This window comes from Gopherus evgoodei, chromosome 23 (genome assembly GCF_007399415.2).
Source record: "Gopherus evgoodei ecotype Sinaloan lineage chromosome 23, rGopEvg1_v1.p, whole genome shotgun sequence".
Classification (NCBI taxonomy): Eukaryota; Metazoa; Chordata; order Testudines; family Testudinidae; genus Gopherus; species Gopherus evgoodei.
In genome coordinates, this window is record NC_044344.1 from 1,142,266 (window position 1) to 1,263,657 (window position 121,392).

At 57.3% G+C, this 121,392-nt stretch overlaps 9 protein-coding genes across 22 annotated transcripts; 3 read left to right on the plus strand and 6 right to left on the minus strand.

The window, feature by feature from the left end:
• The first annotated feature begins 258 nt into the window (after window positions 1-258).
• PLEKHH3 (pleckstrin homology, MyTH4 and FERM domain containing H3) lies at window positions 259-22,109 on the plus strand. Of its 3 annotated transcripts, none has more exons than XM_030541104.1 (13): window positions 259-452; window positions 6,755-6,810; window positions 13,104-13,192; window positions 13,845-14,039; window positions 14,432-14,589; window positions 14,891-15,014; window positions 15,956-16,253; window positions 17,653-17,860; window positions 18,251-18,387; window positions 18,765-18,885; window positions 19,246-19,695; window positions 20,123-20,314; window positions 20,664-22,109. In XM_030541104.1, exons 1-13 carry the CDS (start codon window positions 306-308, stop codon window positions 20,859-20,861), a joined length of 2,373 nt encoding a protein of 790 aa, XP_030396964.1. In that variant the 5' UTR covers window positions 259-305; the 3' UTR covers window positions 20,862-22,109. The 3 variants fall into 3 exon arrangements, with proteins under 3 accessions (XP_030396964.1, XP_030396965.1, XP_030396966.1); XM_030541105.1 differs by having other exon boundaries at window positions 18,251-18,378; XM_030541106.1 differs by lacking the exon at window positions 259-452 and adding an exon at window positions 5,697-5,792.
• Window positions 22,110-24,474: 2,365 nt separating this feature from the next.
• TUBG1 (tubulin gamma 1) lies at window positions 24,475-34,693 on the minus strand. The gene is made up of 11 exons (XM_030541107.1): window positions 34,533-34,693; window positions 33,967-34,079; window positions 32,906-33,073; window positions 32,555-32,623; window positions 31,095-31,174; window positions 30,389-30,515; window positions 29,576-29,662; window positions 28,918-29,067; window positions 26,822-26,974; window positions 26,131-26,292; window positions 24,475-25,233 (listed from the first exon to the last, which is right to left on the minus strand). Exons 1-11 carry the CDS (start codon window positions 34,651-34,653, stop codon window positions 25,036-25,038), a joined length of 1,428 nt encoding a protein of 475 aa, XP_030396967.1. The 5' UTR covers window positions 34,654-34,693; the 3' UTR covers window positions 24,475-25,035.
• A 47-nt stretch (window positions 34,694-34,740) lies between these two features.
• RETREG3 (reticulophagy regulator family member 3) lies at window positions 34,741-55,350 on the plus strand. 5 transcript variants are annotated; one of them, XM_030541109.1, is made up of 11 exons: window positions 34,932-35,140; window positions 41,029-41,135; window positions 43,289-43,319; window positions 45,280-45,406; window positions 46,245-46,329; window positions 46,771-46,908; window positions 47,462-47,541; window positions 48,163-48,295; window positions 50,290-50,737; window positions 53,193-53,278; window positions 54,308-55,350. In XM_030541109.1, exons 1-10 carry the CDS (start codon window positions 34,947-34,949, stop codon window positions 53,248-53,250), a joined length of 1,401 nt encoding a protein of 466 aa, XP_030396969.1. In that variant the 5' UTR covers window positions 34,932-34,946; the 3' UTR covers window positions 53,251-53,278; window positions 54,308-55,350. The 5 variants fall into 5 exon arrangements, with proteins under 5 accessions (XP_030396971.1, XP_030396969.1, XP_030396968.1 ...); XM_030541111.1 differs by lacking the exon at window positions 34,932-35,140 and adding an exon at window positions 34,741-34,817 and having other exon boundaries at window positions 53,193-55,350; XM_030541108.1 differs by having other exon boundaries at window positions 53,193-55,350.
• A 137-nt stretch (window positions 55,351-55,487) lies between these two features.
• On the plus strand, window positions 55,488-67,897 carry PSMC3IP (PSMC3 interacting protein). Of its 2 annotated transcripts, none has more exons than XM_030541116.1 (8): window positions 55,488-55,763; window positions 56,655-56,761; window positions 57,219-57,308; window positions 58,000-58,111; window positions 58,343-58,488; window positions 59,287-59,340; window positions 60,242-60,301; window positions 67,051-67,897. In XM_030541116.1, the coding sequence occupies exons 1-8, from the start codon at window positions 55,730-55,732 to the stop codon at window positions 67,138-67,140; spliced, it is 693 nt and encodes a 230-aa protein (XP_030396976.1). In that variant the 5' UTR covers window positions 55,488-55,729; the 3' UTR covers window positions 67,141-67,897. The 2 variants fall into 2 exon arrangements, with proteins under 2 accessions (XP_030396976.1, XP_030396977.1); XM_030541117.1 differs by lacking the exon at window positions 67,051-67,897 and adding an exon at window positions 60,482-61,032 and having other exon boundaries at window positions 55,496-55,763.
• On the minus strand, window positions 61,388-70,332 carry MLX (MAX dimerization protein MLX). 2 transcript variants are annotated; one of them, XM_030541114.1, is made up of 8 exons: window positions 70,250-70,332; window positions 68,547-68,583; window positions 67,891-67,980; window positions 66,938-67,044; window positions 66,215-66,314; window positions 65,388-65,487; window positions 64,675-64,876; window positions 61,388-63,456 (listed from the first exon to the last, which is right to left on the minus strand). In XM_030541114.1, exons 1-8 carry the CDS (start codon window positions 70,292-70,294, stop codon window positions 63,400-63,402), a joined length of 738 nt encoding a protein of 245 aa, XP_030396974.1. In that variant the 5' UTR covers window positions 70,295-70,332; the 3' UTR covers window positions 61,388-63,399. The 2 variants fall into 2 exon arrangements, with proteins under 2 accessions (XP_030396974.1, XP_030396975.1); XM_030541115.1 differs by having other exon boundaries at window positions 61,388-63,491.
• Window positions 70,333-80,145: 9,813 nt separating this feature from the next.
• LOC115639034 (coenzyme Q-binding protein COQ10 homolog B, mitochondrial-like) lies at window positions 80,146-84,317 on the minus strand. Of its 2 annotated transcripts, none has more exons than XM_030541313.1 (5): window positions 83,394-84,317; window positions 82,172-82,333; window positions 81,736-81,928; window positions 80,933-81,034; window positions 80,146-80,626 (listed from the first exon to the last, which is right to left on the minus strand). In XM_030541313.1, the coding sequence occupies exons 1-5, from the start codon at window positions 83,468-83,470 to the stop codon at window positions 80,459-80,461; spliced, it is 702 nt and encodes a 233-aa protein (XP_030397173.1). In that variant the 5' UTR covers window positions 83,471-84,317; the 3' UTR covers window positions 80,146-80,458. The 2 variants fall into 2 exon arrangements, with proteins under 2 accessions (XP_030397173.1, XP_030397172.1); XM_030541312.1 differs by lacking the exon at window positions 83,394-84,317 and adding an exon at window positions 82,633-82,718.
• A 1,251-nt stretch (window positions 84,318-85,568) lies between these two features.
• On the minus strand, window positions 85,569-95,566 carry COASY (Coenzyme A synthase). Of its 4 annotated transcripts, none has more exons than XM_030541311.1 (10): window positions 95,504-95,566; window positions 93,488-94,156; window positions 92,249-92,463; window positions 90,902-91,033; window positions 89,997-90,186; window positions 88,306-88,370; window positions 87,909-87,993; window positions 87,147-87,244; window positions 86,911-87,057; window positions 85,569-86,244 (listed from the first exon to the last, which is right to left on the minus strand). In XM_030541311.1, the coding sequence occupies exons 2-10, from the start codon at window positions 94,149-94,151 to the stop codon at window positions 86,197-86,199; spliced, it is 1,644 nt and encodes a 547-aa protein (XP_030397171.1). In that variant the 5' UTR covers window positions 94,152-94,156; window positions 95,504-95,566; the 3' UTR covers window positions 85,569-86,196. The 4 variants fall into 4 exon arrangements, with proteins under 4 accessions (XP_030397171.1, XP_030397170.1, XP_030397169.1 ...); XM_030541310.1 differs by having other exon boundaries at window positions 95,496-95,547; XM_030541309.1 differs by lacking the exon at window positions 95,504-95,566 and adding an exon at window positions 95,370-95,467.
• A 10,733-nt stretch (window positions 95,567-106,299) lies between these two features.
• On the minus strand, window positions 106,300-112,022 carry HSD17B1 (hydroxysteroid 17-beta dehydrogenase 1). Of its 2 annotated transcripts, none has more exons than XM_030541429.1 (6): window positions 110,902-112,022; window positions 109,656-109,817; window positions 108,856-108,938; window positions 108,290-108,383; window positions 107,038-107,221; window positions 106,300-106,583 (listed from the first exon to the last, which is right to left on the minus strand). In XM_030541429.1, exons 1-6 carry the CDS (start codon window positions 111,024-111,026, stop codon window positions 106,413-106,415), a joined length of 819 nt encoding a protein of 272 aa, XP_030397289.1. In that variant the 5' UTR covers window positions 111,027-112,022; the 3' UTR covers window positions 106,300-106,412. The 2 variants fall into 2 exon arrangements, with proteins under 2 accessions (XP_030397289.1, XP_030397288.1); XM_030541428.1 differs by having other exon boundaries at window positions 108,856-109,035.
• An 82-nt stretch (window positions 112,023-112,104) lies between these two features.
• Window positions 112,105-120,751, minus strand: NAGLU (N-acetyl-alpha-glucosaminidase). The gene is made up of 7 exons (XM_030541704.1): window positions 120,746-120,751; window positions 120,175-120,494; window positions 117,281-117,428; window positions 116,676-116,822; window positions 116,214-116,299; window positions 115,369-115,625; window positions 112,105-114,805 (listed from the first exon to the last, which is right to left on the minus strand). The coding sequence occupies exons 1-7, from the start codon at window positions 120,749-120,751 to the stop codon at window positions 113,589-113,591; spliced, it is 2,181 nt and encodes a 726-aa protein (XP_030397564.1). The 3' UTR covers window positions 112,105-113,588.
• Between the last annotated feature and the right edge of the window lie 641 nt (window positions 120,752-121,392).

The window sequence follows — 121,392 nt, forward strand, 5'->3', positions numbered from 1 at the left end:
GGCGCAGGGCGCGGCAAGTCCCCGCTCCGGCGGGGCACATGATGCAAGAGGCCGCGGCGGCAGGCGGGGCTCCTGGGGCACCTGCCGAGCGATTGGCCGGGTCCCGTGACGCGCCTGCCCCCTCCCCGCCCGGGGGCGGAGGGAACCGGGCCGGGTCCCCCCAGCCGGAGCTGGGGGAGCGGCCCGCGAGAGGCCGAGGGCGCCCGGGCGGATCAGGGCTTCGCAGCGCGCAGGGCTCCCCGGCCCGACGGGCGCGCAGCGGCTGCGCCCGCCCTGCCCGGAGCGGCTGGTGCCCGGGCGGGGGGATGCCGTTCCCGGGCGGACTCTGGTGGCTGGTGTGCTGCCGGCAGGGCTTCACCCTGCTCCGGCGGGACTATGGCGAGCCGGACAAGGAGCCGGACGGGGAGGCCGAGGAGGAATCGTCCTTCGAGCTGCGGAGCAAAGGAGCCCAGGTGGGTGCCCAGCGCTCTGCGGCCCCGGGGCTGGACGCGGCTCCTTCGGGCGCTTTCCGGGGGCAGGGGGCGCAGCCCCGGCCCGGTTCTCCGGCCCGTAGTCCCGCACGCTGGGGCCGGGACGTGGGAAGGTCCCGGGGCCAGGCCCCTTCCCGCTGCCCCCGCCGTCGGTGCGCGCTGCTGGCTCCCTCCTTTGGAACGTGTCCTGGCCCGGGATGGGGGCGCGGGGGGAAGTCCCGGGACGGCTCTGCCCCAGAGAGCGGCCAGGCCAGCCGCAGCGCAGGGCTCGGGTGCCCGACGCCCCCTGCACAGCAGGGCTTGGCCCCAGAGGGGGCTGAGCGCGCGGTGTCTGGGGTCCCTGTGCTCTGCAGGGAGATGCAGCCCCGGATCCCTGCCGTGTGCGGCGACCCCCAGCCCCGGCTCATGGAATCCAGGCACCCCCGCCTGCCCCGTCCATGGAACCTGGTGGCAGGTTGAGTGGCGCCCTCAGCCCTGCGGTGCTGTTAGCCTGACAGCTCCTATCTCTTTGGGGAAGGGGTAGCACAGATCCTGGGCCATCCCACTCCCAGCACCCCTGTGAAAGGGAGGTGGCATCAAACTGTATATCAGGAGAGTTGGGTGTCCGTTGGGTCCTAGCTTCCTTGAGCGCCTGCCACCCCAATAGCGTGGCTCGTGCCAGCCCTGTCAGGGGACCCTGCTGGGGGTGAGTTGGAGCTCAGAGGTCTCCCCAAGGCTCTGTTATGCCTGTCCCATCAGGGGTGGCCTAGGAAGGGTCATGGGCCCTTCTGGCAGGTGGAGCTGAACGTTCAGACCCTTCCCCCTGGCTCCTGGCACCAGCTGTGGCTGCAGGGAAAGGCTGGGACTGTCCCATCGCCCCTGGGTTGGGCATGCAGCTCTGTGTGCTGCAGTTTGATTTGCCATGTTTCTTTCAATTGGTTTCCTGTCCTTTCCTAATAGCCTGCACTAGAGTGCCCTCTTCACACCTTCCCAGGCAGGCAGTGCCATTCCCACCCGGCTCCACAGAGCCGAGGTGCTGAGGCGTGCACCCCTGAGCTGGCTGCAGGCTTTCAGCAAATGTTACTGAACTTCTCTCAGTGGTTAGAGGGGCTGGCTGGGCCCTGGGGGCCCTGGCTCGATTTCCTGGCTCAGCCCCAGGCTCCTAGTGCCACCCTGGATAAGTAGCTCCTGGCCAGATTTCCAGAGAGCCCCGGGGCAGATTTCCACAGGCTCAGCCCCAGCAGATGGGGCCGGGTTTACAGCCTGCTGCTGAACTCTCCTGAAAACTGTGGCCTGTCTCTCTGGGCCTTGGTTCCTGTTCCTGTGCCTGCCTTGTTCCCGCAGACAGGTCTTCGGGGGCAGGGCCTGTGTCTCACTGTGTCTGTGCAGAGCTTGGCTCGAATCTGGGGTGCTGGTAACGTGGCTGAATCCTGCCCCCCTATCTCAGGGGGGTCTGTGCAGAGCCTGGCACAACAAGGCCGGGGTCTGTCTGGGGTCTCTGGATGGTACTGCTGTTGCTCACTGGCAGTTTCCCTTCCAAGAGCCCAAAAGGGGAGAAGTCCCAGGCCTGTTTCCTTTGGGAGGGATCTTGGCCCAGGCTTTCTGGAAGTCCATGTCTGCTGTCCATTGATGTGCCCTTGGCCATGGGTTAGCCGACCCCCTGGGGGAATTCTCACAAACCGCCAAGATAGAGAGGCTGTGTGCAGGGCGGCTGTTATGCCCACCTAAGATCACACTGCCCTCCCATGATGGTGTGTGCAGAAGGGGCACGGGATCCTGGCTGTGGCTCTTGTGGTTGGTGCGGTGTGTGTGTGTGTGTGTGTGCGTGTGTCCGTCCGTCCCCAGGACCTGGCCCAGCCCAGCAAGGTGATCTCAGCGGAGATGCGTGTGGTGCTGGTGATGAGGTGGGGAGGGGAGCCCTGCGCTGCCACCTCTCGTCTGGGGCTCCCCAGAGACTTGGCTCATCTTGGGCCTTAAATAGAGGATTCTGGGCTGTCAAAAGGGGCCAGAATCCTTCATGTAACCCCAGAGCAAACAGTGTCTCCCCCTTCTAGCTGCCAGCACCCCAGTCCACACCAGGCAGCTGCCCCCAGCCAGGGGAGGGGGTGATGGAGGGAATTGGGGCCAGCTCTGGAGGATAGAGAGGGCTGGTCTTTGTACCCTGAGTTCTGTGTTCCAGGCCTGCGCTGGGCCAAGCCCCTGCCCCCAACTGCTGCTCACTGGCTAGGGACACTGGGGTCTGTTCTGCGTGCAGGGGGAGTAGGAGCTGCTTCTTCCCTCCTGGAAGGACCCAGGTGATCCTGCCCCTTTAATGCCACTTGGTGCTGTAATTCAGAGCATGTGAGAGCTGGCAAAGGGGCCCCAGTGCTGGGCCCCTGGGGGCTGAACGCATGAACTAGGAGCTAATCCTGGACCCAGCGACGCTGGGGAGTGAGCAGCCCCACATTGCCCATCTGATCACCCCATGTGGCCTCTTCTCAGTGCACAGGTTCAGATCTCCGGAGTTCTATCTGCCCGACGGAGGAAGAGGGGTGGAGGGGAAGGAGGGGTGCCCCTGCTGCCCCGGGGCTGCTGCTGTGAGGTGCTGGTGGATGGAGCCAAGTGCCCCTTTAAATTCCTGGCTAACCAGAATGACCAGGGGGCGGCGCTGTGCGTATGAGTGGGCCTGGGGTGGGGAGGGGCAGGGGGCATGTGAGTGGGCCCCGGGGGGGGGCAGTTGTGGTGCTGGGCATCTGAGTGCTGTGCGGGGGGTGGCGCTGGGCGTGTGAGTGGGGTGGGGGAATGGGTAGCTCTGTCCCTCTTGGCCCAGACCTGCTGGGCCCAGCAGCTCGAGAGTGCTGGGGGTCCCAGGTACTGAGCCAGGGTTCTCCCATTCCTCAGCCTGTCCTGGGGTGTGAGCCCTGGGCTGGCCTGTCTCTCCCGGCGGGGTCCTGGCTGGGCCGAGAGTCCCTGCGTGCCAGCAGCTCTCTCCCATGGTGACGGTGGGGCTGCCAGCAGGGCCCTCGCCAGGGTGCTGCCATGGAGGCTCAGGATCCGTCAGACGCCGGGGCCCAGAGTGGATTTGCTGAGGCCTTGGCTCCGACAGACAAGGCAGAGCCTGTAGGAGAGGGGAGCTCACTGCAGAGCTGCCCACCCCACTCCGGGGCAGGGAGCAGCAGGGCTGGGGTGCCAAATCCCAGGGCAGAGGCCCATGGTTGTGAGGAGGCTGCCCACAGTGCAGCAGAGAGACCGGCCAGGCCTGTGAAATGCCAGCAGCAACCAAACGGCTTCGCAGGGTCCCAGGGGCTTCACGGTGCTCCTGGCCCTTGGGCTGCCCCCGGGCCATTCGTGGAGCTGCCAGCTCTGGGGGGTTGACAGGCCATGAGGCTGTTGTTCCTCGTTGCCATCAGAGCACGGCAGGGTAAGGCTTAGTGCCAGTGTGGGCGTGGCGGGGCCGTCCCAGGGGTGCGTGGAGACAGGTCGTATTGCAGTGCAGGGTCTGGCAGCGCCTGCGGCTGCTTCCGCCGAGCCTGGGGAAGCTGCTGCTTTGCCCTGGGGCTGCCCTGTGTGGAGGAGGCTGATAACACTGGGGACTCCCTGCTGTTTGATAAGGAGACGTAGTGCTTCCTCTTCCCCAAGGCCTGTGCACCTCCGCGGTCTGGGCTGAGTAGCACGCCAGGCCCTGCCCCCCCATGCGGTCTGTGGTGAAGACTTTATCAAACCACGACGGGTCATGTGCTGCCTTGGGCGTGGCTGCCCGTCCTGCCCTGCCGGGGCCCCCGTGAGCACATGTCTGTGCACAGGCTGATACATGTGGGGCTGTTGCCTGGCACACAGGGCCGGGGAGCTGGGGTCCAAGGCTCCCTGCTGTGCAGCTGGCGAGGGTGCAAAGGAAACTGGTGCCCCTCTGTTATACACACCTGGGTACCTGCTACCGTTCAGCTCCCCAGGACTTGCCATCAGTATGGGCCATGATACTCCTCGTCGCCCCGGGGGCAGAGGCCAGCAGCCGCTGCCCAGATGTGGCTGGGGGGTGGTTTTAGAGGGAACTGTATCTTTAAGGTGGCGGGGGGGGATATGGGTTTGTAGGGGCCATTTTTCTGGGGCTGATGAGTGTTTGCCCAGAGCCAGAGGAGTGACTCCTGCCTGCCCTTGGGGAGCTGGGCTGGATGCTGTGACTGGGTCTGGGCAGCAGCCTCGCCAAGCAGCCCATGGACCAGCCCCAGCTGTGCTGGGACCTCCCCCCCATGGTTGGAGCAGCTGCCTCAGCCCTGCACTCTAAGGCCTGGCTCCTGCCTGTTATTTATATCGCTGGAAAAGAGCCCGCGGCTCCCCCGCAGCTGGGAGGCAGCCAAGGCCCCGCGGCTCGGCCGAGGATCTTCCGGGAAGCTGTTTGGGGAGCGGGGAAAATCCTCCCCTGCTCCGTGGCTGGGTGCAAGGGGCCCCCAGACGGACCCCTCCAGTGCTGCTGGGCGGCTGGGACAGAACCGAGCCAGGCTGTCAGTGCAGGGGCTCCGCTTATATTGGTAACAGGTGCTGCTAATGCCACAGGTCAGCCGAGCGCTGGTCCCCCAGGGCCACCGCTAAGTACCTGCTGGAGCCCCCCCCCTATTTTTAGCTGCAGCGTCCTTTGCATCCAGTCGCTAGTTTGCACCCCGCCCCCCAAACTGTGAATGGCCCATTGTCACGGAGTCACCGGGCGATGCTCTGGAACTGCTCCCCACAAAGCCAGTCGGGACTTTGGGGAGCCTCCTCTCCCTTGGAGCAGACTTGTTCAGGGCAAGAAGCTCACACGGCTTCACCTCCTGGGTCTCTCCTTGGAGCATTCAGCATCCTCTGCCCCTCCGTGCGCTTCCCACAGCGAGTCCACCCCAGCGGGGTCCTGGGGAGCCACCGGGTCCTGCACCCCCACTTTGCAGTCAGATGTGACTCTCAGCCAGCCAGTAAAACAGAGGTTTATTCGATGACAGGAACAGGGTCTAACACAGAGCTTGTAGGTACAGCGAACCGGACCCCTCGGCTGGATCCATTCTGGGGGGCAGTGAGCCAGACCCCCAGGTCTGCCCTCCACCCTTGACCCCAGCCGGCTCCAGACTGAAATCCCCTCCAGCCCCTCCTCCTCTGGCCTTTGTCTCTTTCCTGGGCCAGGAGGTCACCTGATCTCTTTGTTCACCTTTAGCTATTCCCTTACAGGGGGGAAGGGCCCCAGCCATTCGTTGCCAGGAGACAGAGTGTCGGCCATTTATGCACACTGGAGACTTAAGAAATTCACAGGGGAAACTGAGGCATCCACACAGTATTCAGAGGAAACATTAAGAACCGTCCCACTTCGTCACACCCATCAACTCCTCCCTTGCAGACAGGGTAGGGGGCTTCCTCATGGGGGTTTGTTCTTACTCTATCTACATCTGCCAGTACCTCTCCCTCCAGACCTGCAGCCCCCTGGTGTCCCAGCCCTGGGCTTCCCCCCCGCCCCCAGCTCTGACTGGACTGGTGCCCCTCATTCACAGCCCAGCCCTGGGTTTCCCCCCCAGCTCTGTCAGTGCCCCCCAGTTCTGGCCCACAGGCCATTGGTATCTGAACCCTGGCCTTCCCCCTACATTCCTCCAGCTCACCTGGTGCCCCTCAGTCCTGGCTTGCAGCCCCTGCTTTCCCTGCCCCTCTCCCCCTCCACTTTGGAACAGTAGGACTTTCTGGTCTGGGGGGTGCCCTCCAGCTGAGCTCTGCTGATGCCCCTTGGTGCTGCCGGCAGTGTTGTTTTCCCCCCCTCACATCTCAGCCCAGCAGTCTGGGACGTCCCAGGTCCAGAGCAGGGAAGGACAGGGCATCAGTAAAGCCAAGCCCTGCAGATGGGGAGGATCCAGCACCTGTCTGGCTGCTGGGCTGGGGACTCTGCCAGTGGCTCTTGCTGCGCGGAGCCCCCTTGCTGCAGGCGAGAAGTTGATGGCCCCAGTGACAATGGGGCTTTGTGCTGTCAGGTCAGCGTCTTGTGCAGTGCTGCATGGGACAGAGCCTGGCTGGGTTGGCTGAGGATACTGGGCCAGCTCACCTGGCCACAGCCCGCAGGCCTAGCCGGGGTGCGGGCGGACGGACTGGCTTCGTGGGTCACTCATCTCCTTTCATGTGGAAGTGGCTTGGGGTGGGGACGTGCGGGCTGAGTGTTGCCTGCTCCCAGCCACCCTCCTGGGAGGGGCTGGGCCTGGGGCTGAGACCTCTGGCTGATGCTTGTGTGGGGAGAGTGGGGGGGGGGGTAGGTGGTGGTGGGGGTGTCGCACACCTGGCTGGGGATCTGGAACTCTAACGGCGCCTCTGCCTTTGCTCCCCAGGGGCCATTGCAGCTGAGCCTGACCCAGCCCGTCCGCACCAGCAGCGGCTCCGAACGGTGAGTGACCTGGGCCCGGCAGCCCCCGTCTCTCGGGCACCCAGCTTGGCTCCTGCTGCCCTGGAATGGCCCGGCAGTGTCAGGAAGCTTGCCACGGGGCCCAGATTAAACGCAGCCAGGAACGGGCGCTGGGTTGGCCCCTTGGCTCGCGTGCTGCTTGAGCACTGGTCCCTACTCCCACGGCCCGGCCCTGCCGATAACCAGCTGCCATGTGGCTGGCCCCTGGCATGGTGCCCCCTTCCCAGGAGCCTCGCAGCCAGGCTGGGGGGCTGGTGGAGCAGAGGGGGACTAAGGCCCTGCTCCTTGGCCCTGACCCTGCCCTCTAGTGATGATAATCTTAGCCCATGTCTGCCATCCCCTCTGGGCTCCTCTCCCCAAGGTGGAGCTGGCTTGCTGTGGTACCAAGCCCTGATCCCATGTGCCTCCATCCCGGGCAGATCTCCTGGCCTGTGTCCACTCCCAGGTGGTCTGAGCTCCCCCAGGCTCTGTCCCTGCTGAGCTGGAGCGGGGGTCACAGGGCACCTGGCGGGCACTAGCTTTGCCGGAAGGGGAGGCTATCGCGGGGCAGTGCCCAGGCACTAGCCCATCGGCACTTGGCTCTGCGGGCGCCCCAGGCTGTCTGCAGCGGATCCCGCTGCCGGGCCTTCCGGAAGTGACTCACAGCTCATCTGGGCCTTGGCTGTGTGTGGGATGGAGGAGGGGAGCAGCTCCTTATCCAGATGGCAGGCTGAAGGGGGGAGAGACAGGGCCCTGCGGTGGGAGGGGGGGGTCTGGTTTGGGTGGCAGGGTCAGGGCCCCGTGGGGGGGTGAGGGGCTGGAGGGTTGTGTCAGGGCCCTGCGGTGGGAGGGGGGGGTCTGGTTTGGGTGGCAGAGTCAGGGCCCCACAGTGGGGTGGGGGGGGCGGGTGGAGGGCTATGTCAGGGCCCTGCGGTGGGAGGGGGGGGGTTTGAGCAGCAGGGTCAGGACCCCACAGTGGGGGAGGGAAGGGCTATGTCAGGGCCCTGTGGTGGGAGTGGGGTCTGGTTTGGGTGGCAGGCTCAGGGCACCGTGGGGGTGGCGTGGGGTCTGGTTTGGGTGGCAGGCTCAGGGCACCGTGGGGGTGGCGTGGGGGGGTGGAGGGCTGTGTCAGGGCCCTGCAGTGGGAGGGGGGGTCTTGTTTGGGAAGCAGGGTCAGGCCCCACAGTGCGGGTGTATCACGGAGTCACCGGGCGATGCTCTGGAACTGCTCCCCACAAAGCCAGGCAGGACTTTGGGGAGCCTCCTCTCCCTTGGAGTGGACTTGTTCAGGGCAAGAAGCTCACACAGCTTCACCTCCTGGATCTCTCCTTGGAGCATTCAGCATCCTCTGCTCCTCCGTGCGCTTCCCACAGCGAGCCCGCCCCAGTGGGGTCCTGGGGAAGCCACAGGGTCCTGCACCTCCACTTTGCAGTCAGACGTGACTCTCAGCCAGCCAGTAACACAGAGGTTTATTAGATGGCAGGATCATGGTCTAAAACAGAGCTTGTAGGTACTGGGAACCAGACCTCTCGGCCGGGTCCATTCTGGGGGGCAGTGAGCCAGACCCCCACGTCTGTCCTCACTCCTCATCCCCAGCCAGCTCCAGACTAACAACCCCCTCCAGCCCCTCCTTCTCTGCTCAGTTCTTTTTCCGGGCCACGAGGTCACTTGACCTCTTTGTCTCCAACACCTTCAGCTGGCACCTTTGCAGAGGAGGGGCCCAGGCCATCAGTTGCTAGGAGACAGAGTGCCAGGCATTTAGGGGCACTGGCCCTTTGCTCTGCCAGATACTTAAGAACTGCCTAGGGGACACTGAGGCACCAACACAGTATTCAGAGAAACATTAAGAACATTCCTAGTGAGGTCACTCCAGCCAGTGACCTGGGGAAGTTCGAACCCACCAACGTTCCTATGGATGCCCCAGCATCTCTCCCATTCCTTGGTGTGAGTTACACCAGGACAGTCCAGTCTCGCGCCCTCCCTTAGGTCGGGTGTGCTTGATGGCACTCGCAGGCCGCATGTGGGAAGGTTTATGTGGCTTGAACCCTTTTGCTACCCCAATACCCCTGGGGTTCAAACTGGGACGGGGTCTTCTCCCAGCACTCTGGTCTGTGATTCGGGCTCTCTTGGTTAAGAGCCCCCATCTTGGCCTTGGCCAGCTCTGGGCTTGGGCAGCTGCTCCCCACCTTGTGGCCCAAACACAACACCTCTGCCGTCCCCCCTTGCACTTTTCAGCTTTTACCGTCAGTCCCACCTCCTTGAGGCAGCCCAGCCCCCTCTTTACCTGGGACACCTGTTCCTCCCAGGTCTGGCTAAAGATGCACGTTATCAGTGTCTGCCAGGGCCAAGTTCTCCATTGCCCTTTGCTTGTTTAGAATCTCCCCAGGCCTAGGCATGGGGTGGGCATCGGACACTGTGATGGCTTTAAGCTTCTAATAGCCCCCACAAAACCAGATCATCCTGTCTCCCTTGGGGATTAGCCCAGCCCCACGGGTGAGGCCCATGGGCTGTAAAACGGCTGGATCCCATCTAAAGCCAGCATGTTCCTGACCTCTCTCTCCAGGATCTGGGCTGCTTTCCCAGTGCCTCTGAACGGGCAACACCTGATGGGGAGATTGGCTCCCACCTCAGGGAAGAGAGCCCCCAGGGGGTCTTCCCCCTTCTCCTCCCAATCCTCCCCCTTTCAGGTCCACGGATCCCCTAATTCTCCTCCCATCCAGCAGCTCAAATGGGAAGAACCCTATGGATTCCTGGAGCACCACCAGCTGCCTTCCAATTCCCCCCAGTTCTACTTCCCATTGGGGAGCCCATTCCCGGGACAGGTATCCCTTCTCCTGCAAGACTCTGCCCCTGCAGCCTTCCCCAAGGGGGTTTGCAGCGCTGTGGCCAGCAAGTTCCCTCAGCTTCTCCAAGGAGGGATCCCTCTGCAGCTCGGTCTGGGATTCAGCTGCTGGGGCAGGGAATGGGACCTGCCCTCTCTCGCTGGCTGGGCCTGGGGTCACAGCCCCCCTGAGCCTTGTCCCTGGTAGCTCCCTCCTTGCTGTGTAATCACTTCCCAGCAGCACGTCTGGACCAGGCAAACCTGGTTGGCAGCTGACCTGCCTTTCCTGGGTATGTCCCCACTCAGCTGGGGTCTCAGCTCCTCCTGTGCCCAGCGCTGCCCTTGCTGTCCCAGTGGGGGCAGGCAGCGAGCTCTCTGCTCTGGTCACAGCATCAGAGCCAGCATGAGCCCCCTCTCCGGTGTGCAGGGGGGCGGGGAGCATCTCTCCCTCCCACTCAGCCCCAGGGGCTGGTTACAGGTAGGCAGGTATCCTGAGCCCAGCAGCTCCTCCCCCCTGCCAGCCAGCTTATTTGCATTTTCACTGACCATTTCCATCCTAGCCAATTGGTTCCCTGGATTTGAATTCAAGCCCTCTGCCGTTACAGGAGCGGGGCCTGGATCCTGTCCCAAAGAGACACAGTCACCCCCCAACAGGGTCTCCCAGCTGATATCCTGGAGAACCCCAACTACCAGCCAGCGCGACCCCTCCTGGGTCTGCACAGGGATCCGGGCCATAGGCAGGGCGAGGGGCTTCACCCCAGGGACCTTCACCCAGGTCCCACAGCCCTTCAGCATCTGCGGCTGCACCACCACAGTTCTCTCTGTCCCAGGGTCTCGCCCCCGCAGGCGTGTTTCCCCACTGACCCCTGGGCAGCCCCCTATGTCTCTCCGCTCCACCATCACCAGTCCACGCTGCTGCTGCTTCTCCTGCAGCTTTTCCTCAGGCTCTTGCTCTCTCTCACGGTCCTCTCGCTCTCTCGGGCTCTGCTCCCATCCCATCCGTCTCCAATCTCCTGATGGGGAACCCAATCGTGAAGACCCTCGTCTGATTGGGGACCAGACTCCCGGGGATGCCTGGCTGATGCTCCAGCTGCTCTTAGATCCTCTTGTAGCCCCATCTGGGCCAGGAATCTGCTCCTCAGAGCGGTCCTCCTCCTCCCACTCACGATTAACTGTGCCTTGGTGAACGTCCCCATGCGTAACCCTCTCTTTGTGCACAGGATCACAATGTCCTTCTCAAGGAGATGGTGATAGGCCATCACTTCACCGTTCCCAAGTGGCTCTGGACTCACAGGCCTGTGTGCTCTTGGCTCCCCCATGGTTTCCAGGAAGAACCTCTGGTGTGCCAGCCCTTCTCGTGATCACCACCTCTTTGCCAGGGTCGAGCTGCAGACTCCTCCGCCCCTGGGACTGCTCCTGCAATCCCCCGGGGAACCCTGCTACTGCAAAAATCCTTCTCTCTCCCAGGGTCGAGCGGCAAGCTCCTCCGCCCCTGAGACTGCTCGCTGCAGTCCTCAGGGGGACCCCGTTACTCCAACAGTCCTTCTCGCTGGTCACACACTCCCAGAGGTTAACCGCTCCCTGAAACCGTCCATCTCTGAGCTTTCAGCACGCCTGGTCCTCATTATCCCTCCTTTGTTTTACTGCTCTCCAGTCACTTACTGCAAGCAGTGCCATTCACGGGGTGCAGTACGTCCCGCCGCTGCCACCAGTTGTCACGGAGTGTTGGGGAGTCTGGTCCTGCACTCCTCTTCCTGAGATTCACAGAGACTCTCAGCCAGCCAGTAAAACAGAGGTTTATTCAATGGCAGGAACAGGGTTGAAAACAGAGCTTGTAGGTACCGCGAACCGGACCCCTCGGCCGGGTCCATTCTGGGGGGCAGTGAGCCAGACCCCCAGGTCTGCCCTCCACCCTTGACCCCAGCCAGCTCCAGACTAACAACCGCCTCCAGCCCCTCCTCTCTCCTCAGCCCCTTTCCCGGGCCATGAGGTCACCTGATCCCTTTGTCTCCAACACCTTCAGCTGGCACCTTTGCAGAGAAGGGGCCCAGGCCATCAGTTGCCAGGAGACAGAGTGCCAGGCATTTAGGTGCACTGGCCCCTTCCTCTGCAGCAATCACACGCCCTTATCCCACCACCTAGATACTTAAGAACTGCATAGGGGTCGCTGAGGCACCAAGACAGTATTCAGAGCAAACATTAAGAACATTGCCAGTTCATCACAGGATGTGTGTGGAGGGCTGTGTCAGGGCCCTGCGGTGGGGGTGGGGTCTGGTTTGGGTGGCAGGGTCAGGGCCCTGCAGTGGGGTGGCATGGGGGGGTGGAGGGCTGTGTCAGGGCCCTGCGGTGGGGGTGGGGTCTGGTTTGGGTGGCAGGGTCAGGGCCCTGCAGTGGGGTGGCATGGGGGGGTGGAGGGCTGTGTCAGGGCCCTGCGGTGGGGGTGGGGTCTGGTTTGGGTGGCAGGGTCAGGGCCCTGCAGTGGGGTGGCATGGGGGGGTGGAGCGCTGTGTCAGGGCCCTGCGGTGGGGGTGGGGTCTGGTTTGGGTGGCAGGGTCAGGGCCCTGCAGTGGGGTGGCATGGGGGGGTGGAGGGCTGTGTCAGGGCCCGGAGGTGGGATCTGGTTTGGGCGGGAGGATCAGGGCCCTGCGGTGGGGTGGGGTGGGGGAGTGGAGCGCTGTGTCAGGGCCCTGTGGTGGGGTCTGGTTTGGATGGCAAGGTCAGGGCCCTGCAGTGCCGGCGATGCTGCCCACTCAGCTGCTGCCACCAGCATTTTTCTGGTGGTTCATTGTCCAAATTCCTTGGCAGGCCATGAGTGTGAGCGGGTTATTTTTAGCTGGGGTTATCTGCATCCGACGGCTCGGCTGCTTTCCCACCAGGCGGGAGCGGGGGCGGGGGGGTCTTTCCCCTCTGGATTGGACCGGGTCACCCCACGCCCCCGCATTGCTGCGTGTGAGCCATGCACAGTCACTGGGGGAAGGGAGGGTTATCAGGGGCTAAGGGCCCCTCTTCTAGTCTCGGCAGAGGCCAGCTGCTTGGGGCTAGACACCCCCCCCCAGAGTGGGGCTAGCTTTGCAGGGGTTTGTTGGGAGGGCTAGGATGATGTGAGGCATGAATCCCCCTCCCCTGCCAGGGCCCGTCCCAGACTTCTGGGTGAGCCCTTGGGAGCTGGGGTGTTGGCGCGTCTCCCAACGTGCCCATTGCGCTGCAGTGGGGGTGCCACCTGTCTCCTCTCAGGCCAAGGCGGGCTGCTGCCCCCTCTGGGACCGGCGCTGCCCCCTGAGCTGCTTTCTCTGCACCCCCTGCCTGCAGCGCCAGCCTAGCCGCGAGCCCCAGGGGCTGAGTGGTGCTGCTGCCACGTGGCCTGTGCCAGCCTGGTACCCCCAGGCAAGGGAGCTGAGCCCTGGCTGTGCCAGGCCGGGTGTGCAGGAGCCTAGGGGACTGGCTGGCCCTCGCTCAGCCCCTGTCTTGGTCCCAGGTCTCTGCCTGTCTCGGAGGAGATGCGCAGCCTCATCACGGAGAAGGGACCGGGGCCAGTGGAGGAGGAGCCAGATGCCATCGTGAAAGGTGGGTGAGGGGCTGGGGGGAACTCAAGGGGCAGTTCCCTGCTTCCCGCGGCGGGTCCCTGTGGGCGGGGAGGGCTCCACCCTGGCCCAGACCCTGAGCCAGTCCCACTGGGATTTGAACTTGGGGCTCCAAGATGCGTGGGGTCTTCAACCTGCTGTTCAGACACTCCCCCTCATCCTGGCTCCCATTGCTCTGGGCTGAGGCTGCAGGCGCTGGCCAGGGGCATGGAGGCCCTGAAGGCCCCAGCACGGCCATGTCATGGCCCAGGACTAGCCAGCTTCCTGTGGTTGCATAAGGTGCTGGCCAGACATGAGCAGCGGCTCCCCAGCTGGAACCCCCCTGCGCCCCCCCGGAGCTGTAACATGGAGAAGCCACAGCCAGGCCAGCTCTGCCTGCACCCTGCCCCTGCCCCCCAGCTACCTCAGGGGCTGGACTGTGCAGTGGGTACATGGAGGGTGGGTCCTGGCTGCCCACTGCCCCCCAGGTCAGCTCAGTCCCTTCCCCTGCACCCTCTCCCCAGAGAGCCCCCTGTGTGGCAGGGGCCCGAGGGGCCGCAAATGGCCAGAACTTCCCTGGTGGGGGGGACAGACCGGCGGGGAGCTGGGGCAGTGCTGGGCCCTGGGGGAGCTCACCCCATTCTCTGTCTCTGCAGGCTGGCTGCAGAGGGAGGTGCGGGGGGGCGTGAAGGGCCCGTGGATCCGGCCCCGGAAATACTGGTTTGTGCTGACCCAGGACTCCCTGGATTACTACAGCAGCAGCGAGGTGGGAGCCCGGCGCCTGGGGACCCTGGTGCTCACTAGCCTCTGCTCCGTGCTGTGGCCCGACAAGCAGACCTACAAGGAGACCGGTATGGGTCCCTGCCTCCGGGCTAGTGGCGCAGATGCCAAGGAGGGGTTGGGGTGAGGGATCATCCTTAAGAGGGGCCCGGGAGGGCGTCAGTCTGGAACACAGACCTCATCGGTGTCCCCGTGCAGAGCTGCTGGGAAAGGCCGCGTCTGGCTCGGCATCCAGTGCTTCCTCCCGGGTTGCATGTGGCTCCCTGGCGGGGGCTGCTCTGGATGCTAGCCTCCACCCCTGGGCCCAACCGCTGGTGCAGAGGGCCAGGCCTGAAGGGTGCATCCTGCTTTCTGGAGCTGGCTTCTGGCTGGGGGGAAGCAGGAGCTGCCTGGTGCGCGGGAGGGGGCTTGAGACTGGTGGCCTGGGGCCCCGCGGCCTGTGTGAGCGCTCTGCCCTTCGCAGGCTACTGGAGCGTGACGGTGTTTGGCCGGAAGCACTGCTACCGCCTGTACACAGAGCACCTGAATGAGGCCGTGCACTGGGTGTGCGCTGTGCAGAAGGTGATCCACAGCAAGGCCCCCGTGCAGACGCCCACGCAGCTGCTCATGCACGACATCGAGGTAAGGCCGGGAGGGGATGCGTTTGGCCAGCCCATGGCTCCCCTGGGACCCTCCCTCCTCTCTCCTTGCCCGGAGGTCTGCCACAGCCCTGGCCGACTCCCAGCCCTTGGGTTAGGAAGCTGCTGCTGGGCGATCACTGGCTCCCGTGACCCCCCCAAACCATGGCCTGCAGCACATGGTGCCTGGCTGCAGAGCAGAGTCTCCTGGTACTGGAACCCAGAACCCCAGCACCTGCCTTTGCTGCAGCCGTCTGTGCCCAGCCACCTGCCCTGCAGCCCCGGCCGCTCCTTTGTCTCCCCAGGAGAATCGCGGGAATCCGGAGATCCTGGAGCAGATCTATCGTTGCAACCCCATCCTGCGCTACACCAGCAGCCCGCTCTACGCGCCGCTGCTGCCCTTCCCGTATGGCTGCTCTGACCAAAGCGGTGAGCGGGTGGGGGCAGGGCCGAGCTCTGTGGCTCCCTGGGAGGGGGCTGAGGGCTGGATCTGCTGCCTGGGGCTCCGTGGACCGGGATGGGGGGTGTCCCTGCCCCATGAGCATGGGGCTCCGTGGACCGGGATGGGGTGTCCCTGCCCCATGAGCATGGGGCTCCGTGGACCGGGATGGGGTGTCCCTGCCCCATGAGCATGGGGCTCCGTGGACCGGGATGGGGTCCCTGCCCCATGAGCACAGGGCTCCGTGGACGGGGGGGCGGGTCGGGTCCCTGCCCCATGAGCACGGGGCTCCGTGGACAGGGCAGTGCTACCTCATGAATGGGGGGGCTCAGGGAGTGGGGGGCGCCGTGGAGGTGTCTCCCCCTTGCGGGCCCAGCAGACATGGCTGCCATGTGTCTCCAGGCTCTTGGCTGGGCTGCTGCCCAGGCCCTTGCGTGTCTGTCTCACGATTCTCACGTGGCAGCTCTCACGGAAGGTGCTGCCTGGGCCCTGCGCCCAGCAGGGGGGCAGGGTCCCAGCCAATGCTGCCCTGGGCTCCCTCTGTCCCTGGGGCTGGGCACCATGCTCCTGCAGGGCAGGAAGAGGCTGGGGTTGCTGCCAGGAGCCTAGCTGGGCTCTGACCCACCCACGAGCCCAGCTCTTTCCTCCCCGCTCTGATCTGCCAGGGGAGCAGGCCCAGCGTCTGTGCCCGGAGCGTGCAGGGTGTTCCCTTCTGGGTTGCCATGATGACACTTGTTCCTGGTAGGGTCTGGGCGGGTGTCTGGTGATGGGAGGGATCCCCATTGTGCTAGGTGCCCCCCAGGTCGGAGCTGTCAGGGCCGAGCCAAGGCTCAGCGAGATCCAGGGACTGGCCCCCGGAAGCACTTGGCCAAGCGGGACCCAAACCTGACCTGCCTGGTTCCTGCCCTGTTAACCGAGCTGTCGCCTCCAGCCCCCAGCCCCCGCGGCTACATGACCCTGCGTGACGAGGCTGTGAAGCTCTTCAACTCCCTGCAGCAGCTGGAGTCAGAGCGAGACCCGGTGCCTCTGATCCAGGGCATCCTGCAGACATGCCTGGATCTGCAGCCGTTGGTTGACGAGATCTACTGCCAGCTGGTCAAGCAGACCACGGCGCCGCCAGTGCCCGGGGGGCTGGGCAACCTGCGTTACTGGCAGCTGCTCACCTGTATGAGCTGCACCTTCCTGCCCTCCCCGCCTGTCCTGCGCTATCTGCACTTCCACCTGGGCAGGCAAGTGCAGGGGTGTGGGGCATGCACCCCAGGGGAGAACGCTGCTGGTAGGGGTGTGCATGCTGGGCCCAGGGGTGTGGGGCGTGCTGGGCCCAGGGGAGTGGGGCATGCACCCCAGGGGAGAACGCTGCTGGTGGGGGTGTGCATGCTGGGCCCTGGGGAGTGGGGCGTGCACCCCAGGGGAGAACGCTGGTGGTGGGGGTGTGCATGCTGGGCCCAGGGGAGTGGGGCGTGCACCCCAGGGGAGAATGCTGCTGGTGGGGGTATGCATGCTGGGCCCAGGGGAGTGGGGCATGCACCCCAGGGGAGAATGCTGCTGGTGGGGGTGTGCATGCTGGGCCCAGGGGAGTGGGGCATGCACCCCAGGGGAGAATGCTGCTGGTGGGGGTGTGCATGCTGGGCCCAGGGGTGTGGGGCGTGCACCCCAGGGGAGAACACTGCTGGTGGGGGTGTGCATGCTGGGCCAAGGGGAGTGGGGTGTGCACCCCAGGGGAGAACGCTGCTGGTGGGGGTGGTGCATGCTGGGCCAAGGGGAGTGGGGCGTGCACCCCAGGGGAGAATGCTGCTGGTGAGGGTGTGCATGCTGGGCCCAGGGGAGTGGGGCATGCTGGGCCCAGGGCAGTGGGGCATGCACCCCAGGGAGAATGCTGCTGGTGGGGGTGTGCATGCTAGGCCCAGGGGAGTGGGGCGTGCTGGGCCCTGGGGGAGGGGTGGCAGGGTGCACTGGGCCTTGGGGGGCGGGGGTGAGGCAGTGCATGTGTCTCCGGGCTGTGTACTGGAGGGGTGACCTCCTGGTAAATAATTCACCTGGATTTACAGGCAGAAGGATATGAAAACCAGTAGCAATTTTTTTTTAAACTCTCTAAACTAGCCCTAAATTTGGAACAAGGCCTGGAGCAGGGGGCTACATGCCCCCTCCACGGGGCTCTGGCTGCACTCCTCCCTACATCTGTGTCTGAGCCCCTGTAGGATCTTCTGAGCCCTCGGGCTCAGTGATCTTGTGCCGTGGGCTAACGGTGCTAGGTGCCATGTCTGCCTTCCCAGCTCTGGTGCGGGAAACCTGACTCCCATCAGCAGAGAGCAAATCTGGCTGCTGAAATAGCCTGTGAGCTCCCAGCCAGGCCAGTGGGTGAGGGGCACTGTAATGTGGGTGGGATCCGGGCACTCTGGTCCTGCAGCCTCTGGGGAACTGCTGGGGATGGAGTGGCCGCGAGGGCTGGGTGCCAGGTGCCCTTGGCGCAGAGCGAGGGGCAAGGTCCTGGCTCCAGGGCGCCCGTGTTACATCCCGTGGCAGGGCTCTGGGGATCGGCAGCGATGGTGGCAGGGCCCCAGAGGCTGGGTTCTGGGCAGTATGCTTGGTGCTGCTCATTCCCTGATGCTCCCGTGTCCTCTCCCACAGGACGGAGAGTGAGTTCCCCGGCTCAGAGATGGCGGAGTACGGACGCTTCATCGTGGCGGCCCTGGACAAGACCCAGGTGCGGGAGTGCGTCCCCTCGCTGGATGAGATCGTGGTGCTGATCCAGCGGCAGGACATGCTCTGTACCGTGCACTGCCCTGGCACCTCCGCCTGCACTGTGGCCATCAGCTCCCACACCACAGCCGAGGAGGTGAGCAGGGAGTGGGGCAGGTGTCTGGATGTGGGGGGACCAGCATGGAGGGGAGGCTCCTGATGTGGGGCCAGCTGGAACCACAGTGCCCAGGCTGAGGCACCAGGGTTGAGCTGTGAGGGGGCAGGTTTCTGCAGAGTGGATGGAGCGGGTGACCTCTGAACACCAGGCCCTGTGTGGGGAGCAATTGGGCTCAGGGCTGCAGAAAGCAGGCTGGGGGCTCCTGTGCAGACCCTGGCTCTGGTGCCCCAGGGCGAGTGGAAGGCGGGTGGGAGACGCTGGGGGAGCGTCTGGGATTTCTCGCCGTGACCTGTCTGTGTCCCTTTGCAGCCCTGAGCGCCGTGGCCCGGGGCGTGCAGTCACCCCTTGGTTGCCTTTGTCTTGCCCCAGGTGGCCCGGGAGCTGGTGGCTCGGCTGGGCTTGTCTCAGAGCCCCAACGTCTTTGCACTCTATGAGCAGAGTCGGAACCACGAGCGGCCCGTGGGCAGGGCCATGCTGGTGGCCGACGTCCTCACCAGGTTTGAAAAGTAAATGTCCCCTCATGCAGCTGTCTTAGTGGGGCCTGGGAGGGGAAAAGGGGTGGAGGGGGCTTGGGGAAGCCAGGGGAAGAGAGGGAGAGGGGCTGGGAGATGGGAGCCCTGAGCTGGGGGGAGCCAGGGGGAGAGGGAGGGGGGCTGGGAGACGGGAGCCCTGAGCTGGGGGGAGCCAGGGGGAGGGGAAGGCAGGCGCGCCCATGGGGGCGGGAGGAGCCAGTGTGTGTGTGTGGGGGATGTCAGTTGCCTGGGTCCCATGACGATAGTGCAGTTCTGCCTGGGCTCGGGTGGCTCATTTGCCCCTGGAGGAGGCCTGGGGGCTGCATGGCCTGGTGCTAATGGGCACTGTCTGTCGCTTCGGCCTCGCCCAGCCTGGCAGGGGAGGAGAGGACACAGGACTCGACCTGGAGACTCTGCTTCAAGCACTACGGCTTCCTGGACACGGAGAACGTGCCCCGGGACAGCGTGGAGTTCGCCCTCCTCTTCGAGCAGGTAGGAGCCGGGCCCCGGCCTGGGCTGAGCAGGGCAGCTGCTCTTGACAGGGCTCCCAGTACCCTGCCCCAGGGTGCCAGGCGAGTGGGGCAGTGCTGCAGCTCTGAGCTCCTGCCACTGAGCATCACCCCCCACGTCCTGGCCCAGGACCCCCGGTGCTTCCCGACGCAACAGCTGCCGCAGCCCACCCCAGGGGGTGGGATGGGTTAATGCATGTAGGGTGTGGAGGGCAGGCGACTCACCCCCAGGGTGCTCCACGGCTGAATCCCCCCCCAAGCCCTTGTTCCTTCCTGGGTCTGCTCCCTGGCTCCCCTCTCTTCCCCCCGGACTGCTCCCTGGCTAAACCCCCCCGCCCCACAGGCCCACGAGATGGTGATCCGGGGCTACGTGCCCACGTCGGAGGACACGTTGCAGTCCCTGGCTGCCCTGCGCCTGCAGACTCTCAACAGCGACTTCTCCACGCACGCCCCCGTGCCCCGCCCGGAGGAGCTCTTTCCCGTCCACGCGCTGCACTCCCGCCTCCGGGCCTCCTGCCAGGGCCTGCCCAGGTGCCCCGGTGCCCGCCTCCGCGCGGGGTTGCTGGCCGGCACCCTGCCCTGGGGCCACTCGCTGGCCAAGCAGCAGGCGGAGCAGGACCAGAAGCTGCGGGGCCGCCTGCGCGAGGAGGGCGCCAGCGTGATGGCTGCCATTGTGGACAGGTGGAAGCTGCTGCAGGGCATGGACCGGGCCGAGGCCATGGCCGCCTACCTGGCGCTGGTGCGGGAGTGGCCGGGATTTGGCTCCACCCTCTTTGACGTCGACTTCCACACGGTGAGCCCCTTCCCTGGGCTGGGGTCCCTGGAGCAGGCCTTGTACTCTCTGCAGAGCCAGCAGCAGAGCACAGCATACGCTTTCTGTAGGACCTACAGAAACAGGAGCTGCTCTGCGTGAAAGGGCAGCCATTTTAAATTTGCTCTCCTGGGGTTTTGCATTGGGGGTGGGTCACAGCCAGGAGATGAGCATTTCCTGGGGGCCCACCCCTCAAGCGGGCCCTGGAAGCCGCCCCACTTGGGCTGGGGGCAGCTGCAGCATCCCCCCATCATTACCCTGAACTTCTCCGGGGGCAATAAGCAGCCTGACTGGGGTCGGGGGGGGCAGGGGATGGAGCTGGGGGGTAATGGGGGATGCAGGACTGGGAATGTGGCTGGGGGGAAGGGAGGGGCTGTGGGCCTGCCCCTGACTCTCCATCTGTCTGCAGAGCCTGGAGGGCAGCTGCCCCCAGCGCTTGTGGCTGGGCGTCGGGGCCAAAGCCGTGTCTCTGTACAAGCCCGGGGAGGCCGAGCCATTCGACAGCTTCTGCTACAGCCGCATCTCGTCCTTCAGGGTGTCTGACAGCAGCACCTTCCACCTCTCTGTGGGGGACAGGGACCTCCTCTTCGAGTGCCCCCGGGTAAGGCCCCGCACTCCCTCCCCTCCCCATGCAGACAGAGCGCGGTCTCCCTGCAGCACAGGCTGGGAACCCCCCACAGGAGCCCATGCTGGTGGCTTGGGCTGTGCAGTGACACCGGGGGGCTGGGGAGTGAGGGCCAGGGGCCGAGGCACGAGGGCTGGGGAGCGAGGGCCAGGGCCAGGACCGGGGAGCCAGGCTGGCGGCTGGGGCACTGGGGAGCAAGGGCCGAGGAGCCAGGGCTGAGGCCGGGGTACTGGGCTGGGGGCCAGGGAGCCAGGGTCGAGGCCGGGGGCTGGGCCTAGGCTCCAGGGCACCTCGAGTGCCCCTGACTGGCCTTTGCTCCCTCCAGGTGGATGAGATCGTCCAGCTCCTGCACACGTACCTCACCAGCCTGGGCACCAGGCAGACGCCCCTGCGGGAGGAGCTGGCCGACAGCTGCCACCCTGGGGACTCACTGGACTCGGGCCTCCCTCCCCTGCAGCAGAGACTGTGTCCAGCAAACGCGCCCTGGCGGGGCCAGCCCAGCGCAGGCTCCTTCCCCATCTAGCTTGCTGGCCCCATGTGCCAGCCCAGGTGACGTGCCCTTTGGCGGGCCCCTCCTGCACCAGCAGTGGCCTTGGCGTGTACAGGGGGCCGGGGCTGCCCCGAAGCGGCTCGCGCCCTGCTAGCACTGAGAATCCTGCCCGCCGGCTGGGGAGCTGGGGTGTCGGTGGCTGGGGTCTGCTTTGGGCCCTAGGGTCAGAGCCCTGGAACTACGTGGTCCTGAGGAGTTGGACACTCTGTTCCCAGTGTGGCATCTATAGCTCCTGGCTCTGAGCAGGGGGTGGAGGGCGGGGGGTGGGCAGAGACTTGCTCCCCTCACTCAGCTGTTGGGTTGCTAGTTTATTTCCTTAATTTATTTGTAGAAATGCCAGCTCCCTGCATCCTCCCTGGCACCCCCAGCTGGGTGCTGTGGGTGCCTGGCCTGGCACGGATGTGCCAGACGCTGCTTGGCACCTTATTCCTGGCTCTGCCTTGGTGTACTGGTGTGTCATGCCCGGGCTGGGGATTCACTCTTGCAAGTCCTGCTCGGCTGCTGGGAAACGTGGGGGTGCCTGGCGGGATCTCCCATGCAGCCCCTGGGGTCTGGTGATGACCTAGGCACCAGCACAGGTGGGCCAGGCTGTGCAGCTGCTTGGGGGCCCAGAGGCTGGCCAGTTGCTGTAGGGGTGGGGTTGGCAGTCTGTTTGCTAGGACCAGGGTGGGAGATGCTGGGGCTGCTGTCTGTGCTGGTGCTGGCCAGGTGTGTCATCTCCGGGCACCTTGGGCTGGCACCACCTGATCCCAGGGACAGTCACTGTGGTGACTTCTCCCTTAACTTGAAGGGTTAAGGGGCTGCTCTCACGTCTCCCCGCCTCCCCTTGGGCAGGTGGGTCCCAGGTGCCTTCACGCTGCTCTGTGCCATGGCACTGGACCCCCCGCGGAGCAGAGTCCTGCCATGGGCCTATTGGTAACTTGCAGCAACTTTCCCCAGGGTTTGAGAGCGCTGGCAGCGGCAGCATCCTGCCTTCCACCCCCATCCGTCTGTCTGTCCTGTGCACCAAGCACCTTCCCCCTCTCTGCCCCAGAAAGCTGCAGGCGGCCTCTGAGTGGCGGCTTGTTCCCGTATGGGCCTGTTTCTGTGCTGTGCTGGCCATGCTCCCTGCGGGCATGCTGAGGGCCAGGCCCATGTTGTGGAGGGGGCCTTTCATGAGAGTGGGGGCTCAGGCCTCTCTCTGTGTTCTTGTTTTTGTATTAAACACCCAAGGAAAGTGCAGTGCCTGCTCTGCTCTGTTCTGACACGCTGCTGGGAGCAGGGCTCCCTCAGGGCAAGGCAGGGACAGCAGCCTGGCATCCCTGCTGAACTGCCGCTTGTGTCCAGAATCGGGGCCTGCTTTGTGACTTCCCGTCTCTGTGCTTGTGATGAAAACGGGACCAGAGCGTAAGCAGCACAATAGCTCCTGCCTGAGTGTGCAGAGAGCCTGTGCCACGCTCACTGAGAGGGAATTGCCCTGGGCTTCCCAGGCAGCTGGCGATCTCGAGCCTAAAGCTTTCACCATCCCATGTAGTGCCCTGGGTGTGCCTCGTGGCCAGACAGGACAAGGGGCAGGCTCCCAGCATGACAGTGGCCGGATCGGCATCTCCCCTGGGGGCCATGTGTGGGTAGCCCAGCCGGGCTGTTTGCCCCCCCTGGGTCTAGGAGTCCTGCACAGGCAGGGAGTGCACTGAGGGGCAGGGTTGATGTGTGGGGGGAGGAGGGGTATTGCCCTCTCTGCCACCATGCTCAGTACTGGGGGGTGGGGCCCTGGCTCAGCCTGCACTGGAGTTCAGCTGCCCACTCACCCTGAGACTTTCTGAGGAAACTGGTGCCTTGTCTTGGGGGTCCTCCTAGGGGCTGCTCCTTGGAAGGAGGAGATGCAACTCCCCGCAGGCTGCATGTCCCAAGGGCCCAGGCTAGCAGGGCCCATGGCCAGGTCCCTTCCCCCAGCCAGAGACCCCTGGCATGGAAGCAGAGTGCCAGGGCTGCTAGGGACTGGTTCCTAGCCTTGCTTTGCTCTGACCTCTGGCATTTAATCAACGCTGCAGCCACCTCTCCCAGCCTTGGTTCCAGCTGGGTTCCTGCCCAGGGAGCTGGGGGCGGAGGCAGCCCCCAGTTTCCGCCTGTGCCCAGCAGGGCATGGGAGCTGGGCTGGGCACATGGCAGGGGAATATTTTTAGCTCCCATCTCTGTGCTGCTGGACCAGAGGAAAAAGCTAATTCTCCCTTGGGCTGGAGCCAGTGACCCCCTACGTGGCGCAGCTGCTTGCTCGGGGGGGGGGAGGGCACTGTAGGGTAAACCAAGCCCCTCCCTTTAACTGCAGGGAAATCCAGCCCCAGCTGGGGGCCTTGCTGGGGTGCCCTGGTACTCTCTGCCTTAGCCTGGCAGGGAGGGGGTTGGTGTCCCAAGGGGCCCCAGGCAAAGTGCTAGGAGTCAAGGCCATGGGCCACGGGGGTGGAGCCAGGCCCCTGGCAGGGACTCTGGGGAGGAGGGTTGGCAGAATCAGCCCCCAACAGGGGTGCACTGCTCTGGGGGAGGGGAACGCTGGCTGGGTCTGAGCCCTGGCATTTGTGGCTCTGCTGTGCTAGTCCCATCAGCTGGGCAGGACTAGTACCTGTGGCCCCGTGTCCCTTACTGCTCTGAGCTGGCTCCTCCTGCCCCAGAGCCTGCCCCCCTCACCTTATGCCTGGGCTGCTCCGCCCTAGGGAAGCTGCAGGTGGAACGTGTGGTTTAGCAGTGGGGCAGGGGCCTTCACCCACCTTTGACTTTCTGGTGCTAGATACATTAACCCTCTGCAGGCTCCAGAGACTGGGACCTTCTTTCCCTCCCCCCCCCCTGGTCTGGGGCCACAATTCCAGATGGACGGTGATAAATTGGAGCCAGGACAGAGACACACACGATTAGAAAGCTGCCCTAGGGACAGACCCCAGGAGCTCGGCCTATTCAGCAGGGGTTCAGGGGAAGTCGATCAGTCTGTAAGTACCTCCCTGGGCAACGGATACTGAGACCAGACCGAGCAAGGGCTGCTGTGGGCCCATGGCTGGAATGCAGGGGAGCATTTTTACAGCAGAGTAACTAACCCATGGACCCCGCCCCAAAGGCGATTCTCTCTTTACATCAAGACTGCATGGTTTGGAAAGCTTGACTCTAGCAGGGGCAGGTCCCGAAAGGGGTCTGACCAGATGGTCACATTGGTTGCTTCTGGCAGCCCCAGGCCGCTGACAACAGCCTTGTGCGCTGCCTGCAGGGAGCCCCAGGCCTGCTCCCCTGGAGCTGCCACAGCCCACCCTCCCCCTACACAGCACAGCCAGCTCCTGCACCGCCCTTGGGCCTGGGTCATAGGCAGTGCTGGGCCCTGTTCACACTCCAGCTCAGTGAGCTCCCAGGAGCGAAGCAGGGCTGGAATCCCCACTCCCAGGGTGCTTTGGGGCCTCTGGTTGCTGCTGGAGGAAAAGCCCAGGGCTGGCCTCCCCTAGGCAGCTTGGGGGCAGCTGGCTCTGCAGGGCCCCCCTCTGACCTTTGCCCCAGCATTGCAGGCCTGGGCAGATCCGGCTGGGGGGATGGGGCTGTTGTCACCCGCTCCATGCCCTCGTTCCAAGCTCTGTCATGCCCCGGCAGCAACAGCCTTTATTGAAGCAAAATAAGCTACAAAAATAGATACAGCCCCTGGCAGCACCCGCTGCTCTCAGACCAGCTGCCCAGGCTAAGGACAGGGTAGCTGAGGGGCCCAGCTTAGCTCAGCCAGGTCCTACACGCTTCCTGCTTGGCTGAGGTCTTAGCCCTGGCCCATTCCAGGCTGGGGCCTGTGGCTTTCGCCCTCCCCGAGAAGGGGAGCACTTAGGGCAAGGATTCCTGCTCCCACACACCACCCCCATGGCCGGTGAGCCGCTGCCCCTGACCCCCGGCAGAGGAAAGGGCCCTGTACTACAGGAGCCACCAGCCCTGGGGCTGGGGTCCTGCTGGAAGGAGGGTCATATGGGCTCTGCCCTGCAATAGGGTGACTCCCAAGTGTGCAGTGCTGCTGTGCCAGGGAGCCCCACTGTCCCTCCTCATGGGGTGAGCAGAAGCCATGAGGACTAACATGTAGAGGGGTGGCTTGTGGCCCCTGAAGTTACATGGAAAGGGGCCGTGCTCTCTGTGTGCTCCCCGCAGAGCCTGTGGGCCCTCACTGCTCCTGCGTGCCCCAGGAGATGTAGTCGGGGCGTGTGGCCGCGTGGTACTCGTCAATAAGCTGCTGCACGATCTCCCGGGAGTTGTCCAGCTCGTCGAAGTTGTCCTTGAAGATATCCTCCTTGCGGAACTGCTCCAGGAAGGCCTCCCTCTTGCGCAGCTTGTCGTACTGCCGGCACGTCCGCTCGAACAGCTGTGCCGGCCCCAAGTCCCCGTGAATATGAGGGCACGGCCCGTCCCTCACCCCACATGCCAGGGGAAAGTGCTGGATGGGCGCTGGGGCATTTCCCTGGCCGTGGCTACCCGGGGGAGAAGGAGGGACATCCCCATGGCTACCCTGGGGAGATGGAATGTCCCTGTGGCCACCCTGGCTCACTCCCTGGAGGTGATGCAGAGCAAGCCCATGTGAAGGGCTCTCAGAAAACCTCTGCGTGTGGGGCTCCACCACAGCCAGGCTGTGATCTGGGGAACACCCTGCGCTCCCCAAGCTGCTTTCAGCAGAGGGCTTTCCAAGGAGCTAGGTGACTTTGCCAAGGTCCTGGAGGCAGTGGCAGAGGCAGGAAATAGAACCCTGGAGTCCTGCCTCCCGGCCCTGGGCTTTACTCTCCAATGGCAGCATAGCCCTGCAGGGCAGGACAAAGGGAACCCACTACTGGGTTAATGGACAAACCTAGCGGACAGCGTCTGTTCCTGCCAATGGATTCAGCAGGCCAAGTTTATGGGGTCAGAGGCTGGGGGAGGGGCTGGGAGCTGCGCCCAGAATGACTTTCTACTGAAGGAAATGCTGCAGGGTGACCAGCTGGCCCCATCCCCCAATTCCAGTCACTGCCTTCTCTAGCCTGGCTGGGCCTCCGCTGTCTGCAATGCCACCCGCTGCCTTCTCTGGCAGGGCTGGGGCGGGAGGCAGCCATCGCCTTCCGCTCTCCTGCAGATCCCCCGGCAGACGCGGCAACAGCCAAGTCAAAGGATACGTGAGAGCAACTGAAGGTGAACCCCCCTGCCTCCCTGCTAAGGGCACTCGGCAGCAGAGAGGGCAGGGCATGCCCCTGGGGCAGGTGGGTGGGGGAGCAAGGGGCGAGCCCATACTCACCGAGGAGATGTTGGTGTGGTTTGCCATCATCAGGCCGCTGACGCGGTGAGCAGATGGCAGGTACGGGGACTTCCTGGACAGCGCCACCTGGATGCTGGCAGGGCCCCAGGGGATGAAGTTGGCCAGTTTCCTCTCTCGGATCCTCTGCAGGCTCTTGTGAACCTAGGGAGACACGAGCAAGAGCTGGCAGTGGTGCTCCAGCCACCTGCCCTGGCGAGAGTCACAGCATCAGAGGGGCAGGGGGCTGGTCCCTCAGCTAACAACGTAAACCGGAACAGAGCAGCGTGAACTCCCCACTGCTGTCCCAGCTGCTCAGCCAGGCGCTCTGTGCAGCCCAACTGGCAGGACACTGCACGCCCAGGGGCTCAGGCCCAGGGTTGCTCGTGGGGCAGGCGGTTCCTCCGACTGGCAAACACCTGCTGGCAGAGGACGTGACGATGGGCAGCCTTTCCCAGGGCAGCATCCAAGCAGCTAGGCCCCTGCAATGTTAACCCTTTGGCTGGCTCTGCCAGCAGCTGTTTCCTGCATGGACCCTGCAAGCCTGGCTGAGGTGGGTGGGCATCCGAGCCCACTCCCCACTGCAATGCCTGGCCTGCTCCCACGCCCAGCCCTATCAGCATCTGCCTGCATGATGCCCAGGGCCACACGACTCAGCCAGCCCCGGCTTGGGGCAGGGTTGCAGTTTGCTCACCTGCGTCGGGTCCACCTCACCCTGGATGATGTTCAGGATGGCAATGTAGCAGTGGTTGGTTTGTCTGTCCCTCCCGGTGGAGACCATGACGTTCTTAGGCTGCAACAATCTTCTCATCACGTCCAGGACTGTGGTTTTCCGCACGCTGGCCACCTGCAAACGCCAGCACAGAGCACTCAGGGGGAGACCACCTCTGCGCCCTGTCCCCGGGGGGTGGCGGAGCCACACACACTGCACACGCATGGAGTAGAGGTTCTGCCACCCTTGGCTGAAGTTAGCAGAGGCAAATCCCTGGCCAGCCAGCGGAGAGAGAGACACACACACAAGCCCTGTGGAACAGGCCAGCCACATGCACAGGCACAGAGCTGCATGCAGGAGGTCACAGGACAGCGGTGGCCAAGCCTGAGGGCTTGTAGTGATGCCCTTTCCAGGGGGCACTAGGGAGCCAGCCTCGTCTCCCCTCCCCCTGCCCTGACACTGGAGGAGTTGAGTTAAGTGGAGCTCAGAGAGAGCCAGCAAAGGCCTGGGAAGCGGCTATTGGAGACTCAGTTGTGTCCCAGACAGCAGTGGCAGGCTCCTGTGCAGGGCCTGGGCTCACACTTCATGGGGGACTCGCTGGGAGCAGAGCAGCCAGGCTCTCCACAGAACCAAGGCCCCACTCAGCCGGTCCCCAGGACACATCACCCGGACCTGTGCTGCCTGCTGCCCCACTCAAACACAGAGGGATGGGACGGGGCGGGGAGGTCGTATGCTTGGAATGCGGCCAACAAACCCTCCCCTATCCCAGCCCTTCTCCAGAGAGTGCCCAATTAACCCCTGCGTGCAGCAGGCATGGCCGTAGCACTCCCTACCTTCCCATAATGCACCTAGTTTGGCTGCCGCTCTCTGCAGCTGGGAACATGCCCCAACAGGCAGCAACTGAAGGGTTAATGGTCATCTGCTCAGGGTGAGAGAGGAAGCTGCACGCCAGGCCCTAGGCTGGGAGAGCTGCAGGTGGCTGCTCTGGGTGACTGGCGAGCACCGGCTGGGCTGTTGTTAAATGCCAAAGCACCTGGGCACTAGGAAAGGCTGGCCCCAGTGGTGGCTGGCAGGGGGAGAACAACCAGCCCCACAGCTGCTGCAGCCGCTGAGCACTCTGGGAAGGCAAACCCCTTTCTCGCTCGCTTGGAGGCACGTGAAGGCCCATCCCCTCCCACCCCCGGCTGGACACGGCGTGCTCTGCTGGCCAGGCTTCCAGAGACTTGCAGAGAGGTGGCCCCAGGCTGGAAGTGGGGAGGTTAAGTCAGACACCTATTAACTACTGCAGAGTCCCTCCCAGCACAGGAGAGGTCAGAGCACACTGGGTACCCGTTTCAGAGCCAGCAGCCTTTCCGATTTGCTTCTCTGAGCAACATCCTGGGGAAATGCAGGTCGACAAGAGGAGAAAGGGCCCAGTTAGCTGAGCAGAACGGTGCCACAGAGCCAGCCCAGCAGCCTCTCCTGCAAACCCAGAACACTGGCCCAGCCGCCCTTCACTACAGCCCAATGGAGTCTTGGATCCGGCTGGGAACCGTGATCAGGGACAGCACAAGTGTCCTGCTCACCTAGCCCCAATGTAAAGCCCATGAACCCCTGCAGGAGGGGACTGGTGCCTGTGTTTGCCGGGGGGGAGGAGATCTCTGGGGCTGGTATCCAGTACTCCCACCTGGAGCAGTGCATGGCAAGGTACCACAGCGTCCTGCCCCAGCGGGCTGGATCTGAGCACCTGTTGCCTGGGAATAACCCCACTGCACTCCCTGGGATGGACAGGGCTGCCAGCAGAGAGTGAAGACAACTTGGAGCACCCAGCCTTACCATGCATGGGAGAGGGACATCCCCTCCCCGAGGCATTTACAGCAGCTGGGGGGGGGCAGGCAGGGGTCCGGCCATGCCCAGGGCGAAGTGAGGAGGGTGGGGGTGCATGGTAGTGCATGTGAGGGGAGAGGCAGAGAGTAGCTAAGCTGCAGGGAGCCTCAGGGCCACACCAGAGGAGCTTGGCTGGGGTGCAGGAGGCAGCCAGGAGCCAGCGTAGGGATGGTGCAGGGCTGCCCATGTGCCTGGAGAACTGCAGCACCTACCGACTGGTCTGTGGTGAGTGGCGTGTACCCTGTCATCAGGAAGTGGAGTCGGGGGGTGGGGATGAGCGAGGCGATCAGCCCAATCAGGTCATTGTTCATGTAGCCGGGATACCTGAGCGTGGTGGTGCTGGCAGACATGATGGTGGAGACCTGGTGCAGAGAAGGGAGAGAGAGTCAGGGTGCAGGCTCTGGAGGGATTCCCTGGAGCCACAGCTCAGCTGTGACTCTCCTTCACTAGGGAGCAGAAGCACAAGCAGGGGCGGCTCTAGTTTTGCCGCCCCAAGCATGGCAGGTAGGCTGCCTTCGGCGGCGCGCCTGCCGAAGGTCCGTTGGTCTCGCGGCTTTGGCGTACCTGCCGCCGAATTGCTGCCGAATCTGCGAGACTGGCGGACCTCCCGCAGGCAAGCTGCCGAAGGCAGCCTGACTGCTGCCCTCGCAGGGACTGGCAGGGCACCCCCTGCAGCTTGCTGCCTCAGGCACACGCTTGGAGCGCTGGCACCTGGAGCTGCCGCTGAGCACAAATGCAGCAAGGGAAACATCCCAGCTCCACACCCTAAGTCTCCCATCGGAGCTACTCATCAGCCAGCACTGACAGGAGCCCTGGCCCAGACATGTGACTAAGTCGCCAGAATGAGCGCTTCCCAGTGGGGCTTCTCACCAGCTGGTTGATCTGGGAGAAGGACGGGTTCTGGATGTGCAGCCGGTCTGTAGCGATCCGATTCAGGGCTGTGTTGTCCAGAACCACCTAAAAAAAAGAAAGTCGGCCCCATCAGAGCAACTCTGGGAGGCTGCAGAGAGGGCTCAGAGGAGGCCAAGCGACTGACTGCTGCCAGCTCCTTGGGTGAGAGCACCGATCCATACAGTCTCAGCTCAACAGGTCTGGATAACACAGCACAACGGGGCCAGCAGACACATGAAAGCATGAGCTGACTCATTCCTGGGGCCGGCTACCCCGGGGCGTAACAGACACTGTCAATAGAAAGCTCTTCTCCTCCCGGAGCCCTTCCAAGACAGCGCCGGCCCCCAGGCCACCACATCCATCCTCTAGGCCCAAGCAATCTTAAAGCAGTTTTAAAAAAGGAGGGTAGGGAGAGAAGGTGCCGTCCAACAGGGACTGCTCTGTCAATGCAGCTGTGCCTGTTCCTCCGAGTGCCAGAGACGAGGAACGCCCGAGAGCAGGCATCCTGGTTAGGATGTGCCCAAAGGCCCATGATGGTGCCTCCTGCTGGATCCTTGGCTTCAAACCCAGGGGCAGATTACAAATGAAGCTGCAGGAGCCCCATCCTCACCCATGTGTGTACACCAGAGTAGCAGGGAGAGCAGAGAAGGCAGCCGTGCCATGGAAATACAGAGGGTGATCTACTGACATGCTGGTCTGTGCAGGTTAGAGCCTCAAGGGCCCCCATACTGAGTGGTGGGCAGTTGGGGCTGGCTCCAGGGGTCCCGCTCCGGCTTGCAGCAGAACTCTTACCACACAGTCAGCGTTCTGAGTCAGCCTCTTGAGTGTCAGCAGGGAGTTGTATGGCTGGACCACCACATCGCTCATCTCATCCTGGTTGGGAAAGACGGAGTAGGTCTGCACCAGCTTCTTGGGATACCTGAGTGAAGAGAGCGCCCCGACACTGAACTGGTTAATGTCCCAGAGCCACCGCCTAAGCGCTCCCCTCCCACGAGCTCCCCGGCAGTCTCCAGCATGCCGGGCGGCAGTGAGTCACCGCACAGCATGCCAAAATCTGCTCCCAGGGAAGAGAGGAATTTGTCCCAGCACAGGAGGAAGCTGCCAGACAAAACCATGGGTGAGGCTGAGCCATCCACCGGCTGATTAAGCAGCTGCTCACCAGCCTCTTCTCGAGGCTGCATGCTGGGACAGGCAGGGCGGCTGCACAGGGACCTTGGCTGCAGCCTCTTGCCTTGCCTGGCGCGGGCAGAGCTTCAGAAGGCAGCCATCCGATCAGAGCGGCTTGACAGGCGACAGGGAGGCTGCAGAGCAGGGGTCCAATTGCAGAGCCTCCCTGGACACAGCAGGAGCCGGCCCATCCCCTGGGCAGCCTGCCAGGGATTGCACAAGACAGTGTTTGGGTGGGGGACGGGGGCCCTGGCTCTGAGTCAGCGCTCTCCAGCTTCATGCTCTGGCAGGACGCCCAGGCAGGGCCAGCCTCCCCCAGTGGGGGACTCACCTGTCATTCAGTCGCTCCAGCAGATAGGAGCCCAGCCCTGAGCCTGTTCCACCAGCAATGGAGTGGCACAGCACGAAGCCCTGGAACCAAAGGGAAGCCAGCTGAGGCGGGGGGCTTCCCCTCACAGACAGAACGGGGTGAGCCACGCCACCGGCTAATGCCAGAGCCTAGGCCAGGGCAGATGGTGGCTGCCTCCCTCTGGATCTGCGCCAAGAACCGCTGGTGCGAACAGGCAGTCACCAAACACCCCGAGCGTAGCCCCGTGGTCACGGAGAGCTGCAAGCCAATCGCAGCACTCTGGCTGGAACTGCAGGACCTCACTTCTCTGCAACCACTGAGAACAGCGCCAGAGCCAGAGCTTCCCAGGAGCCAGGCAGAGGCTGGAAGGGGTCCCCCCCACCCCCCCGCCTGTTCTGTTAAACAAAACGAGCTCAGCCCCTCCTCCCACCTGCTCCTTAGTACCCTGGCCCACTGTTATTTCCCAATCGCCTTTTCCCTTCCCCTATTGCGTGCAGCAGCCAGATGGAAACAGCACGGGGCTCTCTCTGTGGGGTAAAGGTGCAGCTGACGACAGCCCAGGTGGGATCCGACACCCAGAGTAACCCACTCAAATACTGAGATTCCCTCCTTCAAGTGTCACTGGGAGCAACAGAAAGTTCAAAGAGTTGGGCCTCCACCTCGTGTCTGACTTGCCGAGTCCCTTTGAAACCAGCTGCCACCGACTCTTCAGAGCCAATTCCAACGCAGGCAACAGCCTCCGCTGGCCCAAGCCCTCCTGAAAACAGCTGCATGCTGCCCCCCGGGGCACCAAACTGAACACCCGTCAGACTGCAAGGCCCAGACAGAGCAGGCAGATGGCCACTTCAGCAGAGCTTTTCCTAACTGAAGCAGGAGAGTCATTGGAGGCCAACCTGGAAAGACGGTTGCCAAGAGGAGCAGACAGCACAGGTACAGGGCTAGCATGTTCTCCTTTCGGAAGCAGAGAGAGGAACTATTCAGGCTGATACTAGGGGAGACAAGCAGGAGAGTGGGACGAAATGACGAAAAGGTAAATGGAGGCCAAATATCACAAATCCTTCCTGGAGCTGAGCTCAGGTAAGTGCTGACCATGTCCCCTGGGAAGAGTCCAACATTGGAATTCTTTTTAACTGGATTTGGAAAACGCACCGTAAGGGTGACTCCTGCTTGCCTCTGGAGGGCCTGGAGTCGAGGGGAAGGTCAAGAGGACATGGCAGAGATGGGAAAGGCCTCCTGTCTAGGATTAACCCTTTCCACGTGCCTGTTGCTTAGCACCCTGACCCCCAGAGGTCATCACAACTGCCAGGCTTCCCTAGAGACTTCAACTCCATGCAAACAACATGGCAGAAACCTTAGATTGGGCTCCTGCTCCGAAAAAAACAGTCTGGCTCAGAAAACAAACAAGCCAGGGAAGCCAATCTGAGGCCTCCTCATTTCTTTACCTCTAAGCTGTCGCTCCCATCAGCCTCTCTGTCTATGATGTCAAAGATATCTTCATGGATTTTTTCCCCCTGCAAGATAAAACCAAAGCAGGCTTCAGTCCATGTACTTTCCCCAGAAGGAGCCGCTTCCCAGGCATAATGCAAAGCCATGTCAGCTGGGAGACAAGGCTTCCAGCCATACCAGCAGATCCTGCTGGTGGTGAGCTGTCCCCAGTGCATCCCTGCCGAAAGGTACAGTGCTTGCTCCAGCAATCACACACCACCGCCTGCTGGGAGACGAGGCGTCCCTGATAAAATCTCAAGCCCAGGGATCTGAACTACGGTTGCACATGCCAACTCCAGCCCTGTTACCTGTGAGAAGCCGCTGGCCCAGTTGTTCCCAGCCCCGCCACCATGCTCGGACAGGTAGATGTTTTCGGGGTTGTACAGGTTGGCGTAGGGGGAGTTCAGAATGGAATGGATCACTCGAGGCTCGAGGTCCAGCAGCACAGCTCGGGGGATGTAATGTTCATCATCTGCCTGTAACAGGGAAGGACAAGAGAGCCTAGGACCATGCCAGGGCACGATTCCAGATTGCAAAAGAGAGAGCGTGACAGAGAGTGCCCCCCACTGGCCGGAGAGAGGTATAACACCTCTACTGGATCCTGCCACAAAGGACAAGATAAAGAAACTATTATGGACTGTCTGTATTATGGGAGCACCTGGCTTGCAGCACACTGGGGTCATACCTCACAGAACAAAGAGATGAGCCCTGACCCAAACAGCTCACAATCAGAGAAATTATGTAACAAATATGAACTGATTCTTGAGTCCCCAGCACTCTGCACCCACCACGGCACAGCAGGCTTCAGGCCATGACAACATGCTGTTAAGCAGTAGATCTCGGCAGAGATGCCAGTGAAGGAGATGAGCTGGGGCCAGCCCCTTTCACAAACTGAATGTGGGTTGCTGGCTAGACAGAGAGTGGGGGTTGCCAGAGCCTCCCCAGTGTGTCCTCAGCAAGAGGAGTAGCTACAGAAGGGGTTTGTTCGCAACAGAGGAGATAGGATCCATCAATAGAGAAGGATCCAGACTTAGGGATGGACTTTGTGAATTGAAATAACAACTGGGTCTTCCTACTGCTGACCCCAAGCGCCAGTCTGGGCTCCACCTGCAGAGAACAGAGAGGAAATGTGAACCAGAAACTCTTGACGAAGGTCCCACCTTGACTCTGGGAGGCTTTTGGAGATACCAGCATTATGTCAGCAAGGCGGCTGGCAGTGCCAGACCTCCAGGGCTTTGTCCCTCTGGAGGAGGGATGCCTTCGGTTTGTCCAAGGGAAACCCTAGGGAAAGGGCACCCGGCCCAGCCTGGGCTGGATCTAAGCGATGGGCTCCGGCTGTGGGAAGGTGCAGAGCTGGCGCCTGCTGTACCTGGTAGAAGAAAACGTCTTTGCGATCGGTGCCCTCGGTGGCAAACTCCTCGACGATGCCCTCGGGGCTGATGCCGTGCTCAGCACACAGCTGCTTCCAGAACTCGAACCCGACTGCAAGAGAGACCAGCTGGGGCTCAGGCGGGCTGAAGGAGGGGGGAGACCCGCCCCGCTACCCCCAGCGCCCCCCACCCCAGCCGGGGCTCAGGCGGGCTGAAGGAGGGGGGGGAGACCCACCCCACTGCCCCCAGCGCCCCCCACCCCAGCCGGGGCTCAGGGGCGCTGGAGGAGGGGGGAGACCTGCCCCGCTGCCCCCCACCCCAGCCGGGGCTCAGGCGGGCTGAAGGAGCGGGGGGGAGACCCGCCCCGCTACCCCCCCGGCCGGGGCTCAGGGGCGCTGGAGGAGGGGGGAGACCCGCCCCGCTGCCCCCGGCGCCCCCCTGCTGCCGGGCCAGGACGCCTGGGTTCTATAGCCGGCTCTGCCGCAGCCTGGCTGAGTGACAGGGGAGGGGGAGGGGCCCGCTCTGTGCCTCAGTTTCCCCGCTATACGCCCCGCCCCGGCCTCACTCTGGTTGCCGCACTGGCCCAGCTGCAGGGTGATGATCTCTCGCGGCATCTCGGCCGCCGCCGCCCGGCTCCTCGCTGCTCCCTTTGCCTCCTCCCGCCCGCGTCCAGCGGAACTGAGCATGCGCGAGCTGCGCGTCCCGGGAACCGCCGTTAACCCACCCCCGGGCTTCGTCCTGGCAACGCGCATGCGCAAAATAGAGCGCACGCACCGCTCTTTTTACGCATGCGCGGTAGGAAGACACCGCTTTTCCGTATAGCAAGATGGCTGCTCCCTGCATTTCCCCAGTGCGTTCCGCCATGCCGATCGCTGCGCGCGCGGGTGGCGGTTGGTAACCCCGCGACGAGGCAGGGCTGACCCGGCCCGCCTGTGACGTCCCGGCGCGGAGCGGATGTTGATCCCCTGACCGGGAAGCGATGGAGGCCGCGGCCGGAGGGAGCCAGGCGGGCGGCCCCGGCGAGCGGGAGCGGCGGGTGCGAGCGCTGAGCGCCGCCCTGCGGGCCCGGCTCGGGCCCTACGAGCCGCTGCTGAGCGCGCTGCAGGCGGCGCTGGTCTGGGAGCGGCCGGGCCGCGGCGCGCTGGGCTGGGCGGGCGCGCACGGGGCCTTCTGGTGAGAGCGAGCGGGGGGCCGGGCCGGGCCGGGCCGGGCGGGTCATCTCCCCGCTGGGCTGGGCGGGCGCGCACGGGGCCTTCTGGTGAGAGCGAGCGGGGGGCTGGGCCGGGCCGGGCGGGCCGGTCATCTCCCCGCCGGGCTGGGCGGGCGCGCACGGGGCCTTCTGGTGAGAGCGAGCGGGGGGCTGGGCCGAGCCGGGCCGGGCGGGTCATCTCCCCGCCGGGCCGGGCCGGGCCGGGCGGGCGGGTCATCTCCCCGCTGGGCCGGGCGGGCGCGCACGGGGCCTTCTGGTGAGAGCGAGCGGGGGGCCGGGCCGGGCGGGTCATCTCCCAGCTGGGCCGGGCGGGCCGGTCATCTCCCCGCCGGGCCGGGCGCCCCATCGCCCTTAGCAGCTCGGAGAACGAGGCTCGCAGGGGCCGAGCTCTGGCGAGCCTGCCGGAGGCGCGCCGGGTGAACGTGGAAACCTGCCTGGCTGCCAGTACCAGGCGTGCTTTGTAGCTTCGGTTCAACTCGCTTGTTGCGGGTGCCTGCGCTTTATCCATTGCGGGTTTGATGTTTGCTGTTTTGTAATGCTGCCGCAAGAACTCCGTGTGCCGCGTTTCAGTTGTGAGTCTGAGCACACCACCTGTGGACATGTGCTAAACGTTGGTGGAAAACCACCGTACAACTTCGCATGGAAGATTTATTATCTGAGGGGTTTGTAGGTAGGATCCGTTCCCAATGGGAGTAGTTTTAGGGACTGACCAGGTCTAGGACCTTAATGTCCTGTACATACAGTTTTCTGACAGTATTTACTGGTTGCTACTTAAGTCTAAACTAAACCTAGCTTAATGTTTGTGTGATTAGAGGCAAAGGGTCTGTTGCATCGAGTGGATTTTCATGAAATGAGTAAACAGGTCGTGAAGTTCTAGAGTCTGGCAGTTGTGCTGGCTAGTTCAAGTAAGTAGCCATTTCCTCTTCTCCTACAAAGAAACAAGTGCATTGTCTTTCTCCTGGAGACAAACAGGAGAGTTTGAGCTGCTCTAATAAAGAGGAGCGTGTGATTAGTTTGGGTCAGTGGTGTATGTTTCTGGTAGTCTGTGGCTCTATGGAACTACTTCCTTAACAGGGCCCTGTGCCAAGAATGGATGTTCAAGTGTCTTATGTTTTCATAGCTCTGGCCATGGGCTTCCAACAGCCTCATGCAGCTGGGGGAGAGGAGGGGAGGAGGCTGACTTGAAACAAAAGAAAAAGCTTTTGTGATGATTGTAGCACTGTTCTCTTGCTCCTTCCCCTCACCTCCCTGGGGATTTTCCACATCCTACATCAGTCACCAACCTTCTGATGGTGAGAGAATGATGAGGTCCAAAGGGAGCATGAGCCAATGCTAATAAGTTAACCAAAGAGGATTAATGTCTGGGTAATTATAAGTGTAGATCCTCCCTCCAGGGGCTGAGCATAGGGGTTGTGGGGAACCAGCCTTTCATGGTGAAATGGAGTACAACTTACGCCACTGGGTCTGACTCTACATCTTCTAAATAACAAAGAAATGGGAGATTGTATTACTTTATCTCAATAGGTGAAGTCAAGCAAAGTTCATCTAGCTGTGTTCTCATGGCAAAGCCTTGGCCAGCTGGCAGTTTCATGTAAGAAACAATTCTCAAGTTAGACTAAAAGCAGTAAAATGCAGCAGTGTAAGTGTGAGTATTGTCAATGGGGGTCCCATTCCTGAGGTGCCTGGAACTCTTGAGTAGGCTCTGACTGGCCAAAGTCACACGATTAGGAAGAGAGAAGATTCAAAGTGGCTGACATTGGGAACCCTTTCTAGCACATAATATTCGGGTCAGGGTCTCCACTGTGAAATAATCAGAGGGGGAGCCGTGTTAGTCTGGATCTGTAAAAAGTAACAGAGTCCTGTGGCACCTTAAAGACTAACAGATGTATTATGAGCATGCGTCTGACAAAGTGGGGATTCACCCACGAAAGCTCATGCTCCAATACATCTGTTAGTCTTTAAGATGCCACAAGACTCTTTGTTACTTTTTACTGTGAAATAACATTCACAAAAAGTAGGGAATGTGTAACAGGGTTTCCTGATGGTCAGCTTGGGCTTCCAGATGTTTAGTTTGTTAATCAGAAGGCTGTCTCATCTGGCAGTTTTCAGAGTCTGTTTCATCTCCAGGCAGTGTTACAAAAGCAATGCTGTTTGAACTCCAGTTCTACAGTGGTGGTAGCAGGAGGATGAGCACACAAAAACACATTCAGAAGGTTTTATTGTACAATCTCTAACAGTACTGGGTAGTAACTTGTTTTCTGAGTCAGTGTGACTGTTCAAAATTGGGAACTGTTGCCCAAATTAACTATTGAAATCTGTTAACTTGCTTCTATATTGACTGGTTATTGCAGTGGTCTCAATATCCGGTTCTGGGGGCCCCACAAAGGACTAACTGGGAGTCATATGTATGGCAGAGAATGAAGTAGTGAGACACAGTAATTATTCAAAGTTGCCACTGCCTGGCGGTACCATTGTCATTCTCCGAACACTGACATGGACAAAGCAAGTTTCAGCTGCCGTGGCAGGAGTAGCTGTAGCACATTGTAATGGACAGGATGGTTGGGAGGGTAATGGGGAAGTAATTCCCAATGCATGTCTTGCGAAGAAGCTACTGAGCTTCATGTTTGTTTAAAGCAGAGGTTCTCAGATTTTTGTACTGGTGACCCCTTTCACACAGCAAGCCTCTGAGTGTGAACCCCCATACAGTAAAAGCACTTTCTAATGTATTAAACACCATTATAAATGCTGGAGGCAAAGTGGGGCTTGGGGTGGAGGCTGACAGCTCACAACCCCCCATGTAATAACCTTGCAATCCCCTGAGGGGTCCCGACCCCCAGTTTGAGACCCCCTGGTTTAAAGTTCTAATATAAAAATGCCTAAAAGATAAGTTGTCTCCATATGTAACCATAACTGTGCTGGTGCTCTTGGACATGCTCTTGTTATGGTGTTTGTACAGAAAATTGTGGCTATGTCAAGGGAGTTTAAATAATCCCTGATATTTAAGCTGCAGGCAATTATCTTCATAGCTTCATGCCCTATGCTTCTCCGTGGCATCCAAATGCCTCATTAGTTTGGTTTTACTCTTCCATTGTGATTTCCATCTGCATTGCCTCCAAGAGGGAATTGTGAAGTGACCTTAGTGAGGGGAATCAGCATGCACTGCGACTGTCAGGTGGAACTGCTTTCATTGGACAATCAGCCACTTACGGTTATGAAGGGTCACATGCTCTTGTTTTGACAGCACTTAAGTGTGGTGTTTGTCTAATACCGGCCCTAGTAGGAAGGCTTATGTGAAATTACCTCTTCTATGCAGTATCTGTTTCTCTGAGTTTTCAACAAATAATCTCCAGATTTAAACCACCATTTGGGAAAGGGATAAACTGTTAGCATGTGCTCCTAATCAGATGGCTGCCTAGACCCACTTAGCTGTAGTTAATGATTGCTAGGCTATAATTTATGCTTTGTGTGTTTTCTGACAAAAACAAAAATACCCTGCATGCTGATGTTTGGCCTAGGATGGCATATCTATGTCCTGTTGCTGTATTTTTGGTCATGTTCAGTCTGATTCTTCTAGGCATTTAGCTAATCTTCAGAACAGAACCATTTCTGTTGCTCTCCTTTGTGCATTACTTCTTGCACTGTGTATTTGTCTGGATGGATTTCAATGCCGGCTTGTTCATGTTGCCTTATTGACTGCTGAGTATTTGAACCTTGGGCTGTGGAATTTAAATGATCCGCTTTTTTCCAAAGCTGGATTCACAGCTTACAAGATATCGAGGGGGTAGGGGAATCTAGTGTAGAACTGGGCCAGAACACAACATTAGAATGGCCATACTGGCCAGACCAATGGTCTGTCTAGCCCGGTATCCTGTCTTCCATCAGTGGCCAGTGTCAGATACTTCAGAGGGAATTGAATGTGGGCGGTTATTGAGTGATCTATCTCCTGTCATGCAGTCCTAGCTGCTGTAAGTCAGCAGTTTAGGGGGACACAGAGCATCTGGTTGCATCCCTGGCTTGATGGCCTATCCTCCACAAACTTATCTAATTCTTTTTTTCAACACAGTTATACGTCTGGCCTTCACAACATCCCCTGGCAATGAGATCCAAAGACCAATTGTGTGTTTTGTGCAGAAGTACTTCCTTATGTTTGTTTTTTAAACCTGCTGCCTGTTCATTTCATTGGGTGACCCCCTGGTCCTTGAATGATGGGAAGGAGTAAATAAGATGTCTTGATTCACTTTCTCCAGGCTAGTCATGGTTTTATAGAACTCTATCATAGCCTTCTCCTTAGTTGTCGCTTTTCTAAGCTGAACAGTCCCAGTCTTTTGTTAACCTTTTTTGAATTTGTAGAGGGTTTAATTCTTTAGTCTCAAGCTACTGGACTGTCTGCTTGTTTTGGTTTGGATTTTAAACACTAACTGGCATTGTACCATAGTCTGGCCATGCTATTTGAGCACTAGTGGGAAAATAGCCATATGGAGATGAGCTGCACAGCACTTCTTCTGAGTCCATCAGTTTTCTGTCCTTACTCAATCCACAACAAACTTTTTAATGCTAAATGTAACTTGTCTTTTTCTTTGATCTTTGCCCTGGGAATTCCCTCCAAGGGACCTGTCACTTGCTTGGCCCTACCAGCTGATGCTTGATGCTAGACAAACACATGTCTGGAACAGTCCAAATGACTGTGATTCAAAATAGATAAGAGCTTTGGTACTAAACCTTACTACTGTCATAACTAGGTAATAATCCCTACAAAATCAGCTAGTCTTACCATTGACTGATTTAGGTCATAGCCTGAGGGGAAGTTGAAGACTGGACAGACACTGAGTTTGTGAGCTATTTCAGCAGCTGAGAATGGGAATTAGGGGTACTGGTGTAAAAATGTTAATTACTTTTTTAGAGTCTTTTCAGCAGCGGACAATTCCAGATGAGCACCATTAAGTTCAGGATTCTGTGTAGGGAGTAGGAGACTGGTAGGGAGGGATCTGTCTGCAAGCAGAAAACCTCAATTCTCAAAACAAACTACATTTTAAACTGGAGAGTCAGGAGGAAGGTGACAGTTTGTGCCTTGGGACCACTGATGGCTTCCATCAGACTAGCTATAAACCGAGGCCGTGTGGCACAGAAACCCTGAGCGAACATGAAACATTTCTTTAGGGTTCTAGAGGCAACTTGGTGTAAAAACAACCACTCCTCCTGCCCAGGCTAGTTGAGTGGAGGACTGGTTTGTCCTCCCTTCCTCCATCACATAACTCTCTTTTTCCAGGCTGGCTGGTTAGTCCAAGGTTTAATGGATACAAGACGAAGAACACTCATGAATAAAGATATTTTGCATCTCCCAGTTCCTGATTAATTCAAAAACCACTTTGACTCGGAATTGGAGGCATCCGCCAGATCCTGAATAGTGCACAAAGCGAGGCATCTTTAATGTCAGCGTGACTTGTGGAAATGCTGGCAGACTAACTATAGTGATGCAAACATCACTCTTCTCATACTGCCTTTCTGCAGTTGTTAGTTGCTGTACTCCCTGGTCATTCAAGAGAGTAAGAGAAAGCTGGTGTCTTTTAAGTAAATATAAAATTATTTTAGAAATAAATTGGGATAAGCGCAGAACATCTGAGTAACAGGAATATCCAGTTCCATGGATCTGATACCAGTTTTGATTCGAAATGTCTGCTGCCCCCAAAGACCAAATGAGCTATTTTCTTATTTCACCCAACCCAGTTGGTCAGTGCATTTAATTAGAGGTGCTCATTTGAGAGGCCTGGTACAACAATAGAAGCAGACCCACGTCCTCCCCTCAGTGTCATTCTGATTCTGTCTGCTGATTCATTCTGCTTCTCTTTTGCAGTTTTTTGGCACTGACTTCCCTTCGGCTGGTGTTCTTGGTTGCGTTTGGCCTGATAATAATAGTTTGTTTAGATCAATGGAAGAATAAAATCTGGCCTGAAATTAAAGGTAAGATGCAGCAGTCAGAACTGACCCCTGAAAATGACACCTGTTTCTCAACTTCCCACCATGTGCTCTTTCTCTTCATCATTTGGCTTTAAATATGTCTCGGACAGAGTCACAAGGGGGTAGATTCACAAAAGGACTTATGTGGGCAAATCCCAGAACCAGACCCCACAGGGATTTGCAAAACCCCTGCAGAGCTGCTGCCAAACCCTACATGTGTCTAAACTCGCTTGGCACCTAATCTTTTGCAGTAAAAGTTTGCTAGGTGCCTATGTTTTTGCCCCTGAGCGTGTGCACTGCAGTCCCATGCTGGCATGTAAACGCCTCAGCCCCACTTCAGTGCCTGAACTGGGGAAAGGAGATCTGCCCTCTGTTTAGCTTGCCTGTGGAGCCTGATCCATTAAACTACCTCAGAGTAGGCCACGAATGTGGACAGCTGGTGGAGGGCTTCCCTCATAACTTCTAGGCCAGTGGTTAGGCTGCTCACCTGGGATGTGGGAGAATCCCTGGTTCAAGTCCCCCCTCCACCTCTGGGAGAGAGAATTTGAAGAGGGATCTGCTACCTTTCAGGTGAGTGCTCTAATCTGTGGGCTGTGCGATCCTGGTGGGAAATGCACGCTCTCTCCCTCTCCTAATGAAGCTGTTCCACAGTGAATAAATAATGTAAAAAGTTGTTGGAACAGGACGACTGAATCCTGGGCCTCCCACATCCTGGATGAGTGCTCAGCCCACTAGGGTGCAAGTCATTCTCATGCCTGTGGGCTTGTGTGGGCAGTTTTGTTGCTCTCTGGTCCAATGACTTTTTAAAATTATTTTTGTACAGTGAGGTAGCCCCACATCAGAGTGTCCTGTAGCCCAGTGTTTATGGCTCTTAGTTCAAATCCCTTCCCCCCTGAGGTGGAGGGGGGACTCATCGGGGGTGTGGAGACCCTCAGTTTGAGGGCCCTAACCATTTGGCTAAGAGTTCTGAGGGGGGTCCTCGTCCTTCTCTTCCTCTCCTTGCACAAGGTGCCTAGTGCCAAGAGCGGGTTTGAATCAGAGGGGGGGGGGGCTTAGCACAGACCCCCCTCCGCTTGGCATCTCTCAGTGGCTAGCTTGTGTGAGGAGCCTGTCAGTGACACACTTTGATATTCCAGTAGTGCCCACAGTGGATTGACTGCATAGAAGACACAAGTCTGCCCCAACGAGCTTCCAATTTAAGAAATCAGAGCTTGCAGGATAGGACTGAATGAGTTTTTTCACTTGAACACACTGGAAATTGTTTTCAGAGTGTTTGTAAGGTGATAAATGGTGGTTGTCAGAGACCCAGCCTCATGGAGATTCTGAGAGGGGTGGATTCTTCAAGAACTGTCAGTTACTTGAATACCAAAGTGTTTAGTAAATCACTAGCTCTAACGTAGAACTCCACCATCCTTGCCTTGAACACGGGATAAGATTTGATGCACAGCCCATTCACCATCTAAAAACAGATCGGTGTGTTATCTGCAGGCTCCCAAGGGGTAACTCCCTGGCTAGCTAGTCGAAGTTAGGTAGAAAGTGTTAATATTGTCTTCCAAGAAACAACACAAGCTGAGGCATAGAAGCTGGCAGTAATTCCTGGCATCACCTTTCTTTGGAAGGTAGGCAGGCTTATGGTGGCTGTGTGCTGCTAATTTTTTCTACTTATCTTGAGGGTTGTATATTCAAGTCCCGCAGTAACCCTGAGCTGTGCCAGTTCTCTAAGCTAGCTTGTCCTTGGGTCACTTATCAACCCCAGTCCAGGAAGTAAGGCTCTCCTGAATGTCTCCAAATTATGAGCGAATTGTCCATCCCTCAGCACACCCAGTACAGTAACAGGTGTGTAGGCTGTATGTTGAAACAGGACTGGTAGTTCTTGCTTTTGGTTAAGACTAAAATGAGCTATTCGTAATTTGCAGAACAGAATAGCCATCCACTCACTCTCTCTAATGGTACCTGTTGTGACACTGAGGGGAGGACTGTCTCAGGCTATCCTATGAGAATATGATGCAGAGCAACAGATTTTTGGTTAATCACCTTTATCAATCACACTGGTTGTTTCTCAACCTCATACAAGTTTTAGTTAAACTCCCATTAGCTAAACATTCTTACAGCAAAATTCCTTGCAACTAATTCAGTGTATGTTCTTAATATTTTAGTGGCAAGATCTGACGAATCGGACAATGAGAGGTACGGAACACTCATTAAATCCTTTTTGTTTTGTTTTGTTTGCTGCTGTGTTGGGACTTTGTTATGATGACAGAACTTACTCATTTTTTGCACATGCTTGTCACATCTGCTCAGTTTCAGAGGAAGCATTGAGTGCGGGTTCTGTTCTGCCTCTGCCACAAGCTTTTGTTGTGACCTTGGGCCAGTCACTGAATCTCTCCCTGCCCCCACAGCCTCTTATGTAAAATGGGGATAATGTTCATGTCAGCTTTGTAAAAACCCCACTATGTTAAAACAGTTTTGTAGTGCCTTTAAAGTGTATTGAGAGTTTCCTTGCAAGTGACTGAATAACCCTTCTTGAAACAAGAGAAACTTGTCAAACTTCTCTGACCAGAGCTGGATGCACTGCAGGCTTCCCTGGTAGTTAGTGAGACCCTGAGTGCAGCATTAACAACAAAACTAGAACTCTCTTGGGGTTTTGTCCTCCATAACAGTTCTTTCCTCTCTCCAGGCATAGCTTACATAGGAATGGCCAGACTGGGTCAGACCAATGGTTCATCTAGCCCAGTATCCTGCCCTTCAACAGTGGCCAATGCCTGATGTCTCAGAGGGGATAAACAGGGCAATTTCTGTCAGTCCCATGCAGTCTAGTCCCAGCTTCTGACAGTCAGGGTTTAGGGACAGCCACAGCATCGATTCTGTCCCTGGCCGTCTTGGCTAATAGCCATTGATGAATCTATCCTTCATGAACTTATCTAGTTTTTATTAATTGAATTGTACTTTTACCTTCACAACATCCCCTGGCAACGAGTTCCACAAGTTGACTGTGCAAAGAAATACTTCATTTTTGTCATTTTAAACATGCTGCCTGATAATTTCATTGGGTGACCCCTGGTTCTGGTGTAATATGAAGGGGTAAATAACACTGCCTTTTTCACTTTCTCTACACTGTTCATGATTTTATTGACCTCTCGTATCTCCCCTTAGTCATCTCTTTTCTAAGCTAAACTATCCTAGTCTTTTAAATCTCTCCTCATATGGAAGCTGTTCTACACCCCTAATCATTTTTGTTGCCCTTTTCTGTACCTTTTCCAATTCTAATGCCATTTTTTTAGATGGGACGACCAAAACTGCACACAGTATTCCAGATATGGGTGTACCATGAGTTTATAGAGTGGCATTATATTTTCTGTCTTCTTATCTATCCTTTTGCTAATGGTTCCTAATAGTCTGTTAGCATTTTTTGTCTTCTCTGTTGTTCATGTGCACTAAATAGCTAAATCAATCTTTAAAAAGTGACATTTTAAAACTCCTCAAATGTTAGAAAACCACCTAATCAAGTGTCAGAAAAGCACGTCTCTTGCAAGTGACCTGGCACAGGAGGAAGCACTCTTCCGAAGGCACAGATACCATGTGACCTACGGTTAAGTGACAACAAATTTCTACCAACCAGGTCACAGGGCTCCTTGGAAACTTGGCACTGAATTCTTACAAGGAGTGGGGAGGTGTAAACACCAAGAAATAACTCTGCTGTACTGGCTAAATCCCCCTGCCTCAGCCGTAGCTGAACTAAAAGATGAAACTTATTCTAAACTGTGTTAGTGATCCCCAAAATCCTTGTGTGCTCTAATCAGATGCATGTGATTGCTATGGGAGTTTGCACAACATGGGACCTGCCAGCTGCCTTTGACGTCCAACAACTTGCAAGTTCTTGCATTCTAATTGCAGTACTCAGCTAATTGATTAGCTGTCTGTAATTTATAGAAAAATGGGATGTATATTGAATGGCATATGGGTCTAGCTATTTGGTTTTTCCAAGTACTAGGTCTGATCTTCCAGACTTTGGGCAGCTGGTGGAGGGGGGAGGAAGTGGTCTTGAAACAATGCTTCTGAGGTGAAGAGTGCCCTATATTAAGGTCAGTTTAGTACACCGTGTGGCTCAGTAGACACCTGCTCACTAATTATTCTGCCTTCTCTGTAGCTGGGGCTATGTTCACCCTCAGTTGCTGAGTGTGCCGGAGCTGTGTCACCATTTAGCTGATGGATGGGTTACTGGGGTCACCTTCTTAAGGAATCTCTTCGTTTTCAAAAGGCAAAATCCCGGCAAGGTAAGAGCACACTTGCTTGAGCAAACTAAACACTCGACATCTAATTTTTGATGCAGACAGCCACTCTGTGTATTGCAGGAGCATCTGGAATGAATAAGTATCCCAAACATAAGATGTTCCCTGCCCCCAAAGAACTCCCACTTTGAAAAAGCGAGGTGGGAAGGGATCGAACGTAGGAGTGAGCAGGGCCAGGAGGTGGCAACTTTGCTTGTTAATTTCATTTTGTTTTATTTAGCAGTCAATGTAGCTGTTCCCTCTGTGGGTGCTGGTCTGAAGTGTCTGCTATTAACCTCACAGTTCTTTCCCTGAGTCTGGCTTTTAATAACTTAAAAAGCAAACCAGGAAGAGGTTTGAGAATCTTTTTTTCTCCTTGAGTCCTATAAACCAGTGTTAGCCAAGTGACAACTGTGATTGTATGGGTAGTATGAAGAGGCTGAATATTTAGATGTTTGTTACTGTGATCGCAGCCTCATGAAACATGCCCCTAATCCCTCCTTTGGAGGGGACTGTCTCCCACAACCTTACATCTGCTTGTCAGCACAGACATTGTAGAATCCTACCCTGCCTATAGCAGTGAGCAGTAACTTAAGTTCTCTTTAAATTGCCAAGGTGTCTTGGGATGATAGACAAAAACTCTTAAAATGAGACTGTTTTGGTACCTATCCTAATGAAATAGGATCGCCTAAGAAGACCGGAGTATTCAAACAGTATTGCTGATATTTGAGCTGTTACTTCTTGGCTGGAACTCTCTAGAAAACAATCCAGTTACACCAGCTGAAATCAGCTGATTTGGTTATTTTAATGCTATGGAAACTCATACTTTCTCCTATGCCTCCAGTTTTGCCTTTTAGTGTGTGGAGTCTTTACATTCTTGGCTGTTCTGGGCCGATACATTCCTGGACTCTTGCTCTCATACCTTATGCGTAAGTACAATATTCCTCAGTCAAACGAGGTGTTGTGTACAGAGGGCTGGGGCAGTATCGCTAACGTAGACTCAAAGGTGCAGCTGATATGAAGGGCTAAAATTCTGACAAATATAATATAAAATGCCGTTGCTCTTGTGCTAGAATGTTAGTGTTAGGACAGATTGGCCAGCTAGCCCCAAACAGGCTGTATGTTCATGTCTGTCTAGTCAGATATATGCACAAAATGCTCTAGTGTGTTGGTTGCTATCTTAGTTCTAGTCAGTCGGCACAGATCTGCACTGCTCTCTGCCTAGCTTCTGATGCATTGAATTGTGTGCATACGGCACAGCAAAACTGAGTCTTGTATTTTTGTACTGAATCCCAAAACATTTGATTGACAGATCTGTTAAGTAGCACAGGCAGGTTTCTAACCAGCTTCCCCATTTAAATTTACCTCAGTGCTGTTCATCCTGCTATGGCCTCTCGCAGTGTACCACAGACTGGGGCAACGCATGTACACGAAGCTGGAGCCAGCTCTGCAGCGGCTGGATTTCAGTGTTCGAGGCTACATGATGTCAAAGCAACGAGTGAAGCAATGTAAGACTCCAAGAGTGTCTGTCTGAAACTAGCCAGACAAACAGCCGGCCCTTGAAATCTACAGACAGTTGCTGACATGAACCCGCAATCATGGGGCGTGACAGCAACCCCATGTGTAGTTCAGCATTCATTTCGAGTCCTCTTGTCAAATATTCGCCGCCCCTCCACAGAGATGAAGCTGTGCAACTACACTGGGTCCCTGCTTCAGATGAGAGCTTTCTACAAATTCCCAGTGGCTCCCAGCCTTTCCCCTTTTCTCAGCTATGGGAACACAAGGGCACTAAGTGCTGCTTGTTGAAAGCTGATTTTTGCCTGTAGCATCTCTCTCCAGTGTGAGGTTGCTGCTGAGCATCTTCCATTTGGCACTAGATCCGCAACAGCCCAGACCAGAACTAAAGAGCTCACATTTAACACAACAGCTTTTTGATCCGGGATAGATTGACACCCTTTGGTCTACGTTTGAAGTGACTTTCTGCTGTGCCTAATGTTATGCTTAAATGTTGCCTTCTCTGCCCTGGCAATAATGGGAGATTTCTGCTTTGACTCATGGCAGTGCGCCAGCAAGCGCTGAACCAGGAGCCTGCTGATGCTGGGACTGACAGTGAAGAAGAACTTGCTGCTTTCTGTCCCAAGGTAACCAGGCATCTCTGCAAATTTCAGAATCGAGCAAGAAAGCCTCCAGTGCACTGATGGCTTTTGTGTGTCTGAATCAGGTTTGTGATAGAACTGCAGCCTTGGAATGCTCTCTGGCCCCAAACATAGGGTATCAGGTGGAGAGGAATATCTAGGCAGAGTCTGGCTGCAGGCTTTCATACACTGTCAAGCCTTCCTGTGCTCCGAGATTAGTCTGCTGCAGTGCTCCCAGCCCACTTAATTAAACCCACATCTTTTCTGTGTATCTTAAAAGCTTGAACTTTCCAGTCCTTCAGTCTGAAGGACCCACTCCCAAAGGTACATCTGTTACCTTTTCCACACCCCTGCTACGAATCCTGTCCAAAGCCAGATGTTGCACCTGAATTGGCCATCAGGGTATTGTGGAGCAGTGTTCTAAGTATCCCACACCCCTTCCTCTTCCAACACCGTAGGGACTAATGCCCCTCCTTCACCCGCCTAGGGGTAGCAAAGCAGCAAGCAAGTCTCATGTGGGAGCCTGTCATGCTGGGTCATCAGAATCTTTCTAGTTTGGAGCACAGAAACAATCTTAGCCAGTAGCACTGATGTTCTTCTAACTGTGTTTTCTTCTCTGCTTCAAAGCTGGATGATTCTGCAGTTGCTAAGGAACTGACTATCTCCGACTCTGAGCATTCAGATGCTGAAGTTTCCTACACTGAGAATGGGACGTTTAATCTGTCAAGGGGACAAACTCCACTGACTGAGGGATCTGAAGGTGAGAGAGAAGAAACAGCCTCCTAAAGGCAAAGGGACTCTACTCTTCCCTCCTCAGCATGCAGCACCCTGAAATGAGGACAATAGATCAGATGTATTCCCTGAGAATTGAGCTCTGGTGTATAATGTTCACCTGCTACCTGCCACAGGATCACAAGCTCACTGTCCTGTCTGAATAGATCCAGTTTCCACGTACGGTGCCTAGATATGACACAGAGTGCTTGGGAAGAGCAGCATAACCTGATGCTGGTACCAAGTGACGGTGTTAGCATGTTTCCTATTCACACCATTAGTGAATGGAGGCAGCTAATTCTCTGCTTTAAGGAATATTCATATTCTGTTTACAGCTACCCAAAGAGGGAATGTGAGCTGTCAGACCTTCTGCAAGATGGTCTGACTAGAAAGTGTCTGCCAGGGCAGACACACAGGTGATCTGAGTCAGTGGTTCTCAAACTTTTGTACTGTGACCCCTTTCACACAGCAAGCCCGTGAGTGTGACCACCACCCCCCCTTATAAATTTAAAAACTCATTTTCATATATTTAACACCATTATAAATGCTGGAGGGAAAGAGGGGTTTGGGAGTGAGGCTGACAGCTTGCGACCCCCTGAGGGGTCCTGACCTCCAGTTTGAGAACCTCTGATCTAAGCCTTTTCCATATGGAAATGTAGCACTGGTTTAACTAAAGGTGTCGTTTTAAACTAAGGCAGTTAAACCCATGCAAACTCCTGGGTAGATGCTTATTCTGGTTTACCTTAATCAGTTCCTAATTAATTTGAGAGAATCTGAAGTAAGCCTGGTTTAAACCAAGATGAGTGTCCACACAGGGGTTTGTACCAGGCTAGTTAAATCAGTTCAAAATGCAACACCTATAGCAGTGGTTCCCAAACTGGGGTTCTTGAACCCCTGAGGGTTCATAAAATGTTACAGAGGGTTCTTGGCGAGGGGGTGGGTGTGGGGGTGGGAATTCCCTAATGGCAGACTGCTGTTTCTAGGGACCCCGGCAAGGGGCCAGTAGCCCAGAGCCCCTGGACTTCCAAAAGCTAAGCAGATCAAAGCAAACATCTCTATCTCACTGAGGAGATTTAAACTTCAAGACGCATAAGAAATGGAAAGGGAGTTGGATAATTTTTGCTGTTTTTAAAATTAAATAGGCAGTTAGTATTTTTTTTTTAATTATTATGAAGAACAAGTTTAAGCTTTGTTGTAACGTGCGTTGTTTGCCTGGACTGCTCAAGACGTGAATGCTTGTGTAGGAGGAACTTGAGTTGGCTTCTTAAATACCTTCCTGCTGTTTCACATCTGATGCTCCTTGATGAAACATAGGAGCCTTGTCTTATAATAGGCTTATTCAAAGTGATACAAGCTATGAAAGGGTGTTGCCGTTTTCATAATGTAATAAAAATTCTGTCATGATAAATAATAAATAGTGTATAATAAGCATGTCATAAAAACAATTTTTATATTTCCAAGATCACTGCTTTTATAATATATACTCAGGTAAAGGAGAAAATCCCTGGAAATATTCATTTTTAGGAGGGGGTTAGCGAGACTTGACATTTTAGTGAAAGGGGTTCACAGGTTGTTAAAGTTTGGGAACCACTGACCTATAGTAAAACCAGTGCAATATACTCTTATAGCTGAAAACCTTAATCTCAGAGCATTCAACATCTGAGCACCCTCTGCTGGCTAACAGTGAAAGAAGCCTGGAAGGACATGCTTTCTCTCTGCATTAGCTGCCCCCTGCAGTATCCTCACTCTCTTGGATAAGAAAGCAACTTTTGTCTGTTGTGCCTGCCAAAGGAAAGTGACACTAAGTGTAGCTTGGTCAGAGGAGGCAAGCGGGTGGTGTGTTTGGGGACCAGGATAATGGTTTCTTTCATCAAAGATGGCTGAACTCTGCAGGGGATCCATATGACACTGTCTGTGGCACTTGCCTGATGGGTTTGGATAGTCCGTGCTCTAAGCTTACAGCTGTTTCTTTTTCCCTTCTAGATCTTGATGGTCACAGTGACCCTGAAGAATCTTTTGCCAGGGATCTCCCTGACTTCCCTTCCATAAATCCAGAGGTGACTGGAATAGATGATGAAGATGACACCAGCATTGGGATTCCCAGCCTTGCTTACCGCTCACAGGGCATGGAAGATCTACGTCACCCATATGACCAAGAAGAAGCTGTCCCTGCACTCCTACTAGGGGCACTGCCCTCTGCGCACAATCTTACAAATAACTTAGCTGGATTTGTCACCAGAGGCATGATACAATTAGCCTTGTCAGAAGCCTCTCAGCCAGGCCCTGTATGCAGTGACAATCTGCAGAGAGGCACAAAAACCTATCTTAGAACCTCTAGCTCTGACTTGGACACTGATGCAGAAGGGGATGACTTTGAACTGTTGGATCAGTCAGAGCTGATCCAGCTGGATCCAGCTGGCTCTCGAGGCCAGTAAGCAATCACACTTCCTTTCCTTCTGATTTTTCTGTCATGAGTAGCAGAGGGGAATCTTCAGAAGAAAAAGCGTTGTACAGTAATCTAAATTTGTCTCCTGTGGGTGCAAGTAGTACGGCAACCAATCCTGGCTGGCTACATCACTGTGATGTGAATTTGTAGGGTTAGCTTGGATTTCAAAATAAACCATGCATTGGTAATTCACAGGGCAGAGGCTTTTGATGCTATAGCCTCAGTAGCACCCACACATCACTCTGCATTGTCTACTGTGATGCTCCTTGCCCTAAACCAAACCTGCTCACTTGAAATGATAACTGCTGAGTGTGTCTGCAGCTCTAGTGCCCCTTGGCAGACAGACTTAATCTCCGTTAGGAATGTTCTTGCACCAGCCCAGTCTCTCGCATGCAGACACTCAGCAGAAGGTGAACAGGACTGGTTTCCTCTTAGAAACCTGGATTATGCTATTTTCATTTTTTTTTTTTTAATTTCCCTACTCCTAAGTCATGCATAAAAACAACTGACATTTCTCCCTCCTCCCTCAGCAGTATCCAGCAGTCTTGGGTAGAAAAAACAATCTAATGGCAAAAGCAGTTTCCTCACAAGTAATGACATAATTCATATTGCTCCCCATCAAAACTCAAGCTTTCCAGTGACACTAGCTCATAAAAGTCATAATGGCAATAACTCCTCTACTGTGCTGGTCCCAGTCCTTTGGGGAGCATCGTTGCAGCACCCGCTGTTGCATTGCCTTTCTAAAAGGAAGGGGCTTAGTGCTGGATTGACACTCTGCAGAACTAAATTCTCCCACTTTACTCTAGAGCAGCTACCACCTGCGCAACAGCAATACTACATTCCATATCCTGCCCTGGCATGGAACTCCTGAGCTGCTGTGGAGGGGATTCAGTCTCCATGGCCCATTTAGTTCTTGGCCTCTGTGACATTGCCCAGTCTGAGGCAGTATTGTGCAGAGAGGACACCTGTCCACTAGGCCACCAGCTCGTGTCACACAAGCCACCAAACAACTGGGAGATAGTGACTATTTTGGTCACTTTTAGACTTGAGCCAGCAACCTGAAGGGGAGGCTCTGTAAACTGACTGGCCTGAGCCATCCAGTCCCTAAATTTCCCAATGCTTTTCTAAGCCATAGAAATTGATACTGATTACACTTGTGCAGCAAGCAACTTCTCTCTTCAGGGAAATTCTCGTGTTCAATTCAATTCTAGCTTTCATTTTATTTGTGCATTTTTAAGTCAAAAGTTAGGCTGAATGTAGACTACCTGTCTGGAAATCATGGCCATATAGAAATGTAAGCTATAAAATGGACATGTGTTGGTATTGGATTTAAATTCAGGAATTGGGTGACCTTTCTTGGTTATGAATAAGAAAAAAACTAAGGATGTTTTATCCATAATTAGTATCAAATCAACCTGGTAGGATAAAAATCAACCTTAGCTATGGTGCAGCAAGGGAACCCCATAATAACCAAAAGGGACATGGGCCTAAATTGGCATTGAAAACAAAATATAGAAATAGCTCCAACCCCAAATCCTTAATTGGGTTAGTTTGGACGCTTATGTACTTGGCTATTGTACAGTGTTAAAATTCTTATTAAAAATACAAAGATCTTGTTCACAGAGCTTCGAAAAGAATCTGTGCCCTTTACCTACTATCAGACCTGCTTCTCATTGCCTCTGACAACACTGCTGCCTCAGTGCTGCGGTATCCAGTCTGGCTGGGGTTAGTCCAGTACCATGGATATGACTACAGAAAGTGCTCTGTGTAGGCTGCCTTCTCAGGAGTCTGTCACTGCGTACTGCTTTCATGTCAGTAAATGGCCATTTCTCTTGGCTTGCAGGCTACATTAACACACGCAAAAGACTAGAATCTGCCCCATATCACTTGAGAGCAATAACTAAATGAGCCACTAACTAGCACTTTTAATTGTTTCAAACCATTAACCTGGGACCAGATTCTAAAATCTACTTAGTATAGTCATTCTGCTTACCTGCAAGGCTCTGATGCTGTCCTCCTCAGCTGATCTAGTGAAATTTTAATTCTTATTGGTAAGGGAATTTCTGGGAATAATTCTTTAATGTAAGAGGAGCATATTGCAGGAAACTACCATGTTACTGGAACTGCCTTTCACCAAGGGCATGGAATGGGTTTAGAGAGCAGATCTCAATCTATCACGCTGGACAGGTTGTCAGTCTCACTTTGGGGGTTGAGAGATTTCTGAACTGGTGATGGGAGGCCTGTGATATAGGGAAGGAGGAGCTGCCTATTACAATGTCAAGCATTAGATTCTGGAACAAGCACATCAGGAGCCCAGGTATGCTTTTTAGTAAAGCCCTGATGCAAACTTGCATACTGTAGTTTTATTAAACAAAAGCCCTATGTGAGCACTTTGCAAACACTGAAATGAACCTTGTCATTAAGTCTTAATGTCTTGCAGGTTGTTTGAAGAAAATAGATTCTCACTGTGCCAAACTGTGCAGCTATTGCATGAGTAACTTACAGCATCAGAGGTTCAAATTTCAGGTACAATGTGACAAGTTGACTTTTTTTAATCTTGGAAAAAGTATTTCTCTTATGTGATATCTTGTTTTTCCTACTGTTTCCTCTTCTCTGCTGTGAGGAAGAACAACTGTGTATGAAATCAGCCTTTTACACTCCACATTGGTGTTAATACCATGCTGTAAAACTGTTCAGAAGTTCTGGTGTCCCTAAGTACTTAAAAACAAGATTTGCAGCTCCCCAAGTGAGAGGAAGTCCTCTAAACTCAGATGGCTTTATTAGACACCTGGATAGATTAATTGTATCAAATCAGGGTAAAACAAGTAGAGAGGTGGTGGTCTCTGAAACATCCCTGTTTAATTGCATCTATTTGTAAGCAATCAGCATAATCAAAACTAGAACTGAAAAAACAATGCTCAGTGCTAATGATTAGTCTATTTTCAGATGCATCTACTAGCGATTTAAGAGTCTGTGAACACCCAGTTTATTCCCTGAAGCATTAACAACACTTCCTGTATCATGGACTCATTTCTTCAGCCATTCCTTTGACCCCAACCCCCCAGAAAGGCTGGGCGTTATAGGGGAGTGTTATGGTACGAGCAGAGCTAGGACACGGGTGTTCTGAGCATGGATCGCCTGTGGATGGCCGCCTCTGCCACCGGGCAAGTAACTTTACTTCTCCATACTTCATCATTCCTATTTAGAAGTTACTAGCCTCTTATGGGGGCAGTCAAGGAGGAGAAAATAAACCAATCCATGATGAGCAGTGTAGGTTTTCCCAGACTATTCCCACTGCTTTTACCAGTGAGGCTCCAAAATGAAGCTTCCTACACAACATGTTGTGAATTTTTGGATCCATATTTCCATGCTCATTACAGCTCTCCTTGTCCATTGTGTAATCACCACCATGGCTTTTAAGGCTGAAGAAGAATGCCGTACTGCACTTAAATCTCTGAAAATTCTTATGAGTTAAGTCTTTACTAGTTGTAACAGTGTTGTTCCCAGGATATTTTGTCTTTACTAGTGGCAGTCTACCTGTCTTTTCTCTTGTAGGGCCAGATAGAAAACCAACACCTTCTGCAGACTTTTGTGGCAGAACCCCTCCAAATGAGATATAAGTATGGATGGGTGACAAGCATCTCTAGGTCAAAGTGCTTTGCTGCCGTGCAGAAAGGGAGAGCTAACCCATTGTAACAAACAGGGATGTCTATTCTCAGCTGTGGCACAAGTGATACTAGGGCTGCTTAAGTATAAATCTTTGCAATACTCCTGACCTGACCAGTCTTCTCCCTCCCCCCCACCCCCCACCCCAAAAAAATAATCTACTGAAGTGCTGCTGCTTCCTAAGGATGGAAATGCAGAATCCTCTGCAGCAGTCAATGTTTGAAAATAGCCTCTGTTAACTTTTTAACATTCTTTTGGAGCAGGGCCTGTTAATTTCTAGTAGCATTAACAGATTTTATGCCCCACATTAATGAGCTACTTTGAAACAGGTTGCTTTTTCTTAGTTGGTTAAAATATAGGGACCTCTGTGCTGTGGTCCCCACCAAAAGTGTAAATTTGTAACTCCACCTAATGCCAAATCAGGTTTGTAGCCCCCCCGGGAGCAGAGTTCATCTGGTTTTTGTGAACAATGTGAGACTTGGGGGAACCTTGTGATTTTAAATTTGAATGGCTCTCTGGGAGTTTCCAAGATCTTTAGTAACTTGTGAAAATGTGTAAATTTGCTTAACTGAAACTTTCTGTAGACCAGCATATCCACTGTGAAAGCATCTAGTTCCCGCTGAAGTTGCACTGTCTCTAGAGTTCATTAGTTCAGAATTTCATGACTTTAAAGCATAGTGTTTTAAGACAGATGATACCACCCTGCCGTTTTTGCCAACTAATAATGTGAAGTCAGTAGTCACAAAATCAGTGACGTTTCTAGTGAAACAATGCACCCCAAGGCTCGCCTAGGACAGCGGGCAGGGCCTTGTAACTTCTCAGTGGGTTGGCAATATCACCCTCTGTGTTTTCGGGGGCCGCCCTTGTGAAGGTTCCTAGTCATGTGTCACTGTGCAGGGTTTGCAGTGAGTTAAGTAAAGTGTTGATGATAACTCGGGTTTGGTCTGGTTCTTGGTTATTCTGCGGGCTGGGGGCAGGTGCAACTAACCAGCCGGTTCGTCCAAGGAGTGTCCCTGGGGGGCTCTGCCCGGGGGGCGGGGCTGGGCCCACGGGGAGGGGAGAGGTCATGGGGGTCACGGCCCGGGCACCGCCTGTGCTGACCAATCAGAGCCAGTTCTCTTGTCAAGCTGCTCACGTGTAGGCTGCGCCCCGCCCCCCAGCCGAAGCGCGTTCTGATTGGTGGAAAGGGGACTGTGGGCGGTGTACCGGAAATAGGGACGGTAACCATAGCAGCAGTCGAGCGGGCTGCTGGGGCTGCGTTCCTTCCGCTTCCGCCTCCGTCTCCGCGGACGCCGCACAGAGACCGAGAGGATGAGCAAGGTCCGAGAGAGCCCCGCGGCGACGGGTGAGGAGAGGCCCCGCCCCCTTCCTCCACCGCCCTGCCCCTCCCTCGCTGAGCCGGGCCCCTTCGCCCCCCCCTCCCCAGGGACACCCCCCGCCCCCTTCCTGCACCGCCCCCCCCGCCTGATCCTCCCTCGCTGAGCCGGGCCCCTTCGTCCCCCCCCTCCCCAGGGACCCCCCCCGCCCCCTTCTTGCACCGCCCCCCCCCGCCTGATCCTCCCTCGCTGAGCCGGGCCCCTTCGCCCCCCCCTCCCCAGGGACCCCCCCCCCGCCCCCTTCCTCCACCACCCCCCCCGCCTGATCCTCCCTCGCTGAGCCGGGCCCCTTCGTCCCCCCCCTCCCCAGGGACCCCCCCAGCTCCCTTCCTGCACCGCTCCCCCCGCCTGATCCTCCCTCGCTGAGCCGGGCCCCTTCGCCCCCCCCTCCCCAAGGTCCCCCCCAGCTCCCTTCCTGCACCGCCCCCCCCGCCTGATCCTCCCTCGCTGAGCCGGGCCCCTTCGCCCCCCCCTCCCCAGGGACCCCCCCCCGCCCCCTTCCTCCACCACCCCCCCCCCGGCCTGATCCTCCCTCGCTGAGCCGGGCCCCTTCGCCCCCCCCCTCCCCGAGTCCATCCCCAGGGACCCCCCCCGCTCCCTTCCTCCACCGCCCCCCGCCTGATCCTCCCTCGCTGAGCCGGGCCCCTTCGCCCCCCCCTCCCCCGGGACCCCCCCCCGGCTCCCTTCCTCCACCGCCCCCCCCCCCCCCCCCGGCCTGATCCTCCCTCGCTGAGCCGGGCCCCTTCATCCCTCCCCCTCCCCGAGTCCGTCCCCAGGGACCCCCCCCGCTCCCTTCCTCCCATGGGCCGGGCTGCGCTCCCTGACGCACTGCGCCTCTTGTCCCGCTCTCTTCCCTGCAGGAGGAGCCGCCGCAATCCTGCTCCGCTACCTCCGGGACCAGAATCGGCCACACAGCGCCCAGGATGCCTTCGGGAACCTGCAGCGGGAGCATGGGCTGGGGAAGACGGTGAGAGACAGAGCTAGGCGCCTGCCCGGCTCTATAGAGGCTCCGCCTCTTCCCCCCTTGGCTGCTTGGAGCAAGGCCCCCGTGGCACCAAGGCGGGTCAGAGCCTTCCACCCAAGTGAGAAGCTGGTGGGGAGCATGTTAGTGACCCCGCCAGATGGGTGGGAGCTCACTCTGCCACTACCTCCCTTCGCCAGAGATTGTCCCACAGCAGCACAAGAAACCCCCAGCCTTTCACTAACCCATGTCACAGGCAGCTGGGAGGTGGCAGCAAGAGCCCCCTGGATAGATGCACAGATGGTTGGCTGCGTGGGCAGATACCATATCTGCAGCTATAACAACACACAGAGCCCTTAAGGTCTGTCTAGTTCATCTCTTCCCCTGCCCAGCTTAGTCCACAGGGTCACTTTCTGGTGCTCTGTCCAGTTCTCATGTGGACTCCTGTTCCTCTTTGCATCAGGCTGTGGTGAAAGCACTGGAGCAGCTGGCTCAACAAGGGAAAATAAGAGAGAAGGCTTATGGGAAACAGAAAATATACTTTCCAGACCAGGTGAGATGAATCTGTTCAATTTCCCTAGGAGACAAAAACAATGTTGGGTGAAAAACTAAACAGACCAGCCCCAAGTAAAGCCCTTTGGCGAGGTACGGCCTTCCCTGCAGTCTTTGTTAATGTGCTGACAGCACTTTTGGTGCTGCATCAGGCACAGAGGAGACACTGGCAAGAAGCTTTTATTTACATAGTGGTTCAGCACAAAATGCACTAGGAGAGTCCAGTATGTGTGTTTACCTGGGCACCTGTGGCTTTCCTCACACTTCAAAGCAACATGTGTTGTTCTGCGTTTATTCCGTTCAAGTGCTTTGGTTCTTCCTTTTACTTTGGATTATTTGTTTAAAGGAACCCAGCACTCTGCTGTTCAATAACATAAAACCTGCTGTGTCTGTAACATCCTAGACAATGTCACCAGTTTAGACTATAATGTAATAAATATAAATTTTGTTAATATTAACAATGACCAAAGCTATGCCATTCTATCCCATTTATCAGCACTCTTTCCATCCCCTCTTAACCAGTGGAGATGATACCTTTAGGAGCACACTGTGTGTGGCTGATCTCAAGAACTGCAGCAAGCTGTCATGGAAACAAATGTCTCTAAGATCTCTGTCAAAAATGGGTGGTGGTGACTGTCCAGGGAACATCTGTTTTCTGTAATTCATAATGTGTCATCTTTCTTTTCTCTCAGGATCAGTTTCCCACAATGAGTGACTCTGAGCTTAAAGCCTTGGACAATGAAATCTCGGAGCTTTCTTCAAAAGTACAAACCCTTCAACAGAGCTGCCGCCATATGGAATCAGGTGTGTTTGAATTTCCACTTCTACTGCCAGGTTTATTTCAAAGTAGAGTAGCTCTGAAGCTGAACCAGCATGGAGTGTGTGTGAGGCAGTGCAGTGTGGCACCAGCATGGAGTGTGTGTTTTGAGGCATCGCACTGTGGTGCCAGCATGGAGTGTGGCGTCATGCAGACATTAATGCTAGCTGTTGAGCTTTAGCTGTGGGCATCCTGGGTAACTAGCGATTCCATTCCAGAACTGAAGGATCTGAATGGCTCAATGACAACCCCAGAGATGATTAAAGAGATTGAAGAGTTAAAAAAAGATTGTGCCAGTTACACAGAGAAACTGGAGCGAATTAAATCTGCAGCAAACCATGTGACTCCTGAAGAGAAAGAGAAGGTAAAGAGCTGGAAGGGGCTGTGCCACTGAACACAGCAGCCAAGAGCCCAGCTCAATTCTACTTGTCTTAACAAAATGCTGAATAAATTATCCTTAGATGTAGACAAGGAATAGCTTGTCCCTTCTGGACGAGTCCTCTATTTCTGTAAGCAGGTGGTGTGTCTGAATGTGAGGATGAAAGGCACCGTAGAATGCTGACAGACGTTTTGAATCTGACATCAAACACTGAAGAATTGGAGGGGTTTGAAACTCCAGCGCAAACTGTCCTCTTCTCAATTAACTTCCCAATGTTCCTGTCATAGCTTAGGGTGGTGCTTTTGTGACTTCATCTCTGAAGTCTGATCACGCTACCCCGGCATTACCTGCCAGGCATGCTGCAGTGCTGGTCAGCTTTAAGTATGGCTCACTCCAGCATGGAGCCAATCCGAGTCTGATGTCATTGGAAATGTCCTGCTCCCTAACATTCTCAGCAGACCCTTCACGTGTTCCTCCTTAGGTTGTGTATCTAGGGGGAGCAGCTATAAGGCTGGTTCCTGAGTGACTCTTGCCTGCAGCCCTCTGGGTTGTCATTTTACTAATACAGAAATTCAACATTTTAGCCTCTCAAATCATCCATTTTAAAAGGAGTCCCACTGCCAAAGAGCTTATTTGTCAGTCAGTTGCCTGCACTGTGCGATGGTCCTGAACACTAAATAAACATCTTGCTCTGGCCTGGCCTCCCCTCCTAGCAGTAGTTCCTTGGTTCACACTAGGGAGTGGTTGGGTTTAATGTTACTCACTCAGTCTTGTTGGTTGCAGGTTTACAACGAGAAAAAGCTGTACTGTAAAGAATGGAGGAGGAGGAAGAGAATGGTAGTGACTTTTATTATGAATACTGGGTAGATGGGCACCATTGGGTGGTGGCAATAATACCCAAGAGGCGACATGGTGTTTCATTCAGGGAAAAAATGCTAGTGACTTAATGATTTATGGAGCAGCCCTGGGGGCCTGTGCTAGCTGAGCATTTTGCTTCAATAGCCTGCTGCCAAGGTAGCCAAGAACTACTTGACATATGAACCTCTGTAGCACACTCAGCTTATGCTAGTTTTGAATTGTGATGCCTGGGCCCTTCTGGTGTCACCCAGGAGGAGGAATCACAAGGCTACTTCTCCCCACTTTAATGCTGCTGTTCTCCAGCTTCCATCCCATAGTTTCTAGTGCTGGGAGAGCAGCCATCCTGGCAGGGATACCTCTTCCTGGGCTCCGATATCTGCTTTCCAATGTATGGACATAGCAAGGCAAGCTCCCAACCATCCTCTCTGGCTTTCCAGTGGCAGCTCCCTCTGTCACTCGCCAGAGTCATCTTGTTTGGGGGTTTACAGTCTATTACTGATGCCAAACTGCCACTTTCAATGGACCAGTGGGTGATTGCAGCAAAGCAGATATCACTTAGAGCCCTGAAATATATGGGGTGAAAGGAGCCCCACAGCTGTCTGGTAGGGGCCATTAGCCTCTCATTAGTGTGTAATGGCTAACTGGGAGGAGACCTGACTTCAGCAGCCTGGGTAATGGTGTCTGTTGAGGAGGGGTGCATGGCAGGCATGCACCCTAGGAAGCCTCACTGCTTGTGACCATGGGGGCTAATGCTTTGGCCTTTGCTAAGCTGCATACTTAAGGCTTGTCCCACTGGTGAGCTTGCCCAAGTTTCACTTAATGTGTCTGTTTCCTGAAGAAATGTAACTAAATATTCTTTCAAATTATTTTGTCTTACCAGGCAACTGAGCTACTTGATGCAATTCTGGAGGGCTACCCCAAAAGCAAGAAACAGTTCTTTGTAAGTACCACCATCTCCACCTGCCTTTGACTAACACAAATCTGCAGTTATTCTGCTGCAAACCATCAGCAAGTCCCACAGTGCTGGAAAGGGCCCTGTCTCTGAATTCTCTCTGTGCTGTACAGCAAGCTTAACTCTCCTTTGTGCTCTTGGTAAAGAGGCTGCATTGTTCTTGTGCAGGAGGAAGTTGGGATAGAGACGGATGAGGATTACAATGTCACTTTGCCGGTGGCTGTCTGAGTTGCTGACAGGGGCCACTGCTCCAAGGGAGAAAATTGGTCAGTGTGGAACCCAACAGAAGCCGCTTCTGAAACTTGCACTGTTTGTAGGGCTTGGTTTTGTCCTGTGTCTTTTATGTATGTTTATGTTTTAAAACGCTTTGCAGTCAGGAGGGTGGCTAGAGGGGTTGAGGCAGCTACAGGCCCCATCATATTCTTTGCAGTGGAGTCCCGTTTTTATCATCCTTTGTTGCAATGAGCAGTTGGGATGGTGCCTCTCCACTGGGCTAGGGGGGTGTTGAATTGCCAACAAGTAGGTGAGTTTGTTCTAGCAAAGGGAGGAAAGGAGAGTCTAGGAGATGAGAAAGAAACTAGTTGTTCAACTGTGTAGGGATGTTCTAGCATCTCAATGTATTTAATAGAGAGGGTGGGAAATGTTTCCCCCAGCATCTACCATGCCGTAATGCTGCATATAGGGGTGTGATTCATTAAACACCACAGTGTCTCATCTTAGCCCTGCTTCTTCCATAATTATTTCTCACCCTGCATGTCCTGGCGGTAGCAAGACTGGCTTCCCAACTGTTCTCTGGAGTCTTGGCTGCTTTGCTCTCACAAAAGGGAGGTTGTTTGTATTCCAGTCTGGTTTAACTACGGCTTTGAGAACAATCGGAGTCAGGCACCCAGATAACAGGAGATGAGCAGGTGGGGAGGGCTGTTCCAATACAGCTGCCATAACACTGGCTAAGGGGTCACGCTGGGCATCCTGAAATCATTAGTCACTTCTGGAAAATTGGCCCTTGCCTCATCACCTCTCATAGCAAACCCAGCGATTCTGTGTAAGAAATAAACAAACTGAGGGGGACAATCCTTAAAATGCTTAGCAAAAATTTATTATAATTACTTTTCATGATAGAAAAATATTTCACTTCCACCTGAGTGAGGTCTGTAAAAAGCAATGCCCTTTGAGAAATACACAAGTCACTTATTAGTAAACAGCACAGGCTAGCGGTTCTGCAAACAGGGTGCTTTCCTTACAGCAAAGCAACATCTTACAAGAGTTACATGTCTGTGCTTGAATACAGGCCTAGCGGCAGCTTCCCCTGTTATGTGCAGTTCACTTCAGCAGTTAGACATGTCACTGCAAACAAACTCTTGAACTTCCATGGGGCTGTATGCTGCATTTGGACCGACAGGGACACTCAATGCAAGCTTTGTAGAAGTGCTTTGTCTTATAAAATCCAAGACCAATGAGAATATTTCCTTGATTAAATGGAAACATTATGCCCCTGCTTCAGTGTTAGTTGTCTGCCTTTTAAGCACCAAGAAACTACCATACCCAAACTGACAGAAATGCACAACAGCCATTAACATGGGATTTTTAGAGGTGTGGTAGGAACATAATTGAAAATTGACAAATACTGTTGTAAGAGAGTCACTTTGCTGGGGTAATTCCAATAGTGTCACCTTGTTTGAGTAGTAAAATGCCTTTGCTGCTTTAGCAGACAGCTGCCATCTGCTGTTAATAGACCTGTAGGGCTACAGGGAAAGAAACAGGGTGTAACTGATTTAAATTGTCCCAGACAAGCAGCTGTCTGCAAAACGTAAACTGGTAACATGTTAGTGTGATTTTTTTTCAACACATTACAAAAATCAAGGCTTTATTAGATATAAAACTATCATTCTAAACAAGAGCAGACGTCTACTTAGAATTCACAGCAGCTCTGTGCTATGCTATTCTACTTTCCCACACAGTGTGACTTCATCAAAAAGTGTCAAGTCATATAAAGCCCGACAGAGATCAGCCTGTGTGCTGAGAAAGCTGGAGAAGGCTGTAGCGAAAGCTGCACTCGTGTTTGATTATTTAGGAAACATGGCTCAGTCCAAAAGGCCAAGTCAGCAGCTGGCTCAAGCAAAGGTCGAGGCCATGGAGTAAGTGCCTCTCCTTGTGGCAGTGAGGGGCCAGCCCACCAGCTTCCTTTGCATGGCTTTTTTGAAAGTCATTCTGCACCAGTAAAGGAAGCACCCTTCCATCCCTAGGCAGAACTAGACAATCAGGATTGAGACACACAGGAATTGCTAGACTAGAACCAGCTGCTTCAGAGGAAGGTGCAAGAAAGCCTGCAGTGATGGGAGGACCTGTGCCAAGGGAAGCTTCTTCCTAACTCCCTTTTGTAGAGGACAGTTTGTTGCCTTTAATCTTAAGGTGACAACTAGCTGTGGGGGGGGGGGGAGAGGTCGCCCTGCATTGCTCTGTGGAAAGGTGCCTGGGTAGCTGCAATGTCAGCAAGTGCTTACCTGGAAACCAAACAGCCTGTGTTCCATCTGTTCTACAGCTCATGCCCAGGCCCCGGTTTTCAGGGCATGCATCCCACCAAGCAGTAGATGTGCAGTGCTAAGATGACCAGGCAGTAGTTAGACTCCATGCCATCCCCCGCCTACAGGGAACAGGACAATCTGACAGCTACAGAGCAGATCCCTCCCACCAGCTGAGCTACTGCCACTCTTGCAAAGAGTCAGGGGCCCAGGCAAGGTCCGTTCACTGCCATGCCAGTTTGGGTGAGAGCCTCTCTTGCCTTCCTTTGGGGCAACGAGAAGTGTATTTAATCATATCTAAACTCCCTTCTCTGCTGACTGAGTCCCTACACAGCCTCTAGTGCTACAGACTGCAACAGGATCTGTGGAGAGGTACGTACGGCCCAGTTTTGGTTTTTGGTCAATACAATAAATAATCCAGAGAGAAGCTTTAAGAACAACCCCAAGGGAAATAGACCAGCCCTTCCTGGAGTCTGTTTCCCAACTCCCTCCCTGCTGGGCAGCACCCCACAGCAGTGTGGATGATGAGCACAGACCTATGCTGCTGGGGCAAGGGCAGGGAGAGAGTCAATAGAGCTGATTCTTCAGCTGATGCAGAACCCCAAGCACGATGTCCCGCAGAGTCTGAGGAGAACAAGGAGGAGGCAGAATCAGTCACTCTGCAGGATGAAGAAACATTCACCTTGGCAATGCCTCTGTGGGTTCCAGAACAGGCCAGGGAACTCTTTACAGAGGGGACTGTGTATATAGAAAGGCAGCTAGGTACCAGTTGTGTCAGTCACGCACAGTGGTCTTTATGGGAACAGACCTCGGGGTAGGGGGTACATGGCTTCAGTGCCTCAGTATTACTGGGAGTACAGCACCTGCCAGCTTGGATCAGACCAAGGGCCAGTTTTCTGTCTGACAGTAGCAGAACCAGCTGCTTTAGAGAAAAAGCCTAGTGCAAGAAGGTGTGGTATGACTACCTGCCCTTCAGGGAAGGTTCTCCTTAGCCCCCATGAGCTAGAGCCTCATTTATGCTCTGAAGCAGGAGGATTTCTATCCCTCTCAAAGCTTGTGTTTGCTGGTCTCATGCTGGGGCTCTTGTTCACCAGGGTATGTATCTCTATGCTGAGAAAAAAATGCCACAGCAGCAAGTTTCAGAGCCTGGGTCAGGTAACTCGGGCTTGCAGAGCTTGCGCTTTGGGGCTCAAAATAGCAGAGTAGATGTGCCCACTCAGCCTAGAGCCTGGGCTCTGAAACACCCCCTCTGCCGGTTTGCAGAGCCTGGCCTCTGAGCCTTGCTGCTGCAGGGGTTTTTGCAGTGTAGATGTACCCTAGGGTTTGCCTGATCTCCTGTGGCAGACAGCACTACCCTGCCAGCTGCACGTTGGGGGAAAGTTTCTCCCTCTATTCATTCTGAATTTGACGCTTTCCATTGCACACATGGTCCCTTTGCTCATTAAGAGACAGGGAGAACAGAAGTTCCCCATCTCCGTCCTCAGCTCCAGGCACTATTTTGCATCTCTTTATCATGTCCCCTGTTCTGCCTCTGGTAGATAGTCCCAGGCTTTCCAGGCCCTAGTCATTCTCGTCACTTGTCTCTGAACTGTCTCCTTGTGCTTCGTCCTCTTTGAGATAGGGTGACCGGAACTGCAGTCACTATCTCCATCCTGGTCTTTAAACCTCCTAAGGTGCTTGGACTGCTGCCAGGTGCTGAACTGGCCCTGGTGCTAGTGAATTAGAGCCCAGTAAGGTGCAGGAATAGATCAAGCAGTTCCCTCCAACATGCACTGCTTTGCGTTTGTATCTACCGTAGCTATCTGGCCCCGTGTTACTTTGTGTTTGGCTCCTAGTCCTTACCTGGGGCTTACAGTGCTCCTCAATCCAGCTGAAGACACAGGCTGAAAGTTCCTGAAAACTCGTTACCGAGATGGAGGCATTAAAGGACTGGAACAGTGAATCCATGATGCCTTGGAAAACATTAAACTTGACTTGGTCAGAGACCTGGTCTTTCCCCTCATTTGGATTATTCTGATGAGCTTTCACAATCTGCTCATAGTTTCTGAAACAAACCAAAGAAACCTGGATAAAATGGCAGGCTTGGGAAGCCAGCTCTGGCCTCGACACTTTCCAGAGCTCTGTTTGAGGTGAGAGAGAGACCAAAGATTTGCTGCAGTGTTTGCTGAAGGCCCTTAACTTCGCATGTTAGGGCCATAAGGTGACACTCAGACTGGTTGTGTTGTTAAGGTAGCAGGCTCTGGGCTTAAATTCCTTTAGGGGAATAAATGCAGGGAACTCGCAGCCTCCCTTCCATGCTGGACAGGAGACCCAGGAACAGGCTGGGGCTCCTTGCTCTGAACTGGGAGTCCCCATGCTCAGCCCATGCCCTCACACTGTACTGGGATCTGTGTCAAGTCCAGCTTAACCAGCGACTCAGATACTAACCAGCCCTGGGATGGAATTGCACAGAACAGAGGGGGAGTATGGTGGGTGTCTGCTGCAATATGTAAAACACAGGGTGTCCGTCTCCCTGGCCCCTCAGGGTGGGAGACGTGCGACAAGTTGCTCCTTACACTTTCATGATTTTCAAAGCTGTGACATCTTTCCTGAGTGTAGAAACTTCCTCCTCCTGCTTCTTCTTCTCCTTATGGAGGAACTGAATGTAGTCGATGGCTGAAAAGCAAAAGGAGGACGAGGATTTAGGATGCTCGAGGCAGATCAGAGGTCACAGTGATGTTGCTCAGCAGGGGACAGGACTAGCAGACACTGGGGCACCTGCGGGATTGACGCATGGCCCTATATCTCATCCCCACAGGCCTCATGCATCCAAACTGACCAGGAGCCAGGCTTCCCCTGTGCCTCCTCTCCTCAGAGGGTCTCAGTGCTTCACAACCCAGCTCCTGGGACGGGGAGCAAGGTGCTCTAGATCGTACACTAGCAGTGGCCAAGCTGGGAGGAGTCTCAGCCTCCTAAGCCCTAGACAGTCTACTACCCTCAACCTAAGTGATTTTGATGCCTGTGAGCTGCAAGACGGGGGTGACTGGGCTAGGCAGCTAGTGCTTCACCCTGTAACCGTGTGCCTCCCTTGCACTCTAGGCTGATTGCACAAGTGTTACCTTCAGCAAGAGACCAGGACAGTGTTAACCTGCAGTGCCAGCTGGGAGGGAGCAGACAACTCAGTGAGGCCTGGAACAAGGCACCTGCCATTTTAGTTTTGAATGTCTGCAGGGAGGGTTTAACAGCGAGAGGACTTTCCCCATGAACGGCTCCCATTCTGGCTGGCCAGTACCCCACTCCGTGGCCAGAGGAGCACAGCTGTCCAGCACAGAAGCTATTTGTCACAGCTGTTAGGAATGCCAGCACAGGCCCAGAAATCACTCCCCCCGACCCCCAGACTCACTTTTCTGCAGGACGATGGCTTTGCTCAGTTTCTGGGAGCCAATGGAGAAATCCTGCTGCTGGCACGTGGGAACAATGGCCTGCAAATCATCGTAGCCTTTCTGTGGGGAGTGCAGAGCGGAAGTGACAGGGTGTTTAAGATTCAACAGCATGGGATGATGGCAGCTGGCTGGGCACATGGTTTAACCAAGTGGAAAGCTACAGTTCTCCCAGGTTGATACAACCCCCCTACAGCAGTGTTTCCCAAACTTGGGATGGCTGCTTGTGTAGGGAAAGCCCCTGGTGGGCCGGGCTGGTGTGTTTACCTGCCCTGTCCGCAGGTCCGGACGACTGTGGCTCCCACTGGCCGCGGATCGCTGCTTCAGGCCAATGGGAGCTGCTGGAAGCAGCGTGGGCCGAGGGACATACTGGCTGCCACTTCCCGCAGCTCCCATTGGCCTGGAGCGGCAAACCGCAGCCAGTGGGAGCTGTGATTGGCCAGACCTGCGGATGTGGCAGGTAAACAAACAGGCCTGGCCCGCCAGGGGCTTTCCCTACACAAGCAGCATCCCAAGTTTGGGAAACGCTGCCCTGCAGCATCCTGAATGTTTGGGTGCACATGGAATTTAACAGCTAAGTAAATAATCCAAGGTGCAATAATGGGCCCTCCTGGGTCTGATGTGAAAGGAAGGTGCTGTCTGAATTCTCATGCAAAGGAGCAGCCTGCTAGCTGCTCTGAGATTACCTTGATAGCATCTCGTCTCTTCTGCTCAGCCTGGGTGTGAGCGCGTCTGCGCCGGTCTTTGTATGACTCTTTGTAGGCTTCCTGGTGATAATCGCTGTCTTCATCATCTGCAGCGGAAGAATGGTCACCGTCAGCTCTGGGGGCACATGGCAGCTCCCAGAGCCCAGGAAGCAGAGACAAAAACGGATACCTGCAGTTACTGAGGCAACACGGAACCCACACAGTGTCTGGCCTGGGGATCATTTAGACACCTATGCCTGAGAACACCTCACAGGCACACCACTTAGCTACCGATTGGATGGACTAGCTCCAAACAGCTCTTTCAAAAGGATGGGACCAAAACACAGTAAAGATCCACCTGTCCAAGGGCATCTCTGCTGACAACAGTCCACAGCGTGAATGAGCAGCTGGGGAAATTAATTATAGCAAAGGCCAATAACAAAGATACTGGGTGCCAACTGGGCCACCTGCTTCTCCTGCAGGCCCCTGGGGTTGGGCCCTGGCTTGTCTAGGCAGGATTCTCACTAGAAGGGCTCAGCTGCATTCCGGATTTCAAGAGAGACTGGGTGTCTAAGCTGAGATCCCTTCCGCAGAGGGGCCGACTTTTCAGCACTTCCTGGAGTCAGGCCCCTTTAAGGTGTCTCAGAGTAGGCATCCATCACTACTCAGCACTCAAAAACCTCAGCCAAGAAGTTTCCTCAGCACTTCTGTCCAGCTCTCTTCTGTTCTACGTTACCAGGAGAGTCCCATCAAACTGCCCTGCAGGAAGCCAGGACACCATCCTCCCTACCCAAGGGCAGGGGAAGCTGGCAGAGGAAGCTCTTGCAATCACAGTCTCTTACAGAATAGCTACCTAAGGAGAATGAGACTGAACAGGAATATGAGAGAGTGGAAAAAGCCCCTATTAACTGAAGTGCTGGAGAAGCTGGTGGAACATAGAGAAGGGACCATACCTGTATTGGGGACTGAGGAGGCACTGGTGGAGCCAATGCTGTTAGCTCGGGATACTATGCTTCCTTTCCTAGTGCTTTCCACAAAGAGTGCTGAAAGAGAAAATACCACACCGTATTTCCCTAAGTCATGCAGGAGGCAGTAAGTGTCACTAACCCCCAGAGACACTGCAACTGGGACACAGAAGGGATCAACTCTGCAAGGCAAGTCACAGGGCAACCAGTTCTAGGGATTAACAGCTGTTGCAGTCCCAGTCAGTGTGCAGATAGGTACGATGAATGCTGAAAAGCCACTGGGCCCAGACATGAAAGCCAACTAAAGCACAGCAGTGTAACTCTAATATCCTTTGCACCCGTTTCCCTGTCTGTAAAATGGGGGAAATACATTCTGGGAGACTTATGAAGTGCTCCAAGAGCCTCTCATTAAAGGAAGAAAGAATACGTTGATGATCGCGACTGTGCTGTCTTTCCCATGAGTCTTGATTTAAAAGGCCAAAGGGTCCGATTAGAGCCTCTGGATTTGAGCCAGATTTGACCAGATTATCCCTCTCCTAAAAGCATAAGCTAGAACAAAGGACAAAAGTGACCAGGGCTCCCAGGCCCATTTAGTCAGCTGTGACCCGACAGAGTTTGGGACAAGAGGACACAAGGCTACTCACAGGGATCCAGTCCACTGTCACTGTATGCAGAATCCACCTGGTGCATTGTAGAATGAGCCAATTACAGCATGAGAAAATGGGAAGAGAAGAGAGAAAAAGAAACCAACCAGTGAGTGAGGCAGTTTCCTCTTTAGCACATTTGCTTTTTTGCACAATAAACTATAGTGCCAATACATGACAGCAAGTGGGAACAATGTGGGTGGTCCCATGAGCCCTCACACAACACATCCACATTCCAGAAGAACAGTGCTGCCCAATTCCCTTGCAGCCTGAAACACTGGTTTGTTCTTCAGTTTAACAAGGCTGTGACAGCAGGATTGATCTGGTTACAGTTTTACTACACTTTATTCTAGGAATACATGGTCAGATTTTCAAAAGCATATGCACACTGACGACAACAGGAGAAGCTGGGTGTTGAGCAATTGTGAAAATCTGACCCTGGTTCCTACACAGACTTTGGGCACTTATGGACAAATAGTCACACTTCCTCCCCCTGTTACGTTGTTACATTGATCTGAATGTTAACACTGAATACAAGAAAAGACAAATGACCAGGTAGCTCTGCTCCAGGCATTCAGGAGCACAAAACATTCATAGAAAGTTAAAGCTCAGCCTCTAGGTATGACTCTCAAGATACGCTATTCCCTGGATATGCCAAGCAGGAAACCTAAGTGCATTCAACAGCCAAGTCCTCCGCTTGGCAGCAGTTATGTAAGGCCTCCCCCAAGGAACCAAGGATCAGATTTGTAAAGGTATTGAGCTGCCTAAAGAAGCAGATAGGCATTTAGTTGCATACCAAAAAGTGCCTAAGAACCTAGATCATGGGTCACACAAAATTCCATTGATTTGAGGCTGTGGGCCTTAGTTCCTTTGCAAAATCCCACTAGGCAGCTAAACACCTTTACAAATTTGGCCCTAGGTGCATTTAGCTCCTTGGACCTACTTGAGAGATGTTTTCCCAAGACAGTCAAGATTTTGCAGTGACAGAAATGTAGAACTGTGGAATAATCCACCCATATTGGATGGTTCCTCTCCAATCCCGGCCGCCCAGAGTTGGCTCGTGTCCAGTGCAGGAGGATTTCTGTCCCTTCCCAATGTCTGGGGGTGATGGGCAGAAAATAAGTCAGCAGTGGTATCTGATTCTCTTTATGCGGTAAAAGGCAAGATAAGATGCCCCAGGAGAGCCACCAGCCAGTGGCTTTGCGGCCAGTCACATCCCCTCAGAAATCTGCCTCCTCTGGCACAGAGCTGGGAACCTGCATGGTCACAGGGAGGCTGGACACCTGACCAGACCCCTGGCCTCATCGCTGATGTGACTCCAGTCCTGACATAACCCCCCAATCCTGACCTGACCCTCAATCCTGACCTGACCCCTGACCCTCAATCCTGACCTGACCCCATCCCTGACCCTGACCCTCAACCCTGACCTGACCCCAGTCCTGACCTGACATAGCCCCCGACCCTCAACCCTGACCTGACCCCATCCCTGACCCCGACCCCCAATCCTGACCTGACGTGACCCCACCTGACTTCTGCCCCCACAAGCCCCCGCCCTTGGGCTCCCCCAGCCCCGACCCACCCTCTCACCAGGCCCCCGCGCCCGCTGTGACCCGGCTCCGGGCCCGGGGGGTGTCGCGCTCTCCCGGGGAGAAGGGCCCCGCGGTGTGTCCCGCGCAGGCCGCCGTCCCGCTCCCGGGACTCACCTTCCCCCAGGGGTCCTCGGGCGAGGCGCCTGTCTGCTCCGCCATCTTCCCGCGGACTCAGGTCATGTGACCTCCATCATCAGCCAATCACAGCGCCCGACCATTGCAACGAAAGGAGCTTCCGGGAGACGCCTGCCGCGGGGGCTGATGGGAGATGTCGTGTCACCGCGGGGCTGATGGGAGTTGTAGTTCCTCCGCGGGGTCTGATGGGAGCTGAAGTGTGTCCCGGGTCCTGGCCCGCCTGAGCCACGAGGGGGCGCCGTGACAGCGAAGATCCTGCAGCGGGGGGCGCCGCGGTCTCAGCACTGGGGGAGCCGCGAACCCCGAATCCGGCGGGGGGAGGGGCTCCGGGGTGGGGGCGCACAGTGGAAACCACGTGTCAGGGCTGCGAACGCGGGGACACTGGTGGGGGCAACGGCCAGGAACACGTGGGAGAACTGGGCCTGTGACTCATGTGGCCCCATTACTTGTCCAGTGACCTCACATGACCCCATTTGCTCCCCTGGATCTGGGCTGTGACCTCGGATGACCCGATTACTTCTCCAGTGTCCTCAGATGACCTCATTCCCTGCCCTGGGTCTAGACCTGTTACCTCGGATGACCCCATTACTTCTTCAGTGACCTCACATGACCCCATTAGCTCTTCTGGCTCTGAGTCTGTGACCTCAGATAACCCCATTTCTTGTCCAGTGTCCTCAGATGACCTCATTCCCTGCCCTGGGTCTGGACCTGTTACCTCAGATGACCCCATTACTTCTTCAGTGACCTCAGATGACCCCATTAGCTCTTCTGGCTCTGAGTCTGTGACCTCAGATAACCCCATTACTTGTCCAGTGTCCTCAGATGACCCCATTCCCTGCACTGGGTCTGGACCTGTTACCTCGGATGACCCCCATTACTTCTTCAGTGACCTCACATGACCCCATTTACTCTTCTGGATCTGAGTCTGTGACCTCAGATGACACCATTACTTGTCCAGTGTCCTCAGATGACCCCATTCCCTGCCCTGGGTCTGGCCCTGTTATCTCCGATGACCCCATTACTTCTTCAGTGACCTCACATGACCCCATTTGCTCTTCTGGAGCTGAGTCTGTGACCTCAGATGACCCCATTACTTGTCCAGTGTCCTCAGATGACCCCATTCCCTGCCCTGGGTCTGGACCTGTTACCTCAGATGACCCCATTACTTCTTCAGTGACCTCACATGACCCCATTTGCTCTTCTGGATCTGAGTCTGTCCCCTCAGATAACCCCACTACTTCTCCAGTGTCCTCAGATGACCCCATTCCCTGCCCTGGGTCTGTGCCTGTTACCTCAGATGACCCCCATTACTTGACCAGTGTCCTCAGATGACCCTATTACTTCTCCAGTGTCCTCAGATGACCCCATTCCCTGCCCTGGGTCTGGACCTGTTACCTCAGATGACCCCATTACTTCTTCAGTGACCTCACATGACCCCATTAGCTCTTCTGGCTCTGAATCTGTGACCTCAGATAACCCCATTACTTCTCCAGTGTCCTCAGATGACCCCATGCCCTGCACTGGGTCTGGACCTGTTATCTCGGATGACCCCCATTACTTCTTCAGTGACCTCACATGAACCCATTTACTCTTCTGGATCTGAGTCTGTGACCTCAGATGACACCATTACTTGTCCAGTGTCCTCAGATGACCCCATTCCCTGCCCTGGGTCTGGCCCTGTTACCTCCGATGACCCCATTACTTCTTCAGTGACCTCACATGACCCCATTTGCTCTTCTGGATCTGAGTCTGTGACCTCAGATGACCCCATTACTTGTCCAGTGTCCTCAGATGACCCCATTCCCTGCCCTGGGTCTGGACCTGTTACCTCAGATGACCACATTGCCTCTTCAGTGACCTCACATGACCCCATTTGCTCTTCTGGATCTGAGTCTGTCCCCTCAGATAACCCCACTACTTCTCCAGTGTCCTCAGATGACCCCATTCCCTGCCCTGGGTCTGGGCCTGTTACCTCAGATGACCCCCGTTACTTGACCAGTGTCCTCAGATGACCCTATTACTTCTCCAGTGTCCTCAGATGACCCCATTCCCTGCCCTGGGTCTGGACCTGTTACCTCAGATGACCCCATTACTTCTTCAGTGACCTCACATGACCCCATTTGCTCTTCTGGATCTGAGTCTGTGACCTCAGATAACCCCATTACTTCTCCAGTGTCCTCAGATGACCCCATTTCCTGCCCTGGGTCTGGCCCTCTTACCTCAGATGACTCCATTACTTCGTCAGTGACCTCACATGACCCCATTAGCTCATCTGGATCTGAGTCTGTGTCCTCAGATGACCCTATTACTTCTCCAGTGTCCTCAGATGACCCCATTCCCTGCCCTGGGTCTGGACCTGTTACCTCAGATGACCCCATTACTTCTTCAGTGACCTCACATGACCCCATTAGCTCTTCTGGATCTGAGTCTGTGTCCTCAGATAACCCCACTACTTCTCCAGTGTCCTCAGATGACCCCATTCCCTGCTCTGGGTCTGGCCCTGTTACCTCAGATGACCCCATTACTTCTTCAGTGACCTCACATGAACCCATTAGCTCTTCTGGATCTGAGTCTGTGTCCTCAGATAACCCCATTACTTGTCCAGTGTCCTCAGATGACCCCATTCCCTGCCCTGGATCTGGCCCTGTTACCTCAGATGACCCCATTACTTCTTCAGTGACCTCACATGACCCCATTAGCTCTTCTGGATCTGAGTCTGTGTCCTCTGATAACCCCACTACTTCTCCAGTGTCCTCAGATGACCCCATTCCCTGCCCTGGGTCTGGACCTGTTACCTCAGATGACCGTGTTACCTCTTCAGTGATCTCACAGGACCCCATTAGCTCTTCTGGATCTGAGTCTGTCCCCTCAGATAACTCCACTACTTCTGCAGTGTCCTCAGATAACCCCATTCCCTGCCCTGGGTCTGGGCCTGTTACCTCAGATGACCCCATTACTTGACCAGTGTCCTCAGATGACCCTATTACTTCTTTTGTGTCCTCAGATGACCCTCATTCCCTGCCCTGGGTCTGGACCTGTTACCTCGGATGACCCCCATTACTTCTTCAGTGACCTCACATGACCCCATTTACTCTTCTGGATCTGAGTCAGTGACCTCAGATGACACCATTACTTGTCCAGTGTCCTCAGATGACCTCATTCCCTGACCTGGGTCTGGACCTGTTACCTCAGATGACCCCCATTACTTCTTCAGTGAACTCACATGACCCCATTTGCTCTTCTGGATCTGAGTCCGTGACCTCAGATAACCCCATTACTTCTCCAGTGTCCTCAGATGACCCCATTCCCTGCCCTGGGTCTGGACCTGTTACCTCAGATGACCACATTACTTCTTCAGCGACCTCACATGACCCCATTTGCTCTTCTGGATCTGAGTCTGTGTCCTCAGATAACCCCACTACTTCTCCAGTGTCCTCAGATGACCCCATTCCCTGCCCTGGGTCTGGGCCTGTTACCTCAGATGACCCCATTACTTGACCAGTGTCCTCAGATGACCCTATTACTTCTTTTGTGTCCTCAGATGACCCTCATTCCCTGCCCTGGGTCTGGACCTGTTACCTCGGATGACCCCCATTACTTCTTCAGTGACCTCACATGACCCCATTTACTCTTCTGGATCTGAGTCAGTGACCTCAGATGACACCATTACTTGTCCAGTGTCCTCAGATGACCTCATTCCCTGACCTGGGTCTGGACCTGTTACCTCAGATGACCCCCATTACTTCTTCAGTGAACTCACATGACCCCATTTGCTCTTCTGGATCTGAGTCCGTGACCTCAGATAACCCCATTACTTCTCCAGTGTCCTCAGATGACCCCATTCCCTGCCCTGGGTCTGGACCTGTTACCTCAGATGACCACATTACTTCTTCAGCGACCTCACATGACCCCATTTGCTCTTCTGGATCTGAGTCTGTGTCCTCAGATAACCCCACTACTTCTCCAGTGTCCTCAGATGACCCCATTCCCTGCCCTGGGTCTGGGCCTGTTACCTCAGATGACTCCATTACTTGACCAGTGTCCTCAGATGACCCTATTACTTCTTTTGTGTCCTCAGATAACCCCCGTCCCTGCCCTGAGTCTGGACCTGTTGCCTCGGATGACCCCCATTACTTCTTCAGTGACCTCACATGACCCCATTTGCTCTTCTGGATCTGAGTCTGTGACCTCAGATAACCCCATTACTTCTCCAGTGTCCTCAGATGACCCCATTCCCTGCCCTGGGTCTGGCCCTGTTACCTCAGATGACCCCATTGCTTCTTCAGTAACCTCACATAACCCCATTTACTCTTCTGGATCTGAGTCTGTGACCTCAGATGACCCCATTACCTGTCCAGTGATCTCAGATGACCCCTATTTCCTTGTCTGGGTCTGGGTCTTGACCTCAGATGACCCCATTACTTATCCAGTGACCCCAGATGACCCCATTTGCTCTGCTGGGTCTAAGTCTTTGACCTCAGATAACCCCATTACTTCTTCAGTGACCTCACATGACCCCATTCCATGCTCTTGGGGTGGGTCTTGACCTCAGATGACCCATTACTTGTTCACTGACCTCAGATGACCCCATTCCCTGCCCTGGGTTCTGAGATGGCCCCATTACTTCTTCAGTGTCCTCAGATGACCCCATTTCCTGATCTCAGGGTGGGCCTGTGACTCATATGACCCCATTATTTGTCCAGTGACCCCAGATGTTCTCATTTGGTTCATTGGATCTTGGTCTGTTATCTCAGATGACCCCATTACTTGTTCAATGATCTCAGATGACCCCATTCCCTGCTCTCAGGGTGGGCCTATGACCTCAGATGACCCCATTATTTGTCCAGTGACCTTAAATGACCCCATTTGCTCCCTTGGATCTGGATTTTGACCTCTGATGACACCATTATCTCTCCAGTGACCTCAGATGACCCCAATTGCTCTTCTGGGTCTCAGCCTGTTACCTCAGATGACCCCATTCACTGCCCTGGGTCTGCAACTTGACCTCAGATGACCCCGTTACCTGTCCAGTGACCTCAGACGACCCCATTACTTCTTCAGTGACTTCAAATGACCCCATTCCTTGCCCTGGCTCTAGGCCTGTGACCTCAGATAACCCCAATCCCTGCCCAGTGGCCACAGATGAACCCATCCCAGCCCTAGGCCTTGACATGTGACCTCTGTTTACTCAGCTCCCTGCCCTGTGCCTATGACTGCAGGTGATTCCCCCCCCCACACACACACAACCCCCACTCAGGCCTGGGTCCAGGCCCATGAACCTAAGTGACATCACTCCCTGCACTCGTCCTAGAAGCCCCGTCAGCTCAGACCCAGCCCCTCCGGCTCCTCAGATCATGAGATTTTAATGTTACACACAATAAACCATTGAGGATTTCAGTTTTTTTTCTTTTCTGTGCCTCCTGGGTCTGACCGTTAGGGTCGTGTTTCCTACTTGTCTTCCCAACCAGGCATGCTAGGCTTGTATTGGTTTACATGGAAGCTGAGAGTCACCTGTAATCGCAGGACTCCAGGAGTTGAGGCTTTCATACGAGGCTCCTGATGAAACTAAGAGTTCACCACACTGTGCAGTTGGCAGGAGCCAGAGTTGGCTAGGAGAGCTCTGAGCCCCAGGGCTGGTTATTGGCAGGGGCAGGACAGAAAATCCCCCGAGTCTGCATCCAGAGAAGCCAGTGAATCTAAAGTTCACTGGGGACAACCCTGCAAAATCCCTGGCCTCAGGAAGTGTGGATCGCGGGGGCAGTATTAGGCAGGAAGCAGAGTCACCTGGGGGATGGGGGCCAGCACAGGAAGCGGGGTCCCTGGGGGGTTGTCACAGGGGCCAGCACAGGAAGTGGGGTCTCCGGGGGGGGCAGTCACAGGGTACACGAGGTGTGTGGGCAGGTTGAGTTCAGTTCATTGTGCTATGTCCAGAGCAGCATTTGCCAGCTGTCAAGTATCAGAGGGGGAGCTGTGTTAGTCCGGATCTGTAAAAGCAGCAAAGAGTCCTGTGGCACCTTATAGACTAACAGACGTTTTGGAGCATGAGCTTTCGTGGGTGAATACCCACTTCGTCGGACACAGGTAGTGGAAATTTCCAGGGGCAGGTATATATATGCAAGCAAGAAGCAAGCTAGAGATAACGAGGTTAGTTCAATCAGGGAGGATGAGGCCCTGTTCTAGCCGTTGAGGTGTGAAAACCAAGGGAGGAGAAACTGGTTTTGTAGTTGGCAAGCCATTCACAGTCTTTGTTTAATCTTGAGCTGATGGTGTCAAATTTGCAGATGAACTGAAGCTCAGCAGTTTCTCTTTGAAGTCTGGTCCTGAAGTTTTTTTGCTGCAGGATGGCCACCTTAAGGTCTGCTATTGTGTGGCCAGGGAGTTGAAGTGCTCTCCTACAGGTTTTTGTATATTGTCATTCCTAATATCTCTAGCTTGCTTCTTGCTTGCATATATATACCTGTCCCTGGAAATTTCCACTACATGCATCCGACGAAGTGGGTATTCACCCACGAAAGCTCATGCTCCAAAACGTCTGTTAGTCTATAAGGTGCCACAGGATTCTTATTTGCCAGCTGGGGGTCTTTGTGGGATGTTTCCTCTGATAACGCTGATGCCTCCATACCAGAAAGGAAGCTGCTTCCTGCTCAACATGATACCGACTCATGTGGGGTTACCTGGAGGCACTGGGAGATGGTGCAGGCACCTATGTCCCCCAGCCCCCCTCAGTGCCCTGCCTCAGGGCTGGGGTGGGAGGCAGGCAGTGGCGGTGCCCCTCAGCCACGGCTCATTGCAATGGCACAGGAACCATGGTTGTTTCTGGGGCCCAGGGGCACCCTGCCACTCCAGAGCACCTCAGTCCAGCCAGGCCAACAGGGCCCTTTGCACACTGGTGGGTGCCCTTTGCAGGGCCCTTTGCACATGGGGTGACCAGCTGGAGAGGGCACTGGCTGCCTTCGCGGGCTCCCTGGCTCCCCCCACCCCAGGCGTTGTTCAGCAAAGCCAGTGCAGAGCCCACTCGGTGTCGCCCGCCCCCCGCCCCTGCACAGAGAGCATGAGCTGCGATTGGGCAGTGGGACACACACCCCCAGGGCACTGGGGCACAGGCAATGTTGATTCAGTCAGAAGGAGCTGGAGAACCGGCCTCCCTCCCATTGCATCAGTGGGAGTCTCTGCCAAAGGGGCACGCAGGTTCCCTCCCATCCCACTGCCAAGCCAGCACGGAGGGCAACCTCCACCAAGAACCCTACTGGACAGACCCAGACACTGGGCTAGTAAAGCAGGGACCCCCAGCACACATGGAGCCCCATCACCCCCCCACCTGCTGCAGACCCTGTGGCCAAGAGCTCAGGGCACAGCCCTGCCAGACAGGCTCCCTCCTCCCAGCCACAGCCTGGAGTAGGGGGAGGTTGCACCTGCTCCTGGCTTTGGGACCCACATGGCCTAGCCCTGAGCCCCTTGCCCAACCTCAGCGCACTTCCTGCCTGCAGCCCCCAAGCTCAGATGCCTGCGAGTGCCACTGAGAGGAGGGCACCCCATTCCCCAGGGCACCTCATTGCTCCTCTCCCTGCCCCCTCACCCCAGGATATCCTGATAGCACGTCATGTTCTCCTGCTTACGCCAGGTGAGGTGCTGTTGGCGTACCCAGCCCTGAGATAACAGCCACCTCCTGTTCCCAGTGTGTCCCTCCTGACGCTGCTGCGGGCCAGCACAAAGTCCATGCTGATGTGCCACCTGCCCTCCGCTGGCTGCAGCCCCAGTGGAGCCAGAGGGCACAGGTGCAAAGGCCCTTTGCATCACTCCAGCTATGTCCTGCTGGGGCTGCACGGTGAGACACACCTGGGCTGTGACGGGTGGACAGCACAAGCCCTCACTTCCCCTGGGGAGCTGCAAAAGGCCTAGCCCTGGAACCCCGCTGGGCCCCACTGACCCATTACAACATGCCCAGAGCCTCTCTGTCACTGACCAGGCCCCACTTGTGCGAGGTGCTGTACACACAGACCCTTCTCTAGACACCCCCCCAAAGGCCAGCAGCTGCTGCCATTGGCTCGTCTGCAACAGACGTTTGCTTCACGATCTAAAATCCAACCAAGGCTCCAGGCCCAGGCAGGCCTAACGGGGGTTCTACAGTGGATACCAGCTACATCCAGGAGGGACGCCTGGAGCCACCTACTCTGACCCCATCTGCTCACAGAGCTTCACCTGCTAACACCCGACACCTGCAGAGTGTGTGTGTCCTGCCCCGCTCAGAGCCTCCCACCAGAGGGGCCTGCCTGGCATCAGGTATTTCGAGGCAGCCTCCCCCTCAGCACCCCAGTGGCAGGATCTGGGGAGGTTATGAGGAACGTTCCTGGGCCATGCAGCCCCTGGCCCTGGCCCAGCGTCTCTCTAGCTGGGCCGCTCCAGCACAGCACGGCAGGGTTGTTTGTGAGCACGGCTGTGACGCAGATGGGGGAGAGCATCGGGACTCGGCGACCTTTCCTCCCCCTGCCTGCAAAGGCCACACATCTCACTGGGCAGAGAGAAAACATTCTGTGCTTTCCCCCTGATCCTGGACACAGAGCCTAGGCCGCCCGCGCAGCGACTGGGGGGTCTGCTCCCCCCAGGCTCCTTCAGTCACTTGCCTGCATCTCCTGGTCTGACAGCCTGTGCAGCTCAAGGTGCAGGGGGGGGAGGGGGGGAGTGCCCAGGCCAGCCCTCCCCTTAGCATGGTTTGGGCAGCTGCCTGCCCAGCCAGTGAAGCTCTGTGGGGGAGGCCAGAGAGCACAGAAGGGAGCTGTGAACCAGAAGCAGTGACCCCTGCACCCCAGATGAGCTGCCTGGTGCTCATCCACGGGCTGGAGCTTGTGAGCCTGAAATTGCTTCCTTTCTTGTGGGTCTGGTTCGCTTCTGCCCACATGGGGGGATCTGGCTGCTAATAGGGAGGAAGGAGCAGGTGGCCCCCAGCTGGACTGCAGCACTAACAGGACTCAGCTCTGCGAAGCAGGAGGGGGCAGCCACTCAGATTCCACCTTCCGGTGGGAAAAGCCAGCCCAGGCCCAGACAAGACCCCTGAAACCTGAGCCCGAGCCCGACCCCAGGGGCAGGCTGTCAGCAGGGCCCTGGGCCCAGTGATTGGATTGCAGACCTGCCAGCATGCTGCTGGGATCACCTGCACAGAAACCCAATTAGCAAGTGGCAGGTGCAGGCCCATGGAGGGATTGGAGCTTAATCAGTCTGAGAATGTGCCCCTGGGACTCAACCCCATCCCACTGGGCACTGCAGTCACACTGCCCCAGCACCAGCACGGGGCCGGGGCCCCTGCGATCAGCAGCAGCTCCACGGGGCCGCACTTTGTATTAATCAGAACACGCCTGGCCAGGGAGCGACATGGGGGGGACAGGCCATTTCGCCTGGACACTGACACACTGGGATGCAGAGACACCAGCAAGGGGTGCACGATTCAGGCAGTCAAGGCAGCTGCCCCAGCACTCTCTTGCCCGGGCTGCACAGGGGCAAAGCCTGGGTTCCCCTGGAGCAGCACATCGAGCAGGCCCTGCCCTGGAGTGCAGGTTACAGGGCCAGTTCCCCAAGGGTGGGTTCAACTGTTCCACTGCCGGATGCTGCCAGTGCCAGAACACAAACGCCCTCCAAGCCTTTCTATACCCACCTCCCCCACCACCGACCGGGGCTGTGACGTGCACAGGAAGCTCGCACCACACTGGATTGCGCAGGCCTTCCCCGTTCCCATTTCCTGTTTGCCTTGCTACACTCCCTGCACTGACATCACGATTCCTTCGCTTCCCAGAAGCTGGGGAAGGAGGCTGCTGAGGAGCAATAAAGGCCCCAGGGCGGAAGTGAGGCTGGTGGGTGAAAACATGTTCAGAACAGCATGACTTCATTCAACATTTTATTGAGGTCACATTAAAAACAGAACAGGACACAGAGTCTATTAACATTTGACATTGCAACAGACACATAGATCAGGACAATGGACTTTTGGTCTTTGTGGCACCAACATTAAATAGAAACAAAAAAGGATTAAAAAAATAATTTATCTCCAGGGTGTGTGGGTTAAAGAGACATAAATAGAGCAAGGGATCTGGGTGGCGTCCAGCCAAAAATCTGGACAGAATGAAACGAAGACAGAGTCTTCTGCTGAGCACAGAGGGGTGTCTCACTGTGGCAGGAGATGCTGGTCCTGAGGCATCATCACATGCAGCGGGCTGCCTGCAAACACTTCTGGGGATGCACATCCGTCTGCGGGCCGTACGTCTTCTCCGCCCACCTCTCAAAGGCCGTCACCATCTGCTTCACCACCTCATCGAAGAACAGGTTGGCCAAGTGGGAATGCAGGATGGACTTGAACTCAAAGGAGACCTGGCAAGGCAACACGGCTCTTAACAGGAGGCTGCCCTGGGATCTCTGGCCAGGCAATTAACCGTACCACTGAGAACCAGCACAGGAGTTGTCACACTTTGCCCAGCCAGTGGCTGCACATGCAGATTGCAGCTGTTCTCAACTTCCTGCAGAGGGGTAGCCTGCCAGAACTGCAGGCTGCAGCGTCACTGGGGTGGCCTGTCTAAAGCATTCACTAACCGCACATGCTGACCCCCCCATGAAAGAAGGAATGCCCTGTGCAGGGCCCAGCCTGCCGCAGGGATTGGCACAGGCGGGAATACTCACATAGAAGTCTAACGTGCAGGTGTCCGGCTGCCCCGGCAGCCCTGGGCTAAACCGCCACAGCGTCTCCAGGTGGCTGAAGATGCGGCTGTCGTTGCACACAGCCTGCAGGAGGAAAGGGGGCTCGCGTCAGTTTCATCCGACAAGGCTCTCAGCTGATTTCAATCCACCCACACCCAGGAGTGCCCAGGGCCAGTGACACCGAGCCAGGGTTGCTGGAGCCGGTAGGAACCAGGCTCGTGTTCACACACGAGTTCACATCTGCATTAGTCTGTGAACGCGGAACCAGGTTACACAGGCTGTGTGGTAACATGCGAGCCCCCATCCACAGAGAGGCTGGGGCTGCCGGTGCGCTCATCCAGAGGTTCTTTAGCCGCACCCGTCCCAAGCACTGACTTCTTCGTGTGACTTCAGCATGTCCTCAGCCCTGATCTGCCTCTACCTGGACCCACACAGCTCAGCACCAGATACAACCATGGTTTTGTCTGGCTCCTTGGAGCCCAGCTGCTGCCTCAGCATGAGAGGTGGGGATGTTGGGGGCTGCATCTCACACACACAAGCTTTTCGAGAACAGGGCAGCCGGGGGTCACAGCCAAAAGCACATGAGGCCTGGGAACCACAGGAACCTTTTCCAAGACCAGCCTCTGAAGTTAGGTGATTGACGTGCCTTGGGCCAATTATCAGAAGTGTCGAGCACCTGCAGCGAGTTGTGAGTGCTCAGCACCTCCCAGCTAAGCCCAGGGTGTCAGGCCCTGGGCAGCCCCCCAGGCCCCTGGTGAGAATCTGGCTCCCTGGTGGCCCCTTACCCGGATCTGGTGCTGGGGAGTCAGGGAGATTTCAGAGACGTAGCGCTCCACGAGGGGCGCGAAGCCGACCTCCAGCTCTGCCCGCGTCAGCCCTTTGCGGCAGGACAGGATCTTGGAGCTCTTGCACCACGGCACAAAGTGCTGGTAGCTCTCCACGTTGGCCACTACGTTGTACATCTGCTCCATGGAGTAGCTGGAGAGGGAAGACAAGACGCCTGTGAGCAGGTGCCAGGTGGGGTGACGTGAGATAGGTAGCGCTTGGCGAGGGGGTCGTCAGGCTGAGAACTCAACCACTGCCCTGCACCCTCGCCCCTTCCCTGGGCAACAGGCCCCTGGCACTGCCCACCAGAGACAACTCCCACACCCAGCCCCTTGGCCAGGCCCCCACAGCCAAGGCCCCCTTGGAGCCACCAGACACACGACGGGAGCGACTCACCCCAGCACTCGCGCCTCCCCGTACTCCATCCGCTTTCCGCCCAGCCGGGGGGCTGCCAGGTTCAGGAAGGTCCGTGCCGGGGGCTGCAGCCCCCACGCTGGGGCGGCGGGAGGCCGCTTGGGGGGCTGCAGCGTGGCCAGGATCCCACAGGAACTGAGATGCCTGGAAGACAGAAGGCCGGTTACAGGGGGTGAGCGTCGGGGCGCAGCCCCTTGGGTGGGGAAACCCCGGGACAGCTCAGCCCCGGGGGCTCGGATCCAGGGCCCCCTCCCGCCCCCAGCGCAGGACCGGGGCTCGTCTGCGCCCACGGTGCCTCGCCCGGCTGGGGCAGGTCCCGGGGTCCCCCCCCGAACCCGAAGCCACGTGGGACGTTCGCTCCGAGGGGTCGGGAAGGGGCCGGGACCAGGCGGCGGCTCCGAGCAGCCCGGCCAGTGGAACCGGGAACCTGGCCCGGCCCTTACCGAGTTCCGTCCCCGCGGCGCGGGCGGCTCCCAGCTCCCCGCAGCGCCCGCAGGAGCGCGGCTCCCCGGCTGCTGCTCCCGGCCATGGCTCCGGCTCGCTCAGTCTGCGCCGGCCCCGGCCCCCGCGGGGTGGGTCCGCCACGTGCTCCAGCGACATGTGGGGAAACTCCCACGGGGCGGGGCGGGGCGGCGGCAGGGACCGCCCGGAGACCGGCGCCCTGGGGCCCGGACGGGGGCCAGGAGATGGGCCCCCTGGGGCAAGGAGCGGGGCCGGACACAGCCCAGGGCCCGAGCTGGAGCCGTGTCCTGGGTGCGAGTCCGGTGGTCGCTGGGGGGGTGGGGGTCAGTGTGGAGGGTGGAAGCTGCCTGCAAACACCGGGACTCGTTTAGGGCTCCAGCGAGACTGGCCTGGGGAACATCCCCCGCCCCAGGGCACCAGACAGACCGACACCTGCTGGCTTTGCAGCCCTGGATCCTGGGAGTGTAGGCCAGAGGGTCTCAACCTTTCATACTGGTGACCCCTTTCACGTCACAAGCCTCTGAGTGTGACCCCCCCCAATACATTAAACACACTTTTTAATATATATATATTTAACACCATTATAAATGCTGGAGTTTGGGGTGGAGGCTGACAGCTCCCAACCTCCAGTTTGAGAACCCCTGGTCTAGGCAAACCTCCAACCTGATCTACAGGCCCAAGGCTGGTTTTCCCCTGCTCAATCCTGCATGAGGGCTGGTTGTGTAACAGACACTTTACAAACCTGGCTTCCGTTGCAGATGACTCACACTCCAAGTATGTTGGCCAGCCCAAGGGAGCGGGAATGCAGATGGCGAGCATGACCAGACCTCCTGCCCAGCTACTCTGTCACCCTCTCAGTCTGGAATTTAATTTCCTCTTTCCCTCAGCTAAAAAGTGTTCTCACTTCCTGTGTGTCCTTGACTTCTCCCTGGGTGGGACATACCTGCAGCAGGCTCAGGCCTAAGGAAGGAAAGTGTCTGCTCACTGCAGTCGGAAAGTGAAATTCTAGCTGAGGTTTTCATGAGGCATTTCCACAAGCTCCAAGGGCTGGAATCTCTTGAGGCAAGAGTGGCAGCAGCACTGGGAGATGGTCTGAAACCTGCCAGTGCTGCTGCTCTGCAGCCAGCATCAGGAAATCAATGTTCTCCTTGGTTGGAGGCAGAAAGGACAGGCCCCACCTGGGCCTGGCTCTGTGATGGGCTGAAGCGCAGTATCTCGCAGCTCCGCTTCCCCTCTGGGTATGTCTTGTAAATCACCAAGCACTCAGGGACAGTAGGGTAGGACCATTCCTTCATTGACCCTTGGTGATGGACCCACCTTATCCTCAGAGATGAAGCTTCTGTGACCAGAACACAGCTTGGGGGGAAGAGTACAATAGGTTTGCTGGAGGGGAAATACCCTGATCTACTGTAGGGCTGAAAAGAGTGTGAACAGCAAGCCCTGCTCTGAGCAGTCAGGGTCTGTCTACATGGGAAAGTTTGACCGGTATAGCTAAACCAAGTGGTGTTCCAGTATAACCCCGCATGGACCCTCAGAGTCCACTATCCAAGTGGCTTTTTCAGGTTAGCTTAAGACCCTTCCTAAATGTCATAAGCAACAATGAAAAAAGCCACCGGTACACTGAATTTCAATGGCCACAGGGATGGGGCATGGTATTACTATACTGTTGGACACACACCTGTCAGGGATGGACTAGATAATACTAAGTCCTGCCTTGAGTGCAGGGGACTGGACTAGAGACCTCTCGAGGTCCCTTCCAGTTCTATGATCAGTTTAAATTCCCTTCCCATGTAGACAAAGCCCCAGACTCTGAAGGCAGTGGGGGCACTTCTTCCCCCCATTGCTCTTTGGCCAGAGGAATGGGGGAGGGTGGACAGCTCTTCTGGGTTCTGCTCATCACCCGCTGAACCTATGAACACAGGCCTGGCACTGGAGGTGCTAGTGGGAGTAAAATGAATCTCAAATCATCAGCACCCACAAAGGTGGCATGGAATTTAGGTCCCTCTGCCCAGTGCAGTGGTGATAGCTGGCTGAATGAGCCGCTCCCCCTGCTGGCCACCTGGCACAACTGCTAGGTCTATTTTTAAAAGTGATTTAAGCGCCTTGGTTACTGACAGCCGTAGACAGTAGCCAGGGCTGGATCCTGCAAGCTGCTTTGGGGCTGTCTATTGGGCCAGGTTGGGCGTAATCAGCACTCTATTGCTAGGCTCAGAAGGGCAGGTCCTGAGAGGCTAATGAAGGATTCAGAGCTGGCTGGTTAGGGCACCGCACACTCACCCCTCACAGGGCCAAGCTGAGCATCTAAGCCATGTCCAGGGCTGAGAGAGACTGGGCATGAAACTGAACACCAACTCAGCCTCTGCAAATTCAAATCCACTGAAAAAGCTCCTGCTGCAAGGACTGGTGATGGCAGCAGCACACCCAAGGGGTGGCTACATCACCCCTTTCTCACTGCGCCCAGGATCCAGGGAGGAGCAGAGGGGCACAGCTGCACTAGTGTTGTGCAATTTGGATCAGTTTCCCTGCTACACAAGAACTCTGCACGGGGGCTTTGTATCATCCCTATGAACAGCCTTAAGCTAACTTCAGTTCAGGCTCTGAAAACACTAGGCTGGCACGGGCAGTGCTCAGAGAATGGGGAAAAGCCCTCCCGGGTCCCCGTAGTTCCACAGACCTCTAGCCCGGTGCTGGCCCAGTGGCTCAGCACCTGTGGATGCAGGAGCCTGTGCTCCATGGAGTGACACACAAGGGCTAGTGAAGCTCCCATCATGACCTAGCAGGATTCTCCCCTACAGCGGGAAGAGCTGCTTTACCTTAGATCAGCAGCACAAGTGCAGCCTGCTTGGGGACAGGCCCTTGGGCTCGAGGTGAACAGAAGAAACAGGCCTGGCAGAACAATTACCACACAGAGACAGACTGCGCAAACCGGACCTTTAACTGGCACATGCCCACAGGGTACAGAGTACACCCAGGTCTGGCAGCCTGTGCCACCGCGGCCCATCCATGGAGAAAGGGGGACAATCCAGTGATACTGATCATACAAGGGGGGTGACGGCACTCATGGCCCCGCTCCATACAGCGTAGCCCGAACATGTTTAGGGTGGCAAATGGAGCTGGGCCTACTCCTGAGACGTGCTGCGTGGCAGTGTCCTCTGGCTCTTCAGGGGGTGCAGGGGACATTGGTCACATCAGGCAAGTGCTGCCTTCCTGGCTTGTGCCCATGCTGCCAGCTCAGAGCAGCTGCCCCTCACTGCCCTCTGAGCCCACAGTAGGGTACTGCCTCTTGCTCAGAGCCTTTAGCAACAGTAAAGCAGGATGCCTTTGCCCCCAGCCCCTCCCCCTCAATCTAACCACCCAGCTGAGACCTGAACTGCACCCGGCTGATTGACGATGTGCGATGCTAGAACACAGTGTGGGACAGAGTGAGGCCAAGAGCGCAGGCACTCAGCCCCTGGCAGCAGGGCCCAGCAGTGCTGTGATTCCCAGTCTGGCTGTGAATGAAGATGAGATGGGAGTGATGGGAAAAACCACCAGGTCCCAAGACTCTAGTCTTGGCCAATGCGCTGCTGCAGGAGGGCCCAGGCCTTCTCCACCTGCCAAAACAAACAGGACAGCAAGTCAGGGTTCAGAAGCAAAAAAGGGAACTAAATGCAGTGAGCCACGGTGGGGATGGGCACAGCCTGCTAGAGCACTGGCGCAGGGACGGGGGTGAACTCCACTTACAGCGCAGAACGGACAAAGCCCCCAAACCTTTCACTCTTTCCAGGCTGTGTTTAGGACTCAACCCAGCCGTGGGGCGGATCTGCAGCATAGACAAGACTTGGGGGTTCTCACTGGCCACCCACTAACACCCGATTCTGCTGAGCAGATGCAGCAATTGGGCATCTACCAGAACGCGCCGCTTTCCCAGGGGATGACCCTCATCCCGGGAAGGAGAGACCCGCAGCCACAGCTCCTCCATGGGGAGAGGGACGCAGAGCCAGCTGTAGGGACCAGATATTCCGTAAGCCCCATTCCGTTAGAGAGGAACAAGGCTCTCTCCTGATCTGATCGCAACCGGGCGAGCAGTGGCTTGTCCAAGGCCCTATGGGAAACCCAGGCAGGACTCCTATCTAACCACACGGTCCCTAGGTCCTTGGCTGGAGCTGCAGTGCAGGTGGGGCTGGACCCCAGGGGCTCCCCTCCATCCCCGCTGGCCTGTCCTAGGCAAGGCAGCAAGCACTCCTGGCCCCCCCACCGGGAAGCCCCTGGGCTCTCACCTGCTTCTGAGTAGCCTCCGGCTTCCAGAGGGTGCACAGCACGACATGAGACCGCTTTACCCGCTGGCTGTTGCTCAGCTGGCTCTGCAGCCTGTTGCGAGCAGCCTCTTCACTCAGCCCATCTCTGGCCATGATGCGGCGCAGCGCCTGAAAAGACCAAGAGGCGACATTCACCTCCACTCGGGTGCACCAGGATCCAACTGCTAACCGCAAATGGCTGGGGCAGAGTCACCTACCTCCTTCTCTGGGACGCTGGCCATCCAGACCTCATGGACCATGTCTGTCCAGCCAGCCTCCAGCAGCACGGCAACATCCAGCACACACACCGCTTTACCTGTGGAACGAGGCCATTCCCCGTGAGTGCCTGGGAACCACAAGCGCACACAATTCCCCGGGGCTGTTTAGACGACCCAATCCAAGCAAGCCTGAAATGTCACAAGTTCCTGCAAATGGGCAGTGCAGAGCAAGAGAACCCCGGGCAGAAGAGAAAGCAGCAGGCCTCAGACTGTTTTCTGCCTAGCATGTGTACACAGGCTGGACCAGGCCACGGGGGCCATCTCCAGGAAAATGCCTGGCAGGCTAGCAATGCTCCAGGGGCACTCCATTGCCCCAGGGAGCTAGTGGAGTTCTCTCCCAGGGACACACACGCTGCACTCTCACTGCTGGGATTTGGTATTACAAACGCACTCGTGGCCTTTTCTGGAAACGGAGGGGGGCAGAGTATCCAACCATTTAATGCAAAGGCTCCAATCCAAGTCTGGCAGCAGTTTGGCCCCTGGCACTTACCCAACTGCAGGAAGATGCAGTGGACAAGCTCCCAGTAAAGCACAGAAAGGACTGAGCTGGGAAAACCGACCAGCTCTAGGCTGATCAGGAAGTAGATGCAGCTGCAGACTGGGGCTTAGGACAGCAGTTACCCAGGGTCTCTGGACTGCGTGGTGGTAATAGGACGATATGTCCCAGTCCCCTTTGGGTTCAGAAGGGAAGATCACGCTCACCCTGTGCTGCTGCTTCATTCAGCTGCCTCTTGGTCATCTTAGCAATCACAGGCCACATGATGTCCGTGAGACACTTTAACCGCTCCTAGCAAGGGCACATGGCTGGACTTCAGTTATTTGCTTTCACACGATCAAGTGACAGACTTCCCGGGTACCCAGCAAAGGGAGTCACCCACAAGCATACCTATTGCCCCTCCCACAAGGGCCCCATGTTTCCAGCTCGCTAGGTTAGCCCCCGATGGAAGGTGGTGATGCTGCACTAGGAAGCAAGGTGCTCCCCTCCTCTTTCCTGCCCTGCCGAGGGAGCAGCAGAAGCACAGAGGGGAAGATACCGAGGCCCTGGCAGCAGTGGGGACAGGAGAGGTGAAATGCTCACACTGAGCTGGGCGGGTTTTACCTGGTTTCCAAACACTTTGGCCCCAAGGATTTTCCTGTTAATTGTCCCATCTTCATTCATAATGTCTGGAAGACAAAGAAGAACAGTAAAAAAAGGACTCAGTTCAGATCCTCATGGGAGAAGGGCTCCCAGGAAAGCAGGGGCTGCTGAGTGGGGTCTCTGCCTGGCACTCCCTTAAAGGGATCTGCAAACAAGGTTTCAAATCCTGGGCTTCCTTACAGCGTAGTGAAGGCAGGAAAGGGCTTTCTCCTTCACCTTGAGAACATTAGGAATGTCAAGTCCAGCCTTCCCTGCTCTAGCTGGAGACCTTGTTGGCAGGCACAGAAATGTCCTTTTGCCCTACGGTTCATTAGGCAGTGGAATTCAACAGGAGTTTAAAAACAGTTCAATGATCTTCCTAAGAATCTCTCCCCCTCCACTGCTCAGCTTTCACCTATCACGTCGCTGGGTCTCCAGGCACCATCAAGACCTGAATTTCTTATGGAAAAGACAACAGATTTTTGGACAACCTTACAGGTCCGTCTCTAAGTCCCTTTCTCCTCACCTTCCGGTCACTTTTAAAGCAGAAGGCTAGCCAACATGCTCATGGCACAGAGGCAAGGCCTAAGAATGCTACAGACCAACATGCTAGGTTTCATCTTAAATTAAGCACCTTCTGCTTGGTTCAAAGCAGAGCAGTGGTTCTCAACCAGGGGTACAAGTGCCCTGGGGATACACACAGGTCTTCCAGGAGATACATCCACTCATCTAGAGATCTGCCAAGCTTTACAACAGGCTACGTAACAAGCACCAGTGAAGTCAATACAACTTAAAATTTCACAGGCAATGATTTGTTTATACTGCTCTGTATACTATGCACTGAAACGTACGTACAATATTTAAATTCCCATTGATTTATTTTATAATTATCTGGTAAAAAGGAGAAAGTCAGCCACTGTTCAATAACCGTGTGCTGTGACACTGCTGTATTTGTAGGTCTGATTTGGTAAGTTTTTAAGTGAGGTGAAACTTGGGGGCCCAGAAGACAAGGCAGGCTCTTGAAAGGGTACAGGAGTCTGGAAAGGTTGAGAGCCACTGAGCTGGAGCACTGCATGCTGGGACCTGTGTGCCAAGGATGAGGGCACTTGAAGTTGGCACTGTTTTCTGCCACTCACAGGCAGCCTTTGTACCACAACTCTGGATACAACACAGTCCGTAGCTCAGCGAAGCTTGGCTGCCCTTGTCTTACAGGGTCCCTACCACACAGTTTAGGCTTCCAAACCAACCTATGTCCAAGAGTTCTCTGCCAGCGGCACCCTCTGGATCCCAAAGAGCTGTTTATTTGGGTCTGAGACACCACCGAGGGCTGAGTCAGCCAACAGACAAACTCTAGGTAGCCTGGTGTTCTGCTGCTTCCGTGGCAGGGAATATCCAGTATAGGGAAGCACACTTAGTGAGCATTCTGGGTCATGGGCCAACAATCATGGATGCTGTTAACAGCCAAAGATGTCAGTGGATAAGAAACAAACTACCTCCAGCACTTCACTTACAGACATTAGCTCTCCACAGCCCTGCTAGCTGGGGAAGTGCAGGGTACGCTGACTGCTCCCAAACCAAAAGAGGGAGAGATTTGGAACTGAGAAGTGACTAAGATGATGTGTCCCCGTCACCCTTGCTGCTCCAGCATTCTATGCAGAATAAGCTCGCTGTACCTTCTCCGAACTCCTCCGCCACCTGCTCATATGCAGGGCCACCTGGGGCATAGGCTTCATGGCCCAGTTTGTCAACATCGATGAGGAAAGCTCCTAGGCGTTCCAAGTATCTGGCAATGGAACTTTTCCCACTTCCAGTTCCTCCAGTCAGACCGATCACGTAGGGACGAGAAGGCAGGGCTGGGTCTTTCTACACAAAGAAGAGTTACGGTGTCAGCGCTGGTGGGGGCAGGAAGGGTTGGGGAGAAGAGACCCTGATCGTGAATCCCTACGAGCTCCGAGGATGGATGTGAAAGCTGATGCAAGCTGACTGCTCCTCCCTGGGACCATGAGTAGAGACATGGTCTGGTCTTGGTATGTTCCATGGATACTCCTGAGAGGGAGACCCTGGTACACCCCAGTCTCCACCTCAGCAGGCTGTCACACCTCCCCCAAGACCCGCTCAATGTCTGGCTGCACTTCTCCCTGTGCTTAGTTATGGTCACAGGATCCAAACTAAGACCAGAAACATCACTGTCAACCTCCTTCTGGCATCAGGTCAGTCCAGGAAGAGGATGCGGTTACAGGGCCCTGGGCCGAGTTCGTTTGGACAATGCCAGCTGACACCAGCAATGGGCCCTGTCTAGGCCTCTCTGCTCGGTGCTCCCTTCTGTTGTCTCTACGTCCCCACTCTCAGCGCCGCCCTTGTTATTTGACCCAGGACATGCAGTTCAGCTCCGCTGTCTGCGTATCACCCCTCTCCTGGGGGAAGCCATTGTTGTTTCTGGTCCCCACTCAGTGGAAGTCAAGTAGAGCAGCGTCTCTCCCCAGGCCTAGAAGCCACACAAAATCCTACAAGCCGGAGGTTGCTTGGCAGATGGAGTGGAGTCATGACTGCAGAGCCTCCAGTTACTGTGTGTTCCTACCTGTGGTGGCTGCAGCAGTGTTCCAAGCAGCCTCTGCCGGATGGTGGAGGAGCTGATCTTTTCCTCTTCGTTCTCCCCATGCCCGGGATCTTTAACCAGCAGGATCTCATGGAGGGCCAGCTCAGAGAGCCCCTGCAAACAGAATGCCAGCACAGCGTGGTCAGAGTGTGGAGAGCCACTGGCAGCCCTTCAGTCAGACTGGCCCCCGAAACAGAGTCGCAGTGAAGGCAGCATCTTCACACCAAGCTCTGGAGGCCCCCTGCAATCAGCATGCCTGGGGGCAGTTCTGCAAGGAGGCTGGTGGTTGCTGCCTCCCACCGATCAGGCACTGCCTGCGACTGGGCAGTGCTATAGGCCGCTGCTGGGCAAGGACGGGGGTGACAGAAGGGGACGCTGGAGTCAGGTGGGAAAGCAGCCGCCAGAGAAGGGGAGGCTCCCAAGGAATCAGGAGCTTCTTTCTACCTACAGCTGCCCTACTATCCTTTGGGGCTAGTCCAATGAGTAACTGCCTGGGTCCAGGAGAGAGCTCCCCTGGGGAAGGCTAGTCCAGAATTGTCCATTAAGGGGATTCATGCGCTGGGCACCAGCTGCTGTTGGAAACAGAAATCGCCTGCAGGGTCCAGGGCCGATCTGATGGGGCTGGCAGTTCCTATATGTGACAGTGGACAGAGGAACAGTGCCTCAACAGAGACTGCTGAGTTCCCAGGTGCATCACCGGGGTGCTCTTGCTCAACCAGTGAGAGGAGATGATGGGAGGAAAGGGTCCCCCTTGGGTAGCTTCACCCCACTGCTCCAGAGGGGGTATGGCTAGAGGGGCAGAGCTTTATACCTCATGGCATCAGCCACAGATCGGGGGAGGTTTCTGCAGAAGGTCAACCGCAAGGAAGAGGTACAGCCTTAAGGGGCAAGGTCTCTGCCATGGAGGGGCCATCTCTGTGGAGCTCAGAGGAGGACAGAACCCAATAAACTGTTTGTCCCATCTATCTCTTGCACTCTCTGCTCCCAGCTATCTGAGTTTTCATTCTTTTCCTCCGGAACAGCTGCACCCTCCCTTCACAACACACTTGGGAAGGACAACCAGTTCATGAGGGGTGTTGGCAGAGCTGAGCTCGGGGGGTGGGGGTGGGGAGGAAGCCCAGGCCTGGAACAGCAGGGGGAGTGCAGGTCACGACTACTGTTCCCTGGAAGAATCAAACTGAGGAGCTTGTACAGCAGCTGCCACCCTATGCCAGGCTTTGGCGAGAACTCCCAGGCCCTCACTTTCAGTGCCATCAGATTTCGCCACACAGTTAAGGAAAGAATAGCAGGAGGGGGCGTATTCCGCTAGGTCAGCTTTAAAGGCATTACATTTTCAAGTCTCTTCTTGTTCACGGCCACCCCTCCCTGGCGGGTCTCCTCACTGACTACTATACACTCCAGGTCAGGGTCCGTTATCGATGGGCCATAGGGGTCTACCAGAGGCACAATGTCATAACGCAAAGAGGGCTTCACGTCCACCAGGAACTCACAGAGCTTCTCCACTCGTTGCTCATATGGTTGGATCAGCTCCTTCAGTATCTTATCTGGAAGGGACAAGAAACAGGGAGGAAGCAACAGCGTGCAGCTCTCCACACCCAGAGCTAGCAGCAAACAGTGACAGTTAAAGGAGGGGCCAACAGACATGCAAAAAGGCTTTAGCAACCTCTGGAATGACTTAAGCCCTCACTTCCCTAGTGCCCAAAGGGCATTGAGCTCCCCAGGTTTCTGTGCGTTGGAGAACAGAGTCACTTTGACAAGACGACAGTGCTCCAGTTCCTTAGGTTTGCTATCAGAGGAGCATCATCTCTGCACAAAAAGCAGCGAGCACAGACAAGTGACTCAGCCTTGTGCTGCTTGGCAGGGAATATTTAACTCCAAGGGCAGCACATCTGTCATAAAAACACAGACAGCAAAACACACTCAAGGGACACGAGCAAGATACCAATCACTATGACAACCCTCCCCGCCGGGACATGGAGACATCTCATCTGTTCACCAGGGATGCCATTCCACCTTGGCTCAGGCAGTGGGAGTAGTCTAGTGAGTCTCACTTATCAGCTCTGGCCAGTTTTCCATTCTCAGGCGCAAACCCAAGGCTACTGCTTGGGCACATTACTGCCAGGGAAGGGTTAGCAACATTGCTAATCCTATTAGAAAGTTTACAAAATCTCTTCATAAGAGCCAACAAGCCTAACTGCTGGGCCTAAATGACTCTCCTGTCTCATTAATAAATTATGCTTTTCAATTACCACTGTGCCCACATGGTTTAAATGTGCTTTACATCTCCACAGATGTGAAACCTACTCTACCCCTTCATCCTCTCACAGGGTATCCCCTTTTCTGCAATTTACACACTCTACCTTTAAAGAGCCTAGATGCTTGGACAGCACACTCATTTCAGAGTCCATGAGGCTGCTCCTAAGCTGGCCCAAAGGAAATATTAGAGAGTGATCTAAACGGCTCCCTTCCCTGCCATCGGGAGCAAAAGGACTGAAGGAGTGACGGCCTGAGGAGAACAAGTGTAACTGGGGTTTTGCTTTCTGGTTTGGGACTAGGATTCTCACTCACTCTCCAGAAGATCCTTGTCAGAGACACCAACCAGAAGCCGGTTCTCAGCCAGCAGGCAGCATGCACTCAGAAGGATCTTATGAGCATTATGGAGTCTGTCGAATGTGCCCCCTACAACGACATCACTATAACTCCGCAGAGCCCCGCCATCCAAGTCTGGCTTCCATGGGGGCAGCTCGCTCTGGTCCATCATGGGCTCATAGTCTGGGTACAGCAGCACAGAGATAAGATTGGGCCTGCAACTGTAACAGCTGGTGGCATAGCGCTCCAGGCGCTGCTTCACTGGGTTGTACTGGCCCCCATCGCTGGTCTGAAAGTCGGTTAGGATCACCTCAGGAGGGTGGGAGAGGTTCTGCACCGAGGAAAGCGACTGCGGCGTCAGGTTCTGGTTGCGGATGTTTGTCAGCAGGACCCGCACGTCCAGGTGGCTGTGGGCATCAGCATCCACATACAGCTTGTTGATGAGGCTATAGACCTCAGGTGTGGCTGGCACGTAAGTGGACCTGGGCTGTGAAGAGCCTGTCAAGCTGAGGCCTGGCTGCAGGTGAATGTAGAGCGTATTCTCCACAATCCGGGAGGCCGAGGCCAGGATGGGCACAAGGCGCAGAGACAGGGCAGAGAGTGGGGCCGTGAGCACCAGCAGGCCTGAGCGGAAGACAGACATGGTACCTGGAACAGAGACGCAGGAGCAAGGCAGGAGGTTACACGGGGGACAGCAAAGTGTGAGCTCTAGTGGCCTCTGAGCTTCACTCACCCCCAACCTCATCCCCGAGTCTCCCTGCCTCACTGCCCTGTCCCCAGCCCCCTCGCCCTCACCACCCTCTGCCCCCAGCCCTCACCACCCTCTGCCCCACTGCCCCCAGCCCTCAGCCCCCTCGCCACCCTCTGCCCCCAGCCCTCACCACCCTCTGCCCCACTGCCCCCTCGTCACCCTCTGCCCCAGCCCCCCACCTCACTGCCCTGTCCCCAGCCCCACCGCCCTCGCCACCCTCTGCCCCCAGCCCTCACCACCCTCTGCCCCAATGCCCCCAGCCCCCAGCCCCCTCGCCACCCTCTGCCCCCAGCCCTCACCACCCTCTGCCCCACTGCCCCCTCGCCACCCTCTGCCCCAGCCCCCCACCTCACTGCCCTGTCCCCAGCCCCACCGCCCTCGCCACCCTCTGCCCCCAGCCCTCACCACCCTCTGCCCCAATGCCCCCAGCCCCCTCGCCCTCGCCACCCTCTGCCCCCAGCCCCCCACCTCACTGCCCTGTCCCCAGCCCCACCGCTCTCGCCACCCTCTGCCCCCAGCCCTCAGCACCCTCTGCCCCATTGCCCCAGCCCCCTCGCCACGCTGCCCCCAGCCCCCCACCTCACTGCCCTGTCCCCAGCCCCACCGCTCTCGCCACCCTCTGCCCCCAGCCCTCACCACCCTCTGCCCCACTGCCCCCTCGCCACCCTCTGCCCCAGCCCCCCACCTCACTGCCCTGTCCCCAGCCCCACCGCCCTCGCCACCCTCTGCCCCCAGCCCTCAGCACCCTCTGCCCCACTGCCCCCTCGCCACCCTCTGCCCCAGCCCCCCACCTCACTGCCCTGTCCCCAGCCCCACCGCCCTCGCCACCCTCTGCCCCCAGCCCTCACCACCCTCTGCCCCAATGCCCCCAGCCCCCTCGCCCTCGCCACCCTCTGCCCCCAGCCCTCAGCACCCTCTGCCCCACTGCCCCAGCCCCCTCGCCACCCTGCCCCCAGCCCCCCACCTCACTGCCCTGTCCCCAGCCCCCTCGCCCTCACCACCCTCTGCCCCACTGCCCCCAGCCCCCCACCTCACTGCCCCGTCCCCAGCCCCCACCTCACTGCCCCCAGCCCCCCAGCTTCACTCCCCACCAGCCCCAGCCCCACGCACCCGAACCAGCCCCGGCGCCTCAGCCTGGGCGGCGCTACCAGCCCGGGGGAGCCCGCGGGGGCTGCTGGGTAATGCCCATAGCCCAGCGGGGGCGGAGCCACGGGGGCGGGGCTCGCGGTCACTCACCGCGCGGCCGGGCCAGGTGCCTCCTCGGCGCCGAGCCTGACCCGGAAGCGCTACCCCGGCCCGCCGGAAGTGTGTCAGCGCCATTTTTAAAATCTCAGTTTAAATTTCAACAACTTTTTATCGACCTTCCGGGCGACCTCTGACCCCTGGGCTCTCGCGAGAGGGGGCGCAACTTCGGGGGGGGCGTGGAAGCGGGCTGACGAGGGAGAGGCGCACTGGGGGCGGGGCTAAGGGAAGAGGTGGGCGGGGCTCGTGGGAGGGGAGGGGATAATAGAGTGGTGGGGCGGGGCTCCTGGAGGGGCGGGGCTGAGGAGAGAGGTGGGGGAGGAGCTCACGGGAGCAGGGGCTAAGGGAATAGGTGGGGCGGGGCTCCTGGGGGCGGGGCTAAGGGGAGAGGTGGGTAGGGTTCCTGGAGGGGGCGGGGCTCTTGGGGAGGGAGGAGCTAAGGGGAGCGGTGGGGTGGGGCTCCTGGAGGGGGCGGGGCTCTTGGAGAGGGAGGGGCTAAGGGGAGAGGTGGGGTGGGGCTCCTGGAAGGGGTGGGGTGGGGCTCACAGGGGTAGGGGCTAAGGGGAGTGGTGGGCGGAGCTCCTGGAAGGGGAGGGGCTAAGGGAGAGGTGGGGCGGAGCTCCTGGGGGAGGGGCTAAGGGAGAGGAGGGGCTAAGGGAGAGGTGCCCCCCCATGTCACTAAGCATCACCTGGGGCCAGGAGGCCCCTGCCAAGTGGGATGGGAGTCCTGGGACCCATTTAGGGTTCTGAGGGCCTAACAGACCTTGGGCTGGGAGCTGGCAGTTGGGGCCCGTGGTCCCAGCTGCTCCACTGCAGCTCAGCAACCTGCTTGTGCTTGGCTCAGACTGATCACGACTAACTGGAAACCCAGAGGGTGACAGGAAGACTCTCAGTCACCTCTGGACAAGCCGACTTTCAGAGATCCCCCCTCTAGCCACGGAAAAAGAGAGGCTGTCTTGAGCCCTACTCAGGAACCCCAGTGTGCTTGAGAACCCCTCAAACACCCTCTACAACAAAGGAACCCTAAACCCACCCCCAGAGAGTCTCACCCCCAGTAAACCCGAGTTTATAGCCATTTAGATGTCACAGCATTGCTGATAACCTAGAGGCTCACTCGTTTAGTTGCTTATGGAGCCAAACTCATTGCACACACAAGGGGCTTCTTGTATGTCTCCATTTCCTCCCACAAGCTTCTGTGTCAGCCCCCCATACTCCTCTATTCAGAGACCACCTGCAGTCTCTCCCCACCCCCTCCCTCATACCTGGGGCTCTGGGTGCCCTCCCTTCTCTCATTGCCCTTCGGATACATGGAAGGGGCTCTTCACGCCTCCCTTCTGCCATGGCTCCCATACCAGGGTTCCCTTTCCCACCTGCCAGGGATGCTGTTGTACACCCCCATGCCTCCCACTATTCTTATTTCTTTTCTTTCTGCTCTGCTAACCAGATGCCAGGGGCTCCACGACCCCATATTTCTCCCCTTTGGTTCCCCCCCTAGTTTTTCCCAAAATCAACAGGGTTCTGCTCATCGATGCTTAGAACATTCCCTGAACCTTTGGACTTGATCAGACGCAGTATTCACAAGCTATCACATTACAGCCAGAGAAAGGCCCTGGAACCTCTTCACGAGGCCAATAAGACTCTAGGGTAAGGGACTATGTTGTCTAGGGCTTCCAGCAAACCTATGCAGCACCTACAGCAGCTTTTCCATCCAACTGGAGTTGTGAGCATTAAGCTTCTCTGCAGAATAGGCCAGAAGTGTTGGAGAATGGACTCTGGGATGGGACAGGATGCTGGGGTGACACTGAGGGAATAGGTTCCGTGACTGCCGAGGTGTCTCCATTTCTAACTACTAGATATGAGGCTCTGGGAACAGCCTTTCCCACCTAGCCTCAGCCCTTTCTGAAGCAGCTTCTTTCCACACTTAGGGCAGCTTTCTTCATTCTTCGGAATACCTTTCTTCTCCCTGCATGACCTGGGCCGGTCCTTGGTACCAGCAGGTACCCCCCCACATCCTTATCTCACTAAGGAAACAAAACCAAAATACGCCAGAAACCTCTTCTGCAGCACCACGTCACATCCTTGCGATGACAGGCTGTGGGACTGTGCCCTGCTTAGGTGCATGGGCCTTGGGAATTCCTGACTGCAGGTGCCTGGGACTGGGTGGGGGTTGCTATTTTGATTGTCCAGGGCAGGGGGTGAGATCAAGGCAGCAGGAGCTGTTTGGCAGTGGGAGGAGGAAGAAACCTGCCCCAGAGATGGTGCTCTCTGGGGCTTTGGGCAGAATCTGGTCTAAGTCCTTTCATGACAGCAGCAAAGACACTAAAGAAACCTACTTTTAAAAGGTCCAGACAAAATTTATGAGTTCAAGAGCTGAAGCAGGAGCTCTAGGTGTCCCCCAGAAAGACAGGGGAGGCGGGCAGTGACCAGATACTATGGTGATGGGTGCATTATAAACAGTAGGTAGATTAGACAATTATGATGATGGCGGCTACTCCATAGCCGAGGATGCTGCAGCGTTCTCATTTTATAATGCTAACGCTTTCTCACTCCCAGGAGGTACTCAGGGACAGGGGCTATGTCTCGTCATTTCTTTTCAACACATAATTTTGAATTCTCCTGTTTGTATGACAGACAGTGCAAACCCTTCTTGCCGACTCCTGGACTGGTCTGGGGGAAGGAGCAGGTACCTCACGTGCGGAGACACAGCCAAATGGCAGCTGATCTGCTGCTGGTATTCACAGAGAAGGTGACATGACAAGCATTAGAGCGGAGAATGTATTGAATCCAAACCCTGCAGCACAGTATTGCCGGCAGAGCCCAGCAAATATAAAAAGGTCCCTCCTGTGTGCGTGTGTGTGCGTGTGTGCGCGCGTGCATGTGTAGCAGCCCAACGGCAGGAGAGAGTCAGTGCATCACTGTGAAGTAGTCAGAGGCAGAAGAGATCGTATTGCCAAGACTCCATCTAAACAGGAAAGGTGGAATCAGTCAGCACTAGACTCCGGAAGGCAGAATGCTTGTAACGGAGAGTTATGGTACACACTGGAGCAGAGCATTGGCCCCTCTAGCCTGCTATTCTGCTTGCTGCCGCACCGGCTCCGACCCTCAGGCCCATAGAGCCTGTTATTCCCATCGGCTCCAGCATCCTGCCTCCTGGTGTGCTGGCCAGAATTTACACTCCTCTAATCCAGGCTCTGCTTCCAGCAACGCCTTATGCCTGTTAGCTCACAGTGGCATAACCCCCCCCACAATGCACCTGGTTGGTCATGAAAATTGTCTGGAATTTTGCATATTTCGTTTCTTATAGAACTATCACCGGGACAAGGGTGGTGTGGGGCCTGGGCCTGGGCCTGCCCTCCCTTGCACGGGCTCCCTTCCAGTAAAACTTGAGGGTACCAGTTATACTGCATGTGCTTGGGAAGCAATGCAGAGGCGGGGGCCGATGCTTGTCACAAGGCAGGGCTCGAACACTCCCCATATGTGGCTGGGAAGCATACAGTGGAACAAGTCTGCCTAGTTCTTGCTTGGGCTTTTCCCTGAGTGCTCTTTGTAGACATTGCAACGTGAAGCTTCACCGCCCGGTTCATCATCCCCATCAGAGGGAAAAGGCCACACTGCTCACAATAAACCTGCTGGCTCCTGGGTTCCAGTCCCATTTCCACTCCACTAGCCCACGCTACCTCTGTAGCTGTCCGGGCAACTCGGGCAAATTAATTACAGAGGGGACAAAACTAACTGCCCATGGGATGCTCACGGGGCCCCCTGCGTCATCTGTCTTATGAGTGCCAAGCCGGCCGGTCCTGAGCAGAGACAAGGAAAGGGAGCAATTACCTGCCATCAGCTCTTCCTAGTCATCTGCCCCCTTCTCGGGGGCCAGCAGCTCTCATTCTTCCTGGTCCCCCTGTTAGCGATTCCTTGTGGACAGCATGAAGGACGGCGCAGCCTTCTCTATGTGGATCCCTCTGCTGCTGAAGTAGCTCTTCAGGGCACTTAGGAACTGTGGGGGAAACTCGACCTGAGTCAGCTGGTGCATTAACAACCTGGGTCCTGCTAACTGCTGGAGCCTGCTCCACAGAGTCTGCTGGGAGCTGCTCTCAGTCCTGGGCCGGAGGGGCTGGACACGAGGTGGAACAGGAGCAGCCTGCAGCTCCTGGCTCTGCAAGGCAGCTGGGAGTGAGCAGCTCAGGCCCACAAATCCCCTTCCCGGGCCCTTAGCCTCGCTGGAGCTCACATCCACCTGGAACAGCCAGCCCCAGGGCTCCGGTACCTCTGCACCTCGCTGTATTTGGAGCTGCGCGGCTCCCTCTGTGAATGGTTTTCTCTGTCCAGCAGCAGCAGCCAGGGAGAACGTCCCAAGGGGCAGCGGCTCTGGGCTTGAGGTGCCAGCTGGGTCTGTTCTCATTCAGTCTGAAGGGGTTGACCCGTTCCGATCCCGGGGGCACCCCCCTCACCCACTTTGTCTGGCTGAGAGCCAGGCAGATGGGACGCTTAGGGCTGTGCTGAGCTCAGAGTGCTCTCACCGTAGGGCATGAGCATGGGGGACCCTGCAGGGAGCAGCAGAGGGGCTCCTTGTGGAGTTGGGCTGAGGAGCTGTATCCGCTCCCAGCGTAAGGGGGACAGGCCACGGCCTTGCTCCCGTGTCTCGTACAGACACACGTGTTAGCCACGTGACTCTCTGCTTTTAGGGCCCCACTGAGCCTGGACTCCCCCAGACAATGCCTCCCGCAGACCGGGAGCCGGGCTGGTCCTGCAGGACCTGTCGTGGCATGAGTCATCGTGGCGAGAGCGAATTCATCTGGCACCGGTATTGTGGCTCATTAGTGAGGCCCTAATGGGCACTTGAAATGAAGCCTCCTGTAGGGCACACGGCTCCAGAGACGGCAGAGAAAGCCCAGAGGCCCCTCTCAAGGGCTTGGCTAATGTAACCTCAGCACAGAGGTATCTCGCTGCCTCCCCGCTTCCTTTGATCCCAGCCACCCCCTCCCCAAGCCTGTGTTATGGAAAAGAAAGAGTCTCCCTCCCCCCCATATAACAGCTACAAGGGGGACATGATCAGTTATCCATCAAAAGCCTTTCCACACCCCCGCCTTGGGGGTAGCGAGAGCCGCTTCCAGCTTCTACGTCATGGCAATGCCTTGTGCAAAGAGCCTCGGCCCCTCGATCTAGGAGAGAGACCAGCCCCCCAGCTCACCAGCTCTCTGTTCTGCGGCAGGTCCAGCGCGCTCCATCTCGCACTCTGCAGGGATCTGCTCTGAACCCAGCCCTGCACCGGCAGGCACAGGAGACCGAGGAAGGTGACTTGAAGCATCAGGTTCATCTCTGGAAGTAGCCTGTGCTGGCTGTTAACAGAAGAGAACTTGCCATGTCACAGCCCCCGGGGGATCTCAGCCAAAGGCTGGCCTGGAGCAGCAGCGTCACCCTCCTGGGGGTGCCTGCCTGGGCAGTGCGGAATTTGCACCAGGGGTATGGACAAGCCTTTGGCACTGAAATCCTCGCACTGCCAGAGTGGGGTAATGCTAATAAAGCAGGCAGGGCTGAGCTGGAGGAATAACAGCAGCCCTGTGCCCTGCGCCAGCACCTCCCCTGCTGGGATACCTCCCAGCCATGGATGAACAGCTCTCTGTGACACTCTGGGGGGCCAATACGCAGCCAGCTGGTGGCAGGGCTGGGAGGAGAATCCAAGTCCCTGCTCTGGCCACTGCTCCCAACGGACAGGACAGAGTGAACCGAACCGAGGGCAAAAGAGCCCCAGGCGCTCTCCAGGCCACCCATGGGCCTGCTAGGGGCTTTCGCCAGGCTCTTGGCAGGCACTGTCCACATGGGACTCAGCCCTGACGTGGGAGAGATTTGTTCGATGGAACCTCGGGATTGGGACCGAAACGCAGCGTGGCCAGACTCTGCTGGGGGAGATGGGGCAGTGTGTTTTCAGCTGAATGACCTGGGCGGTTACTGGAGTGAACCTCAGTGCATGTCCCACTCAATCCGCAGACCTGGGCTGCGAGGCTCACGCCAGCATGCTAAAAATAGCTGTGTGACTTGACACTGGAGCCTCGGGTGGAGGTGGGGGCATTAATGGCAGGTCATTTCTGCCAAGCATGAATTCCATCCTCAGTGGCCGCGGCTTTGCAGAGAGCGGGAGATGGTGAGCAGCCCTGCATGGACAGCGTGTGGACAGTGGCTATTCCTATGGCCAGTCCCCTGCCTAACGGGGTGTGGGTAGGTGTAGCTCCCTGATTTTTCATTATTATCCTCCTGCGGCTGCTTGTGGGATCTGCCTGCTTCTGCCTTTCCAGCCTGTGGGCATTGCTGTCAGCACGGCAGCTAGCCCCGCCACTGCCCCTGGAGACCCCGCATGAAGGTCAGCCCAGTGACGTGGTTTGTATGAGGGGCTGCAGAAGCTCTGCTGAATTATTATTAGTTCTCAGCATCTGATCCTGGAGCCTTTTAGTGGGAAAAAGTCCTAAAATTTCCTAAGCACAGAATCCCTGCTAAACCCTGCAGCCAGCAGCAGATTTGCCTCTGGGGGGCCCTAAATGTCAAGCGGCTGCTTTGCTTTAAACAGTGATGCGAAGCACAGGGGCCGTAAGACAGCAGGGAGGTAGCCCCGAAAAGTAGCCAGGAGACCCGGCCCCCCTGTAATTTGAGCACTGCCGTGGGGTTGCTAGAGCCGGTCCCAGGAGTCCCTCCTCCCTCCTTTCCTAGGGGAGCGTGGGACTCAGGTGCGCGCTGTCCCCATTACAAATAGGAAACACAAAGAGGGCACTTACCTCTGCTCTTTCCTGGCGCTTGCTGTCCTGGCTGCTGATTGAAGTGTCAGGCAGGCAGCGCTTCCCCTCCTTATATACAGCCCTGCCACGCTGCCACCCGCTGCTCAGGGAGGTGTTGGGTGGACACATATTGTTAGCCAAGCAAGTTGTGTTGGCCTTTGGGAGGACAGAGACGAGGAGGTCCTGCAGTTCATCTTCCACGCTCAGGCTGAATAGGAGCTGGTCACAGGCGTCTTCACTGAGCTGGGCGGCCAGAAAACGTGAGCTCCAGTCCCCTGGCCTGGGGAAATCAGCCTCCCAGCCCAGAGCAGGGAAGCCTGAGCTCTGGGGACTGGGCCCCTGCTCAGAGAGCTTGGAGATGGGCTTTGTAAGGTAGGTGCAGGTCATCACTGCCCTATGCAGCCTGGTAGCAGAGGGGACCAGGTGCTCTGGGTGGCTGCCCTCTTCTCCACACCCTGAGTGACTTTGGTGCTTGTGAATGTGAGGAGCCCAAAGCACTAGCAGGAGCCAGGCACAGCTGGGCAGGGACTGTGCAAGCTACCCACCCCCGGCTCTGCTGGTGTCCCTCAATCCCGACCCGCATCCCTGTTATCGCAGCCCCGGGCTCCCCCTTCCCCACAGTTCTGCCAATGGACTTAGTTTATGCAAACAGGGAGTGAAACTGCTCCCATTGACTCAGGTCCAGGGGAGCGTGAGCACTTTCTTGCCCAGGCCCACAGGGAGGGGGCTGGTTACATCTGTATTGCTGTAGGAAGACCTGAGCCTTAGGATGGTGGTGGCTCTGGGGTGCCAGCAGAGCTGCTGCACCTGCCCTTGCTGCCCGCCAGCAGCAGGGGCGGAGGCAGGCGTGGGGACCCAACACACCTGAGAAGGTTGTTCTGCCGGAGAACCGCACCGGGCCTGGAGTCAGGCCCCAGAACAAACAATAAGAAAAGCAGGAAAGCGCCCAGGGGCCAGATCCTGCCCCTGCTGGGGGTGGGGCTGAGAACTGTGGAACAGCCTCTTCTGCCCAACCCCCAGACCCTGCACTCTGCTTACGGAAACCCAGCCCCCACCCGACCCCTTGAACTGGGGGGGACTTGCCGCCCTGGGGGGTGCAGGAGCTCAGACTGGTCCCTCGGGCCTTGCACTCCCCAGCCCTGTGTTGCTGCCCTTGGAGACTCTGAAGCATCCTGGCTCAGCTCTGCCCGGCTGGTTGAGCGCACGGCCTCGCTGGAGAAGTTGTTTGTTTCCATGTTCCCCTCCCATGGCCTGTATCACGCAGCTCTAGCTGCACCGGCTGCTCACGTGCACCAGCCTCTCGTCTGAGAGACAAACAAGTGGGCCTGGGACACTGGCTCCTTCAGGGGAGCTGCTGGAGCAGAGTGCTAATTCGCCTGCAGCAGCTCCCGCGCCCATCGGCCCTCTGCACAGCGAGCCCTGGCTGAGCCCACACCCAGCTGAGCCCAGCAGCAGGATTTGCACAGCTTAGCCTGGTTCTGCCTACGGCCAGGAGAGTGCTGTCTGCCAGGACAGGGCTGGGATGGGCCTGGCATTAACGAGGCATCAGGCAGGACTGTCAGTGCTTGGCACTGAGGCGCATGGAGGTGAAGGCGGGACCGGTGAATATCCCTCCCTGCCCCCGCTGATAGGTGAGTCACATAACACAACTTCCTCCCCCCCCTCTCTGCTTCAAGGACCCAGGTGACTCCGGCCCCTGCAGCCCCAGCAGGCAAGTGGGAAGATGAAAGTGCCAGGGCAGAAGGCTGGAGCCAGGGGTGAGCTAGGGATGCAGCTGGGCACAAGGTGGCCAGAGCCTCACTGCAGAGGTGGAAGCAGACATGGAATGGGGCCAACACTGTGCTCGGTTAGCACCAGCCCCAGCCTGCGGTGCCAAGCTCACCAGAGTGTAATGCAACTGCCTGGCTGGCTTTAGGAGAATGCACGTGCCTGGCAGCAGAACACACCAACAATGCCTAGTCATCACACCGCCGCCTTGCAGCTGCAGGTGCCAGGGCTGCCAGGGGGAATGCCCCCACCCTGCTGGTGTGTTTGCTCTGATGCTTGTGACAGGCTGAACTACAGCCCGCACTGCTGCCAGGGCTGGTGCCAGGCAATGGTCGCTCGGCCTTCAGGAAGAGGGACCCACTGGGGTAAATTCTGAGTTGTCCCAAGACATGAGCCCTGGGCCCCTGCACTGCCTTCCCTGAGCCAATTCTAACCCCACAGCCACACGAGGAGCAACAGCCCCAGCCCCATGGAGCAGCCACGCCAGAGCGATCTGCTCTGAGCTCATCTCTGATCCAGGGGCTCATGAGTCTGCTTCTCACGTGCCCAGTAATAAGCAACATCTTGCCGGAGCACCTGCCATGCAGCGGGAGCCCCATGCGCTTTACTGACTCCAGAGATGCAGCTACTGCTGGGGTGGGGCAAAGCGGCCATTCTGCACCCAGGGCCCAGCACCAGATTCCATAGGCGGGAAGCCAATAGTGACTGCTCCAGCCTTGGTGTGAGAGGAGCTGATGCTGCTGCACTGGGCAGTGGCTCCCACACAACGAGGAAGCGCGACAGGATCTTCAGAGCCCAGGTATGGTGAGGACCCAGCTGTAACAGCTCCTCTGACAGAAGGCAGCTCCAGCATCAACCCCTGCTGCGCTGCCAGTCATGCCACCCACAGGCAGCATCTCACCCGCTTGGTGCTGCCCATATTCAGCACGTGAGCATCTAGCCCTTCTGGTGGTGAAGAAAACGCTCAAAGGTGATCATGACAGCTGCCTGCGTCTGCAGAGAGTCTGAACCAGTAGCTCAACGAGGGGTGAGTTCCCCCATTGCCCTCCGAATCTCAGCTGTGACACATCGATGGAAGCATCGCTGAGCCCAGGCCTAGAGGGGGTGGATGTGGGTTGGATTGAAGCCCATGTGGGGGCAGATGGGAGCTGCCATGGGGGAGGAAGGGCAGAGGGAAGAGAGGAGGAATGACGCACAGGACAGGGGTCTGGAGAAGGGAGAGAAGCGGCGAGAGCAGGAGCTTAATGCTGGATGGGACAGTCTGGTTCTGGAGCATTGGAAAGGGCAGTTCTCCCCTCGAACCTGCCATGGGTGCCAGCGCCGCTCGGCGGGGGGAAAGGGGGCTAGGAGTGTTTAGTCCCACACCTGTGGCCAGCCCTCAGGCCCTAAGGAGAAATGAAATACAACCCCCTGCACCTCCCCCCCCCGTTCCACTCCTGGGCCCTGCGCCATGCTGGGGGAAGGAGTCCAGTGCCTGTTGCACCAGCCCCCGCTGCAACCTGGAGGGTCTCCCATGGGGGGCACAGAGAGACTAGGGTCTCTGGGGGAGCAGAGGAGACAGCAGCTAATGCTGAGGCCTCTCCGGCAGCACGGCTCACGCTGGTGAGCTGCTGCCCCAAGCTGACTGGCACATGAAGGCAGCTCTGCCCACTGGGCTTGGTGCCACACACAAGGGCCAGGATTCCTCACACACCAGTGTGGGCAATGGATATGGCCCAGCGGCTGCTGGCACAGGGAAGATCGAGGAGCACTGGCAGGTTGAAATGCTCCTCACTTTAAATGCCCTGGCATGGCCTCGTCTTCACACCCTGCTCCAGAAGGCAGAGGGCAGGACCTCAGCCTGGCAGGGGAGACTCTCTGACCTGCCTTTTGGGGATCAGGTTTAGCGTAGAGACCAGCAAACTACAGCTCGCCCTGGCAGAGCAGCAGGAGGTTGGGGTACCAGGCCCCACCATGGCCAAGGAAGGCCCAGCGCTGCCTCAGCCTGCCGTGGGGACTAGAGTGGCTGGTGGGTTCAGCATGAGCCTCCCCTGCCTGCTGGGGAGGTGCATGGGGACAGCCAGGAGTTCCCTTCCCTTCAGCGCAGTGACTGTGACCCTTAGCAAGGTGGGCTGGGGTCCTAGCCCCATCTCCCCCCAGGGCAGGCACAACCTGAGCAGGAGGTGCTGCCCCAGCTCCCTCCCACATTCCCCCCCAGGGCAGTGCAGACTGCAGGGCATAGCGCTGGGGTGGATAGAGCCAGGAGCCGTGCTGGGAGCAGACATTTATTGGAGCTCCATGGCAGGGTCGTATCCAGCCCCCCTGTACAAACGCAGGGCAATGCGGGGGCTGCTTCCCGCCAAGCCTGCCCCTCGCTCTGGGACAGCCGCGCTGCTCCTCCTCACGTCCGGTCGCCCTGGGCCTCGCCCGCAGAGAACACGAACTTGTGCATGGCGCGGATGTACTCCGAGCCGTCGGGGCTTGTCAGCTTGAGTCGGGTGAGCGGCATGAAGACCTGGGTGGTGAAAGAGCGCAGAGGGGGGCAGGGGGCACAGATGGCTTCCAGGAACACCTGGGAAAAGCAGACAGGGTGCGTGTCAGGGACAGCTCCAAGCTAGCGGTAAGACAGGGGACCCCTGGGGGCTGGGGACCCTCTCGCTGATGGGAAGAGCAGGGCCGCCTCAGTGTTACATGGCCATAGACCTGCCTGGGGCTGTACGGCCTCCACCCCTGCCCGGGGAGCAGCCCCCACCTCAGGCCCTTGTGGGCATAGAGGGCTGGGCGGGGGTCCCTGCCCCTAGGCTCCCCTAGGAAAGGGGGGCAGGGAATAGGCCCCAGCCAGTCCCCCTTGCCCCAGCTGGCAGGGTGAGGTCAGGGGGCAGCGGCACCAATCACCGCTAACTCGTGGCTCTTCTCCCCAGAGCTGGGTAGTGCTCTGCCAGGACCCATCTGTGGCAGTCTGGCTGCTCTCAGCCCCTGGCCCTGCCTCGCTCCCCTGGGCAGAGAAGCACGGAGCTGGGAGCGACCTGCAGGACCTCCTCGGTGTCCTGGGCCACATCACGGAAGAGGCTCTGGCAGTGCTGGAGGTACTGGCTGTACAGAGTGCGGGTCTGCGGGTCCAGGCCTTGCAGCGCGCTGCCCTCGGTGTCCGAATGCTGCAGGTTGGCCAGGAAGCTCGTATTGACCGGGCCGCACTCGATCAGCGTGATGCTGCAGGAAGAGAGGGCAGAGACGGGGAGCTGTCAGGGGGCAGGTGCCTGCGCCCCACCCTGCCCAGGGGCAGAGCCCCGAGTGACACCCTCCTAGCATGCAGAAAGGGGCTTTCACCCCCATGCCCTGGGTACCGGGCATCTTGCGCCAGTTCTGCAATATGGCATCTCTGAGCCCATGGCCCCCAGGAGCTGGAGGGGTGTGTGAGACAGGGACAGGCCCAGCGGCAGGGAGATCACAGCCATTACACGCTGATGGCACATTGGATGTCTGCAAGCCCCCCCGGATTTCCCCTCTGTAGCCAGCCGCGGTGTGAGTGGTGCTGGAATGCTGCCTGCAGGCCTGGGGCGAGCATTGTGTGGAGATGCTGGGGAGGCTGCAGGGAAGAGCCACAGAAGCGATCCGGGGGCAGGAGATGAGAGCAAGGCATCAAGCCCAGGCTGGTCAGCTTCCCAGAATGGCGACTGAGCGGGGCCTAGGACAGCATGGGTGGATCTTCCCAGGGAGGAAATACCCGGTGCTAACGGGCTCCCTAAGCCAGCCAAGAAAGGCAGAACAAGAACCAGTGGCTGGAAGCAACAGCCAGACAAATTCTAGTTAGAAATAAGGCCGCGGTTTGTAACCGGGCAGGTGATTGACCACTGGAACAAGCTCCCCAGGGCACTGCTGGGTTCCCCATCTCCTGGGGTCTGCAGGTCCTGACTGGTGCCTCTCTGGGCGATGCTTTACTCAGAGCCCAGCTCTTGGGCTCAGGGCGGGGGAACCGGGGGGAACTTTCTGGCCTGTGCCACGCAGGAGGCCGACCAGACAATCTAACGGTCCCTCCTGCCTTAAACTCCAGGAATGGATGAACCCCAGCAATTCGAGTGCTTCCATCCTCTTGCCTGGAACTCCCCCTGCACTGTCAAGTGGCTGCAGGATTGTTCTTCCCTTCCTGTCCTAAACTACTGAGCCATAGCACCAGGCTACAGCTGCCTCGTTCCACCCCAGAGGTGGCTGCAGGGCAGCGAGTGCGAGTGACAGGCGTAAAGCACTTTGTGTGGCCTCAGGCCCGTTCACGGTACTCACTGCATGTTGAACTGCTGCAGGATCACAGCCAGGCTCTCACACAGACCTTCCACTGCAAACTTGCTGGCGCAATACACGGCATTGAAGGGGATCCCTAGGGCACAGCGGGAGGGATGGGTGAGAACCGGCAGGGGGAGCCTGGCCAGCTCCTCCCAGACTGCCCCCTGGAGCTCAGACGTTACGCTGGGCCCCACATTTCACCCCCAGGAGGAGGGATTTGCAAGGCCACATGGGTACCCACAGGCCATGGGGTGTGGGCAGCATAACAGAACACAGGCGTGGCTGTCCTGGTGTGTGCACATGTGCGGAGAGCTGCTCCCCAATCCCCACCTAGCCACAGCAGCTGCTTGGCTCCTGGTGCAGTCGCTCATTGTGAGGGTCCCATTCTCCGCAGGGTCCTTGGTGGATGGTGAGGCCATGTATAGCCAGAATCTCTCCAAGAAGGGCGAGGCCAGCACCCCACAGGCTGCAGTGAGGGGCAGACAGCTCTGTGCAGTGAAACCCAGGGCTGCTGACTGAGCCTGGCCTGGGAGGTGCCTCCCCCATCGGGAAGGGAGGGGTCTCACCTTGCAGCGCCCCCACGCTGCTGGAAATGATGATCTTGCCGGCTTTGCGACGCTTCATGCCGGGCAGAAAGGCCTGGATGGTGCTAATGGTCCCAAACACGTTCACGTCAAAGATGTTCTTCATGGCCTGGTAGGAGCAGGTCTCCAGAGGGCCCATCAGCCCCACCCCAGCATTGCACACTGGCAGGGCACAGCAAGGAGCCACCACTAGAGGGGTGCAGGGAAGGGAGCTCCCTGGGGCCCACACCCCCCACAGTGCCAGCCCCATGCATTCACAAATTGGCGTGAAATCTGAAGTGTGGGGATCTGGTCACTGGCCTTTGGGGCCAAGCTCTTAGGGCTCGCCCATCCCAGCGGCCACCCCGACACCAGGGCTGGACCCTTCCGTCTCTTTTGCTGTGAGAAGCACGATTCTCGCCCAGTCACAGGGCTCTAGGTGCTGGGGCTTTATGAGAAACCCAGGGACCGCGGGAGCTGCAGGACTGGACATTATCCCCTTCTGAGATGGGGGCCTCATTGACCCTCCCCCCACTGCTCCGGGGGCCTCCCTTTCCCTCAGCAGCTCTGCAGGCTCAGCCCGGGGGGAGCCCCTCGAGTTGGCTAGTGGGGTCTGAGCTGTGTGAACCCCTGGACCTGTCACACATGGCAGATCTGCCCTGGTGCCCAGCAGGCAGGGAGATGCAGCAGGCTGGCTGGGAACTAGGCCCCCCTCCCAGGGCTGGCTCGGGGGGGCGGGAAGAAAGCTGACACAGGGCCGAGGAGCATGGGGCTTGCAGAGATGCCTGGCCAGACTGGCTCACCCAGCACGTCGACGCGCTGCTCCTGCACCTGCTGCACAGCTGCAGCGAGCGAGAGCGGGTCGGTGACATCCAGCTGCAGGATCTCCAGGGTGCTGGCGTGGCAGCCCCGCACGCACTCCAGCAGCCGCTCCTTCTTGGCCAGGTTGCGCATGGTGGCGTAGACTAGGAGAGAATCAGTGCCCAGCTTTGGAGGGGCGGGGGGGCTGGTTGCAATCCCCTCCAGCCCCTGGGCATTTGGTGGGGATCTTCTCTGCCTCCAGGGGAGCTCCCCACTCTGGGGAGTACAAAGACCCTCCTGCTACAGGTGGCTCCAGCGGAAGGCTTTGCCGCGGCTTGCACCATGCAAGTGTCTCCCCAATGTCCCCCCAGGAGAGACCTGGAGCCCCCGCTCCCCTCAGACTGAAGGCTCGTTCCAGTCCAGCTCAGCCAGTCTGTTGGCCCCCAGGAGCCACCTCCCTCCAGGACCATGTGGGCGCAGAGCAAGCAACTTGTCTCCCCCACCTCCTGGGAAGGAGTGATCTCTAGGGAGCCCCATCTGCATGGACCAGGAGCCGCTACTGCCCCCCAGGTGCTCAGGGCCCCAGGGAGCTAATGACCAGCGCTCCTTGTCCTGCCTGACACTACACAGCTCCAAGTCACCTTCCCCCTCACCCCCCCCCCCAAGCCTGCGACCTGCCCAGGACAATGTGCTTGTCTCCTCCCATCTGCCCCGTGGGCCCCAGGGGATTCATTCTGCTGAGATTGCTTGGAAGGGAGTAGCCTGGACCCCAGCCCCCGGGAACCCCATAGCTCTTTCCTAGAGGGCCTGTATTCCATGACCTTTAATGGAGTGTAAAAGCAGCAAAGAATCCTGTGGCACCTTATAGACTAACAGACGTTTTGGAGCATGAGCTTTCGTGGGTGAATACCCACTTCCTCAGGAGCATGCATCTGAGGAAGTGGGTATTCACCCACGAAAGCTCATGCTCCAAAACGTCTTAGTCTATAAGGTGCCACAGGATTCTTTGCTGCTTTTACAGATCCAGACTAACACGGCTACCCTCTGATACTTAATGGAGTGTGTATCCCGTCGGCCCCAGCCCCACAGCATCCCCATCTCCAATCCACAGCCGCTACTCCCATCTCCTGGGGCTACAGAGCCCGGCTCCTTCCCAGTGGAGGAACACGCATCTGCCAGCCCTTCATTCGCCCCAGCCGCTGGGTCAGGACCAGCTCCCGCTCTCTGCTGCACAAGCCCTGGCAGTACCTTTGAACCTGCGGGAGGCATCCGAGGCCAGGCGCACAGCCAGCCCCAGGCCGATCCCCGAGGAGCAGCCTGTAATGAGCACCACAGTCTTCTCCATCGCTGGCTCTAGCTCGGAGACAGAGCATCCAGTGCTGTGCAAGTCCGGTTCCCGCAGACAGCCGAGGAGCTGTGGGCTCTGCTATTTTGTCTACTTTCTTATCTCAAGGCTGCGCTCTTCCCCGTCCCCCCGAGAGCTTCACTCTCTGCCGGGCACTCGGCAGATAAGATTCCAGCAGAGAGGCCACAGTGGAGGCGCCGAGTGGGGAGGGGTGTGGTGGGGTAGGGGTAGCCTGTTTGCAGGAGGTGACAAACGGCCTCCCCCCCAGCCCAGGACACGGGCTTAGGGCTGTGGCAGCCTCAGGGAAGGAGTTTCAGGCAGCCACGGCGGGCAGTGGGGTGGGTATTGAGAGGTAGGAATTGGGGCCAGCAGAGACCCCTGGGCTCAGCCTGATCCTTCCCCGAGGGGCAGGGCCAGCACAGGATCACTCCCCGTGCGCTCGCCACCATTTCATCCAATCCCCCACTAATGCCAGCAACCCAGCAAAGGAGCTTCCACTCCTCCCCCTGGAGCCACCAAAGCCCGGCTGCTACTTCCCTCGGCCAGTGACCCTGCAAAAGGAGGAAATCCAGACTGGCTCGGCAAATCCAGACTGGCTCGTCCTCGTCATCCACCAGGTGCTTACACATGCATTGTTTAGTCATTTGTTCCCGTCCCTTTCCAGGGATTGCAGTTGGGTTGACTGCCCTACAGTGCCTGGGGCGCCACTAGTCCCCTTTCTGCAGATGGGGAATGTCAAACCTTTCTCCAGTCCTCTGGGACCTGACTGGAGGGAAGTAGCGAGTGCTCCGGGGCATCCAGGCCCAGGCAACAGCAGTTGCTCATTTAAGACCCACAAAAGGGTATCCTGGCCAGGCACCTGCAGCCAAACTCCACCGGCATGAAGTCCAGTGCAGCCCCCAGGGCTGAGTCCCGCAGCGCCAGAGAAGCTGGCTGGCTGCATAGCCTGGCCGGGATGTGGCCATGTTGTGACTGCGGCAGCTGTGAACTGCACCCCTGGCTGTTCTCAGAGACCCACTCTGATTCACAGCTGCCACTCTCTCAGCCCCGCTATGCACAGCACCAAGAGCCACACCCCGAGGGGGTGGGCAAGAGACACCTCCGGATGCAGAATGAATGGACTCCAGGTCTTTAATTGGCATGCACAGTCCGGGCATCAGTCTCCAAAAAGTGCTGCCAGTTCAAACCAACGTACACAAGCATATAAAAATCATTTGGCTAAAAGAGAGAGACTCCCATTGCATCCCAGAGCCACACTCCGGTGGCAGCCCTCACTCCCCAGAGCCAGAGAGGCTGGCAGCGACCGGAACCAGGTGCAAGGTGGAACTCAGACACTTGCCAGTTCTGCTTGAGAGCTCACATGCTGGTGCGGGAAGGGGGGGCGAGAGGGGGGTCCCTGGTGTAAAAATATACTGTCCTTGTAAAAATATATTCCCAATGTCTGTTTCTGTTTAGTCCAAAGGCACACGGGAGCACAGAGTGGGGAGCCGGCCCCCATCTGGACAGGCCCTGGCACTAGGAATAACCCCATGTGGGTGAGCCGCTGTTCTGAGACCAACGCCGAGGGCATGTGGGAAGAGGAGTGGGGCCAGCCCTTGGAACAGCCAGGGGGCTGGGAGGCAGTTTCGGGGGCGAGGGGGGCAAAGGGGGAACAGGATAAGTTGAGGCAGCACCCCTAGCCAGGGACAGATGGGAGCTGCGGGCGATGCAGTGCCTCCTCCTAGCCTGGGCAGGGGCTGAGATACGCAGGGAGCCGGCCGCAGCGCACACTTTGCAATGGCACCAAAGCAGCAGGATTGGAGCTTTCCGGCCTCCCTGATTTTTGTTCTTTAGAGCCCTGAATAGCAGTGTGTTAAACTCCCCTCCCCGGACCGAGAGCTTGGGAGGGTCCCGCTGCATGTCCTGCCCCTCAACCTGTTCAGAACCGATTCCCTCCTCAGAGCTCCCAAATCCCTGGAGCTGCCAGTGGCGGGGAAACTGCCCTGGTTGTTTTTCAGCCTATAGTAGCGAGGGCATCACCTACAAGGGGGCACTACCCACATGTGCCCATTTCAGGTCTGCACCCAGCACCACGGTATCCCAATGTCTGTCCCTGCCTCCTCCTGCGAATCCCCTGCCCGAAGGGATCAGCATTCTCAGCCTCTGTCCTGCCTGCCCCTCCAGCAGGCCTCATCCACCCTCTGCCCCGCAATCCAGCTGCCTCCCCCAGATGCTGGGATCAGTCTCCAAGCCGCAAGGAGACACGGGTCAGGTCAGAGCATCCCAGCGCCCTGAGGGCCAGTGCAGGATCAGTCCCTCTAGTCCTTTCCTCAGGAGCTCATTCCCCAGCTCACTGCGCTCCATGGGCAGGTCCAGCCCGGTCCTGCTCCCGCCCACATGGCAGCGTCGCTCACACGCAGCACGAGGCTACCTGCTCGGTTTCCCTTTGGGTCCATGGCCTTGGTTCAGGCTCTGGCAGAGGCTTTGGGGGGGGAGAGGGGGAGACACAGAAGCTGGGGGCACCAGCATCTCCGGTGTGGAAGAGACCGGGCCAGCCGCAGAGACGCCATCCCATCCCTGGAAGGTCCCTGTGACGCAGAGCCGCCGGCCCTCACGCAGCCCCTGCCCGGCCGCGCCGCATGGCGTGGGGATAATACTTGAGGAAGATCTTCCTGGCGATCTCCAGCGTGTTGCCGGCTGGCTGGGAGGGGTAGCGCTTGCCATTGTAGACGAAACCCCTCTCCAGCTGGAAGACGGCCTGGTTGAACTGCTCCTGGTGGAAGGGGGTGCCGGTGTTCAGGCTCTCCACCAGCGCCGAGACAAAGAGGCTCCAGCGCACCCGGTAATAGTCCAGCACCAGCCCCCCGAGCTGCTTGTTGGCGTAGTCCAAGATGTTGCCGTTGGGCCCCCACAGCGTCACCTGGTTGCGGGCGTTCAGGTCGTACAGTTCGGCTTCCCTGTCACTGGTGGCTGTGGCCCGAGCCTGCTCCAGCCAGCGGCCCAGCAGGAAGTGGGGGTCACTGGCCAGGAGGCCGTCCAGCTCCGGAAGCAGGTCGTACAGCAACACCCCGCCAGCAGTCAGCAGCTCCGGCAGCGAGCGGCTCTCAAAGGCTTGTTTGATCTCCAGGTAGTACTCACTCACCAGCTGCTGCACGGCTTGCCGGGTCACGTCCACCAGGTCGTAGCGGAAGGTGGGGCTGGCCCCCAGCTCGGCAGCAGCGCCCAGCAGCAGGCGCCAGGCCTCGTAGACGTCGCTCTTGTTGTACCACAGCTCCGTGGCCATGCGCAGGGATGGGCGGCGCACCAGTGGGCTGTGGTTGTGGTTGACGCAGGGCCCCGAGCAGTGGTAGACACTGCGGAGCAGCAGCTGCCAGGCGCCGGCGGCCTCTGCATTCCTGGTGCCGTAGCGCCGCTCAGCGTAATTGGCAACCCACTGCTGGAGGTCAAGCGGCTCCTGGTGCCAGCCCAGCTCGCTCATCAGCTCATAGACCACGTCGTTCTGCTCGATGCCCTCCGGGGCCAGGCCGGTGCCCACCAGGGTGGAGCTGGGGAACCGCCGGGCGTCGAAGGGACCCCGGTTGATGCTCTCCATCATGCCGAAGAGGCCGTGGTTGCCGCCGAAGTTGTGCAGCATACACCAGATGAAGGGCTGCCCATAGAAGGACTCTGTCCGCTGGTACACGGGCTTGGACTCCGCAAAGAGATCCAGCACGATCATTCTGCCAGTGGGCACGCCGCGCAGCAGGGCCCGCACCTGGGCCGGCTGCCAGAAGTCAGGTTGGTGCTGGAAGAGCCAGCCCTGCATGAGCCAGAGCGCGTCAGGGTCAGCTGGGGACAGACACACAGAGCTGCTAGGGACATCAGGACACGCTGCCCTCCCCCGACAGTGCTGCCCCACACCTGTCACTCCCTAGAAAGCCCTTTGGCTCTGAGCCTGCCAGCCCAGGGCGTCCGGCCCCTGGAGCTCACTGTACGGCACACACAGCTGGGTGGGTGAAAGGGCCTGGCCGGGTGGCTGCAGTCCCCAGAGCCGGTACAGCCCAGGCAGGCTCCCCGTGCACTGCCCTCCTGGTCTCGCTAATGTCCCTACCCTGCGGAGCCCTCCCCACGCCCCTGCTTTGTGGAGGCTGCCCAGAGCCTCACGACTGGCCACCCATCCACCCACCTGCAATGACCAACTCCTTCCAGCTGGGCCACCGAGCCAGCTGCAGCCCTGGCTGGGAGGAATCCAGACCAGCCTTGACCCAAAGCCCTGGGACGAAAGGTTCCTGGCTCCCCATCCCTGAGCCATCAAAGCCCTTCGCTGCACAGGCCCAGGCCTGACTGCACAGCGAAGGCTCCCCAAGGCAGAGCCCCATTAGGAGGAGCCTGGGTTCCCGCTAGGGTCCTACCTGCGGTCATGGATTTGAAGACGGCAGCGCTGACCCCCGAGAGGTAGGCAGGGTCGGAGGAAAGGGGGCACATCTCATTGAAGGTGTCTGCATTGTAGATGTGATCCGTGCCGAACTCTCTGATCAGCTCCTTCAGGAACAGGGTCCCAATCACCTGGAACATGGGGTCTCCGGGGTCCAGGAGGTAGGCACACGAGTACGTGCAGTCGAAGTTGCTCCAGCTCCCAAGCCGAGTGACGTTTATTCGAGGGAAAGCCCTATATCACAGACCAGCAGCCGGGAGTCAGCGCGGGGGTAGAGCTCCCCCAACTCACCCAGCAATGCAGAGCTCTACGCGTGGGTGCCAGGAGCTGCCAGGGGAGCGCACAGCTGCTAGGGATGTCGATAGCCGTTAAAAGGTAACCGGTTAACTCATTACAATTATATCGTTTAACTGGTTAGCCGTTAACCACGGTCGCTCCGGCCTGGCTGGGGCCACTCCAGCTGCCTGCCCACCGGGGATGGGGTCCTGCCATCCCACTGCAGCCAGGGATGGGCTCCCACCTGCCTGCCGGGCCCCGCCTGGAGTCCCACCTCAGCCCACCCGGCCGGGGTTGATCGGGCAGGCCACCGGCGTACATGGTTAAGGTCCGGTTAATGGTAAGCCTAATGCTGACTGGTTAACCGGTTAACCGTTTACGGTTAACCGGTTAACCGTTTACACCCCTAACAGCTGTCAGTCCAATGGGTCTCTGCTGCTTCCAGGCACGTGTGGCTGAGTCACATTCGGTGGGGAGAGCCGCCCTTCAGGGAGAACGGGTCTTGCCCAAGCCCCAGCCTTGACACGCTCATACAACTGCATCTACCTCAAGACACCCCTGGGGACGTGCCCCGCGAACGCCGGCAGCACCGGGATCATTCCCAACGACCGCATCCTCTCCAGGATCCTGTACTGGGAGAAGGGAGGAAAGGCCGGATAAAGGGGGCGCATGGGCCGGGAGACGCAGGCGCGTTGTTCTGGAACCCACCATTCTCAGGGACAGGCCCGCGCCACGTGAGCGTATCTGTACTGGAGTCTCCAGCCCCCGGGCGTAGCCTGAACAAAGCTCCGAGTTCACGGGCACCAGAGAGGGAAAAGAGGCCCGGCTTGGAGCTCAGCACCGGGGCGGCTCTACATCCAGAGGGACTAGGATGATGGAGACAATACCAGGCCAGTTCAGTGTCCCTAGAGCACGTTTCCCAGGCCCTTCCCCTGGGAGAGCTGTGGGGGGAGCGTCTCCACAACCTGCAGGCCAGGTGCACACAGACCCGGCCCCAGCCATGAGTACCTGCAAGTACAGCTGCTTTAGGTTCCAGGACAGAGGCAAGGGCCCCGCCCAGGCGTGCAGGTTCCCCATACGGTTCCAGGCGAGGAAGGCAGGCCCGGTGACGTACTCGTCTATTTCAGACTGGTTCAGGCCCAAGGACAGATACACCTGGAGCGAAAGAGGGGAAGAACACAGGGAGCGGCATCAGCTGCTCAAAGCAGATGGCCAGGTTCAGCTGAAGCCCTTTGCTGCTCCCTCCTGCAGGTCCCAGCTGCTGCCAACAGGGAGACAGACGCTGCCCTGTTGAGCAGGACGCTCACCCAGCTCCCAGACGTGCCCAATGCTGGGAACGCTCCCCTCTGGCCAATCCCAGCATTCGCACCCCGGGCTCAGCCTACACAGCAGTTCTACCTGGCCACACTGAACAGAGACTGTGCTGCTGGTCAGCTGCTAATGTCAGTCAGGCATCAAGGTCAATCCCCGGATGGCAGCCCTCCCCCCAGAACGACCTGTTCTGTGCTGTCCCAGGACAATACATTGAACGTGTCTCCCCAATCTCCTGAAAAGCCCCAGCCAGGCCCTGCATGCAACACGGCTTCACTAGAGACATTAATCAAATACTCAACCCGCTGCCAAACAGCCTCCTGCCCAGTAAACGCCAGCGCCAGGTTGATGCCGTTGAGTGCCATCCAGTCGATCTCTCTCTCCCAGCGAGGCCAGTCCCACCACACGTAGGAGTAACTCTGGGTGCAGACGTTCTGGTAGTAGCGGAACCTGGGAGTGGAGAGAACAGATGCTTCAGAGAACACGCTAGACTCCTCACCCCACCCTGGGAGACCACAGCCGGGTTGGTGCGAGTGAAAGAAATCAGGATGCAGGCAGCTCCTCGCAATGGAGCTTAATCTGCATCCAGGCGTCTTGTCCACTCCCGACCAGCGCTGGCCCCGTGGATGCTGGAGAATTAACTCAGGCAGCCTCTTCCCACGGGGACAAACATATACCCCTAATGCCACACACAGGGACTTGGTTTTGTTTTTCCAATTGAGACAGGTTTTTGTGCCGATTTCAACATCTCCCTGTGTGTTTTGCAGCTCAAACACCTGCAACTCATGCAAACCCTAGCAGGGAAACGGACCCGGTCACTTGCAGCAACCCGAAGGGCCCGTCTTCCACAGTAGACAGAGAGGAACGATCATTGTCCAAGACTAATGAAGTGCAAGCAGCACACAAGACAGCAAGGACCAGGCGCTGAGACACCCTACAGTGCTCAACGGTAAGGCAATATCTTTGCCCAAGAATTTTAAATGAACACTTCCCCTTTAAGCTCCTGCTGCTTGGAGGAAGTTTCCAGCTGATCACAAGTGTGAGCCACAAGATTTCACAAGTCATTTGACTGTATGGTGATGAACCATGCCAAGGCCCTTTGCCTGGCTCCAGCTTAGCCACTAGTGGGAAACACTGCAGGGCCTTGCCTTCTGGCTGAAGGAGCACTAACCAAAGCTTCCTGGCTAGCTGCACCAGATCACAGGCCGAGTGCCAGGGTGGCTTTGTGGGAAGATTGGTGTCCAAGGACCTGCATGTGCAACCCCTCCGCTCCAGGATTCTTCCTTCGCTTTCATGTGGCAAAACCAACCAAGCCACGCAGCCCCCTGCACCTGCCAGGACCTTACAGGCCACGGGAAGGCTCCCCGAAGGAGCCCCAACGGCTGATCTCCTTGAGTCAATCTTTGCTGGCATGAGCATGGCGTGTTCAGGACCCAGCCAAGAGCACTAGTGCAAACGAGCAGCACAGTGAGGATCCAAGCGACTCTCAGTCGGCACAGGGGCCGCTCCAGGCCAGGGAGGGGCGTCCTCTTGCCTGGGAAGGCTGCAGGAGCTGAGTGAAGCTCCCTGTTAAATGGGGAGTGCCCTTTCTGCAGCAGAATCCTCTGGTCCTGTCCCAGGCCCACCCCACAGCAGCTGCACAGTGAGCAGAACAGATGCTAGAGCCAGATACTCATCATTCTCGCACCCGGGGTTCAGCGATACAGGACCAAGGGCATCCCTGGTGTAAGCTCCATTAACTCCACCCCCTTGCACCAGCCACCAGCTTGGCCCATGACATCTACATTCCAGGTAGGGCCAACGTTCAGGATGTGAGCGCGCGGGGGGTGAGAGAGGCCCCCCGCTGCAGAAACATGCCCAGACCCTGGCAGACCCAGATCGGTGGTAAATGAACCAAACCTGTCCATGGCATCTCCAGCTGCGTCAGGCCCGGTGGGGGGCCCCGGCCGCTGGAGGGAGCCCCTTGTTACATGGAATTCAAGGGCAGGAAGGGCTGAGGAGTTCTCAGCCCCAGGGCTTGGGAAGCAAACGAGTAACAGGTGTTTTCTGAAGTAGCTTCCGGGGGTGAAACCATCACAAGGAACAGCATCCCTGGGTCCTCGCCTGCCTCAGTAACCCCAGCTAGGTACCTGCAGCACGTGCAACAGACACAGAACACGAGAACCCTCAGCGCTTGCTTTCCAGGCGCGGTTCCATGCCAGGTGGAAGCCCCGCCCGGCAGAGTGGGCAATGGACAGCATGTGTGAGCCTGGCATTGCGCCTCGCTGCCCAGGCCCCGCAAGCACGAAGGCAAGGCCAGGAGCATCCCTCTGCCTTCTGCTGTGCCTCCAGCAGCCACCAGCTCCCGTCAGACTCTCCCCGTCCCCAGGCTCTGAGCATTCAGTGCCCAGCCCCAGGGATGTGGGACTCCGAGGACCGTTCCTGGCCCGGGTCTGACTACAGGAGAGCCGGGGCCAGTCAGCTCCAATCACCGCACCAGGCCCTGCCTCTGGGGAAAGCAGCGGCTCCCCCCTGCCCAAGGAACCGGTCTGCCTGAGCCAGCCTGGCCCTGCACCGGGAGAGCCCAGCAGGCTATAGCCAAGGCGCGGGGTAGGGCAGGGCGCGGCCTGGCACCGACTCCATGTTCAGGCACGGGTAGGAGCCGGTCAGTGCCCAGGCCTGGGGTGCCCAGGGCGCCCGGGGCAGGGTCTTCCGGGCGGGAAGGGGGGGGCTGGCCGGGCGCCCGGTTTGGGGGTGGGGGGAGAGGGCAGGCTGGGAGTCTGGGGCAGGGTCCCGGGGCGGGGCGGGGAGGGCAGGCTGGGAGCCCGGGGCGGGGGGGGAGGGCAGGCTGGGAGCCCGGGGCGGAGTCCTCTGGGGGGAAGGCCGGGCGCCCGGTGTGGGGGTGGGGGGAGAGGGCAGGCCGGGAGCCCGGGGCGGGGTCCTCCGGGGGGAAGAGGGGGCAGGCCGGGCGCCCGGTTTGGGGGTGGGGGAAGAGGGCAGGCTGGGAGCCTGGGGCAGGGTCCCGGGGCGGGGGGGAGGGCAGGCCGGGAGCCCGGGGCGGGGTCCCGGGGCAGAAGGGGGGGCAGGCCGGGCGCCCGGTGTGGGGATGGGGGGAGAGGGCAGGCTGGGAGCCCGGGGCGAGGGGGGAGAGGGCAGGCCGGGAGCCCGGGGCGGGGTCCTCCGGGGGGAAGACGGGGCAGGCCGGGCGCCCGGTTACCTGTTGGGGCTGGTGGCGCTGATCACCCCGGGCACCGCCGGCAGCGGGTCCGGCAGCCGCAGCTGCGCCCCGGACCAGGACACGTGGCAGCCGCAGAGCTCCCGCAGGTAGCGGTAGAGGCCGGTGGCGGCGGCCACCCCGCTGGACCCGGCCACCCGCACCCGCTCCGCGGCCCCGCGCGGGGAGCTGAGCCGGTAGGTGTCCAGCCCGCCGGCCGCCAGCGAGCGGTTCACCGAGACGGCGAAGCCGGCGGCCGCCCGGGGCCCCAGCAGCCGCCGCAGCAGCTCCCGCACCGCCGCCTCCTGCCGCGCGTCGGCCGCCTGCGGGGCCGGGGCCGGGGCGGCCGCCAGCAGCAGCAGCAGCAGCAGGAGCCCGGCGAGCGCCATGGCCGGATCCAGCTTCCGCCAACCGGGGCCCGGCCAGCTGGGGGGCGGGCCTCCCGGGAGCCAATCAGCGGCCGCGGGCCACGCCCCCGATGGAAACAAATGTTACCGACTGGGGTGGCGTGGAGCCGACCCTGGGGATCGGGCACTGCCTCCCAGCCCCCCCACCGGCCCAGGGGGCCCCTTACCCTCATACTGACCCAGGGGGCCCCTCCCACTCCCCACCCCCTCCCACTGACCCAGGGGGCCTCTCCCAGCCCCCCCAACCGGCCCAGGGGGCCCCTCCCACTCCCACCCCCTCATACTGACCCAGGGGGCCCCTCCCACTCCCCACCCCCTCATACTGACCCAGGGGGCCCCTCCCAGCCCCCCCCACCGACCCAGGGGGCCCCTCCCTCTCCCCACCCCCTCATACTGACCCAGGGGGTCCCTCCCAGACCCCTCCAGCCGACCCTCCCAGACCCCCGCAACCAAGCCTAGGGATCCCTCCCAGACCCCCAACTTACCCAGGGCAGGGGATCCCTCCCACCCCCAACTGACCCAGGGGGTCCATTCCACCCCCCACCCCCTCATACTGACCCAGGGGGTCCCTCCCAGATCCCCCCAACTGACCCAGGAGATCCCTCCCAGACCCCCAACCGACCCAGGGGATCCCTCCCACCCCCAACTGACCCAGGGGGTCCCTCTCAGACCCCCCAAACCAAGCCTAGGGATCCCTCCCACCCCCCAACTGACCCAGGGGGTCCCTCCCGGACTCCCAAACTGACCCAGGGGATCCCTCCCACCCTCCCAAATTAACCTAGGAGATCTCTCCCAGCCCTCCTACACCACCCCG

Excerpts from the sequence above, each read along its gene's own strand:
- RETREG3 (XM_030541108.1), top strand. The coding sequence starts at position 34,947 with ATGGAGGCCGCGGCCGGAGGGAGCCAGGCGGGCGGCCCCGGCGAGCGG. Across the intron at positions 43,320-45,279 it reads GACGAATCGGACAATGAGAG|CTGGGGCTATGTTCACCCTC; the intron begins GTACGGAACACT and ends CCTTCTCTGTAG. Across the intron at positions 50,738-53,192 it reads CCAGCTGGCTCTCGAGGCCA|GTTGTTTGAAGAAAATAGAT; the intron begins GTAAGCAATCAC and ends AATGTCTTGCAG.
- PLEKHH3 (XM_030541104.1), top strand. The coding sequence starts at position 306 with ATGCCGTTCCCGGGCGGACTCTGGTGGCTGGTGTGCTGCCGGCAGGGC. Across the intron at positions 15,015-15,955 it reads TGGCTGCTCTGACCAAAGCG|CCCCCAGCCCCCGCGGCTAC; the intron begins GTGAGCGGGTGG and ends TGTCGCCTCCAG. Across the intron at positions 20,315-20,663 it reads TCCTCTTCGAGTGCCCCCGG|GTGGATGAGATCGTCCAGCT; the intron begins GTAAGGCCCCGC and ends TGCTCCCTCCAG.
- PSMC3IP (XM_030541116.1), top strand. The coding sequence starts at position 55,730 with ATGAGCAAGGTCCGAGAGAGCCCCGCGGCGACGG. Across the intron at positions 58,489-59,286 it reads CTCCTGAAGAGAAAGAGAAG|GTTTACAACGAGAAAAAGCT; the intron begins GTAAAGAGCTGG and ends TGTTGGTTGCAG. Across the intron at positions 60,302-67,050 it reads AAAGCAAGAAACAGTTCTTT|CGGAAGAATGGTCACCGTCA; the intron begins GTAAGTACCACC and ends CATCATCTGCAG.
- HSD17B1 (XM_030541428.1), bottom strand. The coding sequence starts at position 110,998 with ATGGAGAAGACTGTGGTGCTCATTACAGGCTGCTCCTCGGGGATCGGC. Across the intron at positions 107,222-108,289 it reads CTGCAGCAGTTCAACATGCA|CATCACGCTGATCGAGTGCG; the intron begins GTGAGTACCGTG and ends CTCTTCCTGCAG. Across the intron at positions 106,584-107,037 it reads ACACCGAGGAGGTCCTGCAG|GTGTTCCTGGAAGCCATCTG; the intron begins GTCGCTCCCAGC and ends TGCTTTTCCCAG.
- MLX (XM_030541114.1), bottom strand. The coding sequence starts at position 70,294 with ATGGCGGAGCAGACAGGCGCCTCGCCCGAGGACCCCTGGGGGAAG. Across the intron at positions 68,584-70,249 it reads CCGAGGACCCCTGGGGGAAG|GTGGATTCTGCATACAGTGA; the intron begins GTGAGTCCCGGG and ends ACAATGCACCAG. Across the intron at positions 63,457-64,674 it reads AGGAGCACTGTAAGCCCCAG|ACTCTGCGGGACATCGTGCT; the intron begins GTAAGGACTAGG and ends TGTTCTCCTCAG.
- COASY (XM_030541308.1), bottom strand. The coding sequence starts at position 94,253 with ATGAGGTTGGGGGTGAGTGAAGCTCAGAGGCCACTAGAGCTCACACTT. Across the intron at positions 92,464-93,487 it reads TGACAAGGATCTTCTGGAGA|ATAAGATACTGAAGGAGCTG; the intron begins GTGAGTGAGAAT and ends TGTCCCTTCCAG. Across the intron at positions 86,245-86,910 it reads CGGAGGCTACTCAGAAGCAG|GTGGAGAAGGCCTGGGCCCT; the intron begins GTGAGAGCCCAG and ends TTGTTTTGGCAG.
- NAGLU (XM_030541704.1), bottom strand. Across the intron at positions 116,823-117,280 it reads AGGAGGCTGTTTGGCAGCGG|GTGTATCTGTCCTTGGGCCT; the intron begins GTTGAGTATTTG and ends CTTTCGCTCCAG. Across the intron at positions 116,300-116,675 it reads TAAAGCAGCTGTACTTGCAG|TACAGGATCCTGGAGAGGAT; the intron begins GTACTCATGGCT and ends CCCTTCTCCCAG.
- LOC115639034 (XM_030541312.1), bottom strand. The coding sequence starts at position 82,718 with ATGGCCGGGAGCAGCAGCCGGGGAGCCGCGCTCCTGCGGGCGCTGCGG. Across the intron at positions 82,334-82,632 it reads CGCCGCGGGGACGGAACTCG|GCATCTCAGTTCCTGTGGGA; the intron begins GTAAGGGCCGGG and ends TCTGTCTTCCAG. Across the intron at positions 80,627-80,932 it reads CCTGCACGTTAGACTTCTAT|GTCTCCTTTGAGTTCAAGTC; the intron begins GTGAGTATTCCC and ends TTGCCTTGCCAG.
- TUBG1 (XM_030541107.1), bottom strand. The coding sequence starts at position 34,653 with ATGCTCAGTTCCGCTGGACGCGGGCGGGAGGAGGCAAAGGGAGCAGCG. Across the intron at positions 32,624-32,905 it reads GGGCCAGCGGCTTCTCACAG|GGGGAAAAAATCCATGAAGA; the intron begins GTAACAGGGCTG and ends TTTATCTTGCAG. Across the intron at positions 31,175-32,554 it reads ATGGGAGCGACAGCTTAGAG|GGCTTCGTGCTGTGCCACTC; the intron begins GTAAAGAAATGA and ends CTTTGGTTCCAG.